This window comes from Phyllobates terribilis, unplaced genomic scaffold (genome assembly GCF_046119375.1).
Source record: "Phyllobates terribilis strain yellow unplaced genomic scaffold, ASM4611937v1 Scaffold_9__5_contigs__length_417890890, whole genome shotgun sequence".
Lineage (NCBI taxonomy): Eukaryota > Metazoa > Chordata > Amphibia > Anura > Dendrobatidae > Phyllobates > Phyllobates terribilis.
Window position 1 is genome coordinate 145134918 of NW_027362769.1, and position 144179 is coordinate 145279096.

Consider the following 144179-nt stretch of genomic DNA (forward strand, 5'->3'; position numbering starts at 1 on the left):
AATCCAACACGTTCGGGAAGCGCACAATTCAGACCCAAACGTGATGCGATTTGCAGGCATAGAAAAGGTGACTTATTCCCCACAAGGTGGCAATCACCATAAATTACTGTTGATGAAAGAGTCCAAATTGGTAATGTGGACCCATGCACAGGGTCCAATAGGATTAAATGACAAATTTAATATGTCGGTGTTTCTGTGAATGTTCTATGTGCCCTGTATTGTGTGGTAGAATGTTTGCTTAGATCTGTGGGGAATTGATTGTACAGGTGTGGAGGGGAGGGGTGAGCATATTTCAATGTGTTCTTTTCCACTCACCTGTATCTCAGGACCCGTTGAAGCGCATGCCAGTGCGAAACGGACGTCGTCCCCCATGGTGCTCTCCCCCTCCTTGCTGCAGGTTTTAAAATAAAGACTTTGGATTTTAAAGAACCAGTGAGTGCTATTTTTTCTTCAATTTCTCAATTTATTGACCTCATTTATGTATTAGTACCCGGTTTCTTTTTGGCTCTGTTTTTGCTCTGATGGACACAGCAGTGGATAATAGACGTGCAGGTTGTATAGTGCCGGCTTTTTCTTCTCTTTTTTACAATTTAAAAGTGAATTTTTGCTGATAGCTACTCTACTGTATACATATTATTTAGAGACTCAACCATAAGAATATTAAAGACCAAGAAATACTATGTTTGAAAATAGTTTTTTTTTAATGATCTAGAATTGAGATTCTTTGTTTAAAATTCATTTTTGTTTGATTTTTTTTATATCATCAATTTATTAAAACATAAGGTATTTATGACAAACTTCAAAATGTTTTATTGAACAAGTATCCAAATCCTTCCTTAAAGCACCACTCCAGCATTTTTTTATTGCAGAGCTGTAGTGATGCTGCTAAACTTGCTACCCTTCCCCTAGTTTTATACTTACCAGTCGCCATCTTCATCTGTTCTTGGCACCACTCCAGTTGGTCTCCAGCAGTTTGGGACCTGCCGGATCGATCCAGTATTTACTGAGCGAGCCTGAAGTCACAACTCAATGTAAGTCTTTGAGAGCTGGAACAAGACCAGTGCGAGGCCCTCATAGACTTACACTGAGAGCTTGTGACGTTTCCTCTGACTTCTAGTTAGTCACAAGCTGCGGTCACAAGATGGCAGAATGGGACTCGAGCGGCAGCGGGAAGAGCTGAAGATGGTGGCTGGTAAGTATAATACTATAGTAACATAGTTTGTAAAGCCGAATAAAGACGTGCGTCCATCAAGTTCGACCTGTTAGTTCTGTAATTGCTAAAGTTGATCCAGAGGAGGGCAAAAACCCCAAATGATTTAGCCAATCTTCACCTGAGGAAAAATTCCCTCCCGACTCTGAAACCAGCAGTCAGAATAAATCCCTGTATCAACCTACTATTTTATTTTATTTTTAAGTATATGCTGAAATCTGCCTGGTATCTAGAAATGCATCCAGTCCCCGCTTGAACTGGTGTAGTGAATCCGACATTACCGTCTCCTCACTCAGTGAATTCCATATTCTCACTGCTCTTACCATAAAGAACCCCTTCCTATGCTGGTGCTGAAACCTTTTCTCTTCCAGTCTTAGTGAATGCCCTCTTGTTACCGTAATATCCCTCCTTTTGAACAAATCCCGGGCAAGATCTCTATACTGTCCCCTAACATATTTGTACACATTTATTATGTCCCCCCTCAACCATCCTCTTTTCCAGGCTGAATAGTCCTAGTTTTGCCAACCTCTCTGGGTATTGCAGTCCCTCCATTCCCTTTATTAATTTTGTTGCCCTCCTTTGTACCTTTTCAAGCTCATTTATATCCTTTCTATATATTGGGGCCCATAACTGAGCACAGTATTCCAAGTGTGGTCTGACCAGTGCTTTGTACAGTGGAAGAACAATGTTCTCATCCTTTGCAGCTATACCTCTTCTGATACATCCCATTACCCTGTTTGCCCTTACAGCAGCGGCCTGACTTTGGGCACTCCAATTTAGTTTACTATCAATCAAGATGCCCAAGTCCTTCTCCATCTCTGAATTCCCCAATGATTTCCCATTCAGTGAGTACTGGTGACTTCCATTTTTCCTTCCCATATGCATGACCTTACATTTCTCCTCGTTAAACCTCATTTGCCATTTAATGCTCCACCTGCCCAGCTTATCCAAATCCCTCTGTAGGTCTGCACTGTCCTCTTTTGTATTAATTGTTTTACATAACTTTGTGTCATCTGCAAATATTGATATTTTACTATTTATCCCGTTGACTATGTCGTTAATAAAGATATTAAATAACATTGGGCCTAGTACAGACCCCTGTGGTACCCCACTAGTGACGCTTACCCAATCTGAGTTTATTCCATTTATAACTACCCTCTGCCTTCTATCCCTTAGCCAGTTTGCTACCCACATGCAAACATTTCCCCCCAGCCCCATCATTCTCATTTTGTATACCAACCTATTATGTGGCACGCTATCGAACGCTTTTGAGAAGTCGAGATACACGACATCCACTGGTTCCCCCTGATCTACTTGAGAGCTAACCTCCTCGTAGAAGTCAATCAGGTTTGTTTGGCAGGAGCGATTCCTCATGAATCCATGTTGGTTCGGGATTAAAAGATTATTATCATCAAGATGCTCCATAATTGCCTCTTTAATGAAGCTTTCAAAAATTTTGCCCACAACGGACGTCAGACTCACCGGCCGATAGTTTCCGGCGTCACTTTTTGCTCCCTTTTTGAATATTGGCACTACATTCGCCTGTCGCCAATCAAGTGGCACAGACCCAGTCTCAACAGAGTCCTTAAATATAAGATATAACGGTCTGTCTATCACATTACTTAGTTCCCTTAGTACCCGTGGGTGTATGCCATCAGGTCCTGGTGATTTGTTTATTTTAATGTTACTGAGGCGTTTCTGTACCTCAGCTTGGGTTAGATTAGTCATACTTAGTGGAGGATTAAGCTTGTCACTTCTCATTTCTCCTGTTAGTTCTATTTCCTTTGTGAAAGTTGTCGAAAAAAAATTATTTAATAGATTAGCTTTATCCTCATCTTTCTCTATGATTTTGCCTTCCTCACTTTTTATCGGTCCAATATTATCCGATTTAATCCTTTTACTATTTATATACGTAAAGAACAGTTTGGGATTTGATCTACTTTCCCTAGCAATACGTTTCTCTGTTTCCTCCTTCGCTATTTTTATTTGTTTTTTACAGGTTCTCGTTTTTTCCTTGTAACACATTAGTGCCTCCTTACTGTTTTCCTGTTTTAATCTCTTGAATGCCTCTTTTTTGCTATTTAACGCCCCTTTTACGTTCTTGTTCAACCATATTGGTTTTCTCTTATTTCTGGCCCTTTTATTCCCATACGGTATATATCTCTCGCACTGAGTATTCAGAATTCTTTTGAAGGTTTCCCATTTACTATTCGTATCCCTTTGATTAAGTACTTTGTCCCAGTCAATAAGTTGAAGGTTTTCTATCAGCTGATCAAACTTCGCCCTCCTAAAGTTTAATGTTTTTGTTGTTCCCTTATTGATAACCCTACTGAAGGGCATTTTGAAGTCGATAATATTATGATCGCTATTACCTAGGTGCCCCCCTATCTGTACCTCAGTTATTCTATCAGGCCTATTAGTCAATATTAAGTCCAACACGGCCTTCCCCCTCGTTGGTTCCTGCACTAGTTGGGAGAGATAATTATCCTTAATATTTGTCAAGAACCTTTTTCCTTTCTGAGATCTACAGGTTTCTGTTTCCCAGTCAATATCCGGGTAGTTGAAATCCCCCATTACAATCACTTCATTATGTTTTGCTACTTTGTCTATTTGTCCTAATAGCAGATTCTCATTCTCCTCTGTTATATTTGGTGGCTTATAGCAGACCCCCAGTAATATTTTATTATTATTTTTTGCCCCCTCTATCTCTACCCACATGGACTCGACCCCCTCTTCTCCCTCTCCTATATCTTCCCTTAGTCTGGGTTTTAGACATGACTTTACATATTAAGCAGACTCCTCCGCCTTTCCCCTGTTTCCGGTCCCTTCTAAATAAACTATAATCTAATAAATTTACCGCCCAGTCGTAGCTATCGTCTAGCCAAGTCTCTGTTATACCTACGATGTCATACCTCTCCTCCGATATAAGCGCCCGCAGCTCATCCACCTTATTGATCAGGCTTCTTGCGTTGGTCAGCATGCAAGATAAAACTTTGGGGTTATTTAGCATCCTATTCGTCTCTAATGATCTAACTGTACTATCCCCACCCCCCTCTCCACCCTCATTATATTTACTTCTCCCCTTCCCCCTTGCTTGCCTCACATCCCACCTATCTCCTTGGTTCCCCCCCCCGTCTCTAGTTTAAAAACTCCTCCAACCTATTAGCCATCTTCTTCCCCAGCACCGCTGCACCCTCCCCATTGAGGTGCAGCCCGTCCCAGTTCGGCCCAGTTCTCCATGAACCCAAACACTTCTGCCTTGCACCAACTCTTTAGCCACTTATTCACCTCCCTAACTTCCCGTTGGCGCTCCTGTGTGGCTCGCGGGATTGGTAGTATTTCTGAGAAAACTACCTTGGAGGTCCTTGCCCTAAGCTTCCTACCTAGGTCCCTGAAATCATTTTTAAGGACCCTCCATCTACCACTCACTTTGTCATTGGTGCCGATGTGGACCATGACCGCTGGTTCTTCGCCAGCCCCACCCAGTAACCTGTCAACCCGATCCGCGATGTGCCGGACACGAGCGTCAGGGAGGCAGCACACCGTTCGGCGATCCCGGTCTTTGTGACAGATTGCCCTGTCTGTCGCCCTAATAATAGAGTCACCCACTACCAGGACCTGTCTAGCCTGCCCTACACTTCCCCCCTCCCCCTCATTACTGGAGCATACACTCCCCCGGCGGTCAGAGGATCTGTCGTGCTCCAATAATGCTGGTTCTGAACCAGCCTTCCTATACTTCTTCCCTCTATCCCTCCTAACTGTTATCCAGCTCCCTGCCTGTTCAGCCTGCACTTTCCCTTTATGCTCCACCCCCAGTATTGACCCATTGAGTGTCTGCTCGGTGAGCAGCAAACTCCATTCCATGTTGTCGATGCTCCTCAGTATCGCTATCTGAGCACTTAGATCCAGAATTTGGGCTTCCAAGTGCACGATATGCTCACATCTCTCGCAGCAGTATGGATCCTCGAGCGGTTGCTCACGGAATGCATACATTGCGCAAGATGTACACTGCATGGCTCCGGCCAACATGGACGTCATTCTAAATATGGGGATACAGTCAGTATATATATACAAGTACAAAACACAATTATTTATATATAGGTGATGGGCGGGGATCAATTAGGGATGTGCAAGTGTATCAATTAGATATCGGCGGGGGATCAGTTAAGTATGGACGGGGGATCAATTAAGTATCAAGTATGGACAGGGGAATCAGCTAAGTAAGTCAGGTGGATTAATTAAGTATGGACGGTGTGTCAATTAACTATGGACTGGGGATCAATAAATATGGACTGGGGAAATAATTAATTGTGGACTGGGGAATCAATCAATTAATTATGGACAGGGGGTTAATTAAATATGGATGGGGATAAGGCAAATAAATAGGGACTGGGGATAAGTAAAAGTGGACAGGGGAATCTATTAAATATGGACAAGGGGGATCAATTGATTATGGGCTGGGGGGGGTCGATCAGTTAAATGTGGTCGCAGGGATCAATTTAATATGGACGGGGGTGGTTGGGGGATCAATTAAATGAGGACGGGGGGGTCAATTTAAATGTGGTCAGGGGGATCAGTTAAATATGGATGGGGGGTGATCAGGGGATCAATTTAAATATGGACGGGGGGTGATCAATTAAATATGGACTGGGGAATCACTAAAGATGGCCGGGGGAGTTGTATTAAATATGGATAGGGGGGAGATCGATCAAGTATGGACAGGGGATTAATTTAAATAAGGCCGGGGGGGGAGCACTTAAATATAATACAATTACAATACAAATACAAATACAATACAGTACAGTACAGTACACACTCGGGTTCAGTAGGGCCGCTTATCGCGGCCTCCTGCCCCTCACTCACCTCCTCTAGGGACGCTGCATGCTATCACAGCGCGCTCGCCCCTCCTGTCGCCTCTTACCAGTCCTCCTGGTCACCACCACCTGGCGCCCTCCGCCGGCCGGCGCTGCACGCTATCACAGCGCTCTCTTGCGCTCGTCCCTCCGGTCGCCTCCTACCGGTCCACCCGGTCCACTCGGTCACCTCCGCCTGGCTCCCTCGCCGGAGGGCCGCGAGCCGAGTCGGACCTTGCCGCACGCCGCTCACCACAGCCACACCACAGCCCACGTGCTCACACCCCACGCGCACTCTCACTTCCGGTCACGTGCTCTCTCTGTAGCTGGGAAGGGGTCAGATGAAAAAGTCCTGGAGATGTTTTTCCCTCCTTCCCAGCTCCTACAGCAACACAAACTCCCAGCACCAACAGGCTCCTGTTGGTAAGGGAACTTAGTTTAGTAAATGCAATTAAAAAAAACGCTGGAGTAATGCTTTAAACTAACCTTTTAACACCATGTCATTTCAGGTTCAAAATTCTGTGTTAATTCATTTTATCATAATCACCATTTTATCACCATTTTATCATAATCACCAGTTTAATATAGCCTTCTATTCTGCATATCTATGATTACCTCTAAGGGGAAGCTGAAGAGAAACCTGCATACTGTTTTATGATTGAATTCACTGTATGCAGTAAGCTCCTAAGCTCCACCTAGTGGTGACCAGAGGCAGAGATGTTTTGCACTTCAATTCCTTTTAATTGGGTACTTAATGGAAAAAGAGCACTGACCGCTAGAAATATATAAGTAATACAGACTCTAACTAAAACTGCGGTTGTTCACTTTAATATTAAAAATCTAGTACTTGTGCTTATGGGCGTTGACATATAGAGAGTGACATTAGTGTGGAATCAAGTGTTTAGTAGGAGAAAACCTGAGAGAGGCAAACAGAAGAATGAATTCGGCTATGAGGTCCCTGAGAATAAACAGTTATGGTGCTCACTATGGTAGTTGACAAACTGCTCTTTCCTGTACCCAAAATTCAAAGACGAAAGTCTAGAACCCAAATGACTGAGCTTAAAAGAGAAAGTCTGAATGTAATTATTGAACATTAGCATATATAAACAATCAAGCTCTCATGTTTAGTTCAGGGGACATTTAAGGAGTAACCTTTGTTTTAATTTATTTAATAAATCAATAGTACACGTGAAAACAGGAAACTTTGTAATATATTTTATCCGATAAATCTGCTTCTTTCTTCCCCAGGATTGATCAGTCATTTCCAAAATTCTCAATTCACAGGAAAAATCTGTATTCAGTGAAGACAGATTGTTACATTACTGAGATAAAAGATGACAGTCGCGACTGATGAGATTCTATGAAGATGGGAGGAGCTAAAGGCAAAGCCCCTCCTTCCTCCCTCCTCCGGTCTACATAGAATCTTATCAGTCGCAACTGTCATCTTTTATCTCAGTAATGTAACAATCTGTCTTCACTGAACACAGATTTTTCCTGTGAATTGAGAATTTTGGAAATGACTGATCTGTTTTAGGGGAAAAAAAGTAGATTAATCTGATAAGATATATTACAAAGTTGCTTATTTTCATTTGTTCTATTGATTTATAAGATAAAAATTTAAATGTAAATTACTCTTTGATAGGTTAGTCTCATCATCCTAAACTGTTTAAATTACATAGTGTTTGTAAATCAGGCAACTCTTCAACTTACCTATTAGTAAAACTCCTATTGATTGCTTGCTGTCTAGGTTATCAGCCACCGCTGGATTCTATCAGCGGTGGTTGGTCTCCTTGGCAAGGAACTCTGTGCTCACAATTTCCTTCTAATTGAGCTTGTAAGTGCTGCTCAGAAATGGGAAGGATTGCTCGATCCAGCCAGGTACAGTCCCCATACACGTCACTGATTCTAAGAGGCTAAGCAGAATTGGAGAGAGTGTAGTTAGTGCCAGTGGGACGGAGATGCTGATGGTCCAAACTGTCAATCAATCGGGAGTCCATCTCTCCTGGCAAGCGATGCAGCAGAATACATTGAAAAAAACATTTAAAGAATGAAATTGCCCACAGCACCTGCATATCATAAATATCTGTATTATTATTTAGTGCAATGTCCCTCAAGAGCCACATGTGTTTTTTGGGGTTTCCATCTGTTGGTACTGTAGCTCCAGGGACAATTGTGCACAAAGCTTAGACGAGCCTCATATAAGGACACTTATGCAGAGGTGTCTTCTATTACCTTTCCATTAATTCCATAAAGGACACCAATTTCTGATGATACAAATTCAATACATTATAGCAACATGCTAGTGACACCCTAAGCACCCTGCAATCTCTTCCCCAACCACTGGGTGGCCACACATAGATGTGTATAGCATAAACTTCTCCCAACTGAGTATCTCAAAACCATGTTTTTTTATTAAGGTTGGTCATTCCTGAGTGCATACACTCCTTGTGCTGCCTTACACCCTCTTTGCCACATGGAACCTCAGTCCTTTCAGGATATGGTCTGTCACTACTGTAAGTTGTAAAAATAAGCCAAAATGACAAAGTTATTATTTAAAACAAAATTACAAAAAAACTACATGGTTATGAAATGTAAATCGCATAAACGTCTAGAACAGAGTATCTCAAGTCCATGTTTTTTTTAAGTTGGTCACTCCTGAGTGCATAGCACTCTGTGTGCTGCCTTACACCCTCATGGGCAAGTGAGACCTCAGATCTTTCAGAATATGGTCTGTCACTACGGTAAAATGGAAAAATTAGCCAAAATGACAAAACTATTACTTAAAAAATACCAAAAAATACCTAGTTATTATTTCAAGAAGACTGCGAGCAGCAACATACCACATGATATTGAGAAGGTATAAGAAATGACACAAGGTTTAAAAAAAGACAATGGACCGACTGATTTCGAAAGAGACCCAAGAAATGTTTCAATGTTTGACACGGGTTCAACTACATTTTATGATAACCACTAATCTATGAACTTCATCGTGACACTCCAATGGATTTCTGTAATGGAACAATGCAATACCTTGTTGACTCACAAGATGGAGTACTCCAGGGCGCTCATTCATGAACCATCAATCATCATGGCAGCCGGCTGCCATGTAAGGTCACTTCTTGTTTTTCAAACACCGGCTTAAAATCACGCATTTAGAAGCATGAGCCCCGGCTTTTCATTTTCTAAGTTTAGAGTCTTCATATTTTTATGCCTAATAAATGGATATAAACCTACATGCTAATGTCACCTTGATTTAAAATGTACATGAATGCTCCTGGTCGCATTTATATATCTGGTTTTATTGGTTCCTGTTATTTTCTTCTGTTACGATATCAAAGCACCAATTTACAAATCATTTTTAGCTGCCTGTTTATATTGTAAAACTCACTGTAATATATAAAAAAAGATAAAATCGTAATAATAATGCAAATATATCAACGCTGTGCTTTGCCCTACCAGGCGGCACCAATTTTTTATTTATTTTTTCTTGTTTAATAAAATAAAAATTCTTCTAAGGAGACCTTTGTTCCAGAATTACAATTTCTTTTGTATGCTTAAATAAAATTCAGACAATTACATGATTCCTATGTGATTTTCTCCTTTGTTTGTCCAGCTCTATAATTATCGCTCAAATTGTTTAATATGACATAGGCTAGTCTGACGGTTTTCTTAGCCGGAATTATTTGGAGCGTTCTGTTTCAAGCGCTGCCTGTTTACTTAGCAATATTGAGCTTTGTCTAATGATATGTGCATAAGACAATGCTAAGTGGAACATCATCTGTTTACATCGGATTTGGCGATTAATGCATGTTAATTTTTAATTACACTGATTATATTAAACATGCAGAGTTTTTTTTTTTTTTTTAGCAGCATGCCGATCAAAAAGTCGGTTTCAGTGATGAACAAGACTGCTAACATTCATCAAGAGAGAATGGATTCCTCTGTTACATAATGTTTGTTAGTGACGTAACATTCAAAATAATATAAAAAAACAAATCTAAAAATAAAATATTAGAGTATACTAAAATGAGAAATATTAAGCCGCAGATAGGCAAATACTTAAAGTATACGTACCATCTATAAATATATATATATGCTATATATATACACTGCTCAAAAAAATAAAGGGAGCACTCAAATAACACATCCTAGATCTGAATGAATGAAATATTCTCATTGAATACTTTGTTCTGCACAAAGTTGAATGTGCTGACAACAAAATCACACAAAAATCATCAATGGAAATCAAATTTATTAATCAATGGAGGCCTGGATTTGGAGTCACCCCCAAAATTAAAGTGGAAAAACACACTACAGGCTGATCCAACTTTGATGTAATGTCCTTAAAACAAGTCAAAATGAGGCTAAGTACTGTGTGTGGCTTCCAAGTGCCTGTATGGCCTCCCTACAACGCCTGGGCATGCTCCTGATGAGGTTGCGGATGGTCTCCTGTGGGATCTCCTCCAGGATGGCACATCAATGCGAGCTGTGGCAAGAAGGTTTGCTGTGTCTGTCAGCATAGTGTCCAGAGGCTGGAGGCACTACAAGCAGAGAGGGCCGTAGGAGGGCAACAACCCATCAGCAGGACCGCTACCTCCGCCTTTGTGCAAGGAGGAACAGGAGGAGCACTCTTGTCAAAAGGGGTGGGACCCTACAAAGTTTCCAATCATTGCTGTGTCAAACATTGTATGGACATACAATAAAAGAAAAGCTGAAATATCACATGGTCATAAGTATTCAGACCCTTTGCTCAGACACTCATATTTAAGTCACCTGCTGTCCATTTCCTTGTGATCCTCCTTGAGATGGTTCTACTCCTTCATTGGAGTCCAGCTGTGTTTAATTAAACTGATAGGACTTGATTTGGAAAGGCACACTTCACAGCTCACAGTGCATGTCAGACCAAATGAGAATCATGAGCTCAAAGGAACTGCCCAAGGAGCTCAGAGACAGAATTGTGGCAAGGCACAGAGCAGGCCAAGGTTACAAAAGAATTTCTGCATTACTCAAGGTTCCTAAGAGCACAGTGGCCTTCATAATCCTTAAATGGAAGAAGTTTGGGACAACCAGAAGTCTTCCTAGACCTGGCCGTCCAGCCAAACTGAGTAACTGTGGGAGAAAAGCCTTGGTGAGAAAGGTAAAGAAGAACCCCAAGATCACTGTGGCTAAGCTCCAGAGATGCAGTAGGGAGATGGGAGAAAGTTCCACAAAGTCAACTATCACTGCAGCCCTCCACCAGTCGGACCTTTATGGCAGAGTGGCCCGACGGAATCCTCTCCTCAGTGCAAGACATATGAAAGCCCGCATAGAGTTTGCTCAAAAACACATGAAGGACTCACAGACTATGAGAAATAAGATTCTCTGGTCTGATGAGATGAAGATAGAACTTTTTGGTGATAATTCTAAGCGATATGCGTGGAGAAAACCAGGCACTGCTCATCACCTGCCCAATACAATCCCAACAGTGAAACATGGTGTGGCAGCATCATGTTATGGGGGTGTTTTTCAGCTGCAGGGACAGGATGACTGGTTGCAATTGAAGGAAACATGAATGTGCCTAAGTACAGAGATATCCTGGATGAAAACCTCTTCCAGAGTGCTCTGGACCTCAGATTTGGCCAAAGGTTCACCTTCCAACAAGACAATGACCCTAAGCACACAGCTAAAATAACAAAGGAGTGGCTTCATAACAACTCTATGACCATTTTTGACTGGCCCAGCCAGAGTCCTGACCTAAATTCAATTGAGCATCTCTGGAGAGACCTGAAAGTGGCTGTCCACCAATGTTCACCATCCAAACTGATGGAACTGGAGAGGATCTGTAAGGAAGAATGGCAGAGGATCCCCAAATCCAGGTGTGAAAAACTTGTTGCATCATTCCCAAGATGACTCATGGCTGCACTAGCTCAAAGGGTGCTTCTACTCAATACTGACAAATGGTCTGAATACTTATGACCATGTGATATTTCAGCTTTTCTTTTTTAATAAATTTGCAAAAAGTTCTACATTTCTGGTATTTTTCAGTCAAGATGGGGTGCAGAGTATACATTAATGAGAAAAAAATGAACTTTTTAGAATTTACCAAATGGCTGCAATGAAACAAAGAGTGAAAAATTTAAAGGGGTCTGAATACTTTCCATACCCACTGTACCTTTACAAAAAGTGTCATGTTGACGTCCAGTTGTCATTTTGGACTAGGGCTACATTATGACATGTGTCGCATGATATTGAAATCACGGTGTCACGTTGCAAACTGCAATCTACCATGACTGGCCACAAATTGCACTTGACTCACTTGCCATAGGCTTCATCGCAAGTCACACATGTTACTATGTAGCCTCAGCCTTATCCATACGTGAATCACAAAATAGGAATCTGGCACTCCAAATGTGCAATGCAAAGAGTATACTTTTATTAGAACCATAATCCAAACAAACCTAACGTTTCGGTCAAACAATAAGACCTTCCTCAGACAGATTGCTGATAAAGAAGACAGTTGGGTAGTTAGACGGAGAGTAGCGCAAAAAAGAAAATGGGAAACAGCCCTGGTGATTTGTGCACATTTGGAGTGCTGGATTCCTGTTTTGTGACTTACTTATGTAGTGGTGTCCTAGCTGAGCAGCCAGAAGTACTGTATCTCTCTGTCATTTTCCTATTCATACATAGTTAGTGTTGAGTGTGGGAGGTTGTAAATGAGCCTGGCATCCAGCTGACAAGGACATTTGTGGAAAGTGTCAGCTGCTGTCAGTCTGATTCCTCTTATTAAAGTACCACTACAGCGTTGTTATTTTTTATTTCAGTGCTGGAGTGGTGCCACTAATCTAAGTTCACTGACCCTAGTTATATACTCACCAGTCGCCGTCTTCTGCTCTTCCCAGAGCCGCTCCAGTCCCGATCAGCCATCTTTTGACCACAACTTCTGACTGACCTGAAGTCAGAAGTAAAAGTCACAAGCTCTCCTTGTAAATCTATGAGAGCCTTGGTCTGGCCTTGTTCGGGCTCTCAGAAGACTTACATTGAGTTGTGACTTTCGGATCACCCAGCACACACTGAAGCGATCCAGGAAGTCACAACCTGCAGAAGACGACTGGTGCAACACCGGGAACAGCTGAAAACGGTGGCTGGAAAGAACTCTAGCGCTGCAATAAAAAAAAAACACTTTAGTGGTACTTTAACCATTGAGATCGCTTGGGAGTTACTGATTGACAGACAGAATCTCACAAAACTCCTCCCAATGTCCTTTTTAGCTAAATGACAGGCATGGTATACAGCCTAAGGGACATGTATAGTAAAAGCTCAAAGCACCCAAGGATTTTACTGTAACTAAAAGTATCACAAAACCAAACAAAACAATAAAGATAAAAATAAAAACATCAAGTAAAGTAGTTTATGGACCGCTATAATATAACTAACTTGAACGCCAAGGTTCAACTTGGAGGAACCTTCGAAGAATGAAATATATTAAACCATTATTCAAATATTGTATATCCTACAAATGATATAATTTCTCTTTAGTTTGCACATTGACCTGATATTTACACATAGAACTGCAGGGAATTTAAAATTCACCATAGTGTCCCTGCGAACCGTAGCAAATGATAGATATTTACTGTGTGTGAGTGTCATTATAACATTTTGTAGACTGCTTAGGTATCAGCGGTGCAACCACGGGGGATTTGGAATTCTCCACAGACCATTATTATCTTCCATAAGTTGGGCCAAAGGATCAATAAAACCGCATTCACTCTTAAATTCTTAGATAAAAAAAATAAAGAATATGGAAAATGAAAAATACTTATCACCACATGCTGTAATCTGGATATATAAGTAGAATGTAAGATCAGTGGAAGCTAAGACCCACCAGAGAAAGTGTTGGATATTTAGAATATGTGAAATCATGTACCTAAACTTCGAATGGCACAGAACACTGAACAAGTGTGACTAAAATGATATTAAAAATTGTAAAAACACGATAAACCTACATAAGGGTCTTCTGATGGGCTCACCTATGCAGGTAGTGTTAAGAGTCACATTTAGGAGACACAGATTATTGGATCTGAAGATTAATTTCTTTCCCAAATTACAGCAAACAAATGAAATATAATTGAAGGAAGCAGAATGAGAAATACAAAGCTAATTCTAAGAATTTGGCCAGGATCAATATATGAGAAATCTCTGTTACACAAAACTGGTACCATTGCAGTCTGTATTCCTTCACATCTTCTGACTCATTGGACACCAGCCAATTTTTGTGGAACACATTTAATGTCTTGGCTTGTAAGAGCAATAGATGACAAAACTATCAATTTTGTTTCATACTTTTATACTTGATTATTGGTCCTAATGCAACAAAGGTTGTCCATGTCTCCTCTAATTTTAAGTAAGCTGGATCGTAAACCATTGTGAATTATACAAACCACGCAAAAATGTTCATTATTAATCCAACTTTAAAGGAATTCTGCCACCACCGATGTGGTCAGGTATTGGTTGTGACCAGTAGAGATAATCATAAATATCACAGGACCTTGATTCAGTGGCCACGTCAGTAGTCCATGGCTGTCGACAAGAGCCCTGCAAACCTCCACCTACCTGCCTGCATCCCCGACGCCTATTCTGAGTAGTAAGCCAACATCATGTATAGTTTGCTCCACACCAAGGACTTTGCATCTGGTCGGCATATCACAAGAGGTTCCGGGGTTCCTATAGGAAGGAGGAAATTGGAAGGGTTTTGGTCGGTAGCAACAGACTACTGACATGGTGGCCACTAAACCAGGGTCTTGCGAATATTTTTGATCATATCACGTCATGAGTCAATAGTAAAAAATGAAATGCATTTTTGTTGTGGTTTGTTGTGGTTATTTTGTTGCAGAAATTGAGAGGAAACTCAGTGTTTTCGAGGAATTTTGAGATTTGGAGAGTTTCCTTTCTGTTTTTTTTTTTTTATGACTATGTGCACACAGTGTCTTTTTCAAGTGGTTTCTGCAGCGGGAACAGCTGAAAACCTCTCAAAAAACATTCAAAAGAATGAACATTTGCAACTCTATTAAAAAAACACCTTGCTGTGCATATGTTCAATCTTTTGCTACTTTTTTTAACCTGGAGCAGTTAAAAGAAGTATAATTAATATTCATTCTTCCACTTGAAAACCATCGTCTCTCCTCATAGAGGCATAAGTAAAAAGACGCTGGCAGTGCAATCTTTGCAAAACCCAAGGCAAAACTTCCAATAGATACACTTTGCGAATGGCTTTATGAGCGAAAAATCTCCACTGGTGTCTAACAGATGCTATGTGCACATAACCAGCTTCTGCTCCACAATCACTTCAAAAATCTTGGTGCAAACAAAGCTTCAGGGTGCTTTTTTGGGTCTGCGTTTGGAATATTTTTGGGTAGTCATTTTATAAACACAGTATGCTCTAGGGCAGGGGTATCAGACACATGGCTCGCGGGCTGCATGCGGCCCCTAAGGCTGCTTCATGTGGCCCGCATGCACTGTAGACCCCTTGATGATAGCAGTCTTTATTAGGTAGCAGTGCTTTATTTCAGTTGAATATGCTTCCTTGAATGCACAATCAATTGAAATATATTGCAGCCCAGAGACAAGCTCTCTGCACAGAAATACCAATGCCAGCCAACGGCCAATCAGTGACCAGCAGCTAACATCAGCGTGCTGGTACGGGGGCATATGATGTCACTGCCTTGCACTAGCATGCCGATGTCAGCTTCTGGCCTCTGATTGGCCGTTGGCTGGCATTGGTATTTCAGTGCAGAGAGATTGTCTCTGGGCTACAATAAATTTCAATTGATTATGCGTCCAAGCATGCACATTCAACTGAAATACCGGGCTGCGATCGTCAAGGGATCTGCAGTGCCTGTTGGCCGCATGTACAGAAAAGAGGACTCCAAGGGACTGAAGGACAGGTGAGAAAAATATATATTTTTTTTCTTTTATGTGCAGAACGGCACAATAGGGGACTTTACTACAATATAGGGACCTGGATGGGGACTTTATAACAAGATAGGGACATTATTACAATATTGAGACCAGAATTGGCATTATTACAAGTTGAAGACGAAGATGGTCACATTACTACAAGAAGTGAACCAGGATGGGGCATTACTACAAGATGAGGACCAAGATGGGGATATTACTCCAAGATGAGGACCAGGATGTTGCATTACTACAAGATGGAGACCAGGAGGGGGACATTACTACAAGATGGGGACAAGGAGGTGGACATTACTACAAGAAGGGGACCAGGATGGGAGCATTACTCCAAGATGAGGACCAGGATGGGGCATTACTACAAGATGGAGACCAGGAGGGGGACATTACTATAAGATGGGGACCAGAAGGGGGACATTATTACAAGAAGGAGACCAGGAGGGGGATATTACAACAAGATGGAGACGTAGAGGTGGACATTACTACAAGAAGGGGACCAGGATGGGAACATTACTCCAAGATGAGCACCAGGATGGGCACATTACTACAAGATGAGGACCAGGATGGGGCATTACTACAAGATTAGGAACAAGATTGGGACATTATTCCAAGATGAGGACCAGGATGGGGCATTACTACAAGAAGGAGACCAGGAGATGGACATTACTACAAGAAGGGGACCAGAATGGGAACATTACTCCAAGATGAGGACCAGGATGGGGCATTACTACAAGATGGAGACCAGGAAGGGGACATTACTCCAAGATGAGGACCAGGATGGGACATTACTACAAGAAGGAGACCAGGAGGTGGACATTACTTCAAAAAGGGGACCAGGATGGGAACATTACTCCAAGATGAGGACCAGGAGGGAGACATTACTACAAGATGGAGACCAGGAGGGAGACATTACTACAAGATGAGGACCAGGAGGGGGACATTACTACAAGAAGGGGACCAGGATGGAGCGTTACTATAAGATGGGGACCATGATGGGACATTACTACAAGATCTTTGTCAGAATACTATATGGTAATCATCAGACAATATTACTGTATGTGGCCAATTGGGGCAAATAAAATTGTAAAAGTTAAAAATAACAAAACAAAATAAAGCATGAAAAAATATTTTGCCACTAAAAAATGATGTTTTATATAAAAACTAAAATAAACCAAAAAAGTGCACATTTGTTATCGACACAAGTTATAAAACTGTACCATAACTCATATGACGAATGCCATTTAAAAAAATAAGAAAAACACTGCAAAAATGTTAAAAAAAATGATCAGAAGGTGTATAGAAAAAAATGGTATCACTAAAAGTCTCACTTTGTCCTGCAAAGAATGCGCCCCTTCCCCCTTCAAATTTAATTTTTTTTTCAATGTGCGGCCCATATACCCAGCTGGGCATTTTTTTCCCATTTTTTTCCCATAGAGATCTCTGTTAAAAAGTATTTAAAGAAAGACACATAGAGTATATTAAAAGACAACTCAAACAATGCTTGTATTCTTACAAAACTCAATGAAATAAGCCTAACTGATACTAATTTATAGAGCACTTAATAAAAATTACATTTCACTTTAACTAGTAAATCCGGTACCATTCAGACCACTAAAATATTGATTTCCTTCTCTCAGTGAAATGACAACTATGGTATCTTTCCATTGCCTTCTAAATAATTATGTCTTGTTTTGATTAAACATATTGATTGTATTAATATTTGATGTAGGACAGCCCTGTTCAAGCCTACGGATGGTTCAGTGAAACCTTGAACAAGTCAGGCAGCAAATTATATCGCATAGTCCCAAAGGAATAGATGCATTGTCGATGGTAAAGAACTGTCTCTCGTTGACACTGAGAAAAATTCACATATTTCTCGGTTTATTCCTTCGGTGTGATAAATCTGGAAAGTATTTAGCTATTTACAATGAAAATGATGTGTTATCATATCACACTAAAATATGTTGGAAATAATCTGTTGAATAGACTAGTTGTCAGTTTTATAAAGGTAGATACGGCTTTAGCGTTGAAATCTATTACTTCAAGGATTCTTGTCATGTTGCATTTTACCTGTGGTTTCCTCTTGTGCTGCACCTTTCCTCTATGGGGAAAATAGAAAATTAAATCAGGGAGGCGGAGTTTGAAACAAATTTCCTTGTGCAGAAAAAACATGTCATGGATATAATGGCCAAAAGTTTGCTACAAAGTGGGAACTATAAATATATCGGCTCCGATTCATTAAATCTTTCACAACAGTAAAATGCTTTGAAGAACCGCAAAATACTTGCGCAACTCAAGGCTGGTGTTTTGGTGTTTTCACACCACTTTTGAGCAGCTCTGCCCATTTTTTTGGAGGTGGGGCAGGATCGGGGCACGATATAGTATGGAGACCCCCGCCCATCAAATTCAAGGGGTGGCATTCCTTACTCTACAAATATTACGCCACTTAATGTCTCACCTGATTTATTAAGAGGTGTTCATCTCTGAATGAATCAGGTGCCTCACACTCTACTCTGCCCCCATATCAGTATGAAAAATGCCAGTCTTTATGGATCTAGGTCATGGAGTACAACACTTGTACACTTTATATCCATATATATACATTTTTTAGCACTTTACTTGTCATAATGTATATTTTATAAAAATCAGCTGCTTTACCCATCATGTCTCAATTCCTCACATTGACTAATTTTGTTAGAGATTGTGTCATAAAATGAATATACCACTTATTGACAGGATGGGTGATATATTTATGATTGCTGGTGGTCCGACCAGTAGGGCCCAGAGATTATGAGAGATTCAAAGTCTGAGAGATTTACTGAGCATGTGCGACCACTGCTCCAATTACTGTCAATTAGCCCCTGAATATGAACTACTGCTCCATAAATTAACTATTAGCTCCTGAGCATGTGCAACAACTGCTGCAATTACTGTCCATTAACTTCTGAGCATATGCGACCACTGACTCATTAACTGTCCATTAACTTCTGAGCATATGTGACCACTGACTCATTACCTGTCCATTACCTTCTGAGCATGTGCGACCACTGACACTAACTGTCCATTAACTTCTGAGCATGTGCGACCACTGACTCATTAATTGTCCATTAACTTCTGAGCATGTGCGACCACTGACACTAACTGTCCATTAACTTCTGAGCATGTGCAACCCCTGACATTAACTGACCATTACCTTCTGAGCATGTGCGACCACTGACATTAACTGTCCATTAACTTCTGAGCATGTGCGACCACTGACATTAACTGTCCATTAACTTCTGAGCATGTGCGACCACTGACTCATTACCTGTTCATTAAATTCTGAACATGTGCGACAACTGACTCATTACCTGTCATTAACTTCTGAGCATGTGCGACCACTGATTCACTACCTGTCCATTAACTTTTGAACATTTGCGACCATTGATTCATTAACTTCCATTAATTATCTATAGGAGGTCTAAACAATTAATAAAGCAATATTTAAACATGCTCTGTACATCAACAAAGGGACTTTGAGACCCATGTTCTCGTGATCAGTGGGGGTCCCAGTGTTTGGCCTTCCCACTATCATAGTTGATAAAAGATGTTCATAGGTCAACCAATTTAAAAAATGTTGTAACCACATTTGTGTTTTTGTCTTTTTCCAATTCTTTGACTTAATGTACTCTTCTTTAGCTTTCACATCTGTATCAGAATTCTCCTCCTTTCTCTAGCGATATAAACGGCAAAAATCAGGGTAAAATCTCAATCAAGATATCATTTCTGAATCTTCACAAATATACTTTACAATCTAAAGAGAATGTGTCACCAGGATTTTGCCACCTAACTTGAGAGCAGCATAATGTATTCGTGATTCCAGTGATGTGTCACTTACATGGCTGCTTAGTGTAGTTTTCATAAAATCACAGTTTTATAGGCAGGAGATTATTACTAGAGGACTAGTAAACCTGCTACCAGGTAGTCATCCATATCCATGAGCTGTGTATAACCCCATTCACACTACTGATTAGCAGCTTTCTGTGTACATTGTGCATAGGCAGAAAGCTGCCAATAAGTGCTGTGGATGAGGTTATACTGGGCTCAACATGGGGGATAACTCTGCCGGACATAGTTGATGGTCCTAGTTGGAAAGAGAAATCCCCCTGACTTCTCCGTGCCTGCTGAAAATGGTCCTAGTTGGGAAGAGAAATCCCCCTGACTTCTTCCTGCCAGCTGAAAATGGTCCTAGTTGGGAAGAGAAATCCCCGCTGACTTCTCCCTGCCAGCTGAAAATGTTCCTAGCTGGGAAGAGAAATCCCCGTTGACTTCTCCCTGCCAGCTGAAAATGGTCCTAGTTGGGAAGAGAAATCCCCGCTGACTTCTCCCTGCCAGCCGAAAATGTTCCTAGTTGGGAAGAGAAATCCCCGCTGACTTCTCCCTGCCAGCCGAAAATGTTCCTAGCTGGGAAGAGAAATCCCTGCTGACTTCTCCCTGCCAGCCGAAAATGTTCCTAGCTGGGAAGAGAAATCCCCGCTGACTTCTCCCTGCCAGCTGAAAATGGTCCTAGTTGGGAAGAGAAATCCCCGCTGACTCCTCCCTGCCAGCTGATCTACAGACAGTTCTATGCCTATCTGTTTAAAGAGAAAGGCCTGTCAATATGTCTCAAGTGGCAGGGAGAAGCCAGGCGGAGGTAGACTAACGGGTCTCTCCCTATACAGAGAAGCCCATCAATCTAGCTGATAGGGCGGGGAGAAGTCAGCGGGCACATATCAAAGTGAATAGTCACAAAGTTGTATTTTCAACTATGCTTTATGTTTATGCTCTTGATGCACAACTAGAAAGTTTCCCTATGCAACTGGTAATATGTCCTTTTGGTATACACCCAATTGATTTTATTAGGGTACAGGAAGGAGAATTCTGCAGGCTTTTTTTTATACAGAAGGATACACTATAATAAATATATACAATGGCAATACCTGCAATAAAAAGAAAAAGAAAATTAGGTTGTTTAGCACGAATAGATTTGTTTCCACATCTCTCCCTAATTATATACAGTATGTTGTGTGATAACACTAGTAAATTAGTATCAGTATCGGAACGCGAGAAGATTATTCTACCATTCAGACCTCTATGTGTTGTTGCCCAGGACAGAGAGGCAAATTGTGTATCAACTTAATACGTTCCCTGATTTCACACGGTTTAAGCTGCTAATAGGGTTTCTCATTGCTAGTATGTTGTTTTGTGATATGGACATGTGTCTAATGGGAGCAGTGCTACTAAGACAAGGAGGAGAATTGACACAGACAAGCAGCCAGCTGTCAGGTGGTAATGACTTTCAGTCACCATGGACCGAAATCATTTGAACTGTCGACCTTCAGGCATAAGATAAGTGACCTAAGTATTCAGAATCATAGCCTTCAAACATATGCTGCCAATGGATTTTCTGGCAAAGAAAAAAAAAAAAGTCACTTAATATATATTGTCCAGTATCACGGTAAATTATTTCGATGTTTACATAATAAAAGAATGCAATTAAAGTAATAAAATAAATATAAAATAATACAATTTAATGCCATATTTTTAGAAATAATAACAATTCTTGCGGTGGGAAAAAGAGTCCGAAAAAAAAAAAGTGTATAAATCATATGATACCCAAGAGTAATGGTTTGGCCTTATCACAGACAAGCGCTATAAATCCCACGGTACTTATTCTCTGGGTTAACCTGTCAAATAAACAGCCCCAAACAATCACATGCGTTCTGTTATATCTCAATATGTCTTTAGCTGAAAACACAAGATGTTAGATATAGAAACTATATTTTTCCAGAAGAATTATATTATAACAGTCGGAAGATTCTTGAAGTTCTTAAGAAGTTAAATCATTAGACTTTTACTGTAGGATATTTTTTTTATTGTAACGTAAGATAGACGAGATCTTAAACATTTATTTTTAATTTTTGTTAGTAACAACTTTCAATGCTTTAGCTAATTAAAAAACAACTTATCACTTGTTATAAATATATATATATTTTTACATGATGCAATTTCCCCTGTTCTCCTGAATCCGGCGCTGTTTTTCTTTGTTCCTCATCCTCTCTGTTCCTGACATATGGACCCCTCTACCCTGTACATAAATCTGGTCTTTTTAGCCAAGTGGGAATGATCCTCAGCTCTACTCTGTGGGCATCACTTAGAGGATCACGCCCAGTTGGCTGAAAATAATATAAAAAGATGTGGCATTTACACCAGGTAAAAAAATAACACATATTTATGGCAAGTGACATTTAATACATTGCCTCCTATAGATAAATATTTCCATAAAAAGGCAATAGAGTTGAAGCTCTCTTCTCAGACATATCCCTTGCTCTTGATGACCACTGGTGGTCCTATATAGAAAAGCAGACACATAACATAGACCTTCCACAGTGTTTTTCTACAGCAGTGTTCCCCAACTCCGGTCCTCAAGAGGCACCAACAGATCATGTTTTCAGGATTTCCTTAGTATTGCACAGGTGGTGGAATTATTGCCCATGCAGGTGAACAGATATCACCTGTGCAATATTAAAGAAATCCTGAAAACATGACCTGTTGGTGGCTCTTGAGGACTGGAGTTGAGGAACCCTTTTCTATAGTCTCAGCCACCACATCTTCCTTATTTTTTTTAGAAAAGAATAATTCAGTTTATATTTACCATCTTGATTTTTTCAATTAGTATGTCTAGGCAGTTGCGCTGGTAAATATGTGACCCACCACATCACATGGAAGAAGTGTGGCCACAATCCAATTTTCACAAGCTACAATCATATACATTGTTTCAAATGTTGAGCTTCTGTGAGCAGGAAGCTGGAAGGTCAGGAGAAGCAGGAGACGGAGCACTGTGCAGCGGCATGCATGTCACATGCAGAGTGGAAACTCCAGTCCATTGCAGGGAAGGGTAGAGATGACCAGCTGGAAAAAGACAGACATGAACAAGACATAACAGGAAGCAATCAAGAGCTGATTCAATGACAGCAGTGAGATACACATGGCTAGGAAGATTTGTAGTTTTTACTTAAAGTGCAAGGGCTGAAAAATATAAATTATATATATATCATATTGCTGTTAAAGATAAGCAAATAATTTTAATGCAAATCGAATTTGAGTTGAGGATTTAGGAATTCAGTGAATTGGAGAATACGATCAATTTGTGATTTGCTTTGTGCAAATATCCTACTTCTGCCATTTTACATATTGCAGAAGATTTCATTATCTAGAGTAGGATCACATGAAATCAGATGGGCTTCCCCACAAAGACTTGCAGTTTTCACATCATATAGTAAAGCGCAGCCAATCGGGAGCAATAGTCATAGCCAATTTAAAATCAGAAGTAGGAAAGGCAGCAGCCATTGTGTGGTTACATAGGATGAAAAAAGACACAGATCTATCAAGTTCAACCTTTCTACACCAGTTCTACCTTCTCTATCGCTGGATAATTTATAACACACAATTCCGTTTGTTGTGTGAAAAGTATCCAGCCCCTTAAATGCTGATATAGTATCTACCTTTACTACCTCTTGTAGTCAGGTATTCCATAGTCTGACTGCTCTAACTGTAAAGTACTCTTTCTATTTAGCTGTCAGAATTGTATTTCCTCCCCACATAATGAGTGTCCCCTGTTCCTTTGTAAGGTATTTGGAAGGAAAAAGTCAGGTGCCAGTCCTTTTTATTGCAAGTAGTGGGAGGACACTACTGTCCTCCCACTACTGCTGCTGCTCTTGTAATTCAAATTAGTCCATGGGATAAGACAGGTCTGCAAGCAATGTCCTATGAGGAACGGTAAGAGGATTTGAGAATGTTTCGCTTGCAAAAGAGAAGACTGAGAGGAGACTTAATAGCTGTCTACAAATATCTGAAGGGCTGTCACAGTGTACAGGGATCAGCTTTATTATCATTTGCACATGGAGACACGAGAAGCAATGGAATGAAACTGAGAGGGAGAAGATACAGATTAGATATTAGAAAAACCTTCTTGACAGTGAGGGTGATCAATGAGTTGAACAGGCGGCCACGAGAGGTGGTGAGTTCTCCTTCAATGGAAGTCTTCAAACAGAGCGCTTGCTGTTCCCTTATTTTCTCTTAGTCCTTTGTATTGATCTTGATCCCACATGTCCTTATACATATAAATGAGACCTCCTCTCAGACGTCTTTTTTCTAAGCTACACAAGCAAAACTTATCTAACCTCTCATCATATGAGAGGCCTTCTGACTCTAACTTCTAAATATCCTTTTTAAAGTGTGGAGCCCAAAACTGGATCCCATATTTTAGGTGTGACCTTATGATTGATTTATCAAGGAGTGATAATACATTGGAGTCACTGGATTGTATCTCTCTTTTCATTCACCCTAAAATCTTGTTTGCTTTTGCAGCTGCTGCATGACATTGAGTAGTGCTGCTCAGCTTACTTGTAACCAGAATACCGAAGTCCTTCTCCTGTTCTGTAATCCTGAGTATATTTCCATTTAATGTGGATGCAGCCATAGGATTACTCTGGCCATGGTACATTACATTTAACAACATTAAATGTTATTTGCCATGAATTTGCCCATACCAACATCTTATCCAGAATGTTCTGTAATATTATATGGTGAATCTGGATAGTTAGAGAACATTTATATTTTGTGGCGAATCTGCATAGTGATAGGATATCACAGCTCACAGATTAGCCATACAGAAAGGGAGAGAAAGTCATAAAAGGCTTAAAAAACTGCACAGATAGTGTATGACAGCACAGCAGTGAAAAGGAAAAGAAAATAGTGTCATACACATTTTACAGGGCAATTGGAAGCTTTGGACTAGTCGTAAATCACTGTGAATCAATGATATAGTGATTTACAAAAGACTTAGGCTGCGTGCCCACTATGCGTTTTTCAAGCGTTTTTGCCATGGAATTTCAGCAGCGAAAATGCTTAAAAACGCTTGGTAATACCTGCCCCATGCTCCCCAATGATAATCCGCATGTGCTGTGCACATGCTGCAGAAATTTCCGCTGCGGATTATCATTGCGGAAAAATCCGCAGCATGTCCATTATTTTTGCAGAAATTCGGCGTAATTGTCGCCATTGACTTACATTGAATCGCATCATATCCGCATGACTACATGTGCACATGCGGATATTAAGCGATTCAATGTGCGGATGGTACCCGGGTCTGGAGAAGAGGAGACTCTCCTCCAGACACGGGTACCATAGTACCTGTTAAAAAAAAGAATTTAAAATAAAAAATAAACATTATACTCCCCTTCTGATGGCCCCCGGTCTCCTGTACGGTGCGTCCTTGCTCCCCGGCGGCTCGCGGTGGTGTAAAAGGACCTGATGTCGGTGGTCGCGTGACCTGTCACATGACTAAATTACGTCATGGAAGGTCCTTTTATACCATCGCGAGCCACCGGAGAGCCAGGACGCACCGAAGAGAAGACCGCGGGCCATCAGAAGATGAGTATAATGTTTTTTTTAATTTTTTTTTACCATTTTTATTCTTTTTTTAACTATTACTTGGTCACACTATATAAATCCATGCCGATTGCATGGATGTGTCTGGTCAGCAATTGAATATATTGTGTGCCTGAGAGAAGCTGCAGCACATGGCACATGGCCTATGGTCATCCTGAGTAACGGTTCCCCCAGGATTCCAAAGAATTCATGAAACCCGTCTCACACTATCTGAACCCAGCGGCGTGCATGTAAAAGAAAGATAGATAGCTAGATAGATAGATACTGTAAATAATATAAATGGATAAAAAAATAGAAAAAGGCTCAAATTTTACGAGCTGAAATGTTGCACATGGATTAATGTTGTAGATAGATTCATAGATAGACATAGATAGACAAATTGCTATGATAGATGATAGAATTTGTGCTCCAATTTCCCTGTGTAGACACAGAATTAAGCTGCATGTTATTATCACCACTGGTGGGATTTTAGGCTCAGGAAGTTGCTGCATACTCTTCGAGTTAATGGAATCCCTTGCCAACCTTCACTCTATCATTAAGGGGGCACATGTTGGGTGCTGGTGTACAGAGCTGAGCCAAATCTACATAAGTTGAGTGCCGGCTGTATTATACAGCAGAAACCTGCCTCTAACTACCACAGTCAAGGTTATGGTAATTTAGCCATCAATAGTGACTTCAGCAACTAAGTGATCAGACAGGGTTGGATGACCCCTCTTTCACTCTATTCCTTCCCTGATGACATAGTTGCTGATGGGCTGTCATGGCAGCCGGTGATCTACATAAGGGCTCCAGCCTGCATCTTTGCATTCCTACGAAGTCATATGTGCCCTAAAATAGTAACATTGAAAATGATAATTTGCCCCACATTTGTGAACATTTTTTATTTTTCAAAAACCGTAAAAAAATAGAACTAAAAAAAATTTGATTGACCCACAGAATAAAGTTAGCAAGTCATTTTTACCAAAGATTCAATGAAATTCAATGCTCTTTTAATTCAATGAAATTCAATGCTCTTTTAAATTCAATGCTCTTTGAAGATGCACAGAAAAAAACAAAAGCAAAAAAATGGCATGTAATTTGAGAACAGCATGTTGTAGGGACTGATACACAGATTCCAGATTCACTTACTATGTTGTGTTTTGCGATTTCAACAAAAATAAGTGTTTTATCAGCAGGAGATTATCACTACAGGACTATGTGTCTCGTGCCTCCTTGCCTAACCCTGCTTCCACCACCGATTGGCTTCTTTCTGTGTATTCTGTATATTGACAGAAAGCAGCCAATCAGTGGTGTGGGCGGGGTTATACACAGCTCTGCATTCGGAGCTCTGCTAGATCTGCAGCAAAGAAAACTGTGATTCTATCACAACTGCTGCACCCAGTAAACTAAGTGATACATCAGTGGAATCAGGGTCTCAGCCCCTACATCATGTTACTGTCAGATAACATAGCAAAAACCTGCTGACAGATTCAACTTAGTTTATAACTGCAACATTTTTCAGGAATAAAGAAAAAAAGTCAAGAAAACTTGACATTCAGATATTTTATAGATTTAAATTTATTGGGTGCAAGCAATCCAAAATGTAGACATTTCGGTCAACAAATGACCTTCATCAAACACTGTAGGATAGCAACTCATGCTGCAAACGCTACCCACCACCACAGCGCGCTGCTATCCTATAGCGTTTGTCTTATCTGTTGCTCATCACTGCAATTCGCGTTAATGATGTGAAGGTCCTTTGTTGACCGAAATGTCTACATTTTGGATTGCTTGCACCCAATAAATTTGTACCTATAACATATCTGAGCAGTGTGAGACTGGGTTGGTAAAGGCCACCAATAACATTGATTCTTGGGGCCCAATGTTCAGCTACATGAAAAAATAATCTGACCCTAGAACACAAATTTACTATTGCTTCTATGTAATATTAATTTGGCTAGCTTGTTTAATGAATAATTAGATGATAGCTTTTTCTGCAAATTGTGACTTAAGTTTAATAGCACTGCTCATCAGCACTCCTTCACAGGGGTGGCCTACCAGATAATTCTCCTGCTCTCTGGTGGGCCAGTCCGTGCCTGCCCAGCCTACTGGAGGATTCTCCTGTTCTCCAGCAGGCCAGTCCGAGCCTGCCCAGCCTACCGGAGGATTCTCCTTTTCTCCGGCAGGCCAGTCCGAGCCTGCCCAGCCTACCGGAGGTTTCTACTGTTCTCCGGTGGGCCAGTCTGAGCCTTCCCAGCCTAATGGAGGATTCTCCTGTTTTTCGGTGGGCCAGTCCGTGCCTGCCCAGCCTACCAGAGGATTCTCCTGTTCTCCTGGTGGCCAGTCCAAGCCTATATCTGATTGTCAGGTTTTCTCTACTTAATTCATGGGATAGGATCCTACTTGGGCCCCTACTACAGGAGTGCCGTGATTGCATCCTTTAAAGAGAAAAGTCAGTATCCCCAAGTCTTATGTTAGGAGAGCGGTTGCAAACAACTTTAATAAATGGAACGCAACCGACCCCGGGGTCCGCAATGCAGCCTGGTGGACTGCTGCCGAACACTTTCCGGGTGGAAAGGAAAGCGACAAACTTAAATGTTAAACCCTTCCGTGTTTCTGCACACAGGAACGGGTATAGCGGTTCGCTCTATCTCCGTTAACTGCACGGGAGAAGAGCGTCCGGGATAGCACCTACTTAACTGATAAACCACTCCATGTTAAAGCACACGGAGCGGATTTCAGCGGTTCACACAATCTCCAAGAACCGCAGGGAGACGTGCGACCGAGGGAAAAGCAGTAGCCCTGTCTTCGATACAGGCGCTACGCAGTATGAGTTGGTACTAAGATGCCTGTGTGACTCACGCCGACGGGTACGTGCCCTCTGCCAGCGTGCTACCAGACAGAGGAGTATTTCTCCACGTGGTCCACAGGTGTCTACAGGGAGTAGGACGTCTGCAGGCTGCTCGGGGTGTAAGGCGACCACCTCTGACAGAGCCAGACTGCAAGGCGAAGCTACCTGCCTACTTTCACTAGCCTGCCTACTTTCACTTGACCTGCCTGAGGAAACTACACGTGGAGCACAGTCGTCCACACAACATCATCATGCTCAATGATCCGAGCGCACCGCCATGTTTGTGGGCGGGCCTTTTAAAGACTAAGCCCTGCCCACCGACTCGCCATTGGTGACGTTACCCGTGGACCAATCAGGCGATGCCAGGTCACCGGGTCAGGTGGGTGCCAAACCACCAATCACGATCCGCCAGGTCACGGGCATGCTCAGTACGGCGAATCCTGGACTTAAACTCCAAGCACCCTGTCTCCCTCTGCAACCTATGCTCAACCTTGCTAGGTGCCAATACATGGGAGACAATTTGTATGTCTTGTGGACCAGCTAGGTGTTGGGGCTGATGACAATGCTGAGCAGCATCAGCCATGGCTGGAATGAAATGGGAGACTACACAACGTCCTGGATAGTGTTGAGCCACCCCCGTAGTGTTCGAGTTCGGTTCGGTTCGTCGAACACCCGTGTGTTCGTCGAACTGTTCGTCGAACACCGTTAAAACCAATGGCAGGCAAACAAAAACACATAGAAAACACCTTCAAAGGTGTCCAAAAGCTGACAAACTGCTCAGAAGACATAACTAACACATGGAAAAGTGACAAGTACATATAGTCATGCGAAAATAAAAGAGGTGGAGGAGTAAAAGGAGGGGGAGACACAGATATAGGCATGTCATGCCCTTCTAAAATCCAAAAAGTGAGAAGCCGACACGGCCAGTCCGCTCCTGCCCGTGCCACCTCCGTGTCGCCGGGTTTGTGCCAGAGCCGCGGTGAACCCTGACGGCCAGCCCCCCTCTCCCAATACTGGTGCCTGTCCGCTGGTGGGTCGAGCGAGCCCCCTTGTGGTGGAGGCAGCTCTAAGCTTTTTAATTTAAATTGTCTCTCTAATTTGAATGAATACACTTTAAATCCATTTACAAGGATCTATTGGAGGGCAAGTCTCATGCCAGCAGCCGCGGTAATTCCAGCTCCAGTAGCGTCCACTAAAGCTGCTGCAGTTAAAAAGCTTTTATAAGGATTGAGCTCGGCTGTCCACCGCAAGGCATCCTACTGCCAGTCCCAGCCCCTATGCCTTGGGGTGCCTCCTGATGCTCTTCACTAAGTATCCCATGGTCCCGAAGCATTTCCTTTGAAAAAATTAAGTGTCTAAACTACAGGTGGTGCAGCTTGCTTAACAGCCGGGATAATCCGCTTACTAGCAGACACTGCTACTAGGCACAAAGTATTTCTTGGGCTAGATGCAGTTAAAAATTTGTAATTAGATACTCTCGTTGGATGCTGAGAAAGCATTCCATAGAGTCTCCTGGCACGCCATATATGATTCTCTTAAAAAGCTTGGGGTAGGGGTCTAGGGGACCCTTTTATAGCCAAAATCACGGCCCTGTATCGCAATACGTCACCTAGGCTGAAGATAAATGGAACTGTAGCACCCTGAGGGCTCGGTTGCTAAAGACGTATTGCACCTCACCCAGAGGTGTGATATCTCACTCTCAGGTAAGGATGGAGTGTGGATCAGGACCCGACACCTGCATGCATTACACCACATTGCCGTGGGGCAGGGCGACCAATATGCCCCTGAGATGGGCACGACAGTCCCTGTCCCTGGCTGGAGTGGGGGGAGGGAACACTGAGGAAGGGGAACCCTGTAGTGCAGGAGCAGGGAGGAAGCAGTTCCTGGGTGCATTGAGAAGGGAGTATAAAAGGTGGGCATCATCTTAGTTCAGTGCAGAGAAGTCTGAGCAGAAGTGGCAGGGAGCAGGGGCTCTGCATGAGCTCTGCTCCGGAGGCGGGCCTAGTAACAGAGGCCCAGGCCTGGAAGAGGGAGAAGGAAGGAAGAGGAGCGGAGAAGGCTCCAGGAACGAGGAATGAAGGGATCCCAGGGGTGCGGACGGGCGAGTCGCCACCGCACGCCCGAATCCACCTGCGTGGAGGGGTCAGGCCAAAGGGGGAGACCGGTCCCCGAACTAGTGGAGGCAGGAAACGACCCTCAGCTAGAAACCGGAGGCTCTGACATTTTATGTGGCGCAGCCCCTCGCTACACCCGCTAGGAAGGCACCACATAGGGTCAGGGAAACTGGCGCCAAGTTTACCAAGAGGAGGCCCGAGGCAGCCGGACAGAAGTGTTGGTAAGAAAGGCCAGACAAAGGACACACAAAGGGGGTCCTGTGAAGTGCTCCAAAGTTATCTGGGAGTTGTCTGAGCCCCTCACCTGGTGAGCACAGTACGACGTGGGCAGCCGTTACCTGCAGACGTGGTCTGGATAATAAGAACTGTGAGTAAAGGCCCTGAACTGCATCACTGACTCCGTGTCGTTACTGCTGCTGCCCTGCACCATCACCCCCATCCTCCGCATACACTGCCCTGAGGCTATACTCCTCCCGTGGGGAGTTATGCTACGCTCTGCTGCACCCACAACACCAGCCTCAGTGGTCTGCCCTGTAGCGGCGGTTCACTCTGACCGCAATCCACGGGTGGCGTAGTCGGACATTTAAACATCAAAACCACATAAATAGTTCCGCCACTGGTTTGACCGCCCTGAGCCACGGAACTGGGTCGCCGCCACGAAGACTACAACCACCAGCATCCACCAAAAAGGGTCCGGCTCCGGGTGTCCCAAGGCCCAGGGGGTGCGTCAGAACATTTTCATCACCTTTCACAATCACCAATGGGACAAGGCAGTGATGTCCTCTGTCCCCTCTCTTATACATCCTAGTGACGGAGCACCTGCTCTCATCAATTCGCCATAACCCCAATATTAGGTGGACTGAGGTGGGAGGCACCGAGTACAAGTGCTCTCTATTTGCTGATGATGTCCTAGTATATATCACTCAATCACATATATCCATCCATGCTGTTATGGCTGAAATAGATCACTTTGTTACATGGTAAAATTTTAAAATCAATGCAGCGAAGTCTGAGGCCCTCGATGTCTCCCTCCCCAAATCCATATAGGATTCCATCCAGTCCAACTTTCCCTTTGCCTGGCCCTCACAGGGTATCAAATACTTAGGAATTCCTATTCATAGAGACCTCTCCCATCTATGTTATCTTAATTTTGGGCCCTTTATTGAACAACTCCATACAGACCACGGTTGGCAAGTTAGAACTGTAAGATTCACTACGTGAACCACTGGTGTTTTGTGGAAAAGCACATGTACACTGCGTTCCAAATTATTATACAAAAAGTGTTTAGGAGTGATAAGGGAAGAATTTGTTTGTTTGTCAGTTAAACTCATTGATGGTGATGTGTGTCAGGGCTCTTTATATCACTGTAAGCAATTGCAGACACCTGTGCTAATTAGTTTGGCAGGTGTGTCCAATGAAAGGCAAGACTACTTAAGAAGGCTCTCTCACATTATTAAGCAGCCTACATTTTCTGCCAAAATGGGAAAGAAAAAGGATGTGTCGGCTGCTGAGAAGCAACAAATTGTGGAGTGTTTAGGTCAAGGCATGACTACAATCAACATTGTGCGATGATCAGGATGAAGTGTCTTGGCAATCAAGAAGTATGTAGCTGATTCACAGTACACACGTGTGTGTGCTGATAAGGGCAAATTGAGGACTCTTTCCTACAGGCAATTACGTCAGGTTGAAAGAGCAGCGGCAAAAAAGCCTTGTCATAGCAGCAGACAAGTTTTTGAAGCTGCTTGTGCCTCCAACGTCCCCCGAACAACAAGATGCAGGGTCTTTCAGAGGTTTGCAGCTGTGCATGCGCCATCTTGTCGACCTCCTCTATCCACTTCACACAAGCAGAAACGGCTCCAGTGGGCCAAACATTACATGAAGACTGATTTCAAAACTGTTTTGTTCACGGATGAGTGCCGTGCAGCGCTCGATGGTCCAGATGGATGGAGTGGAGGATGGCTGGTTGATGGACACCCCATGCAAACACGGCTACAGCGCCAACAAGGAGGAGGTGGAGTAATGTTTTGGGCTGGAATCATGGGGAGAGAGATTGTCGGCCCCTTTAGGATCCCTGAAGGCGCTAAAGATGAACTCCATAATGTATGTGGATTTTCTCAAACAGCACTTCCTGCCATGGTTCAAGAAGAAGAACCGTGTATTTCACAGCAAGATCATTTTTCTGCATGATAATGCACCATCTCATGCTGCACATAAAACATCTGCATCTCTGGCTGATATGGGCATAAAAGGGGACAAACTTATGGTGTGACCCCCATGCTCCCCTGACCTCTACCCCATTCAGAACCTTTGGAGCATCATTAAAAGGAGTGTCTATGATGGCGGGAGGCAGTTCACATCTAAGCAACAGCTCTGGGAGGGTATTCTGTCCTCATGCAAAACAATTGAAGCAGAAACCATCCAAAATATGACAAATTCAATGGACGAGAGAGTTCAGAAGCTCCTTTCGAACAAGGGGTCCTATGTGAAAATGTAACATCACCTAGAATAAAGTTTTGAGTTGAAAACTGTTTGATTTCAGTTTCTAACAACCTGCTAATGCTTATAATTTCAAAAATGACCATTTTTTTGGTCTTTATTAAAATGAAAAGGTTGATCGAAAAGTTTGGGGGATCTAAGAGTGTGGCAACCCAGTAGTCATGATTACTTCGAATTCTGACAATATGAGGGTCATGCTGCAGGTAGTGCAGCAAGAAGGCACTTATGTGCCTTGCGCATCTCGGAGCCCCAAAATTATTTTCCGGGCTAGATGCAGCTAAAAATTATTTTTAATTTTAAATCTGGTGAAGCTTTAGTATAGATGGCCTAATAGGATCAGTGCTGCACACTGCTACAAAGCCCAAATTATTTTCCAGTCAAGATACAGATAAACATGATTAGTAATTTGAAAGCTTAAAACGGTTGGTAGGGTGATTTTAACCAATCATCAAGCTTTTACTCTCCCCAGAATGACACAGGGGTAGAAAAGTCGTTTCGGATCCATGATTTGTTCATCTTTATGAACGTGAGTCTGTCTACATTATCAGTGGAGAGCCGCGTGCGCTTATCTGTCAGCACACCACCAGCAGCGCTGAACACACGTTCAGACAGAACGCTGGCTGCGGGGCATGACAAGATCTCCAAGGCGTAAGTGGCTAGCTCCGGCCATTTATCCAGATTGGAAGCCCAAAAAGAGCAAGGGTCCAGTGACACAGTCGTGGCTTCAATGTTTACTTGCAGATACTCCTGTACCATCGTCTCTAGGCGTTGACTATGTGTCAGACTTCTTGTCTCCTGTGGCCTTGCAAAGGATGGGCTAAAAAAGTGGTGAAATGATTCCGCAAAATTGATGTTACCAGCAGATACTGTGGTTCTGTCACGGTTTGAGTGCTGAACACTTGACGGTCCCACGGTTGGCAAGTTGGAACTGTGAGATTCACTACGTGCACCACTGGTATTTTGTGGAAAAGCACATGTAAGATTCTGCAACAGTCTCTGCTGATACTCCTGCATGCGTGCATCCCTTTCTATGGCAGGAATAATTTCTGCAAATTTACTTTTGTACCGGGGATCTAACAGTGTGGCAACCCAGTAGACAGGATTATTTCTAATTCTCACAATTCGAGGGTCATGTTGCAGGTAGTGCAGCAAGAAGGCACTCATGTGTGTTGCGCATCCAGGAGCACCAAGTCCCTATTGTGTTGGTGGCGAGGTAACAATTATGCTTCCTTCCTCTGTCCTCTCCCCCCAACCTCGCACAACAGAAATGTGATCAAGGTCTCCCTCATCTGATGAGTCTTCCATCAGTTCGTCCTCCACTTCTTCCTGGGCTCCTGCACCTTCCTCACTAGTTTGGCTGCTACCATGCGCCCTGGTAAAACCATCTCCCCCACCCTCACATGCCTGCCGCCTTGGTGCTGCCGACCGTCTGGACCTTGCAGATGTTAGCCCTTCCGCATACAACTCCTCCTCCTCTACTTCCTCCACCTCCTCTTGTGCCACCACCTGACTCCGAATTCTGTTTAACATGTGCTCCAGCATGTAAATCACCGGAATAGTCATGCTGATAATGGCATCGTCAGCACTAAACATCTTCGTCGCCATTTCAAAACTGTGCAGAAGGGTGCATAGGTCCCTGATCTGAGACCACTCCTCCAGCGTGATTTGCCCCACCTCTGAATCTCGTTGGCCCAGGCTATACGTCAGAACGTATTGCACCAGGGCTTGTCGGTGCTGCCACAGTCGCTGCAACATGTGCAGAGTTGAATTCCACCGGGTAGGCACATCGCATTTTAGCCGGTGAAGTGGCAGGCCCAACGACTTCTGTAGAGATGTAAGTCGCTGAGCTGCGGGATGCGAACGGCGGAAGTGAGCACACAGCGACCGTGCCCTCTGCAGAAGGCCATCTAGTCTGGGATAGTGGGCTAAAAATTGCTGGACAACCAGGTTCAACACGTGAGCCATACAAGGCACGTGTGTGACATTGCCCCGGCGAAGGGCCGCACCCAGGTTTGCAGCATTGTCGCACACGGCCTTCCCTGGTTTCAGGTCCAGTGGAGACAACCATTCATGAAATTGGTTCTCCAGAGCTGACCACAACTCCTCAGCTGTGTGACTCACATTTCCCAGACATTTCAATGTAAAAACCGCCTGATGACGTTGAGCCCTACTGCCAGCATAGTAAGGAGGTGTGCAGGATCCCTTCTGCGCAGTTAGAAAGCTTGTTGCATGACCAGACAGGCTTTGGGTGCAGGTGGAAGACCGAGAGGAGGTTGAGGAGGCAGAAGCAGTGGTGGAAAAATGACATAAAGAGGATTGACGCACAACTCGTGGGGACGGCAAGACTTGGACAGCAGCCCCTTGTCCTGCTGTCACCATAGTTACCCAGTGCCCAGTCAGCGACATGTAACGCCCCTGTCCATGCCTACTCGTCCAAGTGTCTGTGGTGAAATGCACCCTGTCACACACAGAGTTTCTCAAAGAAGCGGTGATGTTGTGTGCGACATGCTGGTGGAGCGCAGGCACACCTTTCTTTGAGAAGTAGTGCCGACTGGGCATCTGGTACTGGGGCACTGCGACGGACATAAGGTCTCGAAAATCCTCTGTGTCCACCAGGCGGAAAGGCAGCATTTCTGTAGCCAAGAGCTTGCAGATGGTGAAATTCAACCTCTTAGCTTTCTCATGGCTAGGAGGAAATGGTCTTTTACTTGTCCACATCTGAGGGACCGAGGGCTGGCTATTGTGCTTAGACGGGGTTGATAAGGGTGTCCCCGGCAAACTGCCGGTCTGTGAGGAAGATGCAGGCGGACATGTTAGGTTGCCTTGATCCAAAGGTGGTGCTATCGATGTCGGACAGCGCTCAAGACCAGCTGGTGTTACCACCTCCAAAGAAAATGATGACCTGCCAATCACGCTGGCTGTTGCGGGTAAAGAGGTGGCAGGTCTGCGCCCCAAAACAGGTGTGACTGCTGTCCCCCCAGTCACAGAGGATGAAGAGGCCGCGGATGCACAAGATATGGCAGACGGTGGTTGGCCCGGCCGGCTAGACCGCATTGTAGCACACTGAGCTTCCCACTGCAACTTATGCTTCATGTCCATGTGCCGGTTCATGCATGAAGTACTCAAACTATGTATTTTTTGGCCTCTACTTAGCTTTTGCTGACAAATGTTACAGATAACACAAGTTGGGTCATCTTTATCGATCTGAAAAAATGCCCAGGCTATGCAAGGCTTAGCACCCATGCGACCTGAAGAGCCACCACGACTTGTGGTGAGAGGCAGAGTTGTGTTTGAGGATGCAGTTGTTGACGTGCTTCCAGTACTACGTCTCTGTCCAGGAAGGCGCAACCTGACCTCGTCGTCACTAGCATCTTCCTCCACCTCCTCTGCTGACCTCATCTCTTGGCTGACTGTGGGTTGACAGTAAGTGGGATCTCCGACCTCATCATCATCACCCTGTGCGTTATCACACCCGTCGTCCTCAGAGCCAACCTGTTCCTGCCCTGACAAAAAACTAAAGTTGTCGCTCCAATCAGGTATTTGAGTCTTATCATCGTCTTCCTCATTGTCTCCACCAACAGGAGTTACAGTTTGGGAATGAGGGTCTACATTATGGTCAGAACCTTCTGCGTCTGGTCCTGGATCCGACTCATAAAGATTCTGGGCATCAGTGGAGATCATTTCCTCGTCTGGATTCACAGAAGCGCTGGAGTCGACCTCTGATTCCCAGGCTATAGTATGAGTAAACAGCTCTGCAGACTCAACCATCTGTTCTACCTCATACTCAGACGGGCAGCTGGAGATTTGGGAGCTGTGAGGAAGCAAGTGCGACTTGGGTGACACCTTTGAGGACTGGAGTATTTGTGATGTTGAAGTTGATGTGGAGGAGAGCCCACTTAAAGGAGCACTTGATATCCATTGAAGCACCTGCTGTTTTTGTGCCTCATCTGGAATTTGTAGCGATTGGCGTGGCCGTAAGAAAGGGATCTTATCACATTGTCCGCTAAAAGAAGTAGACATTTTAGTTTGGCTGGAAGATGGTCTTTCTTCTGCACCTACCCCACGGACACAACCTTTTTTCCCCTTCCCAACACGCCTATTCCCCTTTCCACCAGCAGCAGGCCTTTTTCCACTCATTTTGGTGGTTAACTAATTCACAACTCTGGAGTTGTTTGCACAAAAAAACAATGGATGGTAACCGAGCAGAGCTGAGTGGCCAAACTGTGGTATTAGGCCAAAACTATTGGCTGGGTTAGATGCAGAAAAAAATTATTTTTAATTTGCAACCTGATGGAGGTCAGTATAGATGGACTAATAGACCAAGTCCCACACACCGCTAGAAGCCCAAATATTTTTTCAGAGCTAGATGCAGAAAAAATTATTTTTAATTTGCAACCTGATGGAGGTCAGTATAGATGGACTAATAGACCAAGTCCCACACACCGCTAGAAGCCCAAATATTTTTTCAGAGCTAGATGCAGAAAAAAATTATATTCAATTTGCAACCTGCTGGAGGTCAGTATAGAAGGACTAATAGAACAAGTCCCACACACTGCTAGAAGCCCAAATATTTTTTCAGAGCTAAATGAAGAAAAAAATTATTTTTAATTTGCAACCTGATGGAGGTCAGTATAGATGGACTAATAGACCAAGTCCCACACACCGCTAGAAGCCCAAATATTTTTTCAGAGCTAGATGCAGAAAATTTTTTTATTCAATTTGCAACCTGATGGAGGTCAGTATAGATGGACTAATAGACCAAGTCCCACACACTGCTAGAAGCCCAAATATTTTTTCAGAGCTAGATGCAGAAAAAAATTATTTTTAATTTGCAACCTGATGGAGGTCAGTATAGATGGACTAATAGACCAAGTCCCACGCACTGCTAGAAGCCCAAATATTTTTTCAGAGCTAGATGCAGAAAAAAATTATTTTTAATTTGCAACCTGATGGAGGTCAGTATAGATGGACTAATAGAACAAGTCCCACACGCTGCTAGAAGCCCAAATATTTTTTCAGAGATAAATGAAGAAAAAAATTATTTTTAATTTGCAACCTGATGGAGGTCAGTATAGATGGACTAATAGACCAAGTCCCACACACCGCTAGAAGCCCAAATATTTTTTCAGAGCTAGATGCAGAAAAAAATTATTTTTAATTTGCAACCTGATGGAGGTCAGTATAGATGGACTAATAGACCAAGTCCCACACATTGCTAGAAGCCCAAATATTTTTTCAGAGCTAGATGCAGAAAAAAATTATTTTTAATTTGCAACCTGATGGAGGTCAGTATAGATGGACTAATAGACCAAGTCCCACACACCGCTAGAAGCCCAAATATTTTTTCAGAGCTAGATGCAGAAAAAAATTATTTTTAATTTGCAACCTGATGTAGGTCAGTATAGATGGACTAATAGACCAAGTCCCACACACTGCTAGAAGCCCAAATATTTTTTCAGAGCTAGATGCAGAAAAAAATTATTTTTAATTTGCAACCTGATGGAGGTCAGTATAGATGGACTAATAGACCAAGTCCCACACACCGCTAGAAGCCCAAATATTTTTTCAGAGCTAGATGCAGAAAAAAATTATTTTTAATTTGCAACCTGATGGAGGTCAGTATAGATGGACTAATAGACCAAGTCCCACACACCGCTAGAAGCCCAAATATTTTTTCAGAGCTAGATGCAGAAAAAAATTATATTCAGTTTGCAACCTGATGGAGGTCAGTATAGATGGACTAATAGAATGATGCTATGCCCAAAAGATTTTACTTCACTAGGTGCAGTAAAAAAATTGGTATTCTATACACAGGTGGTATATCTTGCAACACAGATAGGCTACTCCACTGACTAACACACTCTGCAATAGGCCAAAAAGGATTAGCTTTGCTAGATTCAGCCAAATGCTGTGAAAAAAACTTGCACAGCACTGGCACAGACCTGCCTGGCAAAAACTGATAGGAACTGATGTAACCTAGTCCTGAAAAGGACTCCAATTACAATTAGTCTTTACTCCCACAACCTATCTATTTAAGAGCACAGACCTCCCTGATAAAAGTCGTAGGAAATGCTGTAACCTAGTCCTTAAAAGGACTGCAATCACAACTATTCCCTACTCCCAAGCTATCTGTAGATTTCAGAGAAAATTGGCTTGAAATTAACAAGGTATAGCACACACAGCAACAGCGGTGCCGTCTAACACGCAGCTGCAGCAGTGAGAAAATGGTGGCGACGGGGAAAATGGCTTGGTCTTATAGGGCAAGGACATGTGACATACACTGCCAATCACACATGCCCTTGCTTGTGTGAAAAAAAGCACTTCGCTCCGTGTGTGCGCTGCTGATAGGCTGACAGATTGCACCTCCCCACTGTAAATGCGGGAAAGAGAAAAAAAAATGGAGATCTTCATTATTCCTGCAGAGATCCATCCGCTGCCCCTCCCCCCACCCCGCTGTACACTCAAACTGCGTATTAACATTAATTTTCATCATTACTGAGAAAAAATCCAGTTATGATTTTGGTGCACGAACAGTTATCGAACATAACCTCGAACAGCCGAATTTTTCTCAAATTGTTCGTGTTCGCCGACCGGCTCGAACACCGCCCAAAACAGCTCGAATTTGAGATTGGCGAACAGTTCGAGTAGAACAACGCTCATCTCTAGTCCTGGACCCATTTTGAATCCAGAACCAGACTGACATCTAACATCTTAGATGGCTGATAACAGAAAATAAAAGATTATGTAAAATGAATACTTCTGTTTTATCTCAAAGGTGAATTCATGAATTCAAACACTATAACTGATACCATGTCATTGCTGTAGTAGGTCTGCATATGTAATGTAATAGACGTGGCAAAATGCTTTGCTTCAATGAAAAAAATGTACTTTTTTTTTGTACTTTTTTAATTGCCTTCCTGTTTGAAAGACGGGTAGTACAGGAGGAATAGTGAGCGGATAATCCTATTGATTGTGACTGATAAATGACATCAACATCTCCTAGTGAAGAATCGTGGTTTTGTTGCATGGGGGAAAATGAAATTGGGAGCATTTTTTTTTGTCCTGCACGGTGATGGCGGCAGTTAGAATATTTCACCTGTAATGAGATGTGAGTGCTATGTGCTATAGTGAACCACTGCTGAGCCATTAAATATATGTAAATGAAGGGAAACACAAGAGAGCTTGGCATAATAACGTGCGGAACAGAGAAATGGATCCTGGAAAGTGATTAATTTATTTGATGATGCCTCAAGTGAGGAATTTTAGGTCACAAATGAAGTGACAGAATGACAAATTACCATTTTAAGGAATTTACTGGGCATCATTACTGAACAATTGTCAGATAGTTTATGGAGGCTGAGAAGATGGTATAAATATAGATCTTTTTTTTTTTTTTTTTTTCCTTTTTTGCTATGATGAATTATTAATCCCCTTTTTACAAAATTTTGGAGAATGATGTGTTCTACAATTTAAGCTGAATTCTAATTTGATCTAGTACAAAGATCTTTACAATTAAAGTCTCAGTGGTGTGCAGTCAGAGGTGGACAGTCAATTGCGGGTTGTAATGTGATGAAATAGGATGGCTTTTTTTTTCCAGTACATTTTACAAGATTTTCCTAGGCTTAGTTTTCCTGCTGTGAAATGGCTTAGATGTTTACGGTTTATTGTGCACGGAGAGGTGGCATTTATACACGTGCATTAGATTAGCTTAGACATACAGGTTTGTATGCATTGTACAATTCCTACTCGTTAGAAGGAACAACGCGCTGATCATAAAGTATCCTTCTTGTTATCTTTCAAATCTGGTTGATTTTGCTGTAGTGCCTCTGCAGGTCAAATTAGGAATTACACAGTTCCCGTGTAAGTCTCAGGGTGCCCATTACGGTCTCTGTGTAATTCAAGACAGGCAGATCCTTCAAATACTGATGTGTTCTTTGCAACATCTCTCCATTGTGACTAATAGATGAAGAACCGGTAGACTCCAATCTAAGGGTTTTAAAAATGGGGGGGGGGATGAGGGTATATAAAACAGTAGAAATGCTCCACGTCAAAGTCACCCAAATTACCAAAATTGTTCTAGATTTTCATGCACCATTTCAGACAAGGGTTGAACTATGTTAAAAAAAAATAAAAGCTTGACTGTCCTCTCATATCTACCATTGGAGATTGGCCATGATGATCTTTATTCCCCAAGAGCACATGTGACACCCCAGGGGTCTGGTTGCCACAGTGATAGAGATATTACGTCTGAGAGCAGGTGGGAGGTCTCTTGGTCAGGAATCCTATGCATGCCACACCTCCTTCCCAGTCCTGGGAGGGGAAGAACTTCCCCTATATAAACCTGGGGCTGAGGCAGGGTTAGAGAGTTGAGAGGGAGAGTTCAGCCAGGAGGGCTGACAGGGAGCTGTGGCTCCGGCTGGGCCCAGCTCCTGGGCCATGCCAGAAGTAGAGAAGAGAAGCAGCATAGGAAGAAACAACAGGAGCTCTGTGGGAGCAGTGTTACAAAGAGTCAGGGGCTGGCAGCTGCAGAGCTCGCCCTGACTGAGAAGATTTCTTACCGGACCCGGAGTCCGAGGCTGTGGGGACTAACTCCTACCCAGCAGCAGAATCCGTCAGGCAGGGGATTTCAGGTCCTCTGGCCAAGAAACCCGAAGGCACGGTCACACGCATGGGACCAGCACCGCCGTCGTGGAGCGGAAGCTACTAGAAGGCCCCGAGTCACCGGCCATACGGGTGAGCACCACACGGTACACTCAGGGACGTGGGCTACTTATACTCGCTTCTAGCAAGGTAGCCAGAAGAGTATCGTTAGTTTGGGAGGCCTACAACTCCACCTGGCCAGGGGAGATCCCATCTGCTCAAGGACTGACCAGGCCCCAACCGCTAGCCAGTACTCCGGAGGGTCTATCTTTGTCACCAGTAAAGACCCTGAACTACACCGCATCGTCTCTGAGTGGTTCCTGCTACCCCCATCATCCACGTCGGCTGCCCTGAGGCCATACTCCTCCCGTTGGGGGTTATACCATCCACGCTGCACCATCCTTCCACCGGCCTCAGCGGTCTGCCCTGCAGCGGCAGCTCCATAGCTGCATTCAACGGGTGGTGTAGTCGTCCATCATCTACCGCTGATACAGCGCCACTTAGTCTGACTCCCTGGGCACGGACCGGATCACCGCCACGAGACTACAACCCTCAAGAGATCCGGCTCCGGGTAAGCTCCCGCGTGCGCAACGCAGCGCGACACAGGCCCAGGGGCGCGTCACACACATGTCAAACTCTGGCCCATGGGTGATTAACTTTGGGCCGCGACACCAGCACCTTCCCCCTGCCCAGCATCCTGGATGCCAATACAGTTGAAAGTAATGATGGAAGAGGGAGCCATCAGCTGACGCTCCTTCCCTCATCATTCTCCCTCTGCGTCTGATGTCATTAAAACTTGCCCGCTGTACTGAGCATTGAAGAGGATCAGAGCGCTCTCTGACAAGACCGGAGCAGCGAGGGAATGAGGAGAGGTGAATGTTTATTTATTTTAATATGGAGTCCATTATACTGTATGGAGCACTAAATTAGGCCAATAGTCTGTATGGAGGACTATGTGGGGCCATTATTCTGTATGGAGGACTATGTGGGGCCATTATACTGTATGGAGGACTATGTGGGGCCATTATACTGTATGGAGGACTATATGGGCCCATTATACAGTACTGAGGACTATGTAGGGCCAATTATACTGTATGCAAGACTATTTGGACACGTTATACTATATGTAGGACTATGTGGGGCCATTATTCTGTATGGAGGACTATGTGGGCCCATTATACTGTATGGAGGACTATGTAGGGCCATTATTCTGTGTGGAGGACTATGTGGGGCCCACTATTCTGCATGGAGGACTATGTGGGGCCATTATACTGTATGGAGGACTATGTGGGGCCATTATACTGTATGGAGGACCATGTGGGGCCCATTATTCTGCATGGAGGACTATGTGGGGCCCATTATACTGTATGGAGGACTATGTGGGGCCATTATTCTGTGTGGAGGACTGTGTGGGATCCATTATGTTGTATGGAAAGCAATGTGGGGCCCATTATACTGTATGGAAGGCTGTGTGGGGCCCATTATATGGTATGGAGGACTATGTGGGGCCATTATTCTGTGTGGAGGACTATGTGGGATCCATTATGTTGTATGGAAAGCAATGTGGGGCCCATTATACTGTATGGAAGGCTGTGTGGGGCCCATTATACTGTATGGAAGGCTGTGTGGGGATCACAGTTGGGGCATCATACTTTGCTGTGGGGAGTTCAGTAGGGTCATCATACCGTGTGTGTGGAGGAATTCACTGTGGGGGTATCTTACTGTGTTTGGGGTGTACTATTGTTAGCATCATACTTTATTATCTGTATTGTTTATTAATTGAAGTTTTTTATTCCTTTATTACATATTTAAATTAGGCCATTGGGTCATATGCTTTTTACTGCTCTTACATAACATATTATATTATTCCAGTATGTCCCATTTGTGATTGTGTTTATTTTATTCTATGATATATTAATTGAAATGTACTTTGTTTGTGGGACAACCCCTTTAAATTTGTTTCTATATGAAAAGGTTCATCGTTATATTTGATGATAAGGAAAAACTTGCTCAATTGTAGAGATTTTTTTTAATAACTATCAAGGTTGGCCCGCTAATTTGTCCAAGTTTTTAATTTTGTCCCTCTGTATATTTCAGTTTGACATCCCTGCCCTAGAGGTTAGCTGTTATGCACCTGTCCCGAATCTGTGCTTTGCTTCCCTCTCCCCAGTCCACTGTTGTGCTCCACATCAGGCTTTGCATATGGCCTGACATGATTCCTTGTGAGCATCTGCCTGGGCTTATATAAGGCTCACCAATCACATATATGTCTCTTGGTATTAATATTTCAGTGCTACTAAGACTCTGAGTTTCTCTGCTGGCTGCCTGTGGTCTCCTGGATTTCTTCCACCTGCCTGCAGTTTCCAGCATCCCAACTGCCTCTCTGTGGTCTCCTGGATGTTTTACGTCTGACTGCGGCTTCCAGCATTCCAGCTGTCTGACCAAAATCTCCTGAATGTCTTCCTCCTTCCTGCAGTTTCCAGCATCCCAGCTACCTGTCTGTGGTCTCCTGGACATCTCCCACCTGCCAGCGGTTTCCAGCATCCCAGCTGCCTGTCTGTGGTCTCCTGAACATCTCTCGCCTGTCTGTGGTTTCCAGCATCCCAGCTGTATGTCTGCGGTCTTCTGGATGTCTTATGCCAGCCTGCGGTTTCCAGCATCCCAGCTGCCTGTCCGTGGTCTCCTGGACATCACCGGCCTGGTTGCGGTTTCCAGCATTCCAGCTGTATGTCTGCAGTCTCCTGGACGTCTTACGCCTGCAGTCTCCTGGATGTTTCCCACCTGCATGTTGTTTGTAGCATCCCAGCTGCCTGTCTGTGGCCTCCTAGACGTCTCCTGTCTCCCTGCCATCATCAGTTCCTCAGCTGACTGTGCCCTGCATGCCTCACCCATTTGCTGTATCGATACCCATGGCCTGTGTGCCCACCCGGACATTAGATTTAAAGGATACACTTCATCTGGTGAGCCTAAAATTAGCAGGTCTGGAAGTGCCTGTCTTCTTTTCTCTAATGGACCATTTGTACTTGCTGATTTCAGGCCAAGAGCGAACGCTGCTCAAATTTATTTAAAAAATTCTGTCAGTTCACTCAGATCGATAATCTGTGATGGGGATAGAATGATCGCTAAAATGATCTCACTGTCCCCTTACACACTGCATGTAATCGGCAGCACACCTCCTGTTTATGTGGGATGATGTGCTGCCGATAATGTTGATTTTTACCCATATTCCATAACCTGACAAACAATCATTTTCCTTGTTCATCGGATGGGTGACAACCATTATGTACAACGGCTGATAATAGGCAAGAAGCATTTGTAGGAAAACTCGTTCATCAATCATTGGCTCACGTAAAAGGGACATAAAGAAGTTGTCCACTACTTGGACAACTCCTTGTCATACCCCACGCTTGTCCCCAATAAAATAAAAAAAAGTATACTCACCTCCAGTGCCAGTGCCGTTCCAGCGCCGTTCCAGTGGTGTCGGCACTTGCTCTCCCTGGGGCTCTTATGCGGTTGTTGTGACACATGAGTCGGGCTGCCAATCAGCGCTGGGGTCACTGTCCCCGCCTTTGGACAAATAGAACATGAAGAGGAAGTCAGAGATCAGCTTCAGCCCGAACTTCCTCTTCATGTTCAATTTGGCAGAAGGTGGGGACAGTGAAGCCAGCACTGATTGGGTGCCTGGCTCATGTGTCACAACAAATGCACGGGAGCCCCGGGACCGTGAGTGCCGACACCTATGGAAACGGAGATGAGTATACGTTTTTTTATTTTATCGGGGCCAAACATTTAGATCAAGAAGGGGTTGTCCTAGTGGTGGACAACCCCTTTAAGCCAAAGAATGATTGACTGAATGGAACCTTAATTCTATGTCTTGTTGAGATTGTTTGAAAAGAGCATCTGGGTAATAAGAGATGAGGTTTCACTTTCCCCATCTATAATATAACCCAACAATCATGAGCATAAAAGAGCAGGACAGGATCAGGATAGTGAATTTACTGCAGCTGCTCTCCAAACATTATCAGGATTTATGCTCACTTTAAAGGAGAAGAATAAGCGTAGCGGACTGCTGGGATGCCACATCACCCCATCAACACGTACAGTAGGATCACATTGCCTGGGCACTCCATCCAGAAATTATAATTTGCCATTAACAAAGCCTGTATTCTGCTGATTGTACTCCGAAGAGCAGCTGCAGGGAATTTCAATACCTTGTGTATGTTTAGCTACTAACCAAGTACAGCAACTCTACTTAACACATTAAAATGTTTTCCTTCTAATAAAATGATGGAATATTGTTAGGATAGGCCTCGCTTTATGATCAATGGTGGTCTGACCTTTGGGACTCCCACAGCAGATTTAGTGCTATGCCCCCTCCAATGTGTTTTCCTGCACAGCAGCACTCAGGCCACCTATTATGCGGGGAACTACAGTGCCCCCGATTCAGCAAACTGGAGTTCTCTCTACAGTTTCTAAAGTTCAGCATGGGGTGTAGCACTAAATCATCAGTGCAAATCCTCATGCTAATGATCTGTGGGAGTCCTGGAAATTAGACCCCCCATTGATCACAAAATAAGAGGTCATCATCACTTTATATAATGAAAAAAATATTTTCAGGGTAACTCTTCTGTATAATGACTTTAAAGGAAACCTGTCATGTGGAAAACGGTATCTGATCTGTCGGCAAGGTGTTAGAGAAGGAAAAGTTTTTTGTTGGAAAAGTTTCAATAAACTTTGCAGCTTATTGAAATCCTTAGCGTTTGTATGCATATTAGTCCTATTCAGTGACGCCAGTTTTTCCTGCATGATTGTGTATGCAGAGATAGCTGTCAATCACTAGTAGAACCGCCCACTGGACTCACAAAGGGATTTCAATGATTAAAATACAAGTTATACTAATTTTGTTTTCGGCAAATCGATATATCATTCTGCTCAGCTTCTACTTCTCTACACCAAGCTGTCCACAGATCGGACTGCTGGTACAAAGTGACAAGTTCCCTTTAAAGAGACAGTTTTCCTCCCACTCTCCAAACACATACTGATAGGGGGTCTAAATTGCGAGCCCCAATGGGGATAGTGATGATGATGATATCTGTAAAGCTCTGTGGAATTAATAGTGCTATATTTATATCCTAACAGGGATAAGCTAAACCCCTTCAAACTGTCCTTTCCAAATATTATAATACGTTGGACATTTGCCAGTAGAAAAAAAAAAAAAAATTCGGAAAACAAAAAAGCTTTAAGCCTTTCTTGTAAGCAATATTTTTCATTTTTAATATAAAATTTACAGCGCAAGGCAAGAGCAAGTAGTAAGCGTTTGATACATACCCCTCAGGGAAATGTTTTACTGCAGTCCATCAATCCACAATATTTTATCTACACTCTCATTTTAAAAAATTCATGGTACGTAGCTTATAACATACTGTAGTTTTTGAGGGTCTTAATTTCAGTAATTTAAACATTTATTAATTTCATGGCTGGATTGTTCTGATTGCCTGCTCTTAATCTCGGCTTCAGGAAAGGTTCACTTCTCTCTTAGAGGACACTGTCACTAAGAATGACTGAGTTACTGAAGTTAAATTTACCCAATACGTATTTGCTTCTTGACAGAGAAGAATTGTGAACGGTTCCATTAATTTTTATATGTTTAGAAATAAAGACTTTGGGAACCTAGAGATGAAGCAGAACGGAATTTGTCAGTCATTTAAAGGATTTTGGACAATCCAGAGACCATTTTTTTCCATGGTGCAATTGCTACTGTACTTTTGCACTCCCTATTCTTCTTTCCATGAAACAACCCCTTCCTTAACTTTTTAGATGCTCTTGCTTACCCAATGAATTACTTGGATGCTGTATAATGCTTTTTTCTTCCTACTGGAGAATCATAGTTCTTCTGAAAAGCTCTTAAGAGGGACAGAAGCGTTCACAAAATAAGGCAATACCGTCTGGTAAAGGATAAGTATAAGCAATGGTAGCGCTTACCTCAAGGTGTTATGTGCAGGCACAATGCCTATAATTCGTGGAAAGCCGCTGCTGCTGCACCGTGACTGGAGGAAATGGTTCTTCCTGAGGTATAATGGCAAAAATGGAAACTAGCATGTTTAGACGAGCTGCGCTGTGGGAATGAAAAGCCTTGGGATTTCAAAACAGTTTTTATTATCCCAACGCGTTTCTGCAGTGGACTGGCACCTAAACGTCGGTACTGGCGCAGAAACGCGTTGGTATTAAAAAAAATGTTTTGATATCCCAAGGCTCTTCATTCCCACAGCACAGCCCGTCAAAACATGCTAATTTCCATTTTTTCCATCATAATCCTTCTGACTCGTAGAAAGATTGTTCAAAGTGGGACACTGCATTAAGTGTCTGTGTTAATAGGTAGATAGATAGGAGGGTCGGAAAAGCTACAGAGAAACAAAATGTGCTTTTACTCAATTTACTGACAAAGCATTTATGTATTTGAGAAAATTTTTGGAAGTTGTAGAACTGGGGTCCCTAACTCTTGACTCATGAGCCATATATAGCTTACAGGTCCCTACTCTGGGGCTCGCACATATCTGCTAGCTCAGAGCAATAGTGCTTGGTATAGTAGACAGCCACGTACAAGACAAAGTGGAAGAGGAGTCATGAAAAGGGTGCAGCATAGCAGCACAGTATCTGACTCCTCCTCCTTGCAGGCGACATCATCCCTCTTAGTGTGCAGCAGCATACCCTTCCTCCTAGCTTGTCGTCTTCGACAGCACTGCATATCCGTTTCTCAGCTGCCTGCTTTCAACTACTGCTTGGTATGAATATGCCATGTTCATTGTGATAGAGGATTAGATGCACAACAATATTGACCTTACCAGCTCTGATCAAACTCAGGTCAACTTTATTGTCAAGAAATTATAAATATTAAAACGTAAAAGGGTTTTTGGCGATGGACTAAAATGAGTAAATGGCATGAAATAAAATAAATCTTGTGCCATTCCAGCACCACTACATCAGTACTCACTGTCGCGCTCAGTTTACGTCAGATAAGCTGTTACATGCCATCCTGCCATGTGACCACTGCATCCAATCACTGGTTTCAGTCTTATGCCATCCACTGCTGAGACCAATAATTGTCTGCAAAGGTCATACAGGGCAGAAAGCTGGCAGGAAGTAAACAGAGACTGTCATACTTTTAAAGTATTATAAACCTGGTTGTATAAGGCTATGTGTCCACGATGCAGAAATGCTCCGGATATTTTCCTGAGCGTTTCTGCATCTCCCTGGCAGAAAAAACACATGCGGATTGTACCTGCGGATTGCACATGCGGATTGTACATGCGGATTGTACATGTGGATTGTACATGCGTTTTCCTGCCAGGGACATGCGGAGGTGAAGCGTTCTTCACTTGCATTTCCGCATGCGGGTTGACAAGCGCTTTCCAAGCGATTTTAGCATCACTTGGAAAGTGCTTGACAACTTGGTCACACTATATAAATCCATGCAAACGGCATTGATTTATATAGTGTGACCGAAAGAATGGTAAAAAATAAAAAAATAAATCTATACTTACCTTACGATGGCCCCCGCAGTCTTGCTTCGCTCCGTCCTGGCTTGCCGGCAGCTAAAAGGACCTGCTGACGTCAGCGGTCGCGTGACCCATCACATGACTAAATGACGTCATGGCAGGTCCTTAAGTCCACCACGATCTGCCGGAAAGCCAGAACAAAGACACCGGGGGCCATCAGAAGGTAAATATAATGTTTTTTTTGTATTTTATTCTTTTTTTTACAGGTTCTATGGTACCCGAGTCCGAAGGAGAGTTTCCTGTTCTCCAGACCCGGGTACCATCCGCACATTGAAATGCATGTAATCCGCAAGTACAGATAAAAACAGGAGGACACTTGAGTATAGTGGCAAACAATTAGTACAATTTTATTTAAATACATCATTCAAGATTTATATCGAAAAAATGTTTAAAATAGCAGAAGGGGGTAAGGTGCAAGGTGCTCAAAGCTGGGGGGTACCGTGGGGGGATGGGGGGTATAGAATGGTCAATTAGTCCATATAGTTAGAGAGTCAGCGGTGAGTACATATAACATAGAGCAAAATCATGTACAGTGGCAATCAAAGTTGATACAATGAAATGTACAAAGAGGCCAAAGCCTCATGCAACGAGACCAGATCCTAATACAAAAAAGTATCCTAGTACTAACTCAAGGAGTGTGAGTCAGGTAAGTGGTCCCTATAATATGGATGAATATAGTCTCACCACTAGCCAAAGATATGGAAGAAGCCCAGAGCCCCGCAAGAGAGTCCTCAGCAGTGCAACGGGTAAAGACGCGCCCCGACGCGCGTTTCGGCATTCTTTTTCAAGAGGCAGCGCTAACCTGCATGCGTCCAGGACCTGTAGAAATACCTCCCATTCAGGTCATGTGACTGAGGGGAGGGAGAAAGCTGATTGGGCTATCGCGGCGCGTGTGTCCGGAGCCACGCCCCCCATCGCGCGCGCCAAGGCCGTCAAGTCACAGGCCCGCGTCCGGGAGCGCGCTGCAGACATGCCCCCTGGAGGCAAGCCAGGGACATATAGACAGCCCAGCGCGAGCGCAGGGAGGGCATGTATCAAAACACACGCGAACCGCCCCAGCAGCATAAAGGCTCCCATAGGAGGAGAAAAGTAAGATGAGGATGGGAATGCCATCCAATTTCCCAAAAGTGTGAGAGGGTACCCGGGGGGGCCTATAATATATATCCAGTCTTAAAAAGACAGAAAAAGGGAAAAAGGTGAGGACCCCCCCTTTCCCCCCTCACAGATACAAGCAAAACTCTCATGTGACAGCAATTATGATAGCATATATGATTTAAATATGAGCAATTTTAGAAATATAGATAGAGTACACATAATTTTCATCACATGCAGGGAGATGGCGACAATATGTTTCAGGGATTCTTCACTCCAATTGAAGGGAGTCCTTGTGATGACACTGGTCCATAAGGATGATGCAGAGCTTGACAAAGAAATAGGATAGGGTCTGGAAGTGTAGGGAAAAGATAGTTAAATTAAAACCAAAAACAAAATAAAATCAAGCTAAAACCCGGAAGCACAGACTAAAGGATCAAAGAAGCCGAGGTAGAGCGCCAGAGAAAAGAGGGCATCCGATCACAGGAAAGATGAGAAAGTCAGGCTTTCATTAAGGCCACGCGGGGCCAGGGTGTCAAGGACCGTAATCCACCTGGCCTCTTTCTGTGCAAGACAGATGCAGTGATGTGGATTCCATGCGTTCCAATGCAAGTCAATGGCGGCGAAAACGCAGCGCTTCCGCAAAATAATTGGTAGTGCTGCGTTTTTTTCCGCAATGATAATCCGCAGCGGAAATTTCCGCAGCATGTGCACAGCACATGCGGATTATCATTGGGGAACATGGCAGGCCTTCTACCAAGTATTTTTTAAGCGTTTCTGCAGCGGAAATGCCGCTGTGGAAACACTTAAAAAACGCATCGTGGGCACACAGCCTCACACCTCGCAGATCTGCAAAACGATGCCCTTAATTTCCTATGGACCTTTGCTGCAAAACATGATAGCATTCGAAACCACTGTATTACAAAGGTATAGTCATTTTGAAGTCCATGTGTCACGATTCTGTTGTCTGATAACCCGGGGCCAGGGCTCCTTCCCTGTCCCTAATGCTAGGGGCAACCCAGCTATCTCTGCTCCCCAGGTTACTTCTGATGGTGAAGATGATGAAGATGCTGGGGCCATGTACCTTGCTGAGCTCCTGAATCAGCTATAATCTGTCCCCTCCCCCACCCAGGGAAGTGGAGAGGAAAAGTGTATTTAAATACACAAACTAGACAAACAAGGAAGGACATCAAGGGATAAAATGAAAATACCAATCATACAAAATATGCACACACAGACAACAGAGGTAAACAAAATAGGACAGGATGGGGACTATAAGCACAACCAAAACTCCAAACAACAGTGACAGAACAATTCTCCAAAACACCTCTACCAAAAACCATCACCTCCACTCCACTCCTCACCAGGCCATACAAGACTTAACACTGGCTAACCAGATTGCCAGAAGCTACAATATATAGGAGAGAGGAGTGGCCAACACTGAACAGCTGCGATCATCCAAGCAGAAAGCTTCAGAGACTCCAAGATAAACAAATTAACCCCTGAATTGCTGACAGAAACCTGCACCATTTAATACGAGGGAAAAGTGCTTCTAATCAGTGCAGGAGTACGTGTAATCAGATACTGCGGTCTTTTGGCTCCTCTCTGTGGAGACAATCCGGTGACACCTTGCTTTTTAGGGGGTATTCTATATGTTTGAAAGGTGTAAGCATGGGGCAGGGGACATATACTTTTCACACTTTTAGGTTTATGATGATTGTTTTAATCCCTATGATGTTCTGAATCTGTGAAATACTGGTTTCATTGCACATTCTTTAATGCCATATTTATACACTGTGTTCCAAATTATTATGCAAATAATATTTTCTCAGATTTTCCCAAATTACCTATATGAATTGCAGTAATTGTAATTTTCCAGTCAAATAACTATAAGAGTACAACTGAAAGTTTTTTTGTACAAACTGCCTATGATAACAGTATATTTAAAAAAAAAATACTCAAACTGCATTCAAAATGCATGTTCCAAATTATTATGCACAGCAGAGTTTTCAACCTTTTCTTTTTAATAAAGAACAAAAAAATGGTAATTTTTGCAATTATAAGCATTAGCAGGTTATTACAAACTGAAATCAAACAGTTTTCAACTCAAAACTTTATTCTAGGTGATGTTACATATGCACATAGGACCCCTTGTCCGAAAGGAGCTTCTGAACTCTCTCGTCCATTGAATTTGTCAGGTTTTGGATGGTTTCTGCTTGAATTGTTTTGCATGAGGACAGAATACCCTCCCAGAGCTGTTGCTTAGATGTGAACTGCCTCCCGCCATCATAGACACTCCTTTTGATGATGCTCCAGAGGTTCTCAATGGGGTTGAGGTCAGGGGAGCATGGGGGCCACACCATAAGTTTGTCCCCTTTTATGCCCATAGCAGCCAGAGATGCAGATGTGTTATGTGCAGCATGAGACGGTGCATTATCATGCATGAAAATGATCTTGCTGCGGAATGCACGGTTCTTCTTCTTGAACCATGGCAGGAAGTGCTGTTTGAGAAACTCAACATACATTATGAAGTTCATCTTTACCCCTTCAGGGATCCTAAAGGGGCCGACAATCTCTCTCCCCATGATTCCAGCCCAAAACATTACTCCACCTCCTCCTTGTTGGCGCCGTAGCCATGTTTGCATGGGGTGTCCATCAACCAGCCATCCTCCACTCCATCCATCTGGACCATCGAGCATTGCACGGCACTCATCGGTGAACAAAACAGTTCGATGGTCCAGATGGATGGAGTGGGCATAAAAGGGGACAAACCTATGGTGTGACCCCCATGCTCCCCTGACCTCAACCCCATTGAGAACCTCTGGAGCATCATCAAAAGTAGTGTCTATGATGGCGGGAGGCAGTTCACATCTAAGCAACAGCTCTGGGAGGGTATTCTGTCCTCATGCAAAACAATTGAAGCAGAAACCATCCAAAACCTGACAAATTCAATGGACAAGAGAGTTCAGAAGCTCCTTTCGAACAAGTGGTCCTATGTGCAAATGTAACATCACCTAGAATAAAGTTTTGAGTTGAAAACTGTTTGATTTCAGTTTGTAATAAGCTGCTAATGCTTATGATTGCAAAAATGACCATTTTTTTGTTCTTCATTAAAATGAAAAGGTTGAAAACTCTGCTGTGCATAATAATTTGGAACATGCATTTGAGTGCAGTTTGAGTATTTTATTTTTTAAAAAATATACTGTTATCATAGGCAGTTTGTACAAAAACCTTTCAATTGTACTCTAATAGTTATTTGACTGGAAAATTACAATGACTGCAATTCATATAGGTAATTTGGGAAAATCTGAGAAAATATTATTTGCATAATAATTTGGAACACAGTGTATTTGCACATGTAATGGTGGAATCAGACCAGAACGTGTGGGTCATGCTTGGTGACAGGATAGGGCCTGTCAAGCCAGTGGGGTATTCTTGCTAACTTACCCTCAGTGACAGGGACAATGTGCTGCCATAATAACATTGCAAAAACCATTGCTGCAAGAAGCATTGGAGACATTGTATAAGCAGAGAAAAGGCAAGAAACTGGGGTTAGCCATTAATTTGAGACAGTAGAGTCAAGTTTTGTGTTATCAAGCCTGGATTCCCTTGTAATACAGCGAGGATATCCCTTTGGTGTTGATACTGTAGTCGGTGCAAATCAATATGCAGGACCCGATCTAACAGCCCCGTCAGTTTTATGGCCATTGGAAGGGAGAACAGACCCCTCCTATCTACGGGCATCTACAACTCTTCTTTTGATTAGTTGGCCTGGCATGACGTCATCATTGTGCTATGATGCACATGTGACATTACTCCAGGTTGAATAATAAAAAGAAGAACCGCAGATTCCATCAGTTTAGAGATGGTTCTCAGGGCTATCATCCAGGAAACACTAATTACTGATGTAACCACTGGACCAGGTCCTGCAATTTGTTTTTCACCAACACTAATAGATATGTCTTAAATGATTGTAGAAGGGAAGCTTCTACTGTGCATGGCTAGGCTGCAACCATTGGCCCGGTGAACTGAAATAGAAAGCAAGAAAAACACACGTCGAAACTTTAGAATGTGATGATTCGTTGTCATCTGATAGTTGACCTCCAGTGAGAAATACAAGCCTAAAAAATACAAATACAAGCTAAAAAAGGTCTGACCAAAGTAGAAATACTATTTGACAGAAACTTAGATAGAGGTGATGGAGTGCCACCAAGTTTAAGAACCGAAATACCCAATAATGTGGGATGAAAACATTCCCTGCATAAGTGACCCACAGGCTTATTGAAAAATATGTTGCTACTGTTAAATTGAAACTTTTAATGAAGAAACTAAGATTGTGCCTCCGCCTGTTCATGACCACTAAGTTTTGCGCCTCTCCATGAGTCACAACTATGAAGAGTCTTACGTCCTGTTGAACCTAAATAATCAGAGTTTTGATGAAATTGATGGAATTGATGAATCAGCATTAAGCACTCATGTCTGAACCAGCAGCAGTTACTTCTGCGTTTCTGCACCCTACGAAGGCATCATTTGGTGGCACATTGGGCTTCTACAAGTATAAGACATAACTTTGCGGTATTCATGGGGATCTTACGCTAATGGCAATTGTGAGCAAGCTATACTGGATGATCTTATCATAGAGTTTGAATTACTGAATGCTATTCCCAGGTACTACTTGTATGAAATCACTAAACCATTTCCTCTAATTATAGCATAGGATGCACATTATCTACATACAGATTAACAATTTGTTGACGTGGACAATAGTCTGACATTAATTGGCTTTTTTTACGCACACTGTATGTTCAAAAAGCCATATGTGCTGTTATTTGGTCACAAATTGTAAAATGCTGCGACAGCAATTTCAAGTATAAATATCAAATTTAATAGGCATGGTATATAACTGTAATATGGGGGTTGGGAGTGAAGGGGGGGGGCAAAGGATTTAACTATTTATATCCTAAATATATCTAAGGTCCCGGCACAGAATTTTCTAATAAGAAGCTTGTACACAAGATTGTGACATCAGCAAATTTATGGAAAAAGAGATCAAGATCAGCTCATATTGCTTAACTGAAATAGGTCATCACCATCGGCATTAACAGTGTCTTCATCATCATCAAATGTTCGGGTCATTTTTGGATTCTATATTTATAGTCAACATATTGATTTTTTTTCCCATTCATAGCATATCCACAAAATATACAGTACAGACCAAAAGTTTGGACACACCTTCCCATTTAAAGATTTTTCTGTATTTTCATGACTATGAAAATTGTACATTCACACTGAAGGCATCAAAACTATGAATTAACACATGTGGAATTATATACTTAACAAAAAAGTGTGAAACAACTGAAAATATGTCTTATAATCTAGGTTCTTCAAAGTAGCCACCTTTTGCTTTGATGACTGCTTTGCACACTCTTGGCATTCTCTTGATGAGCTTCAAGAGGTAGTCACCGGAAATGGTCTTCCAACAATCTTGAAGGCGTTCCCAGAGATGCTTAGCACTTGTTGGCCCTTTTGCCTTCACTCTGCGGTCCAGCTCACCCCAAACCATCTCGATTGGGTTCAGGTCTGGTAACTGTGGAGGCCAGGTTATCTGGCATAGCACCCCATCACTCTCCTTCTTGGTCAAATAGCCCTTACACAGCCTGGAGGTGTGTTTGGGGTCATTGTCCTGTTGAAAAATAAATGATGGTCCAACTAAACGCAAACCGGATGGAATAGCATGCCGCTGCAAGATGCTGTGGTAGCCATGCTGGTTCAGTATGCCTTCAACTTTGAATAAATCCCCAACAGTGTCACCAGCAAAGCACCCCCACACAATCACACCTCCTCCTCCATGCTTCACGGTGGGAACCAGGCATGTAGAGTCCATTCGTTCACCTTTTCTGCGTCGCACAAAGACACGGTGGTTGGAACAAAAGATCTCAAATTTTGACTCATCAGACCAAGGCACAGATTTCCACTGGTCTAATGTCCATTCCTTGTGTTCCTTAGCCCAAACAAGTTTCTTCTGCTTGTTGCCTGTCCTTAGCAGTGTTTTCCTAGCAGCTATTTTACCATGAAGGCCTGCTGCACAAAATCTCCTCTTAACAGTTGTTAAAGAGATGTGTCTGCTGCTAGAACTCTGTGTGGCATTGACCTGGTCTCTAATCTGAGCTGCTGTTAACCTGCAATTTCTGAGGTTGGTGACTCGGATAAACTTATCCTCAGAAGCAGAGGTGACTCTTGGTCTACCTTTCCTGGGGCGGTCCTCATGTGAGCCAGTTTCTTTGTAGCGCTTGATGGTTTTTGCAACTGCACTTGGGGACACTTTCAAAGTTTTCACAATTTTTCGCACTGACTGACCTTCATTTCTTAAAGTAATGATGGCCACTCGTTTTTCTTTACTTAGCTGCTTTTTTCTTGCCATAATACAAATTCTAACAGTCTATTCAGTAGGACTATCAGCTGTGTATTCACCAGACTTCTGCACAACACAACTGATGGTCCCAACCCCATTTATAAGGCAAGAAATCCCACTTATTAAACCTGACAGGGGACACCTGTGAAGTGAAAACCATGACTACCTCTTGAAGCTCATCAAGAGAATGGCAAGAGTGTGCAAAGCAGTCATCAAAGCAAAAGGTGGCTACTTTGAAGAACCTAGAATATAAGACATATTTTCAGTTGTTTCACACTTTTTTGTTAAGTATTAGTGTTGAGCCACCCCCGTAGTGTTCGAGTTCGGTTCGGTTCGTCGAACACCCATGTGTTCGCCGAACTGTTCGTCGAACTGTTCGTCGAACACCTTCGAACACCGTTAAAACCAATGGCAGGCAAACAAAAACACATAGAAACACATAGAAAACACCTTCAAAGGTGTCCAAAAGCTGACAAACTGCTCAGAAGACACAACTAACACATGGAAAAGTGACAAGTACATATAGTCATGCGAAAAGAAAAGAGGTGGAGGAGTAAAAGGAGGGGGAGACACAGATATAGGCATGTCATGCCCTTCTAAAATCCAAAAAGTGAGAAGCCGAGACGGCCAGTCCGCTCCTGCCCGTGCCACCTCCGTGTCGCCGGGTTTGTGCCAGAGCCGCGGTGAACCCTGACGGCCAGCCCCCCTCTCCCAATACTGGTGCCTGTCCGCTGGTGGGTCGAGAGAGCCCCCCTGTGGTGGAGGCAGCTCTAAGCTTTTTAATTTAAATTGTCCCTCTAATTTGAATGAATACACTTTAAATCCATTTACAAGGATCTATTGGAGGGCAAGTCTCATGCCAGCAGCCGCGTAATTCCAGCTCCAGTAGCGTCCACTAAAGCTGCTGCAGTTAAAAAGCTTTTATAAGGATCGAGCTCGGCTGTCCACCGCAAGGCATCCTAGTGCCAGTCCCAGCCCCTATGCCTTGGGGTGCCTCCTGATGCTCTTCACTAAGTATCCCGTGGTCCCGAAGCATTTCCTTTGAAAAAATTAAGTGTCCAAACTACAGGTGGTGTAGCTTGCTTAACAGCCGGGATAATCCGCTGACTAGCAGACACTGCTACTAGGCACAAAGTATTTCCTGGGCTAGATGCAGTTAAAAATTTGTAAGTAGATACTCTCGTTGGATGCTGAGAAAGCATTCCATAGAGTCTCCTGGCACGCCATATATGATTCTCTTAAAAAGCTTGGGGTAGGGGTCTAGGGGACCCTCTTATAGCCAAAATCACGGCCCTGTATCACAATACGTCACCTAGGCTGAAGATAAATGGAACTGTAGCACCGAGGGCTCGGTTGCTACAGACGTATTGCACCTCACCCAGAGGTGTGATATCTCACTCTCAGATAAGGATGGAGTGTGGATCAGGACCCGACACCTGCATGCATTACACCACATTGCCGTGGGGCAGGGCGACCAATATGCCCCTGAGATGGGCACGACAGTCCCTGTCCCTGGCTGGAGTGGGGGGAGGGAACACTGAGGAAGGGGAACCCTGCAGTGCAGGAGCAGGGAGGAAGCAGTTCCTGGGTGCATTGAGAAGGGAGTATAAAAGGTGGGCACCATCTTAGTTCAGTGCAGAGAAGTCTGAGCAGAAGTGGCAGGGAGCAGGGGCTCTGCATGAGCTCTGCTCCGGAGGCGGGCCTAGTAACAGAGGCCCAGGCCTGCAAGAGGGAGAAGGAAGGAAGAGGAGCGGAGAAGGCTCCAGGAACGAGGAATGAAGGGATCCCAGGGGTGCGGACGGGCGAGTCGCCACCGCACGCCCGAATCCACCTGCGTGGAGGGGTCAGGCCAAAGGGGGAGACCGGTCCCCGAACTAGTGGAGGCAGGAAACGACCCTCAGCTAGAAACCGGAGGCTCTGACATTTTATGTGGCGCAGCCCCTTGCTCCACCCGCTAGGAAGGCACCACATAGGGTCAGGGAAACTGGCGCCAAGTTTACCAAGAGGAGGCCCGAGGCAGCCGGACAGAAGTGTTGGTAAGAAAGGCCAGACAAAGGACACACAAAGGGGGTACTGTGAAGCGCTCCAAAGTTATCTGGGAGTTGTCTGAGCCCCTCACCTGGTGAGCACAGTACGACGTGGGCAGCCGTTACCTGCAGACGTGGTCTGGATAATAAGAACTGTGAGTAAAGGCCCTGAACTGCATCACTGACTCCGTGTCGTTACTGCTGCTGCCCTGCACCATCACCCCCATCCTCCGCATACACTGCCCTGAGGCTATACTCCTCCCGTGGGGAGTTATGCTACGCTCTGCTGCACCCACAACACCAGCCTTAGCGGTCTGCCCTGTAGCGGCGGTTCACTCTGACCGCAATCCACGGGTGGCGTAGTCGGACATTTAAACATCAAAACCACATAAATAGTTCCGCCACTGGTTTGACCGCCCTGAGCCACGGAACCGGATCGCCGCCACGAAGACTACAACCACCAGCATCCACCAAAAAGGGTCCGGCTCCGGGTGTCCCAAGGCCCAGGGGGTGCGTCAGAACATTTTCATCACCTTTCACAATCACCAATGGGACAAGGCAGGGATGTCCTCTGTCCCCTCTCTTATACATCCTAGTGACGGAGCACCTGCTCTCATCAATTCGCCATAACCCCAATATTAGGTGGATTGAGGTGGGAGGCACCGAGTACAAGTGCTCTCTATTTGCTGATGATGTCCTAGTATATATCACTCAATCACATATATCCATCCCTGCTGTTATGGCTGAAATAGATCACTTTGTTACATGGTAAAATTTTAAAATCAATGCAGCGAAGTCTGAGGCCCTCGATGTCTCCCTCCCTAAATCCATATAGGATTCCATCCAGTCCAACTTTCCCTTTGCCTGGCCCTCACAGGGTATCAAATGCTTAGGAATTCCTATTCATAGAGACCTCTCCCATCTATGTTATCTTAATTTTGGGCCCTTTATTGAACAATTCCATACAGACCACGGTTGGCAAGTTAGAACTGTAAGATTCACTACGTGAACCACTGGTGTTTTGTGGAAAAGCACATGTACACCGCGTTCCAAATTATTATGCAAAAAGTGTTTAGGAGTGATAAGGGAAGAATTTGTTTGTTTGTCAGTTAAACTCATTGATGGTGATGTGTGTCAGGGCTCTTTATATCACTGTAAGCAATTGCAGACACCTGTGCTAATTAGTTTGGCAGGTGTGTCCAATGAAAGGCAAGACTACTTAAGAAGGCTCTCTCACATTATTAAGCAGCCTACATTTTCTGCCAAAATGGGAAAGAAAAAGGATGTGTCGGCTGCTGAGAAGCAACAAATTGTGGAGTGTTTAGGTCAAGGCATGACTACAATCAACATTGTGCGATGATCAGGATGAAGTGTCTTGGCAATCAAGAAGTATGTAGCTGATTCACAGTACACACGTGTGCGTTCTGATAAGGGCAAATTGAGGACTCTTTCCTACAGGCAATTACGTCAGGTTGAAAGAGCAGCGGCAAAAAAGCCTTGTCATAGCAGCAGACAAGTTTTTCAAGCTGCTTGTGCCTCCAACGTCCCCCGAACAACAAGATGCAGGGTCCTTCAGAGGTTTGCAGCTGTGCATACGCCATCCTGTCGACCTCCTCTATCCACTTCACACAAGCAGAAACGGCTCCAGTGGGCCAAACATTACATGAAGACTGATTTCAAAACTGTTTTGTTCACGGATGAGTGCCGTGCAGCGCTCGATGGTCCAGATGAATGGAGTGGAGGATGGCTGGTTGATGGACACCCCACGCAAACACGGCTACAGCGCCAACAAGGAGGAGGTGGAGTAATGTTTTGGGCTGGAATCATGGGGAGAGAGATTGTCGGCCCCTTTAGGATCCCTGAAGGCGCTAAAGATGAACTCCATAATGTATGTGGATTTTCTCAAACAGCACTTCCTGCCATGGTTCAAGAAGAAGAACCGTGTATTTCACAGCAAGATCATTTTTCTGCATGATAATGCACCATCTCATGCTGCACATAAAACATCTGCATCTCTGGCTGATATGGGCATAAAAGGGGACAAACTTATGGTGTGACCCCCATGCTCCCCTGACCTCTACCTCATTCAGAACCTTTGGAGCATCATTAAAAGGAGTGTCTATGATGGCGGGAGGCAGTTCACATCTAAGCAACAGCTCTGGGAGGGTATTCTGTCCTCATGCAAAACAATTGAAGCAGAAACCATCCAAAACCTGACAAATTCAATGGACGAGAGAGTTCAGAAGCTCCTTTCGAACAAGGGGTCCTATGTGAAAATGTAACATCACCTAGAATAAAGTTTTGAGTTGAAAACTGTTTGATTTCAGTTTCTAACAACCTGCTAATGCTTATAATTTCAAAAATGACCATTTTTTTGGTCTTTATTAAAATGAAAAGGTTGATCGAAAAGTTTGGGGGATCTAAGAGTGTGGCAACCCAGTAGTCATGATTACTTCGAATTCTGACAATATGAGGGTCATGCTGCAGGTAGTGCAGCAAGAAGGCACTTATGTGTCTTGCGCATCTCGGAGCCCCAAAATTATTTTCCGGGCTAGATGCAGCTAAAAATTATTTTTAATTTTAAATCTGGTGAAGCTTATTATAGATGGCCTAATAGGATCAGTGCTGCACACTGCTACAAAGCCCAAATTATTTTCCAGTCAAGATACAGATAAACATGATTAGTAATTTGAAAGCTTAAAACGGTTGGTAGGGTGATTTTAACCAATCATCAAGCTTTTACTCTCCCCAGGATGACACAGGGGTAGAAAAGTCGTTTCGGATCCATGATTTGTTCATCTTTATGAATGTGAGTCTGTCTACATTATCAGTGGAGAGCCGCGTGCGCTTATCTGTCAGCACACCACCAGCAGCGCTGAACACACGTTCAGACAGAACGCTGGCTGCGGGGCATGACAAGATCTCCAAGGCGTAAGTGGCTAGCTCCGGCCATTTATCCAGATTGGAAGCCCAAAAAGAGCAAGGATCCAGTGACACAGTCGTGGCTTCAATGTTTACTTGGAGATACTCCTGTACCATCGTCTCTAGGCGTTGACTATGTGTCAGACTTCTTGTCTCCTGTGGCCTTGCAAAGGATGGGCTAAAAAAGTGGTGAAATGATTCCGCAAAATTGATGTTACCAGCAGATACTGTGGTTCTGTTACGGTTTGAGTGCTGAACACTTGACGGTCCCACGGTTGGCAAGTTGGAACTGTGAGATTCACTACGTGCACCACTGGTATTTTGTGGAAAAGCACATGTAAGATTCTGCAACAGTCTCTGCTGATACTCCTGCATGCGTGCATCCCTTTCTATGGCAGGAATAATTTCTGCAAATTTACTTTTGTACCGGGGATCTAACAGTGTGGCAACCCAGTAGTCAGGATTATTTCTAATTCTCACAATTCGAGGGTCATGTTGCAGGTAGTGCAGCAAGAAGGCACTCATGTGTGTTGCGCATCCAGGAGCACCAAGTCCCTGTTGTGTTGGTGGCGAGGTAACAATCATGCTTCCTTCCTCTGTCCTCTCCCCCCAACCTCGCACAACAGAAATGTGATCAAGGTCTCCCTCATCTGATGAGTCTTCCATCAGTTCGTCCTCCACTTCTTCCTGGGCTCCTGCACCTTCCTCACTAGTTTGGCTGCTACCATGCGCCCTGGTTAAACCATCTCCCCCACCCTCACATGCCTGCCGCCTTGGTGCTGCCGACCGTCTGGACCTTGCAGATGTTAGCCCTTCCGCATACAACTCCTCCTCCTCTACTTCCTCCACCTCCTCTTGTGCCACCACCTGACTCCGAATTCTGTTTAACATGTGCTCCAGCATGTAAATCACCGGAATAGTCATGCTGATAATGGCATCGTCAGCACTAAACATCTTCATCGCCATTTCAAAACTGTGCAGAAGGGTGCATAGGTTCCTGATCTGAGACCACTCCTCCAGCGTGATTTGCCCCACCTCTGAATCTCGTTGGCCCAGGCTATACGTCAGAACGTATTGCACCAGGGCTTGTCGGTGCTGCCACAGTCGCTGCAACATGTGCAGAGTTGAATTCCACCGGGTAGGCACATCGCATTTTAGCCGGTGAAGTGGCAGGCCCAACGACTTCTGTAGAGATGTAAGTCGCTGAGCTGCGGGATGCGAACGGCGGAAGTGAGCACACAGCGACCGTGCCCTCTGCAGAAGGCCATCTAGTCTGGGATAGTGGGCTAAAAATTGCTGGACAACCAGGTTCAACACGTGAGCCATACAAGGCACGTGTGTGACATTGCCCCGGCGAAGGGCCGCACCCAGGTTTGCAGCATTGTCGAACACGGCCTTCCCTGGTTTCAGGTTCAGTGGAGACAACCATTCATGAAATTGGTTCTCCAGAGCTGACCACAACTCCTCAGCTGTGTGACTCACATTTCCCAGACATTTCAATGTAAAAACCGCCTGATGACGTTGAGCCCTACTGCCAGCATAGTAAGGAGGTGTGCAGGATCCCTTCTGCGCAGTTAGAAAGCTTGTGGCATGACCAGACAGGCTTTGGGTGCAGGTGGAAGACCGAGAGGAGGTTGAGGAGGCAGAAGCAGTGGAGGAAAAATGACATAAAGAGGATTGACGCACAACTCGTGGGGACGGCAAGACTTGGACAGCAGCCCCTTGTCCTGCTGTCACCATAGTTACCCAGTGCCCAGTCAGCGACATGTAACGCCCCTGTCCATGCCTACTCGTCCAAGTGTCTGTGGTGAAATGCACCCTGTCACACACAGAGTTTCTCAAAGAAGCGGTGATGTTGTGTGCGACATGCTGGTGGAGCGCAGGCACACCTTTCTTTGAGAAGTAGTGCCGACTGGGCATCTGGTACTGGGGCACTGCGACGGACATAAGGTCTCGAAAATCCTCTGTGTCCACCAGGCGGAAACGCAGCATTTCTGTAGCCAAGAGCTTGCAGATGGTGAAATTCAACCTCTTAGCTTTCTCATGGCTAGGAGGAAATGGTCTTTTACTTGTCCACATCTGAGGGACCGAGGGCTGGCTATTGTGCTTAGACGGGGTTGATAAGGGTGTCCCCGGCAAACTGCCGGTCTGTGAGGAAGATGCAGGCGGACATGTTAGGTTGCCTTGATCCAAAGGTGGTGCTATCGATGTCGGACAGCGCTCAAGACCAGCTGGTGTTACCACCTCCAAAGAAAATGATGACCTGCCAATCACGCTGGCTGTTGCGGGTAAAGAGGTGGCAGGTCTGCGCCCCAAAACAGGTGTGACTGCTGTCCCCCCAGTCACAGAGGATGAAGAGGCCGCGGATGCACAAGATATGGCAGACGGTGGTTGGCCCGGCCGGCTAGACCGCATTGTAGCACACTGAGCTTCCCACTGCAACTTATGCTTCATGTCCATGTGCCGGTTCATGCATGAAGTACTCAAACTATGTATTTTTTGGCCTCTACTTAGCTTTTGCTGACAAATGTTACAGATAACACGAGTTGGGTCATCTTTATCGATCTGAAAAAATGCCCAGGCTATGCAAGGCTTAGCACCCATGCGACCTGAAGAGCCACCACGACTTGTGGTGAGAGGCAGAGTTGTGTTTGAGGATGCAGTTGTTGACGTGCTTCCAGTACTACGTCTCTGTCCAGGAAGGCGCAACCTGACCTCGTCGTCACTAGCATCTTCCTCCACCTCCTCTGCTGACCTCATCTCTTGGCTGACTGTGGGTTGACAGTAAGTGGGATCTCCGACCTCATCATCATCACCCTGTGCGTTATCACACCCGTCGTCCTCAGAGCCAACCTGTTCCTGCCCTGACAAAAAACTAAAGTTGTCGCTCCAATCAGGTATTTGAGTCTTATCATCGTCTTCCTCATTGTCTCCACCAACAGGAGTTACAGTTTGGGAATGAGGGTCTACATTATGGTCAGAACCTTCTGCGTCTGGTCCTGGATCCGACTCATAAAGATTCTGGGCATCATTTCCTCGTCTGGATTCACAGAAGCGCTGGAGTCGACCTCTGATTCCCAGGCTATAGTATGAGTAAACAGCTCTGCAGACTCAACCATCTGTTCTACCTCATACTCAGACGGGCAGCTGGAGATTTGGGAGCTGTGAGGAAGCAAGTGCGATTTGGGTGACACCTTTGAGGACTGGAGTATTTGTGATGTTGAAGTTGATGTGGAGGAGAGCCCACTTAAAGGAGCACTTGATATCCGTTGAAGCACCTGCTGTTTTTGTGCCTCATCTGGAATTTGTAGCGATTGGCGTGGCCGTAAGAAAGGGATCTTATCACATTGTCCGCTAAAAGAAGTAGACATTTTAGTTTGGCTGGAAGATGGTCTTTCTTCTGCACCTACCCCACGGACACAACCTTTTTTCCCCTTCCCAACACGCCTATTCCCCTTTCCACCAGCAGCAGGCCTTTTTCCACTCATTTTGGTGGTTAACTAATTTACAACTCTGGAGTTGTTTGCACAAAAAAACAATGGATGGTAACCGAGCAGAGCTGAGTGGCCAAACTGTGGTATTAGGCCAAAACTATTGGCTGGGTTAGATGCAGAAAAAAAATTATTTTTAATTTGCAACCTGATGGAGGTCAGTATAGATGGACTAATAGACCAAGTCCCACACACCGCTAGAAGCCCAAATATTTTTTTAGAGCTAGATGCAGAAATTTTTTTTATTCAATTTGCAACCTGATGGAGGTCAGTATAGATGGACTAATAGACCAAGTCCCACACACTGCTAGAAGCCCAAATATTTTTTCAGAGCTAGATGCAGAAAAAAATTATTTTTAATTTGCAACCTGATGGAGGTCAGTATAGATGGACTAATAGACCAAGTCCCACACACTGCTAGAAGCCCAAATATTTTTTCAGAGCTAGATGCAGAAAAAAATTATTTTTAATTTGCAACCTGATGGAGGTCAGTATAGATGGACTAATAGACCAAGTCCCACACACCGCTAGAAGCCCAAATATTTTTTCAGAGCTAGATGCAGAAAAAAATTATATTCAATTTGCAACCTGCTGGACGTCAGTATAGAAGGACTAATAGAACAAGTCCCACACACTGCTAGAAGCCCAAATATTTTTTCAGAGCTAAATGAAGAAAAAAATTATTTTTAATTTGCAACCTGATGGAGGTCAGTATAGATGGACTAATAGACCAAGTCCCACACACTGCTAGAAGCCCAAATATTTTTTCAGAGCTAGATGCAGAAAAAAATTATTTTTAATTTGCAACCTGATGGAGGTCAGTATAGATGGACTAATAGACCAAGTCCCACACACCGCTAGAAGCCAAAATATTTTTTCAGAGCTAGATGCAGAAAATTTTTTTATTCAATTTGCAACCTGATGGAGGTCAGTATAGATGGACTAATAGACCAAGTCCCACACACTGCTAGAAGCCCAAATATTTTTTCAGAGCTAGATGCAGAAAAAAATTATTTTTAATTTGCAACCTGATGGAGGTCAGTATAGATGGACTAATAGACCAAGTCCCACACACTGCTAGAAGCCCAAATATTTTTTCAGAGCTAGATGCAGAAAAAAATTATTTTTAATTTGCAACCTGATGGAGGTCAGTATAGATGGACTAATAGAACAAGTCCCACACGCTGCTAGAAGCCCAAATATTTTTTCAGAGATAAATGAAGAAAAAAATTATTTTTAATTTGCAACCTGATGGAGGTCAGTATAGATGGACTAATAGACCAAGTCCCACACACTGCTAGAAGCCCAAATATTTTTTCAGAGCTAGATGCAGAAAAAAATTATTTTTAATTTGCAACCTGATGGAGGTCAGTATAGATGGACTAATAGACCAAGTCCCACACACCGCTAGAAGCCCAAATATTTTTTCAGAGCTAGATGCAGAAAATTTTTTTATTCAATTTGCAACCTGATGGAGGTCAGTATAGATGGACTAATAGACCAAGTCCCACACACTGCTAGAAGCCCAAATATTTTTTCAGAGCTAGATGCAGAAAAAAATTATTTTTAATTTGCAACCTGATGGAGGTCAGTATAGATGGACTAATAGACCAAGTCCCACACACTGCTAGAAGCCCAAATATTTTTTCAGAGCTAGATGCAGAAAAAAATTATTTTTAATTTGCAACCTGATGGAGGTCAGTATAGATGGACTAATAGAACAAGTCCCACACGCTGCTAGAAGCCCAAATATTTTTTCAGAGATAAATGAAGAAAAAAATTATTTTTAATTTGCAACCTGATGGAGGTCAGTATAGATGGACTAATAGACCAAGTCCCACACACTGCTAGAAGCCCAAATATTTTTTCAGAGCTAGATGCAGAAAAAAATTATTTTTAATTTGCAACCTGATGGAGGTCAGTATAGATGGACTAATAGACCAAGTCCCACACACCGCTAGAAGCCAAAATATTTTTTCAGAGCTAGATGCAGAAAATTTTTTTATTCAATTTGCAACCTGATGGAGGTCAGTATAGATGGACTAATAGACCAAGTCCCACACACTGCTAGAAGCCCAAATATTTTTTCAGAGCTAGATGCAGAAAAAAATTATTTTTAATTTGCAACCTGATGGAGGTCAGTATAGATGGACTAATAGACCAAGTCCCACACACTGCTAGAAGCCCAAATATTTTTTCAGAGCTAGATGCAGAAAAAAATTATTTTTAATTTGCAACCTGATGGAGGTCAGTATAGATGGACTAATAGAACAAGTCCCACACGCTGCTAGAAGCCCAAATATTTTTTCAGAGATAAATGAAGAAAAAAATTATTTTTAATTTGCAACCTGATGGAGGTCAGTATAGATGGACTAATAGACCAAGTCCCACACACTGCTAGAAGCCCAAATATTTTTTCAGAGCTAGATGCAGAAAAAAATTATTTTTAATTTGCAACCTGATGGAGGTCAGTATAGATGGACTAATAGACCAAGTCCCACACACCGCTAGAAGCCCAAATATTTTTTCAGAGCTAGATGCAGAAAATTTTTTTATTCAATTTGCAACCTGATGGAGGTCAGTATAGATGGACTAATAGACCAAGTCCCACACACTGCTAGAAGCCCAAATATTTTTTCAGAGCTAGATGCAGAAAAAAATTATTTTTAATTTGCAACCTGATGGAGGTCAGTATAGATGGACTAATAGACCAAGTCCCACACACTGCTAGAAGCCCAAATATTTTTTCAGAGCTAGATGCAGAAAAAAATTATTTTTAATTTGCAACCTGATGGAGGTCAGTATAGATGGACTAATAGAACAAGTCCCACACGCTGCTAGAAGCCCAAATATTTTTTCAGAGATAAATGAAGAAAAAAATTATTTTTAATTTGCAACCTGATGGAGGTCAGTATAGATGGACTAATAGACCAAGTCCCACACACTGCTAGAAGCCCAAATATTTTTTCAGAGCTAGATGCAGAAAAAAATTATTTTTAATTTGCAACCTGATGGAGGTCAGTATAGATGGACTAATAGAACAAGTCCCACACACCGCTAGAAGCCCAAATATTTTTTCAGAGCTAGATGCAGAAAAAAATTATATTCAGTTTGCAACCTGATGGAGGTCAGTATAGATGGACTAATAGAATGATGCTATGCCCAAAAGATTTTACTTCACTAGGTGCAGTAAAAAAATTGGTATTCTATACACAGGTGGTATATCTTGCAACACAGATAGGCTACTCCACTGACTAACACACTCTGCAATAGGCCAAAAAGGATTAGCTTTGCTAGATTCAGCCAAATGCTGTGAAAAAAACTTGCACAGCACTGGCACAGACCTGCCTGTCAAAAACTGATAGGAACTGATGTAACCTAGTCCTGAAAAGGACTCCAATTACAATTAGTCTTTACTCCCACAATCTATCTATTTAAGAGCACAGACCTGCCTGATAAAAGTCGTAGGAAATGCTGTAACCTAGTCCTTAAAAGGACTGCAATCACAACTATTCCCTACTCCCAAGCTATCTGTATATTTGTGCGAAAATTGGCTTGAAATTAACAAGGTATAGCGCACACAGCAACAGCGGTGCCGTCTAACACGCAGCTGCAGCAGTGAGAAAATGGTGGCGACGGGGAAAATGGCTTGGTCTTATAGGGCAAGGACATGTGACATACACTGCCAATTACACATGCCCTTGCTTGTGTGAAAAAAAGCACTTCGCTCCGTGTGTGCGCTGCTGATAGGCTGACAGATTGCACCTCCCCACTGCAAATGCGGGAAAGAGAAAAAAAAATGGAGATCTTCATTGTTCCTGCAGAGATCCATCCCCTGCCCCTCCCCCCGCCCCGCTGTACACTCAAACTGCGTATTAACATTAATTTTCATCATTACTGAGAAAAAATCCAGTTATGATTTTGGTGCACGAACAGTTATCGAACATAACCTCGAACAGCCGAATTTTTCTCAAATTGTTCGTGTTCGCCGACCGGCTCGAACACCGCCCAAAACAGCTCGAATTTGAGATTGGCGAACAGTTCGAGTAGAACAACGCTCATCTCTATTAAGTATATAATTCCACATGTGTTAATTCATAGTTTTGATGCCTTCAGTGCGAATGTACAATTTTCATAGTCATGAAAATACAGAAAAATCTTTAAATGAGAAGGTGTGTTCAAACTTTTGGTCTTTACTGTACATATAGCGAGTGAAATAAGTGTTGAATACGTCACCAATTTTCTAAATAAAAAAAAATATATTTTTTTTTAACAATATATTTTTATTTGGTTTTAAGAAAATAACAATTAAAGGTACATACACTACATTTAAACTGACAGACAACCAAGTCTACACATGGTTTTATACTGAAGAAATTAATAAAGTATAAAGTAACAAACAGGACTAGTTCTTCGGATTGTATAAATAAGTATATTTTTAAAGGTGCAATTGACATGAAATTCTCATCAGATCCATCCAATCCACACAGGCAAAGAAATCAAACCATAGATGTCCATAAATTAAGTTATATGTAATATTGGGAAATGTCGCCCCAGAAAAAGTATTGAACACATGAAGAAAGAGAGGTGCAAAAAGTCATGGAAAGTCATGACACCAGCTGAAATCTACCATTAATTAGAAAGCAATCCTGCCACTTAGTGAAAAATAATATCAGTTGGTTCAACCGATGGTCTATAAAAGGTGCCACACAAGAAACATCTCATGATGGGTAAAACCAGTGAACTGTCTCAAGATCTTCACAGCCTTATTGTTGCAAAGCATACTAATGGCATTGGTTAGGGAAGAATTTCTAAACTACTGAAGGTTTCAGTGAGCATAATAGTCCGGAAGTGGAAATTTCACCATAAACCGGCCACAATCAGAAGTCCCCGCGAGATTTCAGACAGATCAGTGAAAAGAATTATCAGAAGCATTTGTTATGATCTGCAACAAGTATTAAGGAAAGATAGGGGAAAGCTGTCCCTACAGTAAGACTAATCTGAATGCCTACGATGTAGCGGCCTGCCTGTTCCTAGCGAACAGACCCGCCTTAGTCCTCGGCTAGTCTGAACGAAGACCTATAGCATAAGGGAAGGGGTCCCTAAAAGAACTAAGGACTGGGACAAAAATGGGACAGCTCCTAAACAGAGAAGTTGTTGTGACACCCCAGGGGTCTGGTTGCCACAGTAACGTAATGTTATGTCTGAGAGCAGGTGGGAGGTCCTTTAGTCAGGGATCCTGTGCATGCCACACCTCCTGCCCAGTCTTGGGAGGGGAAGAACTTCCCCTATATAAACCTGGGGCTGAGGCAGGGTGAGTGAGTAGAAGAAGAGAAGAAGTAGAGACAGCATAGGAAGAAACAGCAGTTACAAGGAGTCAGGGGCTGGCAGCTGCAGAGTTCGCCCTGACTAAGAAGACTTTTTACCGGACCCGGAGTCCGAGGCTGTGGGGACTAATTCCTGCCCAGCAGCAGAATCCGTCAGGCAGGGGATTTCAGGTCCTCTGGCCCAGAAGCCCGAAGGCACGGTCACACGCGTGGGACCAGCACCGCCATCGTGGAGCGGAAGCCATTAGAAGGCCCCGAGTCACCGGCCATACGGGTGAGCACCACACGGTACACTCAGGGACGTGGGCTACTTACATCAGCTCCTAGCAAGGTAGCCAGAAGAGTACAGTCAGTTTGGGAGGCCTACAACTACGCCTGGCCAGGGGAGATCCCATCTGCTCAAGGACTGACCAGGCCCCATCCGCTAGCAAGTACTCCGGGAGGGTCTTTTGTTGTTACCAGTAAAGACCCTGAACTACACCGTACCGTCTCTGAGTGGTTCCTGCTACCCCCATCATCCACGTCGGCTGCCCTGAGGCCATACCCCTCCCGTTGGGGGTTATACTATCACGCTGCACAATCCCACCATCGGCCTCAGCGGTCTGCCCTGCAGCAGCAGCCCCCTGGCTGCACTCAACGGGTGGCGTAGTCATCAACCATTTACTACTAATGGACTGCCGTCTAGTTTGACTCCCTGGGCACGGACCGGGTCACCGCCACGAGACTACAACCCTCCACAGATCCGGCTCCGGGTAAGCTCCCGCATGCGCAGCGCAGCGCGACACAGGCCCAGGGGCGCGTCATTGTTGTAGAACACAAAAAGACAAACTGACAAAAAGGTACTAGAGGTCCCAGAAGGACCAAGCAAACTGACAGAGAAAGGCACCGAAGCTCCTGGCTAGAGAGACAGTCAAACACTGAAGTCCAGCACAGCCAAAAGGGCAGAGCTGGAATATAAAGGCAGATGGTCACGTGACCGCAAAACACAAGATGGAAAAAAACAAACAGGAGGGTTATAACAGTACCCCCTCTTTTATGAGGATCCTCCGGATCCTCCAGGCCCAGGCCTATCCGGAAACCTCTTGTGGAAAGCTTTAACAAGCCTAGGAGCAGAGACATCATCCGTTCTTACCAAAGAGTTGTCTTCGGGACCGAAACCCTTCCAGGAGACAAGATACTGTAATCTCCCTCTATGCCATCTAGAATTCAAGATACGAGAAATTTCACATTCGCCGTCTTCCACCACAGGAGGAACTGTGACAGTGGCATCTCTATCTGACACATCAGCCTTTTTCAACAAGGAAACATGAAACAAGGGATTCATCATCCAGGAAGTAGGGACATCCAACCTAACAGCAGACGGGTTAACAACCTCAAGCACCTTAAATGGACCCACAAACTTAGGACCCAGTTTTTTAGAGGCAATCCTCAACCGCAGGTTCTTTGAGGACAACCAAACCCACAGTAAACAAAACCTCCTTACATTTCCTGTCAAAATACTTCTTGGACTTCTTCTTAGCCTCTTGAAGGTTTCAACGTACATTAGTCCAAACTCTTTCCAAATCACCAGAAAAATTCTCCTCCTCCGGCACCGCCGACCCCAATTTGGAGAACGAACCAAAAGACGGATGTCTCCCAGTACAACAAAAAAAAGGAGAACACCCAGCAGAGGAGGACGTATGATTGCTAAGAGCAAATTCTGCGAGAGGCAGAAACTCAGACCACACCTCTTGATTCTCTGCCACAAAACAACGCAAAAACTGTTTTACATCCTGGTTCTTTCTTTCAGTCTGTCCATTAGACTCAGGATGATACCCAGATGAAAATGACAAATGGACTCCCAACCTGTCACAAAAAGCACCCACTTGATGACTTCTTTATGCCATCCAGGCCACCAAAAACTGCGACTGATAAGTCTCTTAGTCTCAGAAATTCTTGGATGACCTGCCAACCGAGACTCATGACACTCCACAAACAAATCTCTCCTAAAGGTTCTAGGCACGGACAACCTCCCATGGGGAGTGTTAGATGGGGCATCATCTTGAGCTTTCAGAATCCCATCCTCCAAAACGGAGTCCAATGCCGCCACCACAACTCCTTTCTGTAAAATGCTCTCCTCCTCCTCGGCACCGACCGTAGTAGAGAAGCTGCGAGATAAAGCATCGGCTTTAACATTAATAGTAACAGGGATATAGGTAACAGAAAAATGAAACCGAGAAAAAAAAGTGCCCACCTAGGTTGACGGGCATTCAAGCTCTTGGCAGCATCCAGATAGATCAAATACTTATGATCTGTGAAAACCTGAATAGGAAATCTGGCGCCTTCCAAAAAATGACGCCAATGTTCAAGCGCGGGTTTAATAGCCAGCAACTCCCGATTTCCAACATCATAATTCAGTTGGGTTTCCGAATTTTTTTTCGAAAAGAAGGCACAAGGATGTACTCCATCCCTGTTCTCCTGAGACAAAACTGCTCCAACCCCCACCGATGAAGCATCGACCTCGACCAAAAAAGGCTTGGTCTCAGCAGGCTGCATAAGGATTGGGGCAGAACTGAACCTCTCTTTGAGATACATATACGGTTCAATGGCCTCAGTAGTCTACTGGAAAGTATTCGCACCTTTCCTGGTGAGATCGGTTAGAGGTTTAACAATTACAGAAAAATTCTTAATGAATTTCCTGTAATAATTGGCAAAACCCAAAAATCTCTGTATAGATTTCAAACCAATAGGCCTAGGCCATTCCTGCACAGCCTGAACCTTCACAGGGTCCATCTTAAAACCCTCGCTAGAGACAATGGAGCCCAAAAAACTAATTTTCTGCATAGCGAACTCACATTTCTCCAGCTTAGGAAAGAGTGAATTATCACTCAATAACAGCAAAACTTCACGTACACTCTGCGAATGGGACTCTAGATCTGGTGAATAAATCAAAATGTCATCCAAATACACAACCACATTCTTGCCAATCAAAGGTCTCAGGATGTCATTAATAAGGTTCTGAAAAAATGCAGGTGCATTGGTAAGACCAAAAGGCATCACCAGATTCTCAAAATAACCTACCGGAGTATTAAAAGCAGTTTTCCATTCATCACCCTCCTTCACTCGTAACAAATTGTATGCCCCCCCGGAGATCAATTTTAGAGAACCACTTGGCCCTCACTAACTGGTTAAACAAGTCAGGAATTAACGGCAATGGGTAGGAATTGCGTACGGTAATCTTATTAATTTCACGAAAATCCAGACATGGACGTAAATCCCCGTCCTTTTTTTTAACAAAGAAAAATCCAACTGCCTCAGGCGACTTAGAAGGTCTAATGTGACCAGTAACCAGGCTAGTCTGTATGTATTCCTCCAAGGCCTTTCTTTCAGGTATAGTCAGATTAAACAAGCGACTCTTTGGAAGAGTAACTCCCGGAACAAACTCAATGGCACAATCATAATCCCTATGAGGAGGTAAAACTTGCGACTCCTCCTCCGAAAAAAACCTCCAAAAATCTTGAATAGGTACTGGTAATTCCCCTTTTTCCACAGCCGCAATGCGACCATTACAACATTTATCATAGCACTTTGGACTCCAAGACTTAATCACATTAGTAGACCAGTCCAGTAAAGGATTGTGCAGTTTTAACCAAGGCAAACCTAGAATGACTGGAGAGGGTAAATTATCCAATACAACCAAGTCCAAAATTTCTTGGTGAACTCCAATGATAGTGAGGGGAAATGCAGCAACCTTGTGAGTAATACATTTCAAGGGAGTGTTATCAATTGCAATCACAGAAATAGGTGATGACAAAGGTTTGGATTTCACGTTAAGTTTTTCCAAAAACCCTTTATCAATCACATTAAATGTTGAACCACAATCCACAAATACCTGAAATTCAATCAAATTTTCCTGCAAAGTAGTACTCCCTGAAAGAAATACTCCTGCAGCGCATAAACAAGCTCTACGGGCGTACCTGACCTTTTTTTTTCTTTACTTAAACGAAGCTCACAATACTTAATCAAATGGTCAGCTTTACCACAATAAAGACACACTCCCTCAGTGAACCTCCAGTCTCTTTCCTGAGAGCGGAGTGACATCGCCCCAACCTACATCGGTTCTCCGCCGTCTGAGCAGATTTTCTGAGGACTAGGACCTGACATTACAGGAGTCTTTACCTCATTCAGCCTGAACCTCAGCCTCCTGTCCACATGAACAGCTAATTGCATGGCATCCTGCAGAGTCTCAGATGCAGGGAATGCAATTAGCATATCCTTAAACCTTTCACTCAGACCAGCAAGAAATAAACATTTCAGCACAGGATCATTCCATTTAACTTCTGAGGCCCATCTTCTAAAGTGTGTGCAATAATTTTCAACATCACCTGACCCCTGATTCAAACACCTGAGTTCTGCCTCAGCAGAGGAGATTCTATCAGGATCGTCATATAATAGACCCATAGCAGAAAAAAATTCTTCTACAGACCTTAAGCATGGATCATTAGGCTGGAGAGAAAAGGCCCACCCCTGTGGTTCATTGCGCAAAAGTGACATAATAAAACCAATGTGCTGTGATTCATTACCAGAGGACCTTGGTCTCAAACAAAAATATAACAAACAAGCATTTTTAAAGGAAAAAAAATCTTGCTGTTTACCATAAAAAACATCAGGCAGTCCTACCTTGGGTTCCACAAAATGCGCTCTAGAACAGCTACTCACGTGTTGCTGTAGCTCGGCCACCTCCAGAGACAATCCCTGGAAGCGTTGAGCCAAATCCTGGACGGAAACCATACTGATCCCCGAATTTCTTTCCTTTTAGTTTTTTGGGCTGGACTTACTGTTATGATCTGCAACAAGTACTAAGGAAAGATAGGGGAAAGCTGTCCCTACAGTAAGACTAAGCTGAATCCCTACGATGTAGCGGCCTGCCTGTTCCTAGCCAACAGACCCGCCTTAGTCCTCAGCTAGTCTGAACGAAGACCTATAGCATAAGGGGAGGGGTCCCTAAAAGAACTAAGGACTGGGACAAAAATGGGACACCTCCTAAACAGAGAAGTTGTTGCAGAACACAAAAAGACAAACTGACAAAAAGGTACTAGACGTCCCAGAAGGACCAAGCGAACTGACAGAGAAAGGCACCGAAGCACCTGGCTAGAGAGACAGTCAAACGCTGAAGTCCAGCACAGCCAAAAGGGCAGAGCTGGAATATAAAGGCAGATGGTCACGTGACCGCAAGACACAAGATGGAAAAAAACAAACAGAATGGTTCTAACAGCATTGACCAAGAGCCAAGGACCACCTGTGTGGAGCTACAGAAAGACCTGGAATTAACAGGTACAATTGTTTCAAAGAAAACTATAAGTAATGCACTCCTCAATGTCTATGGCCTGTATGCACACTCACTATGCAAGACTTCATTGCTGAACAAAAGGCATGTTGAAGTGTGTTTAAAGTTTGCTCAACAACATTTAGACAAGCCTGTGAAATACTGGGATAATATAGTTTGGTCAGATGAGGCCAAAAATGAACTCTTTGGATGCAATAATACAAATCATTTTTGGAGGCCAAAAAGGCACTGCATACCATCCCAAAACACCATACAAACAGTGAAGTTTGTTGGTGGGAACATCATGGTGTGTGGCTGTTTTTCAGCATACAGCACTGGCAAACTTCATATGATTGAAGGAAGGATGAATGGACAAATGTATCAAAGACATTCTTGATAAAAATCTGCTGCCATCTACCAGGATGATGAAGATGAAATGAGGGTGGAGATGGTCCTAACCTGTGTCTAGTATTAAAACCTTACCATGTGTCAAACAATGTCAATGTGAATGAGGGCAGAGCAGGACAGGGCACGACTGAGACACCCATTCATGGGAAGCCATATATATTAAATACTTCACTGAGAAAGTGGGCTACGCCCCCTGTTTATACAAAGTACAAGAGACAGGATAGTACCGTCCCAATGGGTACACCTTGTCATGATGGTATGGCATTATGCTTTTTTGCTCAAACTAGTGTTAACTAAGAACCCTATGTTATTTACATGTACTACTACTATTTACTTAACTACTTGCTGTAGGGTATATGCTCATTTTGTTTGTTTTTTTGTTTTTTTTCTTTGGGCTTTGTCTGTAAAAAAAAGGCCACAGTGTGAATGTGCTCTTACACTTTGAATGTGTACCAGCTTATAATCCAGCTAACTTCTTTGGTTTTGCTGTATTTTCTTGTACTTTGTTCAAACAGGGGGTGTTTCCCCTTTTCTGAGCTAAGTGTTTCATCTTTATAGCTTCCCATGGATGGGCGTCACAGTCAGGACTCTGTCCTGCTCTGTCCTAATTCACATTGACATCGTTTAGCACATGGAAAGGTTTTAATACTAGAGACAGGTCAGGAACCATACCAACGGGTACACCTTGTCGTGGTGGGATGGCTTTTATGATTTTTTTATCAAATTAGCATTAACTAGATACCCTATGTCATTTACTATTACTATTTACTTACTTACTTGCTGTAGGGTATATTCTCATTTTGTTTTTTTGTTTTTTCTTGGGTTTTGTCAGAGAGGAGGGGGATGCAGCTTCAGTTTTTCCATCTCTCTGTGAGACCATATGTTAAGAGAGAGGAGTGGCAGCTGACAAATAGTGACATTGGATTGGTCATCACTAAAGATGAGTGAATAGATTGAAAGATAATTGAATTTACTATGAATTTCATGAAATTAATATTTTTTTGTGATTGGATTCACTTGAATCTGACGGGTTACCATTTTGTTAGACGTTTTTTAAGGCCACTGTTAAAAAATAATGTAAACAATATGTTGAGATTTCCACTCATCTGTCCTGCCCTACTTCCATTCACTTCCTCCAGCTTCCACTGCTAAATCCTGGATCTCCGTCATGTCGTATGCTGACTAGGCAGCACCACATCATTGACGTCTATGATTTGCATTACACCTCGTGTACCTGTGGTCAATGCACAATGTAGACGTTAATAAAGTATGAATACAAATGAAAAAAGGAGAAAAGAAAAGCCTCACCGTGCAATGAGTCACATGGCTACTCTCATTAGTTATGCGTGGATCCAGTAACTGTTGACCACTGGTAAGAGATGCATTTGGAAAAAAAGATCCACATCACAAAGGAAAATAAAATAAAATTCAAATCTTTATTCCATCCAGATTAAAAATTAGGACACCCATGGCACACGATTAAAAATATGTTCATTCTGACGCAAAAGGTATCATATTAGGTTAGGTTCCCAGCAAAAAAGGTCACCTTGTCGATGGCTCTTGGGCACACATGAATTGGCCAATTTAAGCACTAAGTATCTTCATTTTAACTTTTCTTCCTACAGCAGTAATGTAATTCCAATTGCATATAAGCCATGTTTGCATACTATAGCGTTAAAGAGTGCAGCTGTAAATTGTTAGTTACATATGGAGGTGGTTCTCTTAGTTTGCACCTGTTTACATAGATGGTCAGTCTTTGATGTTAGATGTCAGGACAAGTGAAGAACAAGGTGAATATAACATTTTATATTTTTTTAACCCTTTACCATCTTCTGGATATTATGCTCTGAGGTTTCAGAGCTAAATAAATGTCTTTATGGGCAGGTGCAGATGACCCTGTATTTTCTCATCCGAGAGAATCGGGTCAGCTTGCAAATCACACTTTGATCAAACTCTGATCAGAGTTTGATCAGAGTGTGCTCACAGTGTGATCTATTTCCCTCGAATGAGGAGAAGATGGGGGAAACAAAATCTGCATCTTTTCCATTCTGTCAGTCCATGGAAATTGGACTGGACTCAGATGTCATGTGAGTGTAGTCTGATAGTTTCCATGCACGTATTGACTGGCATGGCCGAGTACGATCCAAATATCGGATCAAACTTTTATGCAGTGATTTTCCTCTTGGACCGGCTCGGTCCAAGGAAAAAATCTACCATGTGCCCCGCCCATAGAATAACATTGATCCGAGTGTGATCCAATATATTGCCAGATCACACTCGGATTGAAAAAACGGTCATGTGCATGAGCACTAAATGCCAATTGGTGAAATTTCCTGAATTTGAATTTTCAGGAGATTTGCTCCTCTCTAGCCATCACACCAAAAAGCACCAGCCAACTCAAGGAGCGTGAAGAGAAAAATTGCAAATTTTTAGAGGTAGGGAAAAAGATGTAAAAGCACAGGACAGACACTACAGCTATTTTTTTTTTTCGTTAAGCCATAGATAAATGTTCTTTAAGTGTAAGGATTGCTATAGCACTTGATAGTTATTATCTGGCATATACACATCTAAAAGAGAAGCTAATGAATTATGGTAATACCGTCTTCATAGGAACCATATATTATCGTATAATTATTTTGGGATATGAGTAAATAATTTCTACATTTTCCTGGGCTGACTCAAAAGCCATTTTCAAACAAAAAATCATTTACTTTTCTCTGTTGTCGTTTTCTACTTAAAATTAGGTATATAATTTACTAGAACTCTCATTCATATTCAATTATTCATGTGACAAGTGAACTGTACAGAAACTTGAGAGAATTATTAATCAAAACAGAATTGCATTTGATGTGCTTTCTACATAAGAGAAGCTTGTGCCGGCTGGAGCCATCATATCCTGAACTGTTCATTTCATGGATTCTCTGCCATTGTCTTTTATCCCTTCAGTGTAGCTATATCAAGAAATGGGGATAATGACTTGAGAAAATGTACAACATTAAGCAGGACAGTAAATTAGGCATTTATGTATTACCACAGGAAATCTGAATTTCATTTTACTTTCAACATCAGATTAAACACAGTTTAATGTTGAGAAATGCAAGAAAAATATAGATATCAGAGGTTTCTAAATATCATAATATATCGTCCAAGACGACTGAATTGCTTGTGAAAACACTGAGCAACTCTCGGCATTGGGCGCATTTCTGTCTGGTGCCGTTAAGTATTATTTATTATACAATTTATTTCCATTTGTTATATATCACCAACATATTATGCAGCGCTGTGCAGACATTGTCACCATTTACTATCTACTTTTCCCATTTTAGAGTGCACACAATCTCAGGTAGAGTTGAGCAAAAAAATTGTGCTGCCCTTATCCGGCATTCTGTCCGGTCCTCCATGACAGCCAGACTAGGGATGTCTTCACTTGATAGTAAACCAAAATCCCACCTAATTCTACCACTAATATGAACATTCAGCTCAGCTGAGCCTTGATGTGTTTTCAAAAGAAGAAGGAGAAAAAGTTGCCATCTTTACTAAGAACAAAAGGATCAGGAGTTTAAATAACAGCTGGCGTATTCTTCTTTCCCGGCATCGAGAAACCCCCGTGCATACCGGACCCTAGATCATAATAAATGTAAGATGTAAAAAATAATATAAAAGCCTTATACTCACCGTACCACTCACATCTCTGGACCCTCCACTTCTCACTATCACCGGTTTGGTCCTTGTCACATCTACTGATCCCCACCGCTCAGGCTAGGTCATGGCATTGACGCACCCCTGGGCCTTGGTCGCGCGGCATCGCGCACACGGGAGCTTACCCGGAGCCGGATCTGTTGAGGGTTGTAGTCTCGTGGCGGTGACCCGGTCCATGCCCAGGGAGTCAAACTGAGCGGCGATGTATTAGCGGTAGATGTTGGACGACTACGCCACCCGTTGAATGCAGCGAAGGAGCTGCCGCTGCAGGGCAGACCGCTGAGGCCGGTGGTAGGATTGTGCAGCGTGATAGTATCACCCCCAACGGGAGGGGTATGGCCTCAGGGCAGCCGACGTGGATGATGGGGGTAGCAGGAATCACTCAGAGACGATGCGGTGTAATTCAGGGTCTTTACTGGTGATAAAGATAGACCCTCCCGGAGTACTGGCTAGCGATCGGGGCCTGGTTAGTCCTTGAGCAGATGGGATCTCCCCTGGCCAGGCGGAGTTGTAGGCCTCCCAAACTGACTGTACTCTTCTGGCTACCTTGCTAGAGGCGGGTATAAGTAGCCCACGTCCCTGAGTGTACCGTGTGGTGCTCACCCGTATGGCCGGTGACTCGGGGCCTTCTAGTGGCGTCCGCTCCACGACGGCGGTGCTGGTCCCACGCGTGTGACCGTGCCTTCGGGTTTCTTGGCCAGAGGACCTGAAATCCCCTGCCGGGCGGTTTCTGCTGCTGGGTAAAGATTAGTCCCCACAGCCTCGGGCTCCGGGTCCGGTGATAGCTTCTCAGTCAGGGCGAGCTCTGCAGCTGCCAGCCCCTGACTCCTTATAGCACTGCTCCCACAGAGCTCCTGATGTTCTTTTCCTAGATCTGCTTCTCTTCTCTACTTCTTCTCTACTCTCTAACCCTGCCTCAGCCCTAGGTTTATATAGGGGAAGTTCTTCCCCTCCCAGGACTGGGCAGGAGGTGTGGCATGCACAGGATCCCTGACCAAGAGACCTCCCGCCTGGTCTCAGACATAACATTGCTGTTACTGTGGAAACCAGACCCCTGGGGTGCCACATTCCCCCCTAGTGAAATTTAGTACTCCGGGACTAAACATATTTTTAGAAAAACATAACAAGGTATAAACAATAATAATACAATAAGAAAAACACATAAAGATGGTTACGGCGTGTCCGCAACCGGGTGCAGTTTTTGAAGAAAAGCAAGGTGTCCATTCCACCAAAACAGGGAGACGTAACCAGGTAGGGGTCTGTCCTGCCCCGAGTCCTTAACAGTCTTTAGTCCATTCCAGGTTACGCTCCAACCATGTACAAGGATTCCCGGTAAATCCACCAAGTACTCCTATAAATAACTAGAAACACATAATTATACACAAGCAACAAGATAAACAGGTAACCACAAATAAAACAATTTATACACTTCAAATCCTCCAACGTGCGGGTAACTGGCCTCTAGTGGCCCTAGTGGACCTACGGAGCTGACTGTCTAGCCCTGAACTACAGGGTGTAGGAGCTGTCAAGGGTAAACTGGGCAGCTGTCTACCGGCTCTTTGACTCACTAGGGGTACGGCAGGCTCACTATAAGCAGAGGGTTGATCCTCCTGTTCTGCTTGTGTGGAGTCTTCTGCCTCCTGGACCGGCTGCTCTTCCAGCTCTACCTGTTGCTCCGTAGGCACTTGGGATGCTGGTTGGAGGAACGTGAGGACGGGTACCACAACTGCACCATTGACTTGAGTCCAGGACCGAGGGAAGTCTCCGAGCACAGTACTAACCATATCTTCCCTTTCCTCTACGGGTCGATGGTCTTCCTGTTCCTCTTCAGGGTTCCGTAGCTGTTCAGGACACTTCTTCAGGTGATCCCGGGATACAATGGCTATGGTCTCCCCTCCGTCTTTACTGATGGTACAGACTTTCGGGTTCTCGTGGCTTGAGGGCAGTACGGTGTACGGGTCCTTCTCCCACTGGTCGTCCAACTTGTGGAGCCGTCTTTTCCTCTTCAAGACCTGCTCTCCGGGTACCAGGGGAACAGCGGGAGCTTACTGGTTGTAAGTTTTCTCTTGTCTTTCCCTAGCCTGACAGAGACTTCGCTCCACGCTCTCCTGTACTTTCCGGTACTGCTGCTGCCTTTCTGTGTCCCAGTCTGCTTCTGGTGAAGTGTCCTCGGGTGTCAGGACTCCCATTTCCAGGTCAACAGGTAACTTACCAGGTCTCGCCCTCATTAGGTAAGCCGGGGTACAGTTGGTGGAACCTACCGGGATGTGGTTGTATAGGTCCACTAGATCGGGCAGCTTCTCAGGCCACAGACTGCGTTCTTCCAGGGGCAACGTTTTCAGGAGATCCATTACCACCTGGTTCATTTTCTCACAAAGTCCATTAGTTTGCGGATGATAGGGTGTCGTCCTTATCTTCCGGCAGCCATACAGATTGCAGAATTCCTGGAAGACCTCCGCTTCAAAGGCAGGTCCCTGGTCCGTCAGCACTTGGTCCGGGTACCCGTGTGGATGGCAGAAGTGCTGCTGGAAGGCTCTAGCTGCTGTTTGAGCCGTTAAGTCCTTAACGGGGACGACAACCAAGAACCGGGAGTAATGATCCACAATGGTTAACGCGTAGACGTAGCCACTTCTGCTTGGGGTCAGTTTTACATGATCCAAGGCTACCAGTTCCAACGGCTGCCGGGTGACGATGGACTGCAGGGGAGTCTTCTGGCTGGCACGGTCCTTCCTTCTTAGGTTGCACGGGCCACAGTCTCTGCACCACCTCTCGATGGTTCCCCTCATGCCTACCCAGTGGAACCGCCCACGCAGCAGGAACTCCAGCTTCTTCCATCCGATGTGTCCAGCCCCGTCGTGGTATGCCTCCATCACCATGGCTGCGTCTCTCCGTGGCACCACTACTTGCCAGATTAGTTCATGCGTCCGGGAGTTAACCATTCTGCGGCACAACCTCCCCTTGTAAAGGAACAGTCGACTCTTCTCAGCCCACAGTTGCTTGGCTTCCTCCGGAGCGTCTGGGTCAAGGCGAGCCTCTGGCCGAGTCAGCATCTCTTTTACCAGCCGGACGGCAGGGTCACTGTCTTGCGTTTCCTCCCAGTTGTAGTGAGGCAAGGGGTTAAACGTAGCGGCTTGCTTACTCCTTACCCGATGGGAATACTGGATAGTCCCATGACGGTGGAACGCGGGGAGTTCGACTTCTTCCAGTCCCTCTGGATCTTCTCCTACGTCCGGTAGGTTTGGCATCCTGGACAGGGCGTCCGCGTTGGTATTGGAGCGTCCTGCCCGGTATTTGATTGTGAACTCGTAGTTGGACAGACGGGCCATCCATCTCTGCTCTAGGGCACCGAGTCTTGCCGTGTCCAGGTGTGTCAACGGGTTGTTATCCGTGTACACGGTGAACCGGTAAGAAGCGAGGTAGTGCTTAAAGCGTTCGGTGACTGCCCACACCACTGCCAGGAACTCTAGCTTAAATGAGCTGTAATTCTCAGGGTTTCTTTCGGTGGGTCGCAGTTTTCGGCTAGCGTAAGCGATTACTCGTTCTTTCCCCTGCTGGATCTGGGACAGTACGGCTCCTAGCCCGATGTTACTTGCGTCGGTGTAGAGGATAAAGGGCTGGCTGTAATCAGGGTACACCAGAATTTCATCCCCCGTGAGGGCCATCTTCAGCTGGCGGAAGGACTCTTCTTCTAACTTCTCCCATTTGAAGGGCGGCTTCTGGTTCTTGGCCTTCCGGGACTGGCCTATCAGGAGGTCCTGCATAGGAGCTGCCTTTTTGGTGAAACCGGGGATGAATCTGCGGTAATAGCCTACCAACCCGAGGAACTGCCGCACTTCCTTTACACTGGAGGGACTTGGCCATTCCTTAATTGCGGTGATCTTATCAGGGTCGGGAGCCACTCCGTCAGCGCTCACCACGTGTCCCAGGTACTGCACCTTTGGTTTTAGGAGGTGACACTTGGAGGGTTTTACCTTTAGGCCGTAGTTTGCCAGAGCTTCGAACACTTCCGCCAGGTGTTTCAGGTGGTCCTCATAAGTCTTGGAATATACGATGACATCGTCCAGGTACAACAGGACCGTCTCGAAGTTTCTGTGGCCCAGACAGCACTCCATTAATCGTTGAAAGGTTCCTGGTGCGTTACAGAGTCCGAACGGCATGCAGGTAAACTCGCTAAGTCCCATCGGGGTGGTGAATGCGGTCTTCTCCCGGTCCGCCTCTGCTACAGGAACCTGCCAGTACCCGCTAGTGAGATCCAAGGTAGAGAAGAAGTTAGCAGATCTTAAAGCAGCCAAAGACTCCTCTATCCTTGGTAAGGGGTACGCATCCTTGTGTGTGATACGGTTGATTTTCCGGTAATCTACACACATCCTCATGGTGTTGTCTTTCTTTTTGACTAAGACTAGTGGAGCTGCCCAGGGGCTACAGATATCCCTGATCACCCCAGCCTCCTTCATGTCCCTAAGCATCCCCTTGGCGTGTTGGTAGTGTGCAGGGGGTACGGGTCGATACCTCTCTTTTATGGGAAGATGGTCTCCCGTGGGGATGTGGTGTTCTACCCCCTTGACTCGCCCGAAGTCTAACGGGTGTTTACTAAACACTCTCTCGTACTCTTGAACCACCCGATAGACTCCCTGTCTCTGGTGTGAGGGAGTGGAGTCAGTACCCAAATGTAGTTGCTGACACCAGTCCTCCATTGTTTCCTTAGAGCCGTTACTTTCCTCCGGGGAAGATGGAGGCAAGGGTTCTACGGACTGTATGGAATTTTGATTGATGGTATATAATTTGGCTAGCGTGGCATACCGGGGCAGGTACACTTCCCTCTTCCCGATATTTATTATGCGAACGGGCACCCTCCCATGGCGTACTTTGACCACCCCCCGTGCTGTCAAAATGGTGGGCCTACTGTCTGAGTAAACTGGTTCTACCATTGCCTGGTAATCTCTACCTCTCAGACCAATAGCTGCCCGGCATCAAATCATCATTTCACTTTTTGGGGGCATGGCAATAGGGAAAGGGTCACACATTCTTACGCTACCAATCTCACCACTGGAGAGTTCTATCTGTTGCCGTCGCATCAGTGCCCGGATCTCTTTCTGGAGCACTCGCTGCTGGCCGGAGCTGGCGTTCTTGGCAACCTGTTGTAAAAGGAAAATCACCTCTGCAAGACAATTTTCAATTACATTAGTTCCTAGAGTTATCTTTGGGTGACTCTCGTGTTTGTCAATGTCTACAATGATCAGTCCCTGTGCTGCCAGTTCGACTCTACCGATTTTAATGGTCACCTCTTTAAATCCAATCTGTGGCACGGGCTGACCATTGCTGGCGATGATACTCAAGTCGTCGTCAGGGTAGCGGGTTATATCCGAGTCATTCCAGTACTGCTTGAAGAGCACGTACGGGATAGTGGTGACCTGTGACCCGGTGTCCAATAGGGCACTCATAGGGATGCCATCCAGTACCACAGGCAAGACTGGACGTCCTCCCACATATCTGTCGCGCCAGTTCGATGGGCCTGATGATCTTTTTCCTGGGGGTTGGCCCTCTACCCCAGGTTGTGCCAGTTTAAAGGACAGTACCTTGCCATATGTCCGGGTTGATTGCAGCGGCGGCAGATGGGTTGTCCGTCCTCGTTGTATCGGTCGCTGGGTCTTCCTCTGGCCGGTGGGGTCCTCCTTGGTCGACGCCACGGGATGTCCTCCGGTCCGGATGCCAGCTGGATCTTCCCTGGAGTGGAAACCTGTAAAGACTGCACAGTTCGGGTTAGCGCAGCAACGCTTTTAGCTAGCTCTTGGACCTGATGGTGCAGGTCTGGAGCCGGGTCATTGTTCAAAGCCTGCGCATCAGCTCCCACAGGCCCTGCCGACAAGGGCGCCGCCTCCTGGTGGTAAGTTGTAGTGGGGCGTCTGTGGGTCACAACGCCACCTGGTGCTGGTTCTCGGAGCACCCGGATGGCTCTGTCCTTGAACTGTGCAAATCCCAGATGAGGGTCCTGTAAGGCCATTGCCCGCAACTGGGTTCGGTGGGCATTGCAATATAAACCCTCTATAAATTGTTCAGTCAACAGCCTGTCCTCGTCTCCCACGCCATCAGGGTCGGTCTGCTTAATGGCTCTCAGGGCATCTTGTAGGTTCAGGGCATAGTCCCTTATACTCTCATGTGCCCGCTGTTTGCACCCGTAGAATCTAAGCTTGATCTCGGCTGAGGTGCGGGTATCAAAGGTGTCCCTCAGCTGGGTTAGTATCTCTGCGACAGTCCTCCTCCCAGGTGGCCAGGACTTTACCTCCCTTTGGGCTGCCCCGGTTAATTGGGCCACCAGGATGCTCACTTTTTGCTCCTCTGTGAGGGGATACACCTGGAAGAGGCTATCCAACTTTTCTCTAAAGTCATGCAGGGTATGTGACTCCCCTGAGTACTGGGGTAGCCAGGCTGCCCGCGGGATATAGGGCATTGTGAAAGTCATGACCGCAACAGCGGTGGCGCTGGCGGGGGTTGAAGCGGTGAAGCTCTCCTCCGTATCCGACATCCTTCTCCCCCCTAGTGGACCGTGGCCTACCTTGCGATGATCCTCTTCCGTAGGCCGCGGCTCCGCAGTGGATCGTCAGGGTTGAGGACCTTCCGTCGCGCTCCTGTGACGTCGGCGTCTGCTGTGCTCCTTCCAGGACCTTACGCAACGTCCAGACGTGAGGCGGGGCTTCAGTTTCTCGCGTGCTTTCGGAGTCCACGCCCCTCTTCTTCCCGCGCGGCGTCCTCAAGATGGCGTCCAATGGCGGGAAAACTCCACGGCTGGCGGGAAGAAGGCCGAAGATGGCGCCGAATGGCGGGAAAACTCCACCGATGGCGGGAAGGAAGCGGAAGATGGCGCCGGATGGCGGGAATCTTCACCACAGGTAAGTTTTAACAATCTTTTTCAGGCACGCAGTACCCGGTGGTTGCGGGCACGAAATCCTGCCGACTACGCCAAAAGTTGACGCACCCCTCGGCCTTGGTTGCGCGGCATCGCGCACACGGTAGCTTACCCGGAGCCGGATCTGTTGAAGGTTGTAGTCTCGTGGCGGTGACCCGGTCCGTGCCCAGGGAGTCAAACTGAGCGGCGATGTATTAGCGGTAGATGTTGGACGACTACGCCACCCGTTGAATGCAGCGAAGGAGCTGCCGCTGCAGGGCAGACCGCTGAGGCCGGTGGTAGGATTGTGCAGCGTGATAGTATCACCCCCAATGGGAGGGGTATGGCCTCAGGGCAGCCGACGTGGATGATGGGGGTAGCAGGAATCAGAGACGATGCAGTGTAATTCAGGGTCTTTACTGGTGATAAAGATAGACCCTCCCGGAGTACTGGCTAGCGATCGGGGCCTGGTCAGTCCTTGAGCAGATGGGATCTCCCCTGGCCAGGCGGAGTTGTAGGCCTCCCAAACTGACTGCACTCTTCTGGCTACCTTGCTAGAGGCGGGTAAAAGTAGCCCACGTCCCTGAGTGTACCGTGTGGTGCTCACCCGTATGGCCGGTGACTCGGGGCCTTCTAGTGGCGTCCGCTCCACGACGGCGGTGCTGGTCCCACGCGTGTGACCGTGCCTTCGGGTTTCTTGGCCAGAGGACCTGAAATCCCCTGCCGGGCGGTTTCTGCTGCTGGGTAAAGATTAGTCCCCACAGCCTCGGACTCCGGGTCCGGTGATAGCTTCTCAGTCAGGGCGAGCTCTGCAGCTGCCAGCCCCTGACTCCTTATAGCACTGCTCCCACAGAGCTCCTGATGTTCTTTTCCTAGATCTGCTTCTCTTCTCTACTTCTTCTCTACTCTCTAACCCTGCCTCAGCCCTAGGTTTATATAGGGGAAGTTCTTCCCCTCCCAGGACTGGGCAGGAGGTGTGGCATGCACAGGATCCCTGACCAAGAGACCTCCCACCTGCTCTCAGACATAACATTGCTGTTACTGTGGAAACCAGACCCCTGGGGTGCCACAGCCTCATGAAGCGGTTTGGTCCTTGCCACATCTACTGATCCCCACCGCTCACACTAGGTAATAGCATCATGAAGTCATGACATGTGCCATGATCTAACGTGAACTGTCCCGAGCTTTGTCACCATGATTTCCGCATGAGCGGTTATCAGAAGATGTATTAAAGACCAGACAGGTGATGGTGAGGAGTGGATGGCCAATAGAGGTGAGTTTAAGGATTTATTTTTATTTTTAATTTTTACATCTTCTATTTATTATACACTGGAGAGACCTCAGGGCATAATAAGGAACATTAACTTTGCTGAGAATAACATTTTGACAAATCAAAGTCAACAGCCGCATTTTTCTGAATCAACGCAAAAGCAAATTCCGCGAAAAAATCTGCATTTTGGCGAACACTGATTTTTGTAAAATTTGAGTAGAATTGAATTTCACTCGAATATATTCATTCACCTCTACTCAGTATATTTTTGGGTGATGTGGTAGGAAACTTTCTAAAAATTCAAGTATAACATAGAAAATCAATGCAGATGTTGTCCTAGGTCAGCTTCAAATCCAGAACCGTGTTGCTGCAAGGAAACAGTGCTAATTAATGTTGAGCATTCCGATACTGAAATATCGGGTATCGGCCGATATTCGCGGTATCGGAATTCCGATACTTAATTCCGATACTTTTGCAATATCGTATACCGGAATCGGAAGTTTCTATAATGCAATATGCCAGTTTCATTTTATTCAGCCAATGAGGATCCTAAGAAGTGTGGGCACATCTTGTTAGGCATGTACGCATCTTAACTAATGGCATGGCTGTGATTGACTGCTGAAATGATGTCATGATGCACTATAAAAGCCGCCGCCGCCATTTTGAGCTCACTCTGCTGTGAATTCAGTTAGGGATAGGACGCTGTTGTTCTGAGGGACAGTTTTAGCTACCTATTTGGTCTATTCTGCTTTACCCAAGCTACTTTATAAATCGCTGTGCCTTGCAGCGCTAGTGCACAGTTCTCTGTGCTGTTCACCGCTGTCTGCAAGGTCTGTGTGTGTGAGTGCAGCTCACCCTGCAGTGTGTACTTCAGCCATGTCTTGTTGTAGTGCACTCAGTGTTTGTCACTGCCTCATACATTGTCCTTTTTTGCCAATTCATAATTTTTCCTGATATCTCCTATTAGTGTGGTGGTTCCATCCGTATTCAGCTAAATTGGTTCCAAACACACTATATAGGAGTAGATAGAGAATTTTTTTGTCTTGCAGCGCTGGTGCACAGTGCTCTGCATCTGTACTGTTCACCGCTGTCTGCAAGGTCTGTGTGTGTGAGTGCAGCTCACCCTGTAGTGTGTGCTTCAGCCACGTCTGGTTGTAGTGCGCTCAGCGTGCGTCACTGCCTCATACATTGTCCTTTTTTGCCAATTCATAATTTTTCCTGATTTCTCCTATTAGTGTGGTGGTTCCATCCGTATTCAGCTAAATTGGTTCCAAACACACTATATAGGAGAAGTTAGAGGAGCCTTTCTGCAGCATTGGGCCCTGCAGCCCCAGCCAGATTAGTATTAGCCTATTTTTTTGTAGCCTCATCTATTGCATTGTAGGTTACCTTCCTACATTGTAATAGCTACAAAAAGTTTGTGATACTATCGGTATTACATCTTTAGGCACATCCAGTGTCTTTTTGTGACAAAAAAACCTTAATAAAGTTCACCAAACACTCCACTTTACAGTTGTGTAGGCCACATTAGCTCATATTAAAGTCTAGTCCACACTTTATAAAATTAGTGTTTCTTATACCTGTTAGCAGCTGTTCAGGAATAAGCACACTAAGCCCTTAGTACTTTTCTGCCTATCTTTATCAGTCTACCAAGATGAAGAAGGCAGGGAGTAAGGCATGTGGTCGTGGTCGTGGTCGTGGGCGTGGAGTTTCTGCAGGGAGAGGACGTGGGGATTCTGTGCCTGCTGCGGGCACCAGAGACTCAGCATCCCCCAGTTTTACCAGGGAACAGTCCTTTATGCGCAGCTTTGTAGGAGCTAGCCGTACCCCACTGCTGCGGGAAGACCAAATTGAAGCCGTTGTCGGATGGATGGCAGCTAATGCATCGACTTCAATTAGTTCCAGATCCTCTCAGGTCCTGAGCACTGAAGAGCAACCATCTGTCTCTTCATCACCTGCCAAATTGCCCAGGCAGTCAGAGAGCCCTGGACAGTAGCCATCTCTACTTCTGTTCTCTGAATCTCTTGGCTTGGAAAGAGGGGGCCAGCCAAGCAGAATTCGAGAATTTGAAGAAGAGGTAGTATGCAGTGAGGTGCAACCGTTTTGTCTCTCTGAATCTGAAGAGGCGGGTGGGCCAGTGCCTATGGTCAGCAGCACACCTCAGTACGCATCTGATGATGAGACTCAGGTGCCACTTTCTGGTGCGTACTGTGCTGTCGAGACTACCCAGGAGAAGCAGTTGTTTGAAGAGGGTGGTGTAGATGATGAGGCCCTTGACCCATCAATGGCGTGAGGGACAGGAAGGTGGTGGGAGCAGCTCTGAGGAAGAGATTCCCCAAACAGCCCAAAAAGGAGGGAGAGGGAGGGAGCAGACTTGGTTGCCTGTAGCCTCCACTTCGGCACCCATTAGGAGCATGACTCTTCTAAAATCCAAAGCGGGCGCTCCCAAGACTTGCAGTGCCTGGTCCTTTTTTGACACAGTTGCAGATGACATTTGCTTTGTCAAATGCAAGCTGTGTAATCAGAAGGTGAAAAGAGGGAAAAGTGTCAGCAACCTCAATACCACAAATATGTGGAAACATGTGCGGACCAAGCACGTGGTGGAGTTACAAAAACACACTGAAGACCTAGGCCAACCTACAGCGCCACCTACCACCTCTTCAGCTCGTGTTGTAGCCTCTTCCTCCAGCTCACACACAGCTGGTTCGGCTTCCTCACAGGATCGCCATGGAAGAATCTCTGGCACTGTTGTACAGAGACACAGTGTAATTCCACCCACAGAACCACTTTCCCAGTCATCCTCACACTCCCAGGCCAGTCTACAGCCATCGTTAGCACAGGCATGGGAGAAAAGGCGCCCATACTCGGCAAACCACCCCGAGCACAGGCTGTGAATGCTGGCATTGCTAAACTACTGGCCCTTGAAATGCTATCATTCAGGCTGGTGGAGACTGACACATTCCGTAACTTTATGGCATTGGCAGTCCCACAATACAACGTGCCCAGCTGCTTTTATTTCAGCAGGCAAGCCGTCCCTGCCCTGCAACATCATGTGGAGGGAAAAATTAAACAAGCGCTACAAAACGCCATTGTAACATACCTGGCGGCGTCCTTGCATGGTGGTCCATCTCCCACTGTGCAAGAGAGCGCACTTGATCTCCTGTCCAGAGTGTCTCTCTGGCTTCCCTCCATGCTGTCTGTTTGTGTCTGTCTCTGCTGCTTAAGGGCGGCGCCCGATCACTTCCTGCTTTTTGTACCTGCTGTGGGTCACACCCCTTGTGCGTCCTCAGCCTATTGCTGTCTGACACTTGGTATATAGCTCAGCAGCTCCCTTCTATCCCTGCCTGAGCATAGTGTTTCATTCAGTGTGTGCTTGCACTCTGAAGGTGCCAGGTCCCGTTCTGTGTTCTCTTGTCTGCCTATCCTGGAGGCTGTATTTCTAGGCCTGTCTGAACTTAGTCCTGTATGTCTCCTGCTTTGCGGTATCAGCTCCCGTGTCTGAACTGTGTCCTGTATGTCTCCTGCTTTGCGGTATCAGCTCCCATGTCTGAACTGAGTCCTGTATGTCTCCTGCTTTGCGGTATTAGTTCCCGTGTCTGTACTGAGTCCTTTCTGTGTATCTTGTCTGTCCTGTCTGAACACGCTCCTAGCCTGTTCCTCCCGCCTTCTAGGGGCCGATTACCTAGACCCGCTCCTGTATCTTGTCTGTCCTGTCTGAACACGCTCCTTGCCTGTTCGTTCCGCCTCTCTGGGGGCAGTATTCCCAGACCTGCTCCTGTATCCCGCTGCAGTGTCGGTCTCCTCCGTACACTCAGTTCCAGTCTGAACTCTCTCCTATCCTTTACCTGTTTTGCCTCTATGTCCGTTCCCTTCCTTTTTCTGCAGAGTCTGAACTCGTACCTAACTCCTGCCTGTTGTCTCTGTACTCCCGTTTGTGAGTTTGTGGTCCACTCGCTACTTCACTGCAAGTACCCTGTGGGTGTCTGGCTCTGTCTTTCCCTTCCTGTCTGTTCCGTGTGAACAGAGTCCTGTCCTGCCCTGCTTCTGCCCGCTGCTCTGGCAGTCCTGTCCTGCCCTGCTTCTGCCCGCTGCTCCGGCAGTCCTGTCCTGCCCTGCTTCTGCCCGCTGCTCCGGCAGTCCTGTCCTGCCCTGCTCAGCCTTGTCTGCACTCTAGCTGTGCTTGCCTGTAACCCTCTGCCTGTATTGTTCCTGAGTCCCGGTGTGTACTGGGTCCTATCCCGCCTGTGTTCCTACCTGCTAGTGCCTCCCTGTCTACACTCTAGTTGTGCTTGCCTTTACCCCCCTGCCTGCATACCCGCCTGCCTGCATACCAGTCGTGCCTGCCTATACCCACCAGTCTGTGTGCCAGCCTACCAGCCTGTTCCTGTATTCCCCTGTGTGGGTCAACAGCCGTGTCCGGGGTCTGTCCTGGAGTAGCACCTGGTCCCTCTGCTCGGTTCCTCCTTGGTGCACTGGCGTCGTATGCCGTCGTGCGACCCTGGTCGGATCGGGTGAATACTTAGTCACGCCCCTCCAGGCATTCACTCTCCGGCACGGTCCAGTGGAATCACTACAATCACACGCACACGCCGCTTAGCCCGGGCGTGTGCATAACAGCCATCAGTAGCAAGGTCCACCTAACCACCGATGTGTGGACCAGTAAGCATGGACAGTGACGATACTTTTCCCTCACTGCCCATTGGGTAAATGTTGTGGAGCCGGGTACAGATCTTGAGAGTGGCGCTGTACGTGTTCTGCCAACTCCAAGGATTGCAGGAATCCAGTCTGTACACATTGACTCCTCCTCATACTCCAGTTCCTCTGAATCAGCGCTGCAGGAGCCGTCACGGTCTACCTCCACATCGACCCGTGAACGGTTACCTGTTATGACGACCGATATGAGCACAGCCTGGCCAAACGTCAACAGGCCGTATTAAAATTAATTTCTTTGGGGAATCGAAGCCACACAGCGCAGGAGCTCTGGAATGCCATCTAGCAGCAGAGCGATGTGTGGTTTGTGCCAGCGAATCTCCAGCCAGGCATGGTAGTGTGTGACAATGGCCGAAATCTGGTGGCAGCTCTGGGCCTAGGCAACCTCACTTACATCCCATGTCTGGCACATGTGCTCAACTTGGTCGTGCAGAGTTTTTTGAGGGACTATCCGGATCTTGATGCACTGCTTCACAAGGTCCGCATAGAGTGCGCTCACTTGCGGCGTTCCAGCAACGCAAGATCACGCATTGCAGCTCTGCAGCGCCGATTACGTCTTCCGGAACATCGCATCATATGTGACCTACCCTCCAGTTGGAATTCAATGTTACATATGTTGGAGAGGTTGTGTGAGCAGCAGGCAGCAGTAATGGAGTACCAGCTGCAGCAGGTGCAAACAAGTCGCAGTGCGCGCCGTTCACACTTCACCACCACTGAGTGGGCCTCTATGAAGGACATTTGCCACGTTTTGCGTGCCTTCGATTATTCCACGCGGATGGCGAGTGCAGATGATGCACTAGTCAGCATGACTATCCCCCTTATCTGCCTGCTTGAAAAAACACTGCAAGCACTAAGGGACGAGGTTTTGGAAGAGGTGGAGGATGAGGAGACACAAATGCCATCTGCTTCTCTACAGTCTGCGCAACGTGGTTCCTCACAAAGGCCTAGGCAGGGGACGCTTTGTGAGGAGGATGAGGAGGAGTCAATGGATGAGGAAGACATCTGTCCAGAGGAGGGAGGTACACAATGCTCTAGTAGTCAGTATCTAGAGCGAGGGTGGGGTGATGCAGAGCAGGCAGAGATCACGCCTCAAGCAGGGGACAGCGTTTCTTGGCCAGTTGGCAGTCTGCAGCACATGGTTGATTTCATGCTGCAGTGCCTGAGAAATGACCGCCGCATCGCCCACATTCTCAACATGGCTGATTACTGGGTGTCCACCCTCCTAGATCCTCGCTACCGGGACAACTTATAAAGCCTCATAACACCGTTGAACCGGGAGCGTAAAATGCGGGAGTACCAAGACGCACTGGTGCATTCCATCATGTTCTCCATTCCAACCGAGAGCAGTGCTGCTAGTGCTTTACAAAGCAGCTCAGTGCGTCGAGGCAGTGGAGGAAGCTCTGCACAAAGAGGGAGCAGAAGCAGCGCCTCAGCACAAGGCAAGACCAGTATGGCCAAAATGTGGCAAAGTTTTGTGTCCCCGCCGCCACAAATGTCTACACCATCACAGACAGCTCCAGTCAGCAGGAGGCAACGTTTCCGTCAGATGGTGACAGACTACATGTCTTGCCCTCTTAGTGTGCTCCCAGACGGCTCTTCTTCATTCAAGTTTTGGGTCTGTAAGCTGGATACATGGCCAGAGCTTAGTTAGTATGCACTGGAGGTGCTAGCTTGCCCTGCTGCTAGTGTATTATTGGAACGCGTCTTTAGTGCCGCAGGTGGTGTACTAACAGAACGTCGCATGCGACTATCCTCCGATAACGTTGACCGGCTTACTTTTCTCAAAATGAACAAGGCCTGGATCTCTCATGAATTTGCCAGTCCTCTTCCAGAATAAATAATTGGTTGGTAACAGTATCCAGGTCTCCTGTTGTTTTCATGTTTCTACCACCTGAACTGTAATCCCTGAGCTCCAACACCGCCAGTTGGCGCTCGGAAGTACCGTCTGCACAGTCAACACTTGCTGCCGTGTTATTGGGGTTCAGTAACGTCAGCTGTTCCACTGCTGTGCCGACGGCAATTTCTCCTGCTCTGTCCACATTCTCACTACTACAGATTTTAAAGTTGCTCCAATTACACCTCTGGCTCCTCTGTTTTCAGTATTATCCCTGAGCTCCAACACTGCCAGTTGGCGCTCGGAAGTGCCGTCTGCACAGTCAACACTTGCTGCCGTGTTATTGGGGTTCAGTAACGTCAGCTGTTCCCCTGCTGTGTGTCCGGCAAATTCTCCTGCTCTGTCCACATTCAAACTACTACAGATTTTAAAGTTGCTCCAATTACGCCTCTGGCTCCACTCTGTTTTTAGTATTCCAGCACCACCAGCTGTTTCCCAGCAGTGTCTTTGGCACGGGTACTCCCTCCTGCCCAGCCTGGTTCCAGCACGCCAGCTGTTTCCGGGTAGTGTCAACGTCACTTTGCCTCCAATGCGTTGTCCTGTCGTGTTGCGGTCGGGTTAGCCGACTCTATGGTGCCTGCAGTTTAGGTGACTCCTATGTGGGCTGCGGGATCTGGCAATGAAGGCTGGTTCTATAGTGCCAATAGGACAAGCACCCCCTGTAGGACCGTGGGTTTTGCTAACTGCGGCCGGCTCGCGGCCTTGAAACTTTTTTTTACATGGGTACCTTCTGCTACCCATCCGGGTTCCAGTACCATCAGCTAGTTCTCGGCAGTGCCTTTGGCTTAGGTGCCTCCTTCTCGGTATCCAAGTTCCACCAATGTCTGCTGGTCGTTGGTAGTGCTTTCTGGCACAGGTACCTCCTGCTTAGTAACCGAGTTCCAGTACCGTCAGCTGGTCTTCGGTAGTTCCATTGGCTGTTGTACCTTCTGCTACCCATCCGGGTTCCAGTACCGTCAGCTGGTCCTCGGTAGTTCCATTTGCTCTTGTACCTTCTGCTACCCATCCGGGTTCCAGTACCGTCAGCTGGTTCTCGGCAGTGTCTTTGGCACGGGTACTCCCTCCTGCCCAGCGTGGTTCCAGCACGCCAGCTTTTTCCAGGTAGTGTCAACATCACTTTGCCTCCAATGCGTTGTCCTGTCGTGTTGCGGTCGGGTTAGCCGACTCTATGGTGCCTGCAGTTTAGGTGACTCCTATGTGGGCTGCGGGATCTGGCAATGAAGGCTGGTTCCATAGTGCCAATAGGACAAGCACCCCCTGTAGGACTGTGGGTTTTGTTAACTGCGGCCGGCTCGCGGCCTTGAAACTTTTTTTTTACATGGGTACCTTCTGCTACCCATCCGGGTTCCAGTACTATCAGCTGGTTCTCGGCAGTGCCTTTGGATTAGGTGCCTCCTTCTCGGTATCCAAGTTCCACCAACGTCTGCTGGTCCTTGGTAGTGCTTTCTGGCACAGGTACCTCCTGCTTAGTAACCGAGTTCCAGTACCGTCAGCTGGTCTTCGGTAGTTCCATTGGCTCTTGTACCTTCTGCTACCCATCCGGGTTCCAGTACCGTCAGCTGGTTCTCGGCAGTGTCTTTGACATGGGTACTCCCTCCTGCCCAGCTTGGTTCCAGCATGCCAGCTGTTTCCAGGTAGTGTCAACGTCACTTTGCCTCCAATGCGTTGTCCTGTCGTGTTGCGGTCGCGTTAGCCGACTCTATGGTGCATGCAGTTTAGGTGACTCCTATGTGGGCTGCGGGATCTGGCAATGAAGGCTGGTTCCATAGTGCCAATAGGACAAGCACCCCCTGTAGGACTGTGGGTTTTGGTAACTGCGGCCGGCTCGCGGCCTTGAAACTTTTTTTTACATGGGTACCTTCTGCTACCCATCTGGGTTCCAGTACCGTCAGCTGGTTCTCGGCAGTGCCTTTGGATTAGGTGCCTCCTTCTCGGTATCCAAGTTCCACCAACGTCTGCTGGTCCTTGGTAGTGCTTTCTGGCACAGGTACCTCCTGCTTAGTAACCGAGTTCCAGAACCGTCAGCTGGTCCTCGGTAGTTCCATTGGCTCTTGTACCTTCTGCTACCCATCCGGGTTCCAGTACCGTCAGCTGGTTCTCGGCAGTGCCTTTGGATTATGTGCCTCCTTCTTGGTATCCAAGTTCCACCAACGTCTGCTAGTCCTTGGTAGTGCTTTCTGGCACAGGTACCTCCTGCTTAGTAACCGAGTTCCAGTACCGTCAGCTGGTCCTCGGTAGTTCCATTGGCTCTTTTACCTTCTGCTACCCATCCGGGTTCCAGTACCGTCAGCTGGTCCTCGGTAGTTCCTCAGCCTTCTTGTACCTTCTGCTACATTTCCAAGTTCAAACTTTTTGAAATGGTTCTTGGTAATCACTCTGGATCTCCCTGACGAGGACCCTGAAGAAGAGGACTCTGAAGACCAACCCGAAGAAGACGAGGACCCCGAAGACGACGACCCTGAAGACGAGGACCCTGAAGACCCCCCCGAAGAAGACAAGGACCCTGAAGACCACCCCTAAGAAGACGAGGACCCTGAAGACCACCCCGAAGAAGACGAGGACCCCGAAGACCAGGACCCTGAAGACGAGTACCCTGAAGAAGACGAGGACCCCGAAGAAGACGAGGACCCCGAAGACGACGACCCTGAAGACGAGGACCCTGAAGACACCCCCGAAGAAGACGAGGACCCTGAAGACCACCCCGAAGAAGACAAGGACACTGAAGACCACCCCAAAGAAGACGAGGACCCCGAAGACGAGGACCCTGAAGACGAGGACCCTGAAGACCAACCCGAAGAAGACGAGGACCCCGAAGAAGACGAGGACCCCAAAGACGAGGACCCCCGAAGACGACGACCCTGAAGACCACCCCGAAGAAGACCAAGAAGATGACCCTGAAGAAGTTGACCAAGAGGACAAAGAAGAGAAGACAACCACCAAGATACAGAAGAACAAGAGACAGAAAACCAAGAAGCAGAAGTACAAGAAGCTGCAGAACAAAAAGCGGAAGAACATTAAGCATAAGACTAAAAATCAGAGCAAAAGGTAATATCTAAATTATAAGCAGAAGATGACTAAGCAGTGTATGGGGGTGAGTCCGTTCCTCCTCGTGGTGCCCCTGGGAAAGACCTGCTGCTGCAGGCCAAACTGAACGCGGACAAATCCTGTTGTAAATCTTTTGTGACGGGCAGAACGAAAGGTGTAATGTCCAACCTTTTATAGATAACAACTACAGGAATGCCTGTCACAAATAAGAATATGATGAAGAAGAAGAATATGAAGAAGATGAAGAAGTAGAATATGAAGAATGTAAAAAAAAAGAATAATACGAAGAAGGTGAAGAAGAAGAAGATGAAGAAGGTGAAGAAGAAGTGGATGAAAAAGATGCTGATGCTGAGGATTATGAAGGAGAAAGTGTGGGAGAAGTAAAAAAGAAGGTGAAGAGCATGGAAGTAGTGAAACATAAATATCTGACAAAATATAAAAATACTTAACATAGTCAATATTTCCGTAACTCAGAACGTCTTAAAAAAAAATATTAATTCCTGCTATTCCATTTGATTGGGCTAAACCTCTATGCCTTTATTGTCTCCCCCACCTCCCCCAATACATTCTACATTATTCTTAGTTGTTTTCCTTCATGTAGAATTAACCTACAAGGAAAGAAAGGGTTTATTTTCATTCCGATATTTCTGTCCCATTGACTTGCATTGGTTTCCGGTATCGGAATCGGCGATATCCGATACTTTTTGGGTATCGGTCCGATCCAATCCGATCCGATATTTCCCGATATCGGAAGGTATCGCTCAACACTAGTGCTAATCATTCAGCCACCATGCTGCCACAACATAATGTGATGCAATGTTAAAATTTTTAATAAATAGGAAGAAAAACATGATTACAAGATCAGACGTAGGCCAGTTTCACAAATCCATGTTTGGTGGTATAAGTACAGATAAGCTGCTGATTTCGGATCTGGAGACCCGTGGGCTGTCCATGCATTATGGTCTGTATCCAGGCCACTAAACTCGGATATGTTAGATCGATTTAAATAAGTTCTACAAATAAAAGCTTATCTGAAAGAACCATACAAACACGATTGTGACATACAATATAATAATAATAATATAATAACACAGGCACTGTTCTCAAATATTTCAAACTCTCTTTTTTACAGTAGTTGACACATATAGTAAGTACAGCATATAAAGTGATGTCACAAGGAAACGCAACCAAGAAACAAGACAAACACTACTATGACATCTTCACAAGACCAACACTACTATTACATCATCACAAGACAAACACTACTATGACATCTTCACAAGACCAACACTACTATTACATCATAACAAGACAAACACTACTATGACATCATCACAAGACAAACACTACTATGACATCATCACAAGACAAAAAGTATTCGGACATTTTCACGAGAAAATAAAAATCTATTTTGACACAATAGAAAAATAGAAAACAAAAACGATCAATATAAGCGGAATATTGTGACATCACAATAGAGAAATTACTAGGAATACACATAAACACTATTTTGACATCAACTCAAACATTTCATTAAGGGTTTTGCTTCACTGTGATATAATTTACATCTACGTTTAATGGAATGTAGAGAATATTGTTGCAACACTATAAGAGATGAGCGAATTTGCCAAAATTGAAATTTGACAAATTTTCTCAAAATTTACCGGGAAATTCGAGTTGTATAGAATTTATTTGGTGGGGATTGAATGAGCCCCGATTGCTGTTAAAAAAAAAAAGTTTATTGATTGCTGAAGTTTCCTGATTCCTAGTCATAATAAATGGGTGGGCCAGTAAGGGGTTAAAAAAGAAGAACCTTTCATGCTCAGCTAGCCCCTTTCTTGTCCTTACCGCCACAGCTCCCCACTGATCTTTCATTGGCTTCCTAGGTCCATCACCGCTCCGGCACTGGTCACCTCTTCACTCATTGCTGATGCTTCTGGTGACACCCGTTCTGACATCATGATGTTGGAAACTGTGTTGAGCTCCCAAAATTTCATGTTTGTGTTTTTTTCACAGAATCTAAACAAATGTGATTGGTTTAGAATTGATTTGCTCATCCTTAATCATTATAATGGAAAACTGATTAGAAATAGGAAAATACCGTTAGGAAATCACCACAATACAATTCAGTCTAGGAAAAAAACACTCAATTGCTATAATAATAAAAAAAACATAAAAGAACCAACACAAACTACCTAATCATGAATACAAACATTGTTGTGCCATCATATCGATAAAAAAATGACCAAGAAAGAAGACAATCACATCACAATAGAACAACGCCAAAAAAGTGAATTTGACATTGTTACAATGGAACAGAGAATGGAAAATAAAAACACATACTATTGTGAAATTTTCAAAATAAAACACGGCCTAAGAGAAAATAAAAAGCACCATTGTGACAATATTACCAAGTACTATTGGACTACACCACAGGCTAATCGGGCAAGCAAATTTCATTCTAGTCCATACCAGTCCATAGTGATCCATCGTACCCCTCTGCAGGACCCAACTACAGCCTCCTCTGTGTTTGAGTACGCCATGCTCACTCAACACTACTTCTCATGCTTGGCTTTTATGTGCACAGTCCTTGGAATTGTTTTGACTTGGGTCCACCAATCTGCAAGGTAAGCGAGAGGACAAATCCCTATTTAAAGAAGTTATGCAAGTCTATTTTTTTCTTTATTATGGGTCTAAGAACTAACAGGCAAGTAGTTTCTACCTACCTGCCTGTTGTGCCCGGTGCCAATCTCTGCCGGCATAGAGCGATCATAGACCGCTCCTGCCAGCAATTCAGCGACTTCTGCTGACATCAGTTCAACAGAGCAGCAGCTTCATTTCTGCTCTGTTGACTGGATGTGATTTCCGGCATCATGCTGATTGACAGCCGACTCTCCACTACCTAACTGCGGGGAGCCTGCTGTCAATCCGCATGACGTCCCCAGTCTCCCTATTGACCGAGCAGCTTGGAAGAGAAAGAGCTGCTCTATTGACATGGAGCAGCTGAATTGCCGGCATGAGACGTCAGTGACCTTGTGCTGGTTAGAAAAGGCAGATATTCCGAAAGGCCCATAGTAAAAAAAATTGACCTGGATAAACCCTTTTTAGAGAGAGAAATTTTTCTTTTCTTTTCAGTTCAGGTCTCCATTATTTTCAATGGGATTAGGGTTCTGGTGGTAGTGCGTGTACTGTTCTGGTACCCAAACTGAACTTTATCAAAAATTTGGGTCATTTACCAGAAACCCGAAAGTCAGGAAAATATTAATGTCAGTAAAATGTTCTATCATATTTGCCTGACATAGATGTTCACCCACCTCCCTTACTCCCCTCACCACTTGTCAGCACCGAGCTTTCCCATTTTCCTCAGCACAAAAGCCCCAATTAGCACATACCTGAGAAATAGCTTATACAAACAATGCCAGCCAAGGAGTGTTATAACTTCGTTAGGAAGCAAGCATCTTGTCTCTGAAAGATGCAGGAGGTAATTAAAATGCAGGCTTGCAATAATTTGCGTGTAACCGTGAGGCTGCTTCCCGAGCCTCAAAGGAAAATTTGCAGACGCGCTGACTTCAATATGAACTATGAAATATTATGAGTTCCATACGTCCGACCGTAACGGGACCCATATGTTTAGTGACCAAATCAGCCCATGAATGTATAGGTAGTTTTACAGGGCTGTAGGCAAAATCAGGGAGCTGTAGCACAAAAACACCAGAATAGCAGACTGAAGCTATGTGATGTGTGGTCTCTAAATAAAGATAAAATCATAAGGGAAAAAATGGCATAGTTTGCAAGCTTCTGCGATCAACGAGCGATGAGTTATTGCAGAAGTTAGCGTTTTTAATAAAAATGTACAGGCTGGAGACCGTCCCGCATGATGTCACCACAAGGGGCGTGTGGCCAGATCTCCCCTTAGGTATAAGAGAACTCATGGACAGTACAGAAGCACTCATTACCAGGGGGGAATAAGAATTATAAGGAACGGGTCCTGTTCAATAGCAGCATAATCCATCTGGGGAGCCCCTCCTCCACCTATATTAAATCGTTTCCACGATCATATAGTGTAAGTTATCTTCGTTTTTGCCCTGTTTATTTTATGTAACTGCCTATGTATTTTAATGTCTCCTTTGTAACATTCTTATGTATATATTTTTCCTAAACACTGCCTCACTTTTGGATTAAACATAAAATTTAATAGTTCTGTTTCTTTTGTTCTGTAATCGTTCCCTTCCTCAAAGCCATATATGCTACCAAAACGCTGGCATCCGGCCAGTCCTGTATTATATTTCAAACTCAGCCGGTGGTGGCAGCGAGTATTAATAATTGGGCTATCGTGAAGTTGACAGTGACCGTACGGAGGGCGTTAAACACGGATTCCAGGCTTTGGAATCCCCGAGGTGTGGCGCCATACGCTCACTGGTCGCTTGCCGACATCCACGTAGCGAGTAGTCTGGATCACGTGCTCGCGACTCCGGACGAAAGGCGGACGGCAACGGCGAGATATTGTGTGATGTCGTCCCTCCGTGTGTGTTGAAATTCCTGACACTGAACTTCCACTAGTCTGCCCATCCCTAAAATTAACCTAACAAACCTTTGCCCTTGCGATCAGTAGAGATCATAAATTTATGCCATTTGTTAGAATTATGCAATAATATTATGGAAATTTTCACATGAAGAGATCCTTTAAAGGACTGGAGATGAGTGTCAGTACCAGATTTAGGAGAAAAAAAACAACCATTTTTATTAACATTGACAAAGTCAGACCATTAAATTTGATCTTAAATGATCATTAAAAATGAAGAAAACCGATGATTCCACCTTAAAAACTATTGTCTCTTCCAGCAGGAGAAGTCGGAGCATTTTTAGTTTTGCCTTGAAATGTAATGTTTCACTGTAAACAACAAGCCCTCTACACGGCAAGTATCATACAGAGACAGCAATAGATTAAATGTATATATTACCCCTGAGGCTGCAGTCTACTAAGGTCAAAGTTCAGGTGTATTTGCGAAGAAGAAAGGGAATTCATCTTATCATTGTGTATTTATATTGCAGATACATTAACGCTGGTTTTCCCCATAGAGCTCTTACCTTCACGTTGCCTTAAATTCGCCTTTTTTTGGTCTCACTAAGTAGACAAAAAAAAAAGAATAATTTCAGACAATATTTCCTCTTCTTCCCCATGATACAAGTTTGTGCGCTCTCTTGAGACCCCCTTTGGATAAGTTGCAATAAAATAGTAGTTTTATGCAGGACGTATTTTTAACATTGAGCTGCGGAAATTAATGGTGTAGATGACAGTGGGCCACATTATTAACAATTTATTCTTCTGAATTCCCCACTGTCACCGCTAATACAGTTTAATCATGATTGACAGAATGAGCAGAGCGGTGAACGGTTTACATACGTTTATTGGGATGAGGTTAGAGGAGACGGTGTAATGTCACCTTTTTTTATTTTGTTAGCATTATTGTTTGCTGGGGACATCTTGTATCATGAAGGCGGCACGTAGAATCAGCTTTTGGTGCATACAATAAAGTCTCCATGTGTGTTGCAGCTGTAATCATGCCTTTTGCAATGGATATATATGTTAAAGGGATCACCTACTATTCCATCTTCAGTAGCATAGAACTCCTCTACCGCCTAGCTTCCTGCTTGCCGTAGGGGCGGTGCTTTCCTGAAGATTGACAGTTCACACCTGCAACATATTCACTCCGCTGGTCTGAACTGTATGCTCTCCAATGCTAATATGAGTTTCAGCTTGATCTTTGCAGCATCGGAGAAGCGCATCTAGCCAGCATCAGAGCCGCGCTTGCAAGCTGTTTCTTAAATGGACTGTAAGCGCACACTCCTTGGCTTGGAAACCAACCACCTCTGATTGACTGTGGTTGTTAACCTAGATGATAACGAGCAGTTAACTGCAAAATTAAAAATCCCTCCATTCTTTAGAATAAAAAGAACTTTTAAAAAGAGGTAAATTGAAAAGTTGCTAGAATTTACAATCACATTGCAATTTTACTCATTTGAGAATTTGAGACAACCCATTTAACAAAAATTCTATCAGACCTAAAAAGTCAAAGAGATTCCTAATCTACAGCACAATGTTGCTCAAGAATTGTACATATACTACAGGCAGCATGTCAGCGCAGCACAAAAAACGCTTCTTGCTCAGGAAAAGTCTGCACAAACTCCTGTAGTTTCAGTCTAAGAGGGTTATTTCCATTGTTAAAAAAGAACTCCAATCAAAATTTTTATCCTCTTAATATATTGCAGTCATCATATTATATAGCACTGTGTACTTACAATTGCTCATTTTGCCTTTCTACCCAGCTAATTCCTCCCTTTTTTCCATTAGGTCAATGACATCACGTGATTAAAAACTGACTAGCTGAATCCTTCTAAGCTTTATGTAGAAACAGGAGGTCAATTTTCCATGTATGAGTCATGAATGACTGCAAAAGTCCCTGGCAGTGGGGAGGAGGGAGCAGCTGGGTCAGTAGTTGAAGAGAGGAATGATAAATGCAGGGAAAAGAGACTTACTGTTTCTACATAAAGCAGAGAAAAGAGAAGAATTATCTGGGTAGAAAGGCAAAATGAGCTATTTTAAGTCCACAGTGCTGTATAATATGATGATGGGAGGAAGAGGAGGAGGAGTGCTTCTTTAAGATTTATCCCCTGTCCAAACTATTGAATAAGTGAAATGACCCACTGGAACTGAACTGTGGCCAAGAACCAATGCTTTATTCATTTTTTGGAACTAGCAAAAAAATGTTTAGCTCCGTACTCCCATAATCCCATTGTCCCAAAGAGAATGTATAAATCAGTGCAAGGAAGAAACAAGAAACGGAACAATCAGACTGCTCCTTTAAGAAAGAAGCCATGTTTTTCGAATCTTAAACAGCCCAAGATGAAGTATTTTCTGAAATATCTACAAAGGGACTAATCATTTTTCAGCTTTGCTCTGTTATGTCAAAGTTTCAAGAATTAAAGAAATCCTCCATACATGCTTAACTTTTTGCAATCCAATTTTTTCTGATTTTTGAAAACACATGGCCTGCTAAAGACAGCACTAACAAATGCAAAAAAAGACATATCGGACATCTTCCTACATAGGAGCGTAATGGGAAAATCATAATATCGAATCATTTTAGATGTTGATTCAGAAATAACTATAAACCCTACATCAGTTTAACTCTTTTCAATCAAATTTTTCAGATTTTTTTTTTTTTATTAAACGTGGACTGGTGATAAACAGAAAGAGTAAAAGTTACATTATCTGCTGGCTAAAGTGTGTACTAATCAGAACAAATGCAACAAAAAAAGTGTTGGAAGTCTTTCGACATCGGAACGGAATAGGAAAATCAAAGATCAGACGTTGGATCGGAAAGGGTTAAAAAGGACCTGTCACTGTTCTCGATATGTCTTAGTTAACACTTGCATTTAAAAATGTAGAAAAATATGTAGTATAAGGCCGTCAAATCAACAAAATCATATATAACCTTAAAAAGTAGCAGATTTTATTAGATCGTCTTAAAAGGAAGAATACATTCCAAACATAAACACTTGCATTCCTTATAAAATATTAATTCTGGAGCCTCTTTTCTCATATATCTGCATCGCTCTGCTCCTCAGGGGCGTGTCCATACATAGTCTTCCAATAGAAGCACTGACTGAAGCACCCCCCCGATAGTAACACCCAGTTGTCAATTTATTTATAAACTTCTAGTAGAAATAACAGAGGGACGGCAAAATGCAGAGATACAAGAAAAGAGCTTCCTGAATTGTTATTTATTTTATATAAAAGCAAATCACATCCAGGAAACCGACAGGACCCTTTTACAAAGGATCTAAATTTAATTGACCTTAATTGCATCCGTCCCTCCATAGCGGCTATAAAATGATGATAAAAGATAATAATATAAGTGAGGAACACTGGGATTTCTTTGCCGCGTCTAAACAAACATTGGCGATTACTAAACCTGAGCGTCTGATATTTAAGCTTTAACAGTTAAAGAGAAAATTGACCCTTTGTCGAATCTTTCATTTTACCCCGTTTTGACCTTGTATAGTTTGCAGTCAAAAGTACAGCAAAAGGTCTGAAGTCGAGAGACTAGCGGCTCGCGAATTATAGACCTAATTGTCTGTTTTCAAGAACTTACAGTTATTGGCAGCTGCCATTATTCCATCTAGGCGGCTGTCACCCGGCACAACAATCCGGCACGCGCTAATTGCAATGGCCTTTTCATCAAGGAAAATCATAGACAGTAGCGAGCGAGATAAAGCCGGGCTACTTGAGTATGATTGGCCTGTCATATTGTTATGATTGTTTCAAGTATACAGCATTTAGCACCTACCCTTTGAACCTCTCTTTGTACCTGAATAATATAACCTGGCTGCCCCTATCATTTAAGAGGGTACTATGGCTTTTCAAAGTTCAGCAGCGCACAATTTCAAGCAGGCAACTGGTTTCTGACAAAAGATCAATACTGTCCTTCCGAATGCAGGAGTCAAGCTGCTGGGTCTGTCAGAGGAATGTGCGCTGTAATTGGATCATAGAGGCAGCAAGTCATCTGCCTTCCCCTTCAGCACTGTCACAGCTGTCAGATGTCATCCTCCCGTACAGCTGTCACCGCAGGAGGGGATGTGGCTCTCTCTCTCCCTGCTTATCCCGATGCAAATGTCCACTTAGTAGATAAATATCGGAGATATTAGACACCGTCTTTTATGCCTTTATGCAAACTAAAAACCTGTGTCGTCTGCAGATTTCATGGAAATAAGTTGCAATTTATTCACTCTATGAGGAGGTAGTGAAGCCTAGAAAATAAGAAATTATCTGCTACGGGTTGTTTTGGAAGGGAAAAAAAAAAAATTGCAAAATTAGAAAAGGTTAAATGGGAGGAAATAATAAGTTTATTTTAAGACTTTTCTTTGTTGTTTCCAAAGTGTAAAAAAAATATGAATTGTGAAAAATGATATTAAAGTTCGAATAGATTCATTTTTAGATAGAAATCTTCAAGCCAACTGATAGATAATAGATAGAAGGATAGATAGATAGATAGATAGATAGATAGATAGATAGAGGGATAGATAGATAGATAGATAGATAGATAGATAGATAGAGGGATAGATAGATAGATAGATAGCTAGATAGATAGATAGATAGATAGATAGATAGATAGATAGATAGATAGATAGATAGAGAGGATAGATAGATAATAGAGGGATAGATAGATAGATAGATAGATAGATAGAGGGATAGATAGATAGATAGATAGATAGATAGATAGATAGAGGGATAGATAATAGATAGAGGGATAGATAGATAATAGATAGAAGGATAGATAGATAGATACATAGATAGATAATAGATAGATAGATAGATAATAGATAGAGGGATAGATAGATAATAGATAGATAGATAATAGATAGATAGATAGATAGATAGAGGGATAGATAGATAGATAGATAGATAGATAGATAGTTAATAGATAGAGGGATAGATAGATACATAGATACAAAGATAGATAGATAGATAGATAGATATGAATAGATAGATAGATAGATAGATAGATAGATAGATAGATAGATAGATAGATAGAGGGATCGATATATAGATAATAGATAGAGGGATCGATATGTAGATAATAGAGAGAGGGATAGATAGATATATAGATACATAGATAGAGGGATAGATATGAAAAGATAGATAGATGATAGATAGATAGATAGATAGATAGATAGATAGATAGATAGATAGATAGATAGATAGATAGAGGGATATATAGAAAAATGAATATATAGATAACAGGATAGATATTTGAATATTTTCATTATTTAATGGAAAGATCTAAAAATATAAGATATAAAACACAACAATAATGTAAGTAAAAGAATATTAATGATAATAATGATGATAATATTAATAATACTATTATTACTATCATCACCAACACCATTATCATTGTTACTGATATTATCACCATTAACTTTATTACTATATTATTGTATTATTATTTTTTTCTGATTATTATTAGTATATTTATTGTATTATTATTTTATTTTTCTAATTACTGTGCACCTGCATCAATAAATCACAAGCTTTAATATTAATATAAAACAATATTTATTTCTAAATATATTTTGTAAATTATATTTCTAAAAAGCTATATCTACGCAAAGACCGAGTATTTTTTTAAGGAAACATCTTTTTTTTCTCAGCAGGATATATCATATTATTTGGCTGTTCACCCTCACTGCTTCTTAGCTCCTTGGAAATGCTGTGTGCATCTTGAAGACTCTGTGACAATGCCTTTTTTCCTAAGCTGTCATTTTGATAAAGGAACACTGATACTTTTACCCTTTTTTAATGTTTCTATTACATTATAGCAGTGTTATTTTGGTGTCTTCGGCATTGTTCTTCTATCATCTGGATGGCTGATTTTGTGTCTTCTTTGGTCCACACACCTTAAGTCTATCAACAGAATGTAACAGCTTTTGCTGGACCAGTGAGTGAGGTCCGTGACCCTTATTTCAAATGCAGGACCCCAAAGTTCAGTGAACTTCCAGGAAAGGCATTAGACTCAGTATATGGGTCTGTATCATAACTCTGTGCCATGGATATGTAATGATAGTGAAAATATGTTCTAATACCATGTTACATTGTCACACTCATTGCACCTTAGACTTTATGTGTAATCTTTCTGAAGTATTTTGCAGCAGTTTTCCTCTTTCCATTATGACATACAATAAACATATAAAAGTGACAGTGTAAAACAAATTACACTCTTTAGTTTCTTTTTTAGTTAAATAAAGCACTGGAGCTCGCTGATAGTATTAGAGAATTGTTAGTTTAAATCCAATAAATAAAAAACAAAATTCCTGTAGGGAGAGATTTAATTCCCTAACAAACCAAAACCTATCCATCACTTACAATATATTTATCTATCTCATATCTACAGTATCTATCACACATCTATCTATCGGTCTGTCTATAACTGATAACACCTCTATATACAGTAGATAGCACAGGATCCACCATTCACAATAGGTGATGTCACAGCTCACCACCTCCTCCTGTATAATGACTGATAACACCGTATCCACAATTCACAATAGGAGATGTTACAGCTCACCTCCTCCTCCTGTACAGTGACTGATAATACCTCTGTATACAGTAGATAACACAGGATCCACCATTCACTATAGGTGATATAACAGCTCACCTCCTCCTCCTCCTGTACAATGAATGATAACACCTCTATATACAGTAGATAACACAGGATCCACCATTCACTATAGGTGATGTCACAGCTCACCTCCTCCTCCTGTATAATGACTGATAACATATCTATATACAGTAGATAACACAGGATCCTCCATTCACAATAGGTGATGTCACTGCTCACCTCCTCCTGTATAATGACTGATAACACCTCTGTATACAGTAGATAATACAGGATCCACCATTCACTATAGGTGATGTCACAAAATAACACCTCTATATACAGTAGAAAACACCGGCTCCACCATTCATAATAGGTGATGTCACAGCTCACCTCCTCCTCCTGTACAATAACTGATAACACCTCTATATACAGTAGATAACACAGAATCCACCATTTATTATACAGCGGTGGCCAAAAGTATTGGCACCCCTGCAATTCTGTCAGATAATACTCAGTTTCTTCCTGAAAATGATTGCAATCACAAATTCTTTGGTATTATTCTCTTCATTTAATTTGACTTCAATGAAAAAACACAAAAGAGAATGAAGCAAAAAATCAAATCATTGATCATTTCACACAAAACTCCAAAAATGGGCCAGACAAAAGTACTTTTGGCCACCACTGTATGATACAGAAGCCAAATAAACACCTAAGGATAAGCAGCGGGAGGTGAATGTACAGACTGGTGGTTGTGGATAAATAAACTTCTTTATTATTGGGTGTAAATACAATTAAAATTCACAAGTCTCCTTTATAAGTCTGCAAATGAACGTAATGCGTCTACTGGGAAGAACAAATAACTGTTTTGTCATGTATTATTTTACAGAAAAAAAAAGAATGAAAAAAAAAAAGATCATCGTTCTGGCTCATTTAATTTTTGCGAGTGAATGATCTAAGATTAACTACAAACTAGTCAGTGCAGTTTAAAAGCTGAAAGCAATTTTCAGCCAAAGATGGTAATGCCACATTTATTCCACAACTGAATGACTCTAAATGACTGAGCTGGAAGGTCTCTGTACATGACCACGGGGCCTGATAAAGCCATAGCAACAAAGGGAGAAAGAGAAAAAAAAGCTCAAAAATAGTTCCAATTTATTTGGTGCCATCACCTTAATGAGATTAATACAGACGTGTTCATGTGCCTAATTGGTGATTTTGTTTAAACTGGTAATGAAGGATTAAAACTTGAGGCAACAGGCTGCATGCAAGAATGGGGATCTGAAAAAAAAGTTCCTAATTACAATAGGCAGTGATTTCATAAGTCTTCAGCAAAGTAAGTAATGAGTGTTAGCCATAATGGAAATACATATAGAATAGAGAAAGAAAAGGGAGTGATAGATGGATAGGTATGAAAGAGCTAATAGAAATTACACAGACGGGTAAAAGGACGGACGGCAGCCAGAGGGACGGAAAGATAGATATAGAAAAGACACATATATGGAACAGAGATAGACAGTGGTTGAAAAAGTATTTATACCCTGTGCACTTTTCCCCATTTTTTCACGTTGCACCTACAAATTTAAATGTATTTTATTGGGATTTTATGTGATATACCAACACAAAGTAAGAAGTATTTGTGAAGAATAAAGGAAATGATACATGGTTTTCTAAATATTTACTATAGGGAAAATATATATTCTTGTACCGTGTTAGCCAGTAGATAGAAAAATATTTAGATTTGAGAGTGCTCAGTGGTTGATATCTTTTAATGGCTAACCGAAAAGATGGTAACAAATTGCAAGCTTTCGAGACTACTCAGGTCTCTTCAGTTACTATGCCTGATGAAGAGACCCGAGTAGTCTCGAAAGCTTGCAATTTGTTACCATCTTTTCGGTTAGCCATTAAAAGATATCAACCACTGAGGACTCTCAAATCTAAACATTTTTCTAAATATTTAAAAATATAAATCTAAAAATTGTGACATGCATTTGCATTCAGTCTCCCTGAGTCAATATTTTGTAGGACCATCTTTCAATCCAATTACTGCTGCAAGTATTTTGGGGTCTGTCTCTACCAGCTTTGCACATCTAGAGGGTGACATTTTTGCCCATTCTTCTTTGCACGCTCACTCTCGCTCAGTGAGATTGGATGGCGGCGTCAGTGATCAGCAATTTTCAAGTCTTGCCACAGATTTTCAATGGGATTTAGGTCTGGACTGGGACTGGGCCGTTCACACACATGAATATGCTTTGATCTAAACCATCCATTGTAGCTCTGGCCATATGTTTAGGGTCATTGCCACAGTCTCTAGTCTTTTGCATCCTCTAACAGGGTTTCCTCCAGGAGTGTAATGTATTTAGCTCTATCCATCTTCCCATCAACTCTGACCAGCTTCCCTGTCGAAGAAAAGCCTCCCCACAGCATGATCCCTACACCACCATGTTTGATGGTGGGGATGGTGTTTTCATGGTAATGTAAAGAGTTAGTTTTCTCACATATATAACATTTTGCATTTAGCACAAAAAGTTCTACTTTAGTCTCATCTGAGCAGAGCACCTTCTTCTACAAGCCATGTAGGAGAGCATGTGGAAGATAGTGCTCTGGTCCTCTGACCTGTATCTGCACATGCTTTGATTGCATTTAGTCAATGTTCAGCATTTGGCAGAAGAGGATTATGACATGGACAGTCGAGAAAGCTGTCACAGTGGTAAACCACATCGTCATCACCAACTTGACGGGGAAACTGTAGCTCTACAATATTGACACAGCCTATTCATTGGCCTTTTACTGGGCATCTGTAAGGTTCTGAACAAAGACCTTTACAATGTATATGCCACAATAAACAGTTTAGGGAATTTTAGTAAATATTTTTAGAATGTGCTCAACCCCTGGTATGCAGCAATGGAGAACCAAGAGACGTGGAAAGCAAAGATCAATGCAGGTTACGACCCAGTTTACATATGATTGACATCTTCTGGTTACATATTCTGGAGCAAAAAGGGATGAAGACTCCGGGGCATTGCTACAATCTCAGTGCGCAAGAATCCCTGGGGAGGTGCAGAAAACTCCTTGCAGCCATATGAGACAATTATTGCTTATAATCTTGGTAAAATTCCAATATTAATTATTTATTAGGTTATTGCTATCCATGCAATGCTCTAATATGTTCTGATAGATACACCTATAAAATACCTGCTGAAATGATCTGCAGAACATCAAGGTGCTGGCAGTACAGGAAATACAATGAATTTGGCCAGAATTTAAAATAAGGCAAACAATGGGAATCTGTCCCTAAGACAGATCCATGTATTAAGAATGTGTATAAGATGTTCTAAACATGTAATGTTGTACATAAAACAACAAAATACAGGCCCTTCTAAGCCCGATTGGTCAAGAGAAGACTATCAAGCCATGTCAGTGCTCCTTTCTGCTGTGGATGTGGTCTATCAAGCTGAGGCTTTGTAGGAAGTGTATGTCTGGTATATTTTCAAAATTATGCCATTGACTAGATGTAGATATAGAATTGCGTATGCTGCCCATAGGATCTTAGTCACCCTGAAAATTATACATTATTTTTACCTGGATGTCTCTATAAGGAATAGAGCAGTTGACGAATCTGCTCCTAAGAGCACTCTTTTGGCACTCTCATTGGGTCAATGGATAGAGTCCTATAGATATATCTAGGATATGCCTATAAAGGCATTATTTAAACATTTACTATAGATGCATAGTGAACACAGCCTAACAGAGGTCTCTTATATGCATATTATGTGAGGTCATAGTTATTTTGTATCCTGCCTCCTCCAAACCCCTTACCTATAAACCTTAAGACCTTTGGTGAATATCCTAGTCAGCCAGCGAATCACTGTGACGATTGTGTCTTCCTGATTACCTGGAATGATCAAATCAATAAATGGACTTTGTTCTGAATGGATGTCTTAAATCATAGACTATGGCCCCAATTCATCAAAGTGATTGTGCCAGAATTCTGGCGTAAATTGCTTTAAAAGTTACAATATTTTTGCACAACATGGAGTTGCGAAGTTTTTCGACTTTTGCCATTTTTACGCCAGTTTTGCTCAATTCCATCAAAATGGACAAGACAGGGGTGCAACACCACAGCTCATAATTATGATGAGCTGCTGCATTCCTTATGCTAGTGACGGGAGTAAAATTTGTGGCAAGGGGCAGATGGAGGCGCATGCCACTTTTCAGATGCTATTGACTCAGTAAAAGGTATGTGCCTTTTAACACTAGGACTACTGGACTCGTGACCCCGCCTAGAACTACTGAAAGGAGTCATTTTGACTCCTTGCTTGTTTTCGTTTATTTTTAGAGTTTCATTTGTGGTTATTTATTAATAATTATATTTTTTGTAATGTATTATTATTGTGAGATCCAACAGTAATGCTTTTGATTGTTTTTTTTCTGCTTTTCTTATTTTTCTACAGAAAATAACAATAATTATAATAGACGTTTTTCAAACATTTTTTTTTATTCAAGTGCACACATATAAACAACAACTGAAGAACAAAAAGCAGAGAAAATGTAGGTGGAGGAGCATAAAAATGAAAATATGGCGCAGAATTCACCTTCTAAACATTTGGTGTTTCGCATTTTAGGCATTGCCTTTGATTTATGGCAGTACATTGCCCACACAAAGACTTACCACAAGTCTTACAATTTCCGACAGATCTATTTTTCTTGCACTTTTCTTTGATCTGGCAAAATTTTGTTTGAACCATCACTTCTGAGCATGTAGAAACTTGGGACGTGGAACCCTTTTCCCTATCTGTGACATAAGGACCACTCAACTCTCTCACAAGCGTTTGCAAAAATGCCTTGCGTGACATTTTTTGGTGGGTAATCTCCTTGAATATTATCCATGCATTTATACCCGCAAAGTCTAAGGCATTTTCAAATGCATGAACAGGCCATCTCCTTGTGCATGTTCGTGTGGTATATTTTCGTGCCATCTGATCCACTACATCTACTCCATATTTTGTTTCATTGTAAAACTTTACCGTTTCTGGAGTTTTTTTAGCGGAATCAGACGCAACAACAACATCTGGATGGACGGAACTCAAAATGACAACATTTTTGTTGGGCTTTCCTTGATATACTGTAAGTGTAAAATTGTCTTCATTTCTAAACACTTTAGTGTTGTACAATTCCTCTTTCATGGATTTTATTTCTTTAGGCACTTCTCGCCTTATCTTGTTCAGTGTTCCCACGATGGTTGTTCCTTTGCTTTTTAGCTGTTTAGCTAATTTTACTGAAGTAAAATAATTAGCGGTTGTAACATTGCAACCTTTTTTCAAAAACGGGTCCAATAACTTCATTACCACATGGTCAGCTAAACGGTCCTCAGCACGGCGTGTGTCATCTTTGCCTAGATAAGGGAAGCCATTTGCCAGATATTTGCTCCTCTTATCAACAGCTAGCCAATATTTGTGGCCATATTTATCTGGTTTGGAAGGCATGTACTGCGTGAATGGACACCTAGTTTTGCTTGGGAAAAGTTGCTCATTCACCGTTATGTATGGGCCAGGTTTGTAACACGCAATACAATTTTCAATAAACCTGTCCCACACAGTAGAAAATAGAGCAAACTTGTCCGTTTGCAGTCTCTCCGATCGAGTAGATTTCTCATCAAATCTGAGAAACCTCATAATTTCAACAAAGCGGTCCCTAGACATTGTCGCTTTGCAAAACGGTATTCCCCAGTCATTACACCAAATACTGCTAATCGAGTGACGGTTCGTGCCAGATATTCCACGAGCATAGAATATCGCAATGAATGCATCTAGCTCCTCATCAGATAGAGTAAACTGTAAATTATTGTTCCTGCATGCTTCTGCAAGCGTACAGTTCTTTATATGTGTCAATATATATGAATCAAAAAATAAACGCCATGCGCTCAAAGGACTATCGATAATGATATTTCTTCTGGCGTATCCTGTAGGGCCAGGTGCTTCTCGAAGAATATTTTGGCTGTCACGCCTACCAGGCAAGTGTTCTCCAATTTCAACAGGTTTCCATTGAATACCATCCGCTGAAACTAGTATTCCTTCAGATTCGCCTTCTCTGGTGTTTGTTGTTGCATTACCTTCGCCGCCATCGTTATCTGTTGTTCTTTCATTTCTGGGACGTTTTGCTGATTTTTTCTGTCCACGACCAGGAGGATGGTCACGAGGCAACATAACTGCATGAGCCCGATCCCCAGTTGATGTGCTTGGAATATCTGTAAAAAAGTTGATGAATATTTAGAATTTTTGTTTTGTAAGGGTCCGTGCACACTGGCTGGATTAGCGGCGGAATATCCGACCGGATATTCTCACCACAATCCGGCCCGTACCTGCCCGCTCAGGTACAGAGCGGAGTTTCATACCTGAAGCTCCGCTCCGAACCCCGGGCTGGAGCCGCTGTCTGGGACGGAGCCGTGCTCGCGCGTAAGCAAGCGCTGCTCTGTCCCTGACAGCGGCGCCAGCCCGGGGTTCGGAGCGGAGCTTCAGGCATGAGCGGGCAGGTACGGCCTGTATTGCGGCAAGAATATCCAGATGACTATTCAGCCAGAATTCTGCTAGTGTGCACAGGCCCTAACTCAGTGTGTGGAAGAACAAATAAATACACATAACTACTTACCTTCTGGATTTGTTCCTTCTGAGTCTTCAGATTCACTTGATATGTTCTGAGGAATGAAATCTTCATCACTGTCAGAATCAAATACATGTTCCTGCAATTCAGATTCCGATTCATCCTCCGGTATGGATTGCAAAGTAGCCAGAATATCCTGAGGCTTTATCAAACGTCTTCTCTCCATATTCCTCACAAATTCCATAATTCTATATAGTTCCCTGCTGAAAAATAGAAATGAAATGAAAACTAAAAGAAATAATAACTGTTCTGCCACCTTCAAAAGTAGGTGGGCTGAATCAGTTGACAGACAGCTAAACTATTTCATAACAATTCATACCTGTATGAGTCTTCAGAGCTCGTATGTCTGCGTCTGTTCTCTTTGTCTCTTCAGCTGAACTGAAAGTAAAGTTACTATCCAGAATACTGTCTCCTGCTAGGACCTTAGAAAAACACCACCCTTCATTAGCATAAGATAAGAGCCTAGAGTAAACAAGCTATTTTGTTCAGCATTACACAGTAATACAAGCAGGTAAAACACAAGGAAAATGTGAAAAGTTGACATGTAAATTGAACTACATCTATATGAACATCAGGGTAAATAAGACAGAGTGAAAAAATTATGCACAAAACTTTATAGCAACATTTTGTGACAAAAGGACCTCAAAATATAGTAGGGAGTCAAAATGACTCCCTTCAGTAGTTCTTGGTAAATTTTGAAAAAAACGCGCAAATTTTTCACCAAAATTATTTATTCTCACAAAATCTTTTTTCACATCATATTTGAGGAAAAGTCACCGACTTTCAAGCCGGAATTCTGAAAAATGTATTCACAGAAGAGAAATAAAAAACGAAAGGAGTCAAAATGACTCCATCAGTAGTTCTAGTGTTAAAGGGAACCTGTCATCAGGTTTTCCCAACATAAACTATGGCCACCACCTTTAATGCCTTTTTTACAGCAGTCTAGCAAGTTGTATCTAAGTCCTCTACCCACTCTGCATAGCCCAAAAAATGCCTTTTATAATCCCCCCCATACCATGCGGTAAAGTCCGATAGGCGTCGCTGGTCTTGCTTTGGAGCCTCCTTTCTCCTTTTAATCGTCGTCCTCCTTCCTTGCTTCATGTGAATGGTGCATACAACGTCATCCACACTGTGTCCCCAATCGTACAAATTCGCAAGCGTACTTTGCTGTGCCTTGCTGAAGTCAGAGCAAAGTACTGTAGTGCGCATGCGCCGGGAGAGGCCAAAGAGCGCTGATGACCCAGAAGTAAAGCGGGCATATGTGCACTACAGTACTTTGCTCTGTCCTCAGCAGGGCAGAGAGAAGTGTGCCTGCACATGAGCAAGATTGGGAATCTGTGTGGATGACGTAGGACGTATCATCCACATGAAGCAGATAAGGAGGATAGCAGTTTCGACGAGAGATGAGGCACCAAAGCAAGACCAGCGATTCATCACATCGGTCTTAATGAGTCAGGGCCTAAGTCAGTGTCTTCACTTTTTGTATCTGGATCTTGATGATGATGTGGCATTTCTTATCCACAGATTGCCACACTGACTTCCGGGACAATGGATAAAAGAGGGAAACATCTAATGTAGCAGAGATTTAAATTTCCTATGAATTTGTTCTTATGTATTCTGTAGATCTCTAAGCTAAAAGAGTTTTCGCGTAGAAGACGAGAGGCCAAAAATGTGATTCATTAAGAGATCAGTTAGATACAACTGGAACTTTTACAGCTTTCTAGAATGCGCATCACGCAGTAACATGTCTGGAAATGATAGGAGTTCTAGAAATAACTGCCAATAATTTTAATGGAGAGTGAAGTCACTGCATTTACTACCACCTTCTTGTTAAAAACAATTGTGAAGGTCTCAGTGATCAGACACCCAGAGATCTGACTAGAAAATCTTTTTCACTTTGTAAAACGGTGTTAGTAAAAGTCTCTACTGTGCCACGTAGAGTGCCAATGGTTCCATAGACAGAGCTAAACGCCATGCTTGCCAATCCTTCATAACATACGGTAGTCTCTCTGAAAATGGGTAGATCTCCCAGAGTCTTAGAATAGTAGGCAAATCCTCGAAGCCTCCCAAAGATTCCGGAAAGGTTGCCTGTAAGTAATAATGCTTGGTTATTGGATGAAGTTCTGGAGTCCAAACTCACACATGAAGACATGAAAGAGCGTGGAGGGAGTATGATCTTAAAAAGGAGTGTTCTTCTCCCCAAGTATTTCTCTCAACCTTTTGGATGAGCATCACCAATATTGACAAGCCGGCACTTTGTGTTTCTCCTTGTGCTTCCTGAGAGCAATACTTTCATATTGTTGGCACACCAAAACATACAGTACTTCATCCTTTGGTACATGTCAACATTTTTTTGAGAAAACACTTTTGACCCGGAACACCAAACAATGCTTTAAAAATGATCGTCTAAACCGGAGGTCTTCTCAAAGTCTATGAAAATAGGAGCAAATATCGGCCAAATTAATGGTTGTCTTCTCTAAGTTTGTAGTCATCTTTTAAGGAGTTTTTATTCTTAACACAAAAAAAGTGGTTTCCTACAACAATGTTTTGTTCCTCCCCTAAAAATGTGGTCATTTTCTGAGGTCCCTCTCAATCAATATTTGCAAATTTATTACAATTTTCAAGTTTCATTAAGGCTAATCAACCACCCCACAGAAATCCAGAAAGAGATTATCTAAATTAACACGGCATCATTTTTCCAAAGATTCTCATCTCCTTTGAGTTTCTTTTTAGTGTCTGACATGTAACGCCGGCTGAGCGCTTTCTCTATAATTTTAACATTTCCGTCAAAATGGCAGTGTGTTTTGTTCAGCTCCAGTTGTGGAAAAGCCTTAATGCTTTGTTGGTTTAGAGGTAGGACGTAAGTCGGTACATAGAGAAGGGTAACTGAATTATACTGTTTTTCCAGGCAGCGAAACCACTCCATTTGGATGGGGAATGTCACAACAGTCTCGGTGGCCCGTCAGCTGTGTGATATAGTTAGCAAATGGCGACGTGCGGAAACTTCAGAGATGCGGCATCTCTGTGCTAAGTGATCTGTATTCTTTCTGAATTTACTTTGCCTTAACCCCGTGAAATTAACAGTACTTCCCTGACATTCGACCCCTCGACCCCAAATATAATAAGAAATTCAAAAAGCCTCATGCATGAGCGTGTCTATGTAATGCAAAACTGGGAAAAAATGACCATGTCACCTCCTTTATTGCACAAAAGCATCCTAGTCTCTATTGCATGCTTCAGACATGAATGCTCAGTTTAACGTTATTATAAAGCGAAGAATAGGAATAGGTGGGGGGGGGGTGGCGACAGTTTCATCGGTCGTAATTCACTGTTTGTGACTTTTATAGACAATACTTTGTAGCAAGTGGATATTGCCGAAGAAGACGGGAAAAAAAAAGAAAGAAGAAAAATAAAAAGCTTTGTGTTCCATTAATGCAGATATTTACCAAGATAAGTGGAAGACTATGATGGTTCAAAGAAGAGGTAGCTTGCAGGTAGCTGGTTACCAAGGGTGCAAGAGCTTGCACAATGTGTAGGTCTCAAGGTTTAAGAGGGAAAAGCAGAAAAGTGTTATGTGAAAATGATTTTGCAGTTATCAGGCTCCGGGGATGACAGCATACAAGAAAAAGAACAAGGTTCTATGCGGCTTTTTCTTCGCTGTAAAGTAAAGATTGGCAGCTTGAAGTAAGGCTTACAGGCGGACCCGCACACAGCACCTCTTCACCCAGGACTCATAATCACTACTCAAAGAAAAAAGCATTTACCAGTAAAAAGCGGCCGTAGCCATCAGAAGTGTGCTTAAAACACCACTTAAATATCACTTTATACGCTATTACTTGCAAACTGTGGCTTGGTATTAAATTATACTTGCATAGGCTTTGCTTAGGTGCTGATAATGCTTTTTGAGGTGGCACTGGTGAAGAATTTAGGCTGCTTTACCGGGGACGTGACTAGCATTTCCCAAACCGCTCGACAGTGACAGGGTGAAAAATGGCAGGACTGTACTGTCTTCCCCCCATATAGATTGTAATTTTAATTGTCACTGTGGCCCTTCTGTTTTAATTATGGGTCCTCTTTGATATATACCAGGACTTCGTATTGAATGAAAATATGGTGCTATAATAGTCTCTTTATAATTAATGACCACATGTAGATATCTCGCTGCTTGGGAGAAAAGAAATAAATGAACAATTTATTTAACTAGCTTTTTGGATTCGGATCTGTCCCTCTGCTGAATATTTTAAATGTTCTTTGGGGCGGTGAAGAATGATATATACAAGTGACACCGTTACTGCACGGCCCAGGCCGTATATATATATATATATATATTTAAAGGGACGGGACAGATTTCATTTTGGAAGATCACATGCTTCATTTAAGTTGTTATCCTCATGGTAGTATTTTTTATTTATTTATTATTTTTATACATTTATTTATTTGTTTTTAACAGGAAAGATTCATTTATTTAACCCTTTTTCGGAATTAAGGTTAAGGCATGCAAATAGAGGGCAGACATTATCATGTAATTGCTGGAGAGAGTTTACGGCTTTACTCTGGGAGAAACCATGTACAAATTGTGATACAAAAGAATTAAGATTTGTTTCTCCGCAGTCCTGTGTATTGTAAACTATTTTAGGTATATAATGGATAAATATATTATTATCATTATCGTACTTATTATGTGTCCACAGTTGTATTGCAGCAGTAGATAGGAACATCTCTGGTTAATTAGAATTAAAGGTCAGATGCTGAAAAAAGTAACACAGATGGCTTCAGTTTTGTTAACTTTTTGCTGAAGAAAATTTCTACTGTGTGTTTAAAAAAGCATCTAAGATGTGAAATTCTGAATAATACAAACCCATGTGTATATAAAAATATAAAAATACATAGAAAGAGAGATACTTTAGATAGATAGATATACAGAGAGATATATAGAATGATAATAGATAAAGGGATAGATAGCTAGATAGATAACTAGATAGATAGCTAGATAGATAGCTAGATAGATAGATGGATAGATAGATAGATAGATAGATAGATAGATAGATAGATACATAGATACATAGATAGAATGATAATAGATAAAGGGATAGATAGCTAGATAGATAGCTAGATAGATAGCTAGATAGATAGATAGATAGATAGACAGATAGATAGATAGAATGATAATAGATAAAGGGATAGATAGCTAGATAGATAGCTAGATAGATCGATAGATAGATAGATAGATAGATAGATAGATAGAGGGATAGATAGATAGATAGATAATAGATAGATAGATAGATAGATAGAGGGATAGATAGAATGTATCTGGGTGCAAAGCCTCTTAGGCATTTGCCAAACCTACCAAAGAAAATACAAAAGTGGAGGCAACACAGCAAAAATAAAAAGTGCAAAATTAGTGGAATCAAGCATAAGAAAGGTTCACAGTATGAACTGAAACTTCGCCACATGGGCCAATAAAGTTGACTCTAAAACTTGAAAGATGAATTTTGCAATAGATCTTGGTGTTCTGAGAAAGAAAGAAAGAAAGAAAAAAATGTAAGAAAGGAAGAAAATAAAGATGAATAGATAAAAAAAATGGGGACAGCACTCTAAAATCAGAAGAAGAAAAAAATTTTTTAATTAGCCCATTCGATATTTCAGCTAAAATTGGCAGAGCCTTTCTCAAGCCCTGAGTGTTGACACCAAAGTTTGGAGTTTTTTAGAATTTTTTAGTGATAACCTTGGGGACTTCGTACCCATCATAATATTGAAAAGATATATAGATATGAGATAGAAAGAAAGATAGACAGATAGATAATACACTGCTCAAAAAAATAAAGGGAACACTTAAACAACAGAATAGAACTCCAAGTAAATCAAACTTCTGTGAAATCAAACTGTCCACTTAGGAAGCAACACTGATTGACAATCAATTTCACATGCTGTTGTGCAAATGGAATAGACAATAGATGGAAATTATTGGCAATTATCAAGACACCCTCAATAAAGGAGTAGCTCTGCAAGTGGGGACCACAGACCACATCTCATTACCAATGCTTTCTGGTTGATGTTTTGGTCACTTTTGAATGTTGGTTGTGCTTTCACACTTGTGGTAGCATGAGACGGACTCTACAACCCACAGAAGTTGCTCAGGTAGTGCAGCTCATCCAGGATGGCACATCAATGCGAGCTGTGGCAAGAAGGTTTGCTGTGTCTTTCAGCGTAGTGTCCAGAGGCTGGAGGCGCTACCAGGAGACAGGCCAGTACACCAGGAGACGTGGAGGGGGGCGTAGGAGGGCAACAACCCAGCAGCAGGACCACTACCTCCGCCTTTGTGCAAGGAGGAACAGGGGGAGCACTGCCAGAGCCCTGCAAAATGACCTCCAGCAGGCCACAAACGTCCATGTGTCTGCACAAACGGTTAGAAACCGACTCCATGAGGGTGGTATGAGGGCCCGACGTCCACAGATGGGGATTGTGCTCACAGCCCAACACCGTGCAGGATGCTTGGCATTTGCCACAGAACACCAGGATTGGCAAAGTTGCTACTGGCGCCCTGTGCTCTTCACAGATGAAAGCAGGTTCACACTGAGCACATGTGACAGACGTGACAGAGTCTGGAGACGCCGTGGAGAGCGATCTGCTGCCTGCAACATCCTTCAGCATGACCGGTTTCGTAGTGGGTCAGTAATGGTGTGGGGTGGCATTTCTTTGGAGGGCCGCACAGCCCTCCATGTGCTTGTCAGAAGTAGCCTGACTGCCATTAGGTACCGAGATGAGATCCTCAGACCCCTTGTGAGATCATATGCTGGTTCGGTTGGCCCTGGGTTCCTCCTAATGCAGGACAATGCCAGACCTCATGTGGCTGGAGTGTGTCAGCAGTTCCTGCAAGATGAAGGCATTGAAGCTATGGACTGGCCCACCTGTTCCCCAGACCTGAATCCGATTGAGCACATCTGGGACATCATGCCTCGCTCTATCTACCAACGTCACGTTGCACCACAGACTGTCCAGGAGTTGGCGGATGCTTTAGTCCAGGTCTGGGAGGAGATCCCACAGGAGACCACCCGCAACCTCATCAGGAGCATGCCCAGGCGTTGTAGGGAGGTCATACAGGCACGTGGAGGCCACACACAATACTGAGCCTCATTTTGACTTGTTTTAAGAACATTACATCAAAATTGGATCAACCTGTAGTGTGTTTTTCCACTTTAATTTAGGGGATGACTCCAAATCCAGGCCTCCATTGGTTAATAATTGTGATTTCCATTGATGATTTTTGTGTGATTTTGTTGTCAGCACATTCAACTTTGTACAGAACAAAGTATTCAATGAGAATATTTCATTCATTCAGATCTAAGATGTGTCATTTGAGTGTTCCCTTTATTTTTTTTAGCAGTGTAGATACAATAGATAAATAGATAAATATGAGATAGATAGATAGACAGATAGATAGATAGATTGATAGATAGATAGTAGTGATGAGCAAGTATGTTCTGTTAACCCTTTCGGCGAGCATGCTTGGGTCCTCGCCGAGTATCTTCAGCTTGCTTGGGTGTTGTTTTCGTCACTCCGTGCTCATGATTTGCAACTGTTTGACAGCTTTAAAACATGTGAGGAATGCCTAAGAAATAGCATAACACTAGTGATGAGCGAGCATGCCAGTCACTCGAGATTTACAAGCATGCTCAGGTGTTTTCTGAGTATCTTCAGCGTGCTCGGGTGTTGTGTTTTAGTCACTCCGTGCTCATGATTTGCGACTGTTTGACAGCTTTAATACATGTGAGGAATGCCTGTTTCTTAGGCATTCCTCACATGTATTAAAGCTGTCAATCAGTTGAGTGACTAAAATATAACACCCGAGCACGCTGAAGATATTCGGAAAACACCCAAGCATGCTCAGAAATCTCTAGCAACAAGCATGCTCACTCATCACTAATATATAGATAGATAGATGGATAGATAGATAGATAGATAGATAGATAGGAGGATAAATAAATAGATAGATATAGATAGAAAGAAGGATAAATATATATATAAATAGATATAGATAGATGGATGGATAAATAGATAGAAGGATAAATGATAAATAGATGAAATGATTGATGAAAGATAGATAGATACATAGATATATACATTAATAGAAGGATCGATAGATAGATAGATAGACATGAGATAGATAATACATAGATATATAGATATGAGATAAATGATAAATAATAGATAGATAATAGATATGGGATAAAGTAATAGGTAATATATAGATATAAAATAGATATAGAATGATATAGATAGATAATAGATATATAGATAGATAAATAGATAGACATGGGATAGATAAAGTGATAGATAAATAGATAGATATGAGATAGATAGATATCAGATAGATAGATAGATAGATACAGTAGATAGATAGATAGATAGATAGATAGATAGATAGATAGAGGGATAGATAGAGGGATAGATAGATAGATATCAGATAGATAGATAGATAGATAGATAGATGGATAGATAGATATGAGATAGATATAGATAAATGGATAGATACAGTAGATAGATAGATAGATACAGTAGATAGATAGATAGATAGATAGATAGATAGAGGGATAGATAGATAGATATCAGATAGATAGATATGAGATAGATATAGATAAATGGATAGATAGATAGATAGATAGATAGAATACATAATAGATAGCATTATCAGTGCAGCATTTGGTATTAATGGTTTCACTCTCACGTCCTTGTCTTTGCCATAATGGGTATCTCAATATTTGGATACGATCAGGCCTACTTGTCTGCCGTCTGTCACTATAAGCTCAGAGATGTGCGGTGACAAGCTTCTGCTAATGCCGTTCTTTGTGTGACAGGGAGCAGGGCGCTCGCATCCTGTATGGCATGAATATAGTTCAATTACAGAGCATTACAGAATGGGATCGGCTCAGACAGGGACTACCCTGGGGTCAGCTGTGACCATGCCACTTCAATGTGATGTCGAGTTGGGGTGATGGTGTGTAAATAAACGTAGGGAATTGCAAATCTTGTCATGACCACACAGAGCAGCTCAAGCATTTAAAGATGGTTGCCGCAAACCTAACTGGAAGGTGGTTCTTCTACGTGCTGGTCAGACAATTCTCTTTTCTGACATGTTTAACCAATTCACTGCCACATTGGATGGTTATAGTTATAAACACAAGAACTGAAGATTATGGAGAAATCTAAAAATATTGATTTTCTCACGGGAAGACGATGAAGTTAATTTTTATCATTTTTTTTTTACGTTTTTTTTATTTTTTTTTATAAAAATTCTATTTGTTATGAATTAGAAAAAATGAAATATGCAAACCTGATATTTAGATTTCTTTTTAAGGATTTGAAATTAATTTCGAGTGATATAGTAATGTTTCATTTTCTATTTATTTTTCTTATTTATTTATTTATTTTTTATTCTTAGTTTATGGTCTTCCTTCATTAAAGTTCCATGAGGGCCCTTCATTACGATGAACTTTTGATGATGAACTTTCCTAATCTTTAAAAAATAAAATATAGTATAATTCACATTTCTACTTCTGCATCTAATGTTCTTTAAATTGTACTTACCGTGCTCATTAAAATACGCTTGCAAATTTGTACCTTCACCTAAAGTAAAAAATATCTCTGCCAGTCTCTCATTTCTACATATGTTTTTCTGTTACTTCTTTTTTTTTCCTACATGACAATTACCTTTCATTACAAATTTATAAAATCATTTACATTTTAGCAGTTTAAATGTTTCTCCTGACATTTTGTAACTATTAGCCTCTTCTAGAATGGCATATGTTCAGGCAGTTAATAAAAAATTAAATTGAAAAGCACTAGACAAGGTGAAGCTTTGTATCATAGTGTTCGGAACATTTCTGAAAATATCATCTTTGTGTTGCAAACTGTGAAGTGAGGTTAGGGCTATGCCAATATGTGTATTTGTCATATCTGTCAGCGAGTCCGTGAACTAAGCAATCATACGGCTCCTAATTAGACAGTTACATTTTTGGCTTTTTTAGAAGGAATCTTCATGTAAAATGTGGTGTCTAAGATTTGACAAAGCTGGTTAGACTTAAAAAGGGAAAACGCTCTCAGCCATCTATCAGACAATTGCTTCTGATGTGCACAATGTTAAAGAGCAACGTCAGTCACTATTGATATTAACATCAACGACACACGGAATATTCCGAAGGTAAATTATGGTAGAAATATTCTCTGTCTTTTTTTTTTCTAGTGCACATGCTGCTCCCGTCATTCCTCAGTATAGAGCACAAGGTTTATAGCATAGGAGGAGCGCTTTCCTGAGCACGTTGTTGCCCCTGTTGATCATGCACTTTTCTGCATTGCTGCTTCATCCAAATCTCTCCAATAGGCTTCTATGGAATCCTCACCACTCCCTGAGGAAGCATTACGAAACGTGCGTTGGAGGGTGAGGTGTGGGACAAGGAGTGCACTTTGCCTCTATGGGTTTATTAATCCTATTATTAGTTTTACATTGAAGTGACACCTCATCTGTGAACTTTGTATAGCTTTAGGTGATTTATTATTGGTATTCAATCATTCATTAATAATTTAATTCTATATTCACATGCATTGGTGTAACTAGAGTGCGATGGGCCCCGATGCAAAATTTGGACCTGGGCCTTCCACCGCTCCGGGATGTTGGCCAGATGTATGGGCCCTTGTAGCGTTATAAATCTTATATGGACATAGGAGTTGCACCACCTCCATTATGTAATAATGTTTCTCATCTTGGACTCCTTTCTGGTATATATATTCCCTGTCCTGGGTCCATCCTGCTATATATGCTCCACATCCTGGTATATATATCTCCCATCCTAGTATATATATATATATATATATCCCCCATCCTGATATATATGTCCCTTATCTTGGACCCATCCTGGTATATATCCCCCATCCTGGTAAATTTGTCCCTTATCCTGGACCCCATTCTAGTATATACCGCATTTTTTGGATTATAACATACACTTTTTTCCCTCCAAATTTTGGAGGAAAATGGGGGTGCATCTTATAATCTGAAGTGAGCGTACCAGTGGGAGGCAGTTGTGGAGCTGGGTCACAGGAGGCAAGGTCACTGCTTCAGGAGGCCAGTGATAGCAGGAGTGGGGCGATGCTGCGGTGCTTGGTCTTTCAGAAGATGTTGGCACCGGTGAGCGGAGTCGCCTTTCCTGCTTTCACTGCGGTGTGCTTCGGGAAAATGGCTGATGGAAGTGGCACATTTGCAGTTTGACATCTTGGGAGACGAGATTTCATACTGGGCATACACCGCCTCCATCGGCCATATTCCCGAAGGTCACTGCGGGGAACTCATTGGGAAAATGAACTCACTGGCGCTGACATCTTATGAAAGCCCAGGGCCCACAGTATCGCCCCACTCCTGCCGCCATCACCGGCCTTCCTGAAGCAGCGGCCCTGCCTCCTGTGACCCTGCCTCCTGTGACCCTGCTCCACTGCAGCCGCCCACAGGTAAGCCACCGTTAAAAAGGACTATAAGAGGCACCACTTTTTTTTTATTTTTATTTCCATCCCAAAAATTGTAGTGAGTCTTATGGTCCAGTGCATTTTATAATCCGCCAAATTCAGTAAATCACCCATCCTGGTATGAATGTTCCCCATCCAGCTATATGTCCCTCTGTTCATTAATGCATAGAAAAAAAATTATATTCTCCTCTAATCCGGTCCTCGTCCGTGTGGCGCCCTCTTCTGAAGCTGGCAGCAATTTCAGGGTCCAACAGGAGCTCAAGATATCACAGCTATGCGCCCCCAGTCACGTGTACACCGACGTCAGCTGCTGGAATCTGATTGGCCGGCAGCCTATATTGCTGCTCATGGACTCATGTTTTTCTCGTTCACTGGCACTTTATTTGTTGCATTTATACATTCATATTTTTGCACTCTACAACTTGTTTTGACTAATATATTTATAGATACGGATACCATGGACCAAGCACTTTTTGATCATTAACAAGGTCTATAGGATCTTCTTTCTGATTAATTATTTTGTCTGGGTCACTCTTTACTATATATTTACATAATAACTTTTGCGCTGTATTCCTCCATCTTCATTTACTTTATCTTGTTTGTTTTGTTGTATATAGTTTTAGATTATGTGTCTTTTCTACTTTGTTTTCAATGCAGATTATTTTAAGATTTTTTTATCGGTCTTGTGCTGGAATTGCGTAGGTGTTATTATGGTTCTTTGCATTTGCAGATGACTTGTTTACTGGTCCATAATTTATGCTATTACTCTGGTGTTAATATATTCCATGGAATCTGATTGTGCCCCCATATGCCTTCCAGTTTTAAATGGATTCCTTAACAGTTAAAACTTAATTGAGGAAGCCAAATCTCGGCAATATGCATGAGGATTTCTCTGTCCCCCACACGGATTCTTTTTATTACCTAAATTTTCTATCTTTTTCCCCTGCACTGGTACCTATTTAATGTGTCAATTCATACTCTCATTATTGGCGCTGATCGGGCTTGTGCAGATGACAGTATAACTCGGACAAGTGCTATACATCATTTTGAAGATAGTGCTCGTCCCCATGTTATTAAATGAGGCACTGCACATGTCCGATTTATTTCCTCAGATCAGGTGGTCCGAGGATAAAGTCGCAGCATGCTCAATTTGCCTCCGATAATCAGATGCCATTTGTCCATTCATGTCTATGAGTCCATGGAAAACATCGGACCACACTTGGGTGACATCTGAGTGCGATTCGATTTTCACAACTAGAGTGGATAGAGAAAATGGAGAAGTTTTTTTTATTCTCCACAACCGAGAAAATCAGATCACATTCTGATCAGAGTGTGGCTAGCATAATCGCACCGATTTTCTCTGATGGAGAACATATGGTTGTGTGACCCTAACCTTCATGTGATATTTGATGCTGTGCTGCTTTTTCCATAATCGTTTATTTTTTGCATTTGTTTGTCACATGCCTTATCTACAGCCTCAGGTGGTCTCTTTTTGGATATTTACTGATATTTCATGTGAGGGGAGTCTATTGTCTCGTAATTTGAGCATAAACGCTCATTTCTTTTGTGGCACATTGTTAGGTGCAGGTTTTTAATTGGTTTAAACTTGTATGCTTCTAGGGAAGACTATGTATTACATATGGTGAAACACGGAGCTTCATCTGGTGGTACATAAGGGATTTATGTGTTAGCATGCAGTTTCCTACACAGCGGCTTGTTGCTGGGGAGTAATGGTTGAGCCACAAACGGAAATGGCAATATCGGGCACAGGTAGGTTAGTGGAGGGAGGAAATACGAGTTGTTCAGTTTTCGACAGATTCAGTTTTATCCAGAGGGAGGACATAATGTTAGACACAGCAGAAAGACAATCACTGGTCTTTTGTAGTAATGCAGGGGTGATGTTCGGATCAGAGGTGTATAATTTGGTGTCATCAGCATAGAGATGGTACTGAAAACCGAATCTACTGATAGTTTGTCCAATAGGAGCGGTGTATAAGGAGAAAAGAATGGGGCCTAGGACTGATCCTTGAGGAACAACGACAGTAAGGGGAAGGAGAGAGGAGGAGGAGCCGGAGAAAGACACAGAGAAGGAGTGGTCAGAGAGGTAGGAGGAGAACCAGGAGAGAACCGTGTCCTTGAGGCCTATAGTGCAGAGCATAGTGAGGAGGAGCTGGTGATCCACAGTGTCGAATGCTGCAGAGAGATCCAGGAGAATCAGCAGGGAGTAGTGACCACTAGATTTAGCTGTTAGTAGATCATTAGAGACTTTAGTGAGGGCAGTTTCAGTAGAATGTAAAGAGCAGAAACCAGATTGTAAAGGGTCAAGAAGAGAGTTGTCTGAGAGATAGCAGATTAGACGGGAATGGACCAGGCGTTCCAGGAGTTTAGAGATAAAGGGAAGATTGGAAACAGGTCTGTAGTTGGCCGTGCAGTTCTGGTCAAGGGATGTTTTTTAAGTAATGGTTGTATGCTGGCATGTTTAAAAGAAGAGGGAAAGATACCAGATGAGAGGGAGAGGTTGAAAATTTTAGTTAGGTGAGTGGTGACAGGTGTCCATCTCCAGAAATGTAGTTGATAGAAGTCATAATAATATATATTTTTAGAAAGGCATCCAGGTCACATCTGAATTTGTTCAATAATTCGGTTATCACAACATGGTGTGGCATGAGCCCCATATTATCAATGCACTTACAGTAAAGAATCCCTAAGATGAAGGTAGCACCTTCTTTCCTCTAGACAAAGAGTATGCCACTTTGGCATGTTGACAAACCTAGATATTAAAATAACTTGTAGAATTTACAATTGTTCAAATAAATCTAGAGGTGTTAAGTGGAGATGAGAGGATTGATCTGCGGAGGATATCCTGAAATTTGCAGTTTCACGCAAATTCAACCATTTTGAGATTTAATTTGAGGTTCACAATGAAGAGAAAAATTTACCTGGCACCATTTCCCACATTTCTGAAGCAGCAGAGAGCGGGCTAACATAATTTTGCATTGCCACACGGCCTCCCCATAATGCCTAGCAGCTATGACCTAAATGACATCTATGCCACTTAGAACAGTTATGGTCAGTACCGGGGTCATCACAGATTAGCGGTTCCCAGTGGAGAACAGTTTGTACAGCAGAGTCGTTTTCCATGTCCAGAGTCACTAAGTAAGTCTCTCTCTTCTGTAGAGTATAAGCTCTTATGGTCAGAGGGATTCTCTCTCTTCAGTAGAGTGTAATCTCTTATGGAAAGAGGGGTCCTCTCTCTTCTGTAGAGTTTAAGCTTTTATGGACAGTGGTGTCCTCTCTCTCTCTCTCTCTCTCTCATTCTTTCTCAGGTATAGTGTAAGCTCTTATGATCAGCGGGGTCCTCTCTCTCTCCCTCTCTCTTCTGTAGAGTATAAACTCTTGCGGTCGCAAGGTCCTTTCTTCCTCTCTTTGCTGTAGAATGTAACCTCTTGTGTTCAGCATGGTCCTCTCTCTCTCTCCTGCAGAATGAAAGCTCTTATGATCAGCGAGGTCCTCTCTCTCTCTCTCTCTCTCCTGTAGAGTGTAAGCTCTTATGATCAGCAGATCCTCTTTTTCTTCTGTAAAGTGTAAGCTCTTATGATCAGTAGGATCCTCTCTCTTTCTCTCCTCTCTCTTTCTCTCCTCTCCCCCACATGTATTTTCTAAATAAGTACAAACTTTCTAGTACTGAAATTTGTGCAAATTTATTTGCCCCAAATCAAATTGTTGTGGGAAAATTTATCGAAGTCGATGAAGTCAAACTTCAAAAGATCTACTCTTCTCTAATGTTAAGTATTATAAATATAACTGATTGTGGAACATTCTAAACTTTATGTATTTGTGCTTTCCTAAGATTGGTGGTGGTCTACTATTAATAACCCCCCAAAGATCTCTAGAATTAATTGGGTCATGGTTTATATTTCCATGTTGGAAGGTTTTGGCCTCAAAATAAGCACCACTACATAATTTTCTGATTAAAGTTTTTTTTAGTAGCCCCAATTAATGTATCATTTTGATAAAAATGAGGTTTAATGCCCACTTGCATTAAATACTAATTCTATCTATTCAATCAAGAAGATGGAATCAAGTCAGACTGGTCACTCCTTATTCCCACCCTAGATTGATTTGCGCACTTGAGTACAGTGCTAGTAATCTTCTTCCCTGCCCTAGAGGATGTTAATCAAGCTATCTAGGGTGGGACAGCTTTACTTAAAGAAGCACTCCCATCTATATATTTTTTTATTAAATGTGTGTATATTTATGTAATGTAGTGTGAGTGTATTAATGGTGCTTTAAATATTAATAATTAATAACAATTACTAAATTTGGGTCTCCAAATAAAATATATAAAGGAGAAAAGTTATCCCCCTAGAGAATAGGGAATAACTTGCTGGTTACTGGGGGTCTAACTACTGGGGCCCTCAGCAATCCTGAGAACAGCGCTCTCTAGATCCCCATAGGTTTGGTCTGGAGGTGTGTCTATGGGACTACCGGGAAAGCCGGTTACAGCACTCAGCTATTTCCTGCACAGGCAATGAATAGACCGGAAGTTGAGCATGCACACCTCCGCTTCAACAAGATGCCGCTCCTCAGAACTGTGCTCTCAAGATTAGCAGTCAGACCCTCAGCGATCAGTTAGTTATCCCCTATAGGAGATGAATTCCAAGTCTGGAAATACTCCTTTAACTTCATCTAACTTTTAAAACAGTACTATTAAAGGGTTATTCCAATTATAACAAGATATCACCAACATGATGGGCAATTACGACTAGATGGGTGGGCGTCCAACCTCTGAAACCCGCACTGATCTCCAGAGCTGGGGACTTGTTTGAAAAAAGTGTCCGCCAGTCACATATGAGGATTGCAACTATATTCAAAGTCTATGGGACTAGCTGATATAGTTAAGTACTGGCATCCTCATGTAGCACCAGTGACCGCCACTCCATTCAGTCGAGGGACTGGCAAATCTAATAGTTGTCACTGCATGGCAGGACACATTTTAAAGCCCCGGAGCAAAGCAACAAAGCTTTCCATTCTCTGAAAATGTGCAGAGATCCTGAATATTGTGATTAATTGATATGAGTATATTAGAAACGTGTAGACCTCTCATATAGCTTTATTTGGCACTGCTAAAAATTGGTAAAAAAAAAAAAAGTTTCACAACTTTTTCTGTAGATTTAAATAGTGAATTGTTGTCAGAAGGGAGAATAAGCATTAAAGCGGCACGTGGATGCTGAAATATTCATTTTGGGAATCGCTCATTCTGTTCTCCGAATCTTTATTCAATAGACATAACATGGAACTTTTAACAGTCATTCCAGATTAACCTCATCTGTGCTTTCTGAGGCAAAGGATCTGATGAATTTACAGCCAGACAGATGAAAATGCTATTTGGAGAGAGATTGGGAGTTTATTTGATTAAATCCGTTTTTCCACTACCCTGACCTCTTCCTTGTGAAATAATCAGTACTGTTTAGCAATAATATTCAGCCATTAATAATGAATTACTTGGGAACAGGTTCCATCTGCAGTGCAACAAACCCATTGACTTCTGTTCTGACGGTTCACTTTCGTTACTGCACAAAATTGGTAATTTTCCCATTGAAAACCTTAATTTATATTGGTGTTTACAGTATTTTGCTTATTTGTAAAGTGATTTTTTTCAATATTTTTTTTTCCCATTTGGTATTCGTTCCTTGTTCAAAACAAGCATTGATCAAGTGGACAAACAATTCAGCAATGAATGATCAGAGGAAGTGTTAAAGAATATCCCCCCCTAAAGTAACAAAATCCTCCTATATATTTGTTTTCCTCTTCTATTAAGTTTTTATAATTATATTCTTAGTTACTTTTATATATTGATGGCAGCCAATTTGTCTGTAATGCAGAGAATAAAGTTGTGTAAAGCTAGAGGAGATGTCCAGGGAAAGATCTGGAAGAAGAATGGAAGAAGGCTAGAGCTAGTAGCCTGGTAGCATATTCCTTTAATGAGTTAGAATGCTGATTTTGAAAAAGAAAAAGAAGAGGAAGAGGAGAAGAAGATGATGAAGAGGATGAAGACAAAAAGGAAAAGCAGAAAGAGGAGGAGGACAAAGAGGAGGAGAAAGAAGAAGAGGAAAGGAAGAAAAAGAAGAGGAGGAAGAAGAGGGAGAAGAAGATGAGGAAAAGAAAAAAGGAGGAAGGAGAAGAAGAATAAAAACAGGAAGAAAAAGAAGAAAAAGAGGAAGATGAAGAGGAGGAAGAATGACAATGGAAGGGGAAGAATAGAAAGAAAAAGATGAGGAGGAGAAAACAGAAGGAAGAGGAGGAAAGAGAACAACGATAAGAAGAGGAAGAAAAAAGAGAGGAGTAAAGGGAGAAAGAGGGGGAAACAGGAAGGGGAGGGAAAAGAAGAGGAGGAAGAAAAGGAAGAACAAAGAAAGCCGAAGAAGAGGAGGAAAAGATGAAGAGGAAGACGAGAAGGAGGAAAAGGAAGAAAAAGAGGAAGAGGACGAAAAAAATGAAAAAAGAAGAGCTAGAGGAAGAAGAGGAAGATGAAGAAACTGATCACTTGGCGTTATCATTCTCCTTCTCAAACAAGCTTGGCCCTACAAGGTTAGCATATTGATTGGTCAGTGTGGGGTACTTAGGGAAACACCCCCCCAACTGGAAACACCCAATTGTCAATTTAATAATTTCTAGAAAGAGTAGAAGGGGGAGAGCATAAAGTTATTGAAAAAAAGCTCCTGAAATATTACATGATAGACTATATGATTATTTGCTACAAGAGACAGTGGGAGTGCAGATTAACAGCTTTGATGGCATAGGAAACACCAAATACAAAGAGTATTAGTACATCAGGGAAAATTAATGAAAAAAACTGATGGATTATGGAAGTTCACCTTAGTGTGATATGCTTAACTATAGGCATTTATCATTTACGTCATTTTATTTAAGTCTTTTTTTTGTCTTGTGTCATTTGTTTTGAAGTATTCTTCAAATTTTTCAAAATATCGCATGGGATTTGAAATGATCTTTCTTTTGTCTCTAATTTTTTTTCCAACATCTTTGCTTAAAAAGTTGCATGTTTAGCAAAATAGCATAGAAAATTTTTACAAAATATCTGGTTGTCACAAAATCTCTCTAGATTAGGACTGGAGTACATTTACGCCAAATTTTGCAACTTTTCAAAAAGTCATAAATAATGTCAAAAGGATCCAAAACGTTGAACTTCTCCCAGAGTTGCGAACTTTAAAAATAAAAAAAGGGCAGGGGATTATATATAACATAGGCTTGCAAAAAGGTGCACATGAAAAAAGATGAATATAAAACAAGCAAAGAAAAAGGGCACAGAACACTAAAAACTCGTCAAAAAAAATAAGCGCAAATGTAATATTGAATAAGGCCTCATGTGTTATTCTTCAGTTCAATAATGCTATGTTCACAGGCAGCATTTTTGCAACTTTTTCAGCATTTTTTATGCAAATTAAAAGCTGATTCTACTGTACCAGCTATAAGATTTCAGAAATCTCATGCACACGCTTGTTTTTTCCTGAGTGAATTGGAGAACTGCAGTGTTTTTTTTTTAAATCTACAGCATGTCAATTCTTTCAGCATTTTTGCAGCATTTTTTCTTCCACAGAAAGCAAAGAAAATGTGCAGATATGCTGCAAAAAATCCAACCATGTTGCATTTTGTGAATATAACAAACTTTATCAAGCATGTACTGTAAATAAATTACATATAAAATCCCCACCAAATAAAGGCAGCAAAGACTCACCAAAATAAGAAGCAAAAACGCAGCAAAACTTGCTTTTTGCAAGCCGATTCTTTACTGCCAAAGTGAGCAGGTTTTGCCTGCAGAAAAAAAAAATGCTACAAAAAACGCAACATAGTCTAGCAGTAGGATAAAACATATTATTCTCCCCCCAGGGAAGACTGCTGGCAGCCAGAATGTTATATTTTGTATCTATATGAAAAGAAAAGCTACATGTGTTATAGAAAATATGTAAATAAATTAATCGTCACAGAATTTTGGACATTATTTAGAAGTAGCTGTTTGCTGTAGAATAACGTCTTGTAGCGTATGGATACAACAAGCCACATTTCATTATTCTCACTGAGAGATTTGTAAATAAGCCTTTGTGTTTTATAACCGCGGCACCTGAATTTAATTTAAATGTATAATGGTAACAATTTTATTGCATTCATATCAATAATACTTGAGCTGTATATAATACAGGGTAATAGCTCCCTAAGATGTCTCAGCACTGGAGCACCACTATAAAACTACAGTATCATGTCTCGCAACCAAATTAAACTCCATTCTAATTTGTTTCTTAATAACATGCACTTCACTGTAATATGTAAAATGCTCGGCTTTATGAGCAAGTCAAAGGAAATGTTGTACAGTGTCTAATTTGCATTTAGCAATTATATTACGGTACAGTGTATTAAGTTGTAGGAGGCATAATCTCACATCATAATTTAAAAAATACAATTTACAACACCTGGCAACAAGAAAACAAGATGGATAGGAATAGTGTGGTGACCGCAGTAAAACCTCCATCAGATTCCTCGCTGGATATGATGATTGATTAATGCTGTTTGTTTTATGTTTTCATGCTCAGAGAATTTTAGGAATTGTTGAAACTTTTGTTTATATCAATACATTTCTGTTTGGATAGTTAGATATTAAAGAGATTGTTCCAGGACTTAGATAATGATGAGTAGGGATGAGTAGACCCATGGAAGTGCGGGTTCTTGTACCCGACCAGAACTTTAGTCCAAAATTCAGTTTGGGTACCAGAACTTTACCCAAACTTGAACCAGCATCCGAACCCTACTGAAAACAATAGGTATCCGAACTTTGGAGCAGGAAAATTCTCTCTCTCTCAACCCTGGACGTTCCCCAGAACTCAGAACATTAAAACGGACTTCCGGGAGAAGTCTGTGTTTGTTGTTTAGCACCGGGTATGAACGCTGAACTTTTAAGTTCGGGTTTGCTTATTTCTATTGATGAGCTATCTTTAGGATATGTTGTCAATATCAGATTGGTGGGGGTCCAACACCAGGCACCCCCAACAATTAGCTCTTGAAATGAATTGGAGCTGAGCTGCAGTACCCGATAATTGCCACTACACAATGTATGGAGATGTGCTGTTCCTGCTCTGCATGTACATTCAGAGGTGCAATCTGCTGATCAGTAGAGGTGACGAGAGTCAGATTCCCTCATGATAGGTCATCAAAACCTAAATCCTGAACAACCCCTTTAATTTATAGTCTGTCACAAGGAAATACTAAAAACTGTTTCTCTGATGCCATCTGTTGCAATTACAAGCCCTATAAGTCCCTTAAAGGTGTTGTCCAGCCTTAGGGTACAAGTCTGCAGCCTCTCTATATGACTGCAAACTTGTGAATCCTCACAGCACGTGCACTGCGTGCTGTGAGGATTCTCGGGAACAGTAGGTCATGTGACCGTAATTATGAGATACTTCTGGCCACATTCCAACTACAAGTGTCCGGCTTCCCTCAATACGCTTGCATTGAATTATACCATGCACATCTAGTTGGCATGTGATCGCATGTATGCAAATAACATACTTGTAGTTACACGCCTACTGCTTCAAGAGGCGGCACTGGAGAATTCTCACAGCAAGCAGTGCACGCCATGTGACATCTCACAAGTCTGCAGTCACATAGAGAGGCTGCAGACTTGTAGCTTAATACCAGACAACCCCTTTAAATGGAGTTTTTAATGTATTAAATATTTACAAAAAAGGCTATATTTACTGCTTTAATCCTACATTTCTCCAGTTCAGGCCAATCCAGTGGTATCCTCTATGACCCTTCCATTCTGCAGCCACCTGACCATTGAAACTAGTTTTTGGCTTCAGCATTCAGGATTCAGAAGGCATCAAAACTATGAATTAACACATGTGGAATTATATACTTAACAAAAAAAGTGTGAAACGACTGAAAATATGTCTTATATTCTAGGTTCTTCAAAGTAACCACCTTTTGCTTTGATGACTGCTTTGCACACTCTTGGCATTCTCTTGATGAGCTTCAAGAGGTAGTCACTGGAAATGGTTTTCACTTCACAGGTGTGCCCTGTCAGGTTTAATAAGTGGGATTTCTTGCCTTATAAATGGGGTTGGGACCATCAGTTGTGTTGTGCAGAAGTCTGGTGGATACACAGCTGATAGTCCTACTGAATAGACTGTTATAGTTTGTATTATGGCAAGAAAAAAGCAGATAAGTAAAGAAAAACGAGTGGCCATCATTACTTTAAGAAATGAAGGTCAGTCAGTGCAAAAAATTGGGCAAACTTTGAAAGTGTCCCCAAGTGCAGTTGCAAAAACCATCAAGTGCTACAAAGAAACTGGCTCACATGAGGACCGCCCCAGGAAAGGAAGACCAAGAGTCACCTCTGCTTCTGAGGATAAGTTTATCTGAGTCACCAGCCTCAGAAATCGCAGGTTAACAGCAGCTCAGATTAGAGACCAGTTCAATGCCACACAGAGTTCTAGCAGCAGACACATCTCTACAACAACTGTTAAGAGGAGACTTTGTGCAGCAGGCCTTCATGGTAAAATAGCTGCTAGGAAACCACAGCTAAGGACAGGCAACAAGCAGAAGAGACTTGTTTGGGCTAAAGAACACAAGAAATGGACATTAGACCAGTGGAAATCTGTGCTTTGGTCTGATGAGTCCAAATTTGAGATCTTTGGTTCCAACCACCGTGTTTTTGTGCGACGCAGAAAAGGTGAACGGATTGACTCTACATGCCTGGTTCCCACCGTGAAGCATGGAGGAGGAGGTGTGATGGTGTGGGGGTGCTTTGCTGGTGACACTGTTGGGGATTTATTCAAAATTGAAGGCATACTGAACCCGCATGGCTACCACAGCATCTTGCAGCGGCATGCTATTTCATCCGGTTTGCGTTTAGCTGGACCATCATTTATTTTTCAACAGGACAATGACCCCAAGCACATCTCCAGGCTGTGTAAGGGCTATATGACCAATAAGGAGAGTGATGGGGTGCTACGCCAGATGACCTGGCCTCCACAGTCACCAGACCTGAACCCAATCGAGATGGTTTGGGGTGAGCTGGACCGCACAGTGAAGGCGAAAGGGCCAACAAGTGCTAAGCATCTCCTTCAAGATTGTTGGAAGACCATTTCCGGTGACTACCTCTTGAAGCTCATCAAGAGAATGCCAAGAGTGTGCAAAGCAGTCATCAAAGCAAAAGGTGGCTACTTTGAAGAACCTAGAATATAAGACATATTTTCAGTTGTTTCACACTTTTTTGTTAAGTATATAATTCCACATGTGTTAATTCATAGTTTTGATGCCTTCAGTGTGAATGTTCAATTTTCATAGTCATGAAAATACAGAAAAATCTTTAAATGAGAAGGTGTGTCCAAACTTTTGGTCTGTACTGTATATATATATACAGTACAGACCAAAAGTTTGGACACACCTTCTCATTTAAAGATTTTTTTCTGTATTTTCATGACTATGAAAATACAGTCATAAGTCACTGAAAAAAGTCCCTGACAGGAGGAGGAGGCAGCAGCTGTGTCTGGAGATGGAGAGGGGAATGATTTATGCAGGGAAAATTGAACTCCTGTTTCTACATAGAGGTTAGAAGGATTCAGCTAGTCAGTTTATAATCACGTGATGTCATTGACCTAATGGAAAAGAGAATAATTAACTGGGTAGAAAGGCAAAATGAGCAATTGTAGGTACACAGTGCTGTATAATATGATGACTGCAATGTATTAAGAGGATAAAAACTTTGATGGGAGGAGGAGGAGGAGGAGGAGTGCTGCCTTAATATATTGACCTTTTTTACTTCTCTTTTCTAGTCCAGTAACTTGGAAGCAGTAATACTAACAAAAAACACAGGCTGAACTGTTGTCTGTGAGAGAATTTTTTCTAAAAACCACAAAAGACTTTTTTTTTCTAAAGGATAATATATCGGCATATACAGATAAATCTCTAAATATAATTAAATTATGTTTTACATTTATTTATTTTTTTAAATTGCATGAATAAAAATAGTGCAATTGTTTTCTTTTAATCCATAGGTAATATAAATTGAATGCTTATTTATATGTATGGCAAATTGGCGCTTTAAAAAAACCCACAAGTAGAGATGAGCGAACCCGAACTTAAAAGTTTGGGGTTCGTCCTGGACTTTTCCCAGAAGTTCGTTGCAATATTAGGAGATCTAGGGGAAGAGAGAGAAAGAATAAAAAGTTCTGGTCTCCATTGTTTTCAATGGGGTTTGGGTTCTGGTTCAAGTTCGGGTACTGTTCTGTTACCCAAACAGAACTTTGGAATAAAATTTGGGTCGGTTTCCAGAACCCTAATTTCCACTGATCCGCTCACCCCTACCCACAATCTCTCATACAGCTAAGCAAAGTACATTCCGAACATGATTTTACAGTTAAAAGCTTGAATTAGAAACTTTGCAGTATTCAGCTGCCTCTCTCTTTTTTAGGGTTTTTTCAAGTGCATCTTACACTGATATATTGGTCAAATTTACTTAAAGGGAATGTGTCACCAAGACAGGATGTCCTTACATCAGGACTTCTGTACTAGTGGGCGTATATGACCTGTCACGCCATCCTGGGGCATCTTTAGTATGTCACTCCTGAGATTTACCATAATAGGCATTTTAGGGGGTCAGAGTCACCATAATGGATGTTGCATAATTCAAAAATGAGGAGGGGGGTCTAGAAAGGAATAGAGAGTAACGCTCCCTCGGGGTGGATGTACACGAAATAGGATTACATTATTACAATGTTATATGGTAAGACTGAGTGACAAGCACAGAAAATACTCCGCAAGGAAATTCTTCCTCTACCCCATTCACCAAAGCGGATTACACAAAAAAATGGTCTTGAATTCAGGGCAGGGGGTCAGTCTCTTTCCCCTCCATGGGCCTTTGGATAATTTAGATGTGATCTCATGTCTCTTTCACATGGATCCAGGAAGCTGAGATATGTGCCGTTGTTTGATAGAGTCCTGACACTGAGTGTTGATTAAGATACCAACCTTATTATTCCTCTGTAGAGACACTATTTTCTTTATCAGATGGTGAAAACCTTTGGATGGAGACCATTGTTTCTCCTTCATATCATCATCAGAACCAGGGCCAACAACTTTATGGCTTGAGAACCAAACATCTCCCTATATTTTAGCGTCCTATCGACCAGTAATTGTGAGATGAAGAACGAGATATATTGTTACTACCTGCTGTCACGCCTAAATTTTAGTTATTTTACTTTCAACATTACTGATTTCCACCATGGCCTATTCAGAGCTTCCAAATGGTTGTCAATGAATGAAATTTGAATCAACATTTAAAATTAAATCAACGTCATAAAGCCCTAAAATTAAAAAATAACAAATGCTAATACATTTAGGATGATGAAAAAAATTGTTAAAATATAACTTTTTTTTAATATTTTTTTTTGCATTACTCATATAGCACTATCATACTTTGTAGCGCCTTACAGACATCATCATCATTGTCACCATCGGGGCTCGAAATCTAAATTCCCTATCTGTATGTCTTTGGAGTGTGGGAGGAAACCAGAGAACCCAAAGGAAACTCACACAAACACGAGGAGAACATACAAACTCCTTGCAGATGTTGTCCTTGGTGGGATTTGAACCCAGGACCTCAGCACTGCACTGAGCCACTGTGCTAACCACTGAGCCAGCGTGCTGCCTATATATATATAAATATATATACATATATATATGTATCTTTATTGCAAAATCCTACATAGATCTATTGAAATTTTCCAAAAATTAGGATCCCGTAACTTTATGAATGTTACTCATTCTATTTGTTAAAAAATTGTTTTTATTATTCCTTTAATTTCGGACTAACATGAACTTACAAATCCCTGATTAGTAGATATTAGACGGCTGTTATAAAAATTGTCTAACATAGTTTATCTATTGTAAGATTTCTAGATTTCCAAGTTATTGTTTTCTTTTTCTTTGCTTTATAGGAATTTCTGGACTTTTGGATGCTAAATTACAGTTATAAAAAAACATTTCTACTATTCTTGTTTTAGTTTTTATTACATGTACTACTATTATTATGTTTATTTGTTTTTTTTATATTTATTCTCGAAACGTGAACTAACTTAGTGCTGTGCTACAAATTCCCCTGGAACATAATTGCGTATTCCATAACACATTTCTGCTACAGTAAACCTTAAATCCCGCTACTTAGAATCCTTAGAGCCACTTGCCCGATGGCTCCTGACTGACACAAATCCCACACATTTGCTCAGTGAATGTGGAAGTAAAGGACAGATTTATTGTAGTACTGACTTCATATAGATGGGATCAAGCATTTTTGGGGAAAAAAAGGGTTATTATTACCCTCCAAACCTGCAGTTTATACCTTACTATGCAAACTGCTCTAAAATGTGACAAGCTGTAAAGCCGATATCTCATGTACAATTCATTATGCTCCTGATGGAATCATCATTGCTTGTAGTGAGATTGCTTAAGTAAAGTATCATCTCTTCACGCTGTTAATTCCCAAGCAATCTGTTATCTGGGTAATTCGGCAATAAGTAAGAGAACCATCAGAATCGATCATCTATACGCTGTATGCAGGGGAAGCCTGGCAAATAAAGAGTGGGCAAAAATAAATAATAACCCATATAGTAAGGAATATATGATTCAATATACAGTGCTTGTATGCACATGAGAATAAGCCTGGATTTCTATTTTTTAAGGAACTGAAAAAGCTTATAAAAGGGCTTGGAATGGTTAAAAAAAAAGATAAAAGATAAATTTCAATATGCCTACCTTAAAGAGGTTGTCCAGACTTGGGGTTTCAAGTCTGCAGTCATTTTATGTGTGTGCAGATTTGTGAATCCTCGTAGCATGCACACTGTACGCTGTCAGGATTCTCCTGTGTCGGCGCTGGGAGTGGTAGAGACAGACTAGAAGTCGCAGATACAGGAAACAGGCCTGGGTATACTCCCCCCGGGGCGGAAACAGACAAGATACAGGACAGGACCTGGCAACTCAGTTGCACAGAACACACTGAATGAAGGTGTTGCTCAGGCACCCCCTACTGGGTGGAGGGGGTTTAAGTATCCAGTGACTCACAGCAATAGGCTGGGGAGGCATTAGGAGTGCGCACACAGTAACTATAAGAATCAGGCAGTAGCCGCGCCATCACCCTAAGCAATCAGACAAGAGACACAGCAGGTACTGGAGCAAAGTGTGCAGCCTGGATTGATAGGTAAAATGGCGGTCTTGCATTGTGGGAGGTGGTAAGCCATGCCAGCACGCCACCAGGGATGTTACATTAAATCTAAATATTAGACAAGGATAACACAAGTAAACACAAAATGCAGTTTTTAAATTAAGGTCTTTATTATTAAGGGAAAAATAAATCCAAACCTACAGAGCTCTGTGTGAAAAAGTGATTGCCCCCTAAACCTAATAACTGGTTGGGCCACCCTTAGCAGTAGCAACTGTAATCAAGTGTTTGCAATAACTGGCAATGAGTCTTTTACAATGCTTTGGAGGAATTTGGGCCACTTGTCTTTGCAATATTGTTGTAATTCAGCCACATTGGAGGGTTTCCGAGCTTTAAGCGCATTTTAAAGGTCATACCACAGCATCTCAATAAGATTAAGGTCAGGACTTTGACTAGGCCACTCCAAAGTCCTAATTTGTTTTTTCTTCAGCCATTCTGAGGTGGACTTGCTGGTGTGTTTTGGATCATTGTGCTGCTGTATAACCCAAGTGTACTTCAGTTTAATGTCACAAACAAATGGCTGGACATTCTCCTTCAGGATTTTTTTGTAGACAGCAGAATTCATGGTTTCATTGACCAGAGAAAGTCTTCCAGATCCTGAAGAAGAAAAACAGCCCTAGACATCACACTACCACCACCATATTTTACTGTTAGCATGATGTTACTTTTCTGAAATGCTGTGTTACTTCTAAGCCAGATGTAATGGGACATACACCTTCCAAAAAGTTCAACTTTTGTCTTGTCAGTCCAGAAGTATTCTTCCAAAAGTCTTGGTGGTCATCAAGATGTTTTCTAGCAAAACTAAGGCGAGCCTTTATGTTCTTTTAGCTCAGCAGTGGTTTTCATCTTGCAACTCTGCCATGCATGCCACTTTTGCCCAGTCTCTTTTTTATGGTGGAGTCATGAAAGCTGACCTTAACTGAGGCAACTGAGGCCTGCAGTTCTTTGGATGTTGTTGTGGGGTCTTTTGTGACCCCTTGGATGAGTCATCTCTGCGCTCTTGGGGTAATTTTGGTTGGCCGGCCACTCCTGGGAAGGTTCACCACTGTTCCATGTCTTTGCCATTTGTGGATAATGGCTCTCACTGTGGTTCGCTGGAGTCCCAATGCTTTAGAAATGGCTTTATTATCTTTGTCTAATATTTACATTTGTTTTGTGATCTAAAACATTTAAGTGTGACAAACATGCAAAACAATAAGAAATCAGGAAGGGGGGCAAACACTTTTTACACCACTATATCTATCTACAGTGGGCACAGTGGGAAAGTATTCAGACCCTTTTTCACTCTTTGTTTCATTGCAGCCATTTGGTAAATTCTAAAAAGTTCATTTTTTTCTCATTAAAGTACACTCTGCACCCCATCTTGACTGAAAAAAACAGAAATGTAGAATTTTTGCAAATTTATTAAAAAAGAAAAACTGAAATATCACATGGTCATAAGTATTCAGACCCTTTGCTCAGTATTGAGTAGAAGCACCCTTTTGAGCTAGTACAGCCATGAGTCTTCTTGGGAATGATGCAACAAGTTTTTCACACCTGGATTTGGGGATCCTGTGCCATTCTTCCTTGCAGATCCTCTCCAGTTCCGTCAGGTTGGATGGTGAACGTTGGTGGACAGCCAATTTCAGGTCTCTCAAAGAGATGCTCAATTGGGTTTAGGTCAGAGATCTGGCTGAGCCAGTCAAAAATGGTCACAGAGTTGTTCTGAAGCCACTCCTTTGTTACTTTAGCGGTGTGCTTAGGGTCATTGTCTTGTTGGAAGGTGAACCTTCGGCCAAGTCTGATGTCCATAGCACTCTGGAAGAGGTTTTCATCCAGGATATCTCTGTACTTGGCCGCATTCATGTTTCCTTCAATTTCAACCAGTCGTCCTGTCCCTGCAGCTGAAAAACACCCCCATAGCATGATGCTGCCACCACCATGTTTCACTGCTGGGATTGTATTGGGCAGGTGATGAGCA

General features: G+C 43.0%; 1 protein-coding gene across 1 annotated transcript; it reads right to left on the minus strand.

Moving 5' to 3' along the window:
- Positions 1 to 47094: 47094 nt before the first annotated feature.
- LOC141161309 (uncharacterized) lies at positions 47095 to 115616 on the minus strand. Its single transcript, XM_073646123.1, has 6 exons — positions 115408 to 115616; positions 114770 to 115006; positions 112579 to 112654; positions 47542 to 47625; positions 47435 to 47462; positions 47095 to 47229 (listed from the first exon to the last, which is right to left on the minus strand). Exons 1-6 carry the CDS (start codon positions 115601 to 115603, stop codon positions 47095 to 47097), a joined length of 756 nt encoding a protein of 251 aa, XP_073502224.1. The 5' UTR covers positions 115604 to 115616.
- Between the last annotated feature and the right edge of the window lie 28563 nt (positions 115617 to 144179).

Coding starts and splice junctions, on each gene's coding strand:
- LOC141161309 (XM_073646123.1), bottom strand. CDS start 115,603: ATGGAATTTGTGAGGAATATGGAGAGAAGACGTTTGATAAAGCCTCAG. Junction 115,007..115,407: donor AGAAGGAACAAATCCAGAAG/GTAAGTAGTTAT, acceptor ACTTTTTTACAG/ATATTCCAAGCACATCAACT. Junction 47,463..47,541: donor CCTGCACATAACACCTTGAG/GTAAGCGCTACC, acceptor GTCCCTCTTAAG/AGCTTTTCAGAAGAACTATG.